This window comes from Parasteatoda tepidariorum, chromosome 4 (assembly GCF_982258835.1).
Source record: "Parasteatoda tepidariorum strain Cologne lab strain chromosome 4, Ptep-v5.0, whole genome shotgun sequence".
Taxonomy (NCBI): domain Eukaryota; kingdom Metazoa; phylum Arthropoda; class Arachnida; order Araneae; family Theridiidae; genus Parasteatoda; species Parasteatoda tepidariorum.
In genome coordinates, this window is record NC_141758.1 from 62911528 (window position 1) to 63055706 (window position 144179).

The following is a 144179-nucleotide window of genomic DNA, read 5'->3' on the forward strand; positions in this document are numbered from 1 at the left end:
TTTTAAAAACATCTATATAGAAAGGTTAATAAACTTTCTAAATAGGCAGTTCTCTAGCTATTGTTTCACCAAGTTTATCTTCTCCACGATCAGCCAACTGTATGTGGTACACAGACATGCTTCCAGTCATTCCTATATATGAATCATGAACCACTAGAGAAAAAAAAGTAACATCAACAATACTTGTATTAAAAAATTACAACGTCAAAAGAGATAAATTTCTCACAGTGACAAAAAATCACAATATGTTGTTACTCTTTCTTAGAGTTAACTTATTTATTTTAAATACATTAATCTCATCTATCAATTTTGAATGCAAGGCATACAATTCCTATGATAGTTACTAGGAAATTTAGAAATATATAAAGATGAATTGTAGATCTAAAATACTCTTAACTTTAATCACCACTTTTTCTTAATATAGCTAAATACAACCTTCATTTATTAATACTCCATATTATAAACTATTCGTAACGTAAAATTTAGTATCGTTCCTAAATTCTAATGACAAACAGCACAAAACACAAGCATTTATCTCTAAATAAGTTCATTTACTATTGTGCATAAATAACAGACTATATAATTTCCTAAAATTTATGCAAGCTCATTTTCGCTATATTATCGCAGATTTTACTAAAACATTTTTAATGATCAAAACATTCGGTAGAATAAATATTCCAATATGAAAACATTTTTAGGTTATCAGAAATTTCCCTCTGTAAAAATTATTTTACAAATTTTTTAAACAATAACCACTCAATCAATTAATGCTAAGAACATAAAAATAATTTTCTAAAAGAGTGGAGTTATAAATGCATTATAAAATTCATTCTCATTGGAAAATAACACGAGAATGGTGTTTACGCTTTATAGAACGTAATATATAAACATTTATGCAATGTTTTCACATTTAATTAGCTAAAAATAAATACAAAAAATTAATATATTAATAATTTTTACTTACCACAACAGATTAGATATCGATCCCACGCAGTAAAATTTCAACACGTGAAATTAACAAGCCATCACAACAAAGCACACGAACACTGGCGATGTGGCGATTTAACAGATAGAAAAAGTCGCCACGATGATTGAAAAAAGTAACCCATTTTTCGTTGCCACCGGAAAGATAGGACCTTCACTTCCTCTTACGGGTTCCTTATATCTATGAAACTCGATTACTTATACTTACTAAATTTCCGCATCTGCATTTCATACTGAATATCGTTTATACAATTGGGCAAGCTAAAATCCCAACTCAGTCAAATAGAAGACGTATATCCATTCTCACTGGATGATCATGCGAATGACAATCTGATTGATTAAAAATATTTTCTTGTGAAAAACTTGCAATAAGGTTCTCGTTTGTACGTGATTTTTGGCCCGTGGAAAAATCGCATCCATTGAGATTGGCCCCGATAATGCTAATTTCACTTTCTGCGTATTTCGCCATACCTCATAAACTTTTGATAAAGCTGTTGTTGTTAATTTACATCGCACTAGAGCTGCACAATAGGCTATTGGTGACGGTCTGGGAAACATCTCGGAGGATGATCCGAAGACATGCCATCGCAATTTTGAACCTCTGCATAGGGGATGGCACCCCCGCTTCGGTAGCCCGACGACCTGCACGCGAAATCGAGCACTTTACGGTAGAACAGTTTAACGAGGACCCACACCGCACACCCACGGCCCCTACGCAGACTGATCCAAGTGGTCACCCACCCGCACACTAACCGCAGCCAGTGATGCTTGACTTCGGTGATCTGCTGGGAACCGCGTCTTAACGATCAGTCCACTGCGGGACCAAAATATCTAGAATACCTAACAATTAGCTGCTGCATTCGAACCTGGGACGACCTATCGTTATTCAGGTTCTTAACCACTAAGCCACGGCAAGACAGTGCCGTGGCTTAGTGGTTAAGAATATTGCAAGAAGAATAAGTTAGTGGTTAGGAATATTGATAAAGCAAATTTAAAAAAATTTTGCACACAATTATAAAATTCGTTTATCTAACGATAATTCTTTGCAAATAATAAATTTTAGAAGATATTTATCGGTATTGGTCCTCGTTAAACTGTGTTACCGTAAAGTGCTCGACTTCGCGTGCAGGTCGTTGGGCTACCGAAGCGGGTGTGCCATCCCCTCTGCAGAGGATCAAGATTGTGATGGCATGTCTTCGGACCATCCTCAGGGATGTTTCCCAGAACGTCGCCAATAGCCAATTGCGCAGGTCTAGTGCGACGAAAATGAACTGCAACAACAACAAATATTTATAAATTTTTATTATTTCATTTAATTCGCGATCGCAACGAACTATAGGGGGCGTTGTTGTATGAGACTAATACCTGCGATTTCCATATGAACAGTCATTCAGTTACTCTGGAGACGTCATTAATGTAGCGTGTAACATTGTAACGTTCCTTCTTTATCGTAGCTTATTAAATTTGAAAAAGAAAAATGTTTGATATCCTTTCTTTTGCAACCGAAAACAAGATGGTATCTCCTTTTTTTAAAGAAGGAACATCCAAAACACATCTGAAAAATATTTGTAAATAAACAGAAAAAAAAATACGTATCTTCTTATTAAAGTTAAACCTATGCCTGAGAAATAGTTTTACTCAATTACACAAAAAGTATACATAAACTTCATAATTTTATATAATTTAATTTTGTAAACAACATTTTGAAAATTCCTCATATTGAAATAAAAAACTTCCATATTGTTTCTCTTTTTATTCTTGTTTTTAAATCAGATGTAAAAAAGCATTCTGTAGAGAACTATCATCAAATGAGAAAAAAAAATATTTACAAGCAAATTTTTTTATTGTAAAAATCATTGCACTTACCTGATTTATAATTCCGGAGAATTCCAAAATGATATGTTCTTTGTTTGAAAACTTTATTCTCAAATAATAGATACATAGTTTATCCCTTCATTACTTTTAGATAACATACAGCAAAATTTTATAATTGTAAGATCTTGATATGAATTTGAATATGTGGCTAAAAACAGAATAGCTGAATTCTAGTTGAAATTATTCTTTCAAATCTAAAAAATACTAACCAAGAAAACGATAAAAATTAATTAAGAATCAGCACAAATGGCACAATTTCAAGTAATTTGGATAATTTTTTATTGTTGTTTTCCGAATTATATGGATGCAGAAATATATACTATTGCAGCGGATCGTCTCGCCATTACGGCGATAACGAACTATCTTGGAACGCCGGTTTGGCGTGATCATTCAAAGTTGGCAACCCTGCCTCAGAGACTGTTTTCCCGCATTCGGGTTACAGCTTCGACCAGTGTAGCGTCGTAATTTTCACGTTCGTGCTAAGGCACGTGTTAATTTTATTCAAGATGTAAATTTACTAATTTCCTATTTCATTAAATATGTTTAACTTTTTATCTATGACTGGCATATATTAATTTCCTTTTAGATGCTTACTTAACTTTAAGTATTAATCTTTAAGTAATTAATTTAATTGCATGTGGCTTACCCATGTGCACTTAACTGGTGACCCGGCAAATCTTTCTTAATCTTCCAATATATGCGAAGTCCAGTCTAGAATATTTTAATTTTCTATCTCTCGCAAATGATTAGTTTCAAAATTTCGAAGTATTTTTTTCCCATATGGATTACACGAGATGGATTACACACGTGCATCTTCAAAGGTATGTGATCGAATTTTTTATGATTATCTGTGATTAGTCTTTTCCCTTAAATTTTATTTAATGCTGAAAAAAGTTAATTTTCGCGTGAACGTGCTATTTTTTTTCTCCATTTTCTTTCATTTGTTTTATCATGTACCTATTCTTAATTTCTTTCATGTGTTGAGGGCGTAGTATATAGCTGATTTGAGCAAATAAGATATTAGTCTTACATATTTAAGGTATACTATTCTAATAATGCCAGATACACAAAATTCTGGGAATGAAACTACCGGTACTAACGCTACCTCGCAAGTTTCTCATCTTGCGGTTAAAATTCCACCCCTGTGGAAGTCCAAAATTAAATTGTGGTTTAATCAGGTAGAGAGCAATTTCGCACTATCGAAAATAACAAACGATGTGACCAAATACAATCACCTCGTGTCTTCAATAGACCCTGAAACTTTATCCGCCGTCTCCGATATATTGTTCTCGCCACCTGCTACCGATAAGTACGAAACTTTAAAGAATAGGTTAATAGCTGAGTTTTCCGCTTCAGAAAACGAGCAAATCCCCCAATTGATTTCGGAATTACATTTGGGAGACGACAAGCCTTCCCATTTATTACGAAAAATGCGCGAACTAGGCGGCACGTGCGTCTAAGACGACTTCTTGAAGACTTTGTGGTTCCAGAGATTACCATCCGAAATGCAAACAATATTAGCGATAAGCTCTGAATCTCTGGACAATCTTGCCAAAATGGCCGATAAGATCGCTGAAGTTAGGACCCTTACGACAGACGCAGGCATTTATGCAGTTAGTCAGTCTTCCGAAATCGGCGAGCTGCGAAACGAAAACGCAGCTTTAACTAAGCAAGTGGAGCGGCTATCGCGTGAGCGCAGTAAAAGCCCCTTTCGCAGATATGCGTCCCCATTTAGACGTAACAATTCCCGCGAGCGCCGAGATAGTAGTAATTACTGTTTTTATCATACCCGTTTCGGTGAAAACGCACGAAAATGCCGATCCCCGTGTGCGTACTCAAATTCTGCAAATAGAAATCCGGAAAACCCGCAGTAGCGGCTGTCGATCGAGATATATAGGAGGCAGTCGCTCATTCGTATCGATTACACATATACGATAAGAAATCTCACCAAAAATTTCTAATAGATTCTGGATCTGATGTGTCATGCATCCCTCTCCCTAAGCACCAAAAGCATTTAAAACCAGATTCCCTCCAATTATTCGCGGCGAACAATTCAAAAATTTACACTTATGGATCTAAGTTATTAAATGTAGACCTGGGACTTAGACGTAATTTTACATGGAAATTTTTAATCGCTAATGTTCCTGTACCTATATTAGGCGCCGATTTTTTACAAAATTTTGACCTTCTAATAGATCTTAAGCGACGCAAATTAATAGATAACGTTACTAAATTTACTCGCCCTGGGATAATTTCAAATACTAAATTTTTTTCTTTCCGTTAAGCTTATTTCGGGTGATTCGCCCTATCATCACATTTTATCAGAATTCCAGGATTTAACAGAATTGTCATCTGGTATTAAACCGGTTAAGCATAATACGGTTCACTATATCGAAACAACGGGATCGCCAATTCATAGTAAACCCAGACGGCTCAACCCAGAATAATATGAAACGGTGAGAAAAGAATTCCAAATTATGATGGATCAAGGAATTTGCCGACCATCCAAATCTCCGTGGTCCTCACCCCTCCATGTTGTTTCAAAGAGTTCTGGTAGCATTCGCCCTGTTGGCGACTATAGAAGATTAAACTCTCGGACTATTCCGGATCGTTACCCGATCCCACATATTCAAGATTTTTCTAATGCACTTCACGGTCGGAAAATTTTTTCAAAACTTGACATAGTGCGTGCTTATTTTCATATCCCTGTGCATCCAGACCACATAGAAAAAACCGCAATTTGTACCCCATTTGGGTTATTTGAATTTCCTTATTTAAATTTCGGGTTGTGTGGGGCGGCACAAACCTTTCAGAGGTTTATGCACGAGGTGCTAGGAGATGCCTGATGATAGGAGATGCTAGGACGAGGTGCCTGATTTTTGTTATGTATACCTAGACGATATCCTGATATATAGTACTACGGAAGCGGAACATAATAAACATTTAAAAATCGTACTTGAAAAATTAAATTCTTACGGTTTAACTATAAACGTTGCAAAATGTATATTTGGTGTATCCGAAGTCCCTTTCTTAGGACATTTAGTTACCAGTAACGAAACCAAACCTCTACCCGACAAAGTCGAACCAATTTTAAATTATCCTCAACCCGAGACAGTTAGTGAAATGAGACGATTTCTTGGTCTTTTAAATTTTTTCCGCAGATTTTTACCGCATATCGCCCATAATCAAAATCATCTTAACGGTTATTTAAAAGGTTCTAAACGTAACGATAAAAGGAAAATTACTTGGACAGGCGAATCTTTGAAAGAATTTCAAAATTGTAAAGCATTATTAGCAAATTCCGCTCTTCTAGCGCACCCAAGTCCAAACGCTAATCTAATCTTGCAAGTCGACGCGTCGGATTATGCCATAGGTGGCGCCCTATTTCAAATGGTTTCTGATCAATTGCAACCGCTCGCATTTTTTTCGCGAAAACTTTCGAAGACCGAATGTAACTATAGCGCTTATGATCGAGAATTACTTGCTGCATACGCTTCCATCAAACATTTTAGGCACATGCTTGAAGCAAGAAATTTTTCGCTTTTTACGGACCACAAACCACTGTCGTTTGCTTTTCAACAACGATCTGACAAAAATTCTCCACGACAATGTAGGCAATTAGATTTTATATCTCAATTTACCACTGACATACACTACATTAAGGGTTCAGAAAATATAACGGCCGATGCTCTTTCGCGTATAACTGCAATCACAATGCCCAGTCCGATTGATTACGAAGATATCGCCGTTGCTCAGGAAAACGACCCCGAATTAAAAGAATTAATCCAGAATTCACAGAGTTTAGATTTCAAAAAGATTACTGTACCCAATTGTCGTTTACCCCTATTTTGTGATGTTAGTAATAACAATATAGCTAGACCATTTGTACCTCAACAATTTCGAAAGCAGGTTTTTAAAGCATTACATAACAATTCCCACCCTGGTATAAAAGCCACTTCTAAATTAATTTGCTCTCGATTTATTTGGCCTTTAATGAGAAAAGATTGTACAAAATGGACAAGGCAGTGCGTACCTTGTCAAAAGTCCAAAATAATTAGACATTCAAAATCTCCGGTAGGTAAATTTCAAGACCAATCACAGAGATTCGATCATATACACCTTGATCTCGTAGGTCCGTTACCACCATCCAACGGTAATTCTTATTACTGTTTGACTATGATAGACAGGTACACACGCTGGCCTGAAGTTATACCTATCCCAGATATAACGGCACAAACCGTTGCTAAAATTTTTTACACCTATTGGGCATCAAGATTTGGTTGTCCTACTTGGATCGCAACTGACCAGGGGAGACAGTTCGCAAGTTCTCTATTTAAAGCTCTCTTGCAATTACTGGGTATTGCAAGGATCAGAACTTCTCCCTATCATCTACAAGCAAACTGGCTGGTGGAAGAGTTTCATCGTCCTCTGAAGGCAGCACTGAAAGCACACAATACAGAGCAGTGGTCTGCTGTCCTACCAACGCTGCTGTTGGGATTCAGAGCAGTTTACAAAGAAGATCTTGGAGCCACCACAGCCGAATTAGTGTATGGAACAACCCTGCGTCTACCAGGCGAGATTTTTCATTCATCACCAACTGATACTGATCCAAAGGCACTCATCGATGAGTTGAAATCGCATTTCGAACTCATTAGACCAGTCCCAACATCTTGCCATGGACATAGAACTGTTTTTATCCATCCCCATTTGAAAGACTGCTCCCATGTGTTCCTGAGACATGACGGAGTACGCAAGCCACTACAACCTCCGTACGACGGACCGTATAAAGTTATTTCCAGAAATGACAAAACTTTCGATGTATTAATGAAGGGTGCACAGCGCACCGTCTCAATTGGCAGGTTGAAACCAGCCTTCTTAGCAAGTGATGATCCTCCACCTGTTCCTGCTAGTGCTCAAGCAGTAAGGACTCCAACTGTCCCGATGACGGATGTGTCTACTCAGCCAGCTGGTTTTGCCAACAAAACTACACGTGTTGGTAGAAAAGTTCAGCTTCCCCGAAGATATGTCCATTTTCAACAACACTGCGGAGGGAGTGTGCAGCGGATCGTCTCGCCATTACGGCGATAACGAACTATCCTGGAACGCCGGTTTGGCGTGAACATTCAAAGTTGGCAACCCTGCCACAGAGACTGTTTTCCCGCATTCGGGTTACAGCTTCGACCAGTGTAGCGTCGTAATTTTCACGTTCGTGCTAAGGCACGTGTTAATTTTATTCAAGATGTAAATTTACTAATTTCCTATTTCATTAAATATGTTTAACTTTTTATCTATGACTGGCATGTATTAATTTCCTTTTAGATGCTTATTTAACTTTAAGTATTAATCTTTAAGTAATTAATTTAATTGCATGTGGCTTACCCATGTGCACTTAACTATTCTATAACGAAGAAGAATATTCTATAACTATTATAGTATATAATTGCTCGTAATCTGAATGATCTCTGCTTTTAAGACTTCAATAAACAAACAAATAAATTATGAGTAATGAGTAGGCATCTTTAAGCAATATACAAAATAATATGGATGGGTGATCGTGTAAAGCTAAGGGTGGTTGCGCCAGTGGTAAAATTGCTCTTTTAGGACTTCCGGGTTACTGCTTCCGATATATTTTTACGCCGCAGATTGAAAAAACGCGCCATCATATTATTGCATCATATCTTTTGCAGTATTTCACATGTACCGAGTTCTTTCTTTCAGCCTTTAAACTTCAGCATTATCATATTAATATTATAACCATTAGAATATTTTCTAATCAGGCTAACTTAAAAATATATTTTTGGCGACATTTTATTCAAATGTAGCCAAATAAGGGATAAAATACAAAACATGGCAAACCTTAAGAATTATTCACAATGAGATATTAACTTTCCGAAATTTTTTTTGGCCTTACGACCTCTGAGAATCAATACATTTCTGAAAGCTCTTATGAATGGTACAATTATGTTTAGATTTGAACTCAAATTACAATAACAAAACTGCATAGAATATTTGGCTTGTTCACACATCGCCTCTTAGTCATAACATAAACGGAGGGATACACCGGAAATTTTCTAAATTTCTTCCGGTTTAAGGACGTGTGTTATTGTTTACATTAGACCACCCATCCATACTGGTTTACGGAAATGAAAAAATTTTAGAATTCAAATTAAATTGCTTTTTAATGATCAACACTGATTACGCGCAATGCTAAGGTACGGCGGGTATGTCAGAAAATAATCCCTAGGACGAAGCGAACGCCACTTTTTGTGCGTAAAACCGGTCTGTCAAAAGCGTGTTGCTTTTCTAAAACCCCCCGGGAAAAGTTAAATGTCCTTATCCCCTATATTAGTCCCTGGACTGCTATTAAGTAAAATAATAAATAAAAATAATAAAAAAATATTTTCCAAGGATTCGCGATCGCAACACTCGAATACGCCATCTGGGAAGAGACCAGTTTCATGCCTTTAGCCCTTCTCCCTTCCCTCTCCTCCTCTTTTCAGTTATATAGGAATGTACTACGATATTTTCCCTTTTCTTAATATTTTTCCTTTTTACTTAATAAAAATATTTTCTAAAATTTCCGTGATACTTTTCTTTAGAACTGTGTTTAATGTAGTTTTCAGTTCCATATAGTTTTTCAAGTTAAAAGATTTTAATCTATATGAAAATCAAGAGAGAAACTAACGTACTTCCTTCCTCTATGACTTTCCACACGCTAATGGGGAAAGCATGTGAAGTGTTGCCATAGGAAAAGAGTTCTGCTCTACGCCACCTGCAGCCCATTTCGATCACCAATGGTGTTTTCTACACTAGGGAACGCTGCAAGCTCGGGACTGCCTAAATTTCCGGGTTACTGTTTCAGTTGTACTTTAAAGCCATTTGGCATCATTGTGTTTTGAGATTCTTGCAAACAATGTATTTGATTACTTATTACTTATGTTTACAATGCTAACAATACTTGTGTTTACTATACTAAAAGTGTTAACACTAACGTAAGATGGTGCACAGCTTGCAACACGAACAAACAGTAATAAACAAATGGAAAGAGGCCAAATCAAGACTGCCAAAAAAGCGAGTTATTCAAAACCTAGCAACCATGTCCAAGAGCGCCGGCAGAATAATATAAAAGGGGGTGCAACTCTCTTACAGACTACCCCCCCCAAAAAAAAGAAATTAAAAATATTCTGTTATTGCATTTTGTTTTGTTATTACATATACTTTCATCTTTTAATTTTTCAAGATGCATTTCTTCATTGTTAACAAGATATTTAATAAAAAGTACAAATTTCTTGTTCTTGCAAATTTTGCCACTAGAAACTGTATTGATGGCGCTGGCATAGCTGCTGACTTTGAAACACAAATAACTACAAACAGTAGTTTCGTATACTAACGTGTTTGTGCACGCTTAACATTGGTATTTATTGTGTTGATGAAGTTTTACAGTTATGAGAAGTCAGTTTGTGTTATACACCTTTGTTACCTAAATAACTAATAAAAAATATAATATTATTTATATTTTATCAAATGAAATTTCAGAAGATATATATATACTATGTAGACATAGTATATATACATATCTTCTATGTATATATACTATGAGAGTAGATCTTTATACATCACTGAAGCTACAACGTGGTACGAAATGTGGAGGAATGGAGAAAATTCTTATGAACTCCTCGAATACATCGATTTAGTTACTGAGGCCACACCGTTTTATCCAACTCTAGCGGAGGTAATCAAAATTGACCTAACTGCTACGTGCTACTCCAGCTACTACGTGCACTATTGAACGCACTTTTAGTACTACGTGAACATGGAATCGGTCAACATGGAACAACATTCAAAACATGGAATCGGTCTACAATGTCTCACGAGAGATTAAGTAGTTTGTGCATGCTCAATGTGCACAAGAAAAGAATCAAAGATGACTCAGAATTCATTGAAAAAGTTATAAACAGATTTGGACAGCAAACAAGACGATTGCAATTTTTGTTTGATTAAACACTTTTTTAATTGTTATGCACTAATATACTTAATATAATTACTTAATTATTTGTTTTTGAATAAAAATATTTTTAATAAAAAAAATGTATAACAAAATTGTTTTTCTGTATCTCTTTAATCTTTTAAAAAAAGCCAGGGGGGTGCAAGCGCACCCCCTTGCACCTCCCTGCCGGCGCCTTTGACCATGTCATCTTTTTTAATAATAAATAACAAAATAACTCAAACAAATTTTCCCTCCAAACTCCCCAGAATTACATAATAACATTAATATCTTATGGAATACGGCAGATTTGAGCACAGAAATTATCTAATTTAATTTTTTAATTGAAAACAAAATTATCCGTTTGAAAACATCGCCTATCAGAATAACATGTAGTAAGCAGCTGCAAACTTTTTAACCGGAACTAGAGTAGGTGCCGAGCTCGAGATTGTTATTGTTTACATTTCTACTGAAAACACCATCTCGAGCTCAGTACCTGCTCTAGTTCCAGTTAGAAAGTCTACTACAGCTTATTCTGCGAAGCGATATTTTCAAACGGATAATTTTGTTTTTAACAAGAGATATAAATTAGATAATTTCTGAGCTCAAATCTGCCGTATTTCATAAGATATTAATGTTATTAAGTAATTCTGGTGAGTTTGAAGTGAAAATTTGCTTTAGTTATTTATAGATGTATTGTTAAGAAAGGTGACATGGTATCTAGATTTTGAATAACTCGCTTTCTTGGCAGTCCTGATTTAGCCTCTTTCCATTTGTTTATTGCTGTTTGTTCTTGTTGCAAGCTGCGCAAAATCTTACGTTAGTGTTACCACTTTTAGCATTGCAAACACAAGTATTGTTAGCATTGTAAACACAAGTAATAAGTAATCAAATACCACGTTTACAAGAATCTCAAAACACAATAAACACAAAACACAATAATCTCTAATGGCTTTAAAATACAACGGAAACAGTAACCCGGAATTATTGGCGGTATGAAGCTTTCAACTTTCCCTAGTGTGGAAAACACCATCCAGTGTTCTATCTTTACGAATTTTATAATTGGCGATCGAAGTGAGCAATAGGTGGTGTAGAGCAGAACTCTCGACCAATGGCAACACTTCGCATGTTTTCACCATTTGCTTGGGGAGAGTCATAGAAGAAGGAAGTACGTTAGTTTCTGTCTTGATTTTCCTATAGATTAAAAATTTTTAAGTTAGGAAACTACATGGAACTGAAAACTACAATAAACATAATTCTTAAAGAAAGCATCATGGAAAATCTAAAAAAAATATATTCTTTAAAGTTGAAAACGAAAAATATTAAAAAAAAGCAAAAATATCGTAGTACATTCTATACAGTTCAAAAGAGAAGGAGAGGAGAGGGAGAAGAGCCCAAGGCATGGAACCTGCCTAAAGGCATGGATTCGAGCTTTAAAAGAGATACCACATAACATCCCAACATAATTTTAAATATTTTGTAAATCAAAAAAGTTATTAGTAAAAAATGTTTCATTTCTTTATATCATTGATTGAAAGGTTGGAAATTAAAACAGAAAGGAGTAACAGATCACAAATGTGACTTTTTTCTAAGTAAGTGTATAATTAAAAAACAAAAAGCTTAATATTTTTTACTAAACTTCAATGTATTCTGTAAGTTACATTAAGGTTTACAAACGTGACTTATTTCTAAGAACTTCTAATTTAAACAAGAATTTGAATATTTTGTTTTACTAATACTAAAAATTAATTAGTTTCAACAATGGATTTATATTAAAATCTAGTTTAGATTATATATCAGATGACAGAAATTCTTGCTTAATCTGAGAATGAATCATAAATAATTTAATTTTAAAATAATTTTTTGCAGTAATTCAATCTAGTATTTAAATTGACCAATATTTTTATAACTAAAAACTGCAGCTATCAAATAGTGTTTTTAAAAGTTTCATTTTTAATTGCTAACTCGTAAGTAGATATCTCTGCTCCCTAAGGTGCGAAATCTGGTCGCTATCTAAGTTCATTATGCCAAATAACAGTTATACAAATTCAAAGAAAAAAAAAGTTGCTGGTTTCAGGGGTGATTGTGAGTCCAACTCAAAAATCCTGATAATTTCATGAGAAAAACCATTAATGACGAAATTGCCAAAAATTAATGTCTTTATAAATTTAAATCATTGATATTTTAACAATGTGAAATTCTAAATAAATTATAAGCAGCATAATTTAAATGAATAATTATGTATAAGTTTACTTATATCTCTAATCACATTTATTATTCTACTAGAAAAAATATTTACAAATGAAAGAGATTGCAAGTATAAATTCTAGTTCTAGTATTTTTAAATAAAATATACAAGAATTTTCATACATAAATGTGATAGATGATCTCTTGAAACTTCTGGACCATTGATTTCTGTAAATTTCAGGATCGCAATTAGCGAAAAATTCTGATTTTTTCCGGAGCACAATCATTTCTGTGGTTTTGTTTGTGTGTTCCATTTTTTAATTGGCTCATGTAAAACAGACAGAGTTAACGTGTGCTTAAGTGTTTCTTTTTTCATTAGTTTACAAACTTCTTCATGATAAAAATCCATTATTTGTATGTAGCAGTAAGTGTTCATTAAAAAATAATGATATTGTATCAATGACACAACAAATAAAGTAAGAGGGATATATATTAATATTGATTTGAATTGAATTTCAAATAGAGTATGTTTTAATACAACTTTTTATTAATATATGACTGACGGGTACTTACACAAATGTTAAAAAAGTATTAATAAAGCATTTCAAGATTCGGCATGCCAATATTTCTATTAACATGAAAATTTTATAAAAGCAATAAATTATGAGATTTTCAATTTTTGTTTATATTACTACACCTTTAATAAAAAATGAAAATAATTAGATTGACAAGGTAAATAATACAATATATTTCTATATTAAAAATAAATTTTATTTTCATGAGGTCTTTTGTTGAAATATACATTTTACATTTAGATAAGTTAAACAATAATTAAACATAGTTTGAAAGATCAAGCAAAATAAAGTTAACAAACTTAAATGTTCTAATTTGTCTTTACACATTGTAAAAAGATCAGCTTATTAGGGGAGAACAGTATAATAATAATAATAAAAAAAGAAAACTGAAGTAGAAATAAAAAAAATTATTAATTTTTATTTATCCTAATCAATGAATTTGTTTAAAATAATGTCTTGGGAAATTTACATAAGTTAGAATACTGATTGTCAGCAAGAATTGTGAAATAAAATCAATATATATATATATATATAAATAAAAGATTAAAAATATTTTTACTAAAAAATTTGTGGTTTTAATTATAATTTTTTGATTTTTGAGTACAAATATAAATAAGCTGTTATATAAGCATTGATAAATTGACATTTTATGTTATTTTTTAACTATTCATCTCTAAAAGTAACAATTCAATGTTAAATCTTAAAACAGAAAAATAATTTCGCTATTTTTTAAGACAAATAGTTTCAAGATAGGCAAGATTACTCAAACACACTAGAGGTCAAATGTTTAGGTTTTATTCACATAAAAAAAAACTGAAATAACTAACAAATTTTTTTCTTCTGAATAAACAATCTACTTTTTACCTATATAACAGCCATCACCAAAATAAGTATAAAACAAATAAAAAAGAAAATAATTTTTTCCTTTAATTCTAATCTACAGGCATTAGCAAACCTTTAAAGAACATATACTAATATGAAGATAATGGCATTATGATATATATGTATACATAATTCAGAGATTCCTTAAAAATATTTTAAATCATTTTTAAGAAACAAATCAATCACACTGACAATAAATATCATTAACTACAATATGTCTTCCCGCTAGAGCAAACAATATGTGTAAAAATACTCTAAAAATATAAATAGGTAGGTATAAATTGTTTCTAAAAATATGTATATGAAGAATTGGCAGTGGCAAAACATCTCCTTAAAAACCTGAGAGGTTATATATATATATATCTTTAAAACTGAGTACAGGTACAGTGAAATATGAATGATTTATTTACAAGTAAATGCACGAAAACAATACACAACAAATGCTCTTGAAGGCTACTTTTTAGTGATTAGAGGCACTGCATTTTTAGCAATGAATTAACAATAACAACATTTATGATCATTTCAAAAACATGGACATTTCACAGTAATTCTATAAATTATGGAAGATTTCATAATTTCAAAAACATGCAAAAACAACTGAAATCATGCAACAATATTAAATCAAATTATGATTTTTTTTCTTCTTACAAACTATATCATAAGATAAGAACAGCAAATAAATTAAATATAATACTTATTTAAATACTATTAATAGATATATAAATTTAGAGATTCTGATACAAGTATATTTAAGAATTAAAAAATTTGAAATCTGCTTACACATGATAAAATAACTTAATTATAAATTAATTTCTAAACCTGTACTAAAAATTAATTCATAATTCAGAGCCTCTCGTATATAAATGAATGATCTAAAGCAAACTTCATGTTTAACACGCATTTTTCATAAGTATATTGCAAGAACAAAATTTTAAAAAAAGAAAAAGAAAGAAGTCAAAATATAATTTAACACAAGATAGTTCTATTAACAACTTTTGAGCAATTATTAGCACACAAAACAATTTAAGGTACATTTATGTGATAAAATTTTTCTTCTCAAGCTCCTCTTTAATACCATTAATAACTGATATAAGTTTCACAGCTGGACCTAGTTTCATGCACATCATAGTCATTAAGTGATCTTCTTTAAGCAATAGCAGAGCTTGACCATCAATCTCCTGGGACCGAAATGTATCAGCATAATCAGAGCAACCAGGTGTGTCTTTTATGAATTCAAACACATCTTGAACCTATAGATATGTATATTAATATGTAGTTTAAAATACAGCAAATAATTTTTTTTAAAACTATAATAAGATAGAAGAAAAGAGGAAAATAAATATAAGAAATTATGAAAAAGCTTGTAAGTTTAAGTTTTGAACAATATTAACACAAAAGTTCAGTATGTTTATGTACATGTATGTACAGAACTTGTGGTTTAATGTAATTAAATTAGTATCAAAATTTTATTCCCAAATATAACTTTTGGGGGGCTATATTGGAACGAAAGCTAGAATGAGGATGTTTTAATGAGACTTAAACTAACATTGCGTCTATTGAATAGCAACGAAATGTGAATTCACATATTGGATCAGTGTTCGTCAATAAGCATTTAGATGCGTATTTCACACATCTGATTTGAGCTTCACTTCTGAAAAATTTTACCAGGCAGAAAAATATTCCTCATTTTTCAGGCTCTAGGAAGCACTTAAATCCCTTCGGAAATCAGTAGATCAATTTATTCATCATAAATGCATGACCTCTATAAATATATTACTGATGAATGTGATTGTTAACACTCAAGTCTTTTAAAAATTACAACTGCTCAGGAAAAAAGTTTTGCCGTAACATAAAATTAAAAAAAAAAAAAAAAAAAAAACAAGGTTTGTTTAAGGATAAACATTTTAATGACCATGTCAAACTGTCTTGCAGAAGGATTCTTCTTTTTATACAAGCAATGAAGGCGTCAATTTTATTATTAATTTTGGATCCACTATAAGTCGTGTAAAAATTAAATAAAGAAGGTGCATAAAATTTTTTTATGCAATATACCTTGTTAGTAAGGCTTTTTTTCTTGGACCCTTTTTCAGAAATCTTAATCTAATTAACCAGCATGTAGTGTTAAAAAATTAAAAAATGTGGAATAAAGTTTTTTCTGGGGGCTTACTTTACATAAATAATATGCCAGTTATGAAATAAAATATTTTATAAAATGAAAATTGGCTATAATTTACAAATTTAATCTGTTTTGACATTTGCTCATTGACTTTAAATTTCAAATCTAGAAAATTAATAGAGGGGTTAAATTACTCTTATCACAAACGGGTTGGTCGCTATGGCCTCCGGCCACGCGCCAACCAACCAAAATCACCATAGTGATATTTTTCCTTCACTTGTTGCTGAGGGTGGCAACGAGTGACTGAGAGAGGCCATGTGTTTTAAAATGTAACCAAGTAGTGTGTGTTTAAAAGGGAGATTAAAAAAAACTATCTCCTACAATTGTACCATGAATAAATTTTGTTTTAACATTTTTAATAAAGTCTTATAACTGAAGCTTTTAAAAAGTGTTATAATGGCGCACCAACTAGAGGCCCGGATCCCCGATAATCCGATTTTGTGTGTGATAGCGTCACCCGAAAGATCGTTCTTCAACGGTCTTTTCTTTTTATTTTGTTTCTTCTTCCGCTCGCTGCAGCTGTGCGTGTGTGTTTTTTGTTTTGTTCGTGTTGTTGACATTGAATAACTGTGATTCTTTTTTTTTTTCTTTCGCCTTTGGGGAGAGAAAAATGTTTCTTTGGTGGTTTGAAATAATAACTTTTACAGCTCTTTCAATGATTTAACATAAATATTTTGATTTGTTTTAGTGCTCTCAATTTATAAGAATACTTAATCAGTAATTGTCATGTTATTTAAGTGTTTTAAGTAATATATTTTAAAATAATTTTGGTTACTTGCATTACCTATATATGTTTATTAGAAATGTTTTATAACTGGTTAATAATTTAAAAAGTGCTCATGTATTTCATTTATGTGATTAAGGTATTATATTTACCAAAATAATTATGATTAAATTTTGTATTGTAAAAGTTGGTCAAGTATGCTATACAAGTTACCTCTCTAAGATCATTTTACCATAACAATTACAGTATTATTTTAATTCTCTAAGGTGTGCCCTTGTGCAAAAATCGCCCCAGTGTTTACATTAAGTGTTACTAATCTAAAGTATGCCCATGTGCAAGAATCGCCCCAGTGTTTACATTAAGTGTTACTAATCTAAAGTATGCCCATGTGCAAGAATCGCCCCAGTGTTTACATTAAGTGTTATTAATCTAAAGTGTGCCCTTGTGCAAGAATCGTCCCAGTGTTTACATACAAAGTGTGCCCTTGTGCAAGAATCGCCCCTGTGTTCACATTTATAATCTGTGCTCTGAAAATAAAAACGTTTTCTTTTGTTTATTGAAAGATGACGTTCTTTGGAAAAGCTCGTAAGGAGGATTTAATTCTCCTTGCTAGTGAGTTGGGTGAAGATGTCACCCCTGATTTTAAAATTATTGATTTGAAGAAAGTTATTACCTCTAGTGATAACTATGAAGAGGAGTTTGTAAAAGAAATGCTTAACACGATCATTTCCCAAAGACAGGATGCTGCTGAGGAGAAAAAGAGAGCTGCTGAGTTAGAAAAGGCCAGCATCGAGAGCAACGAAAGAATCAAGACAGAGCAAATGAAATTGGAACTGGAAAAGATTAGACTCGAGATAGAGGCAAGACAGTGTGGACCCTCCACCAATACTGATGGTTTCCGAAGAAAACCTGTGATTGATTTGTTGTCCTTAATGCCCCGATTTGACCCAAATAATAACGACATAAACCTATATTTAGTGCTATTTGAGCGCCAAGCTCAACTCAGTGAAGTTCCTAAAGAATTTTGGGCATCCAATCTTATTGGACTGCTGCCCTATGATGTTGCGCAGCTAATTGCAAGAGAGAGTGACGATGTTGCTAGCAATTATGACAGAGTAAAACTACTACTTCTAAAAAGATTTAAATTGACGGCGGAAAAGTTCCGTCAGCTGTTTGTGAAACATAATAGGACTAACTCATCGTCTTGGCAAGATTTTGCCTATGAACTTAGGAACTTTTTCCAAGGTTGGGTTAGTGGTTTGGAAATAACCACTTTTAGTCAATTAGGAGAATTGATCATATCTGACCAAATTAAACGCAAAGTGCCGGCAGATGTAAAACATCATTTTATTGATGAGTGGTGCCAGTTGAACACTGTGGAAGGGCTTGTTAAACGGCTTGACGACTATGAAGCTGTAAGAGTGAAGAGGGAACCAGCCGCTTCAAGCTCCACTGCCCGAGTTGAATATAAAAGATATTCGAAGCAAAGTAGAAGGGGATACCCTGATACAAGACCGAATTTTCAAGAACGTTCTAGGCCGGAAAATTTTGAACTTCAACCAAAGTTAACATGCTATGGCTGTGGAAGGCCAGGGTACATCAAGGCGAAATGCCCTACCTGCTCTCCAAATGTTTGTGCAAGTGCTATCAATCTGCACGCTTGTCATATTTCTTCCTCTCCCATAGCACTGCTTGATGTTGAGATTTCTGACATCAAGGCCAGAGTTTGTGCTGATACAGGAGCAACCCGCTCCATTGCTGGAGAGACATTGTTTAAGATGCTGAAAGAAAAAGGAGCCCAATTCCAAACTAAAGAGGTAGTTATGACTTTAGCTGATGGAAGTCAGACTACAGTTGAAGCATGCGCCACCCAGGTGCTGGTTAACATTGAAGGTAGAAAATTCAATCATGAACTGTTAGCCCTGCCCGAGGCTACTGGAAATAGAACTCTACTGGGGAATGATTTTCTGGAAAAGACTGGTATCGTCCTAGATATCCAACGTAAAAGATGGCACTTTGGTGATGAACCTCATCATAAAATCTATTTCCGGAAGGATATCCATAAACCTGGTTTATCCATGAGCAACATTGTGGCAAATGAATGCAGCCTACGAGAAAATGAAGGAGAGCCTCTGACCCCAGAGCAAAGACGAAGGATTTCCATACTTCTCAGTGAATTTGTAGATACCTTTAAACCAGGGGGAGACCCTACTCCCTTTGCCGAGCATCGAATTAATACTGAAAATCATGCACCAATATCAGGTCCGCCATACAGACTGTCACCAGCCAAGAAAGAAATTCTTAAACAAGAATTGGATGATTTGTTAAAAAAAGAAATTATAGAAGAGAGTGAATCTCCCTATGCAGCTCCCGTTGTGTTGGTTCCCAAACCAAATGGCAAACACAGACTCTGTGTCGACTATAGAAAGCTTAATGCTGTGACTGTCACAGACTCCTATCCTTTGCCAAGATTAGATGATCTCTTGCATGATGCTAAAAACATAGGCTATATTTCCACTATAGATCTCCAGTCCGGTTATCATCAGGTGAAAATTCATGATGATGATAAAGACAAAACAGCGTTTGTAACTCCTTTGGGTGCTTACAGATTCAAGAGGATGGCATTTGGGTTAAAAAATGCCCCTGCAACGTTTCAGAGACTAATGGACCGTTTTAAAAATGGACTCCCCTCAGTAAAAATTCTCATTTATTTAGATGATATAATCATCATGTCACCTACTTTTGAAGATCATCTAAATGATCTAACTCTTGTGTTCAAAAGACTAGCCCAATTTCAATTAAAAGCTAACCGCCTAAAGTGCAATTTTGCTTGCTCTAAGGTAAAATACTTAGGTCACTACATAACTACCCGAGGACTTGAAGTAGATCCAGAAAAAGTAGAAGCTATAACCAAGCTTCCTGTCCCTAAAGATATAAAGCAGGTTAAATCCTTCCTGCAAACCTGTTCATGGTATCGTAGGTTTATAGAAGGCTTTTCTACCCTGTCGAAACCATTATGTGAACTTACAAAAAAGAATGCTGCTTGGAAGTGGACTGAGCAGGAACAACAAGCTTTTGCTGCCCTGAAAGAGAAGTTGGTTTCTTCTCCCATTCTGAAACAAGCTGATCCCGACCAACCTTACACAATAAGAACTGACGCCAGTGGTTATGGATTGGGTGCTGTTCTCTTACAGGGGGAAAATGAAAATGAACACCCTATAGAATATGCTAGCCGTCTTTTAACATCTGCAGAGCAAAACTACTCGACTACAGAGAGGGAAGCTCTAGCTGTAATTTGGGCTTTGAATAAATTTAGAGGGTACATTGATGGTGCCCAGGTGACAATATCCTCTGACCATCAACCCTTGAAGTGGTTGTTAAGTATTAAATCTCCATCAGGAAGGTTGGCCCGATGGGCCTTGCAACTACAATCTTACAACCTGAATATACAGTACATCCCAGGAAGAAACAATGTCATTGCGGACATGCTGTCTCGCCCACCTTGTGTTCATGAAGAGAGAAATCCTTGTTGTCTCTGTTCAGTTACAATTGATCTTCCAACTCGATCACCAAGTGATATACGCACTGAACAGCTGAAGGATAATGATTTACGAAAGATTATAGAAGCATTTGAAGATCGCTCAGATGAAGTAGATCTTAATCGATGGACTGAACGTGGATATATCATGAATAGGGGAGTTCTCTATAGATACTCCCATGATAGTGACTCGGACGAAGCTCAACTAGTAGTCCCTATGCAAGAAAGAGGTCAAATCCTTAAAGAATTTCATGATGCGCCAACTGCTGGCCATTACGGTATAGAAGGTACCCTGGATCGAATCTCCAAAAGATTCTTTTGGACTGGTATGAGAAGATTTATCACCGAATATATTAAAAACTGTGTCGAATGCAACCGGTATAAAGCTTCCACTCAAAAGCCAGCTGGTCTTCTTCAGACTCCTGTACATAATCAAAGATTTGGAAGCCTATCCATAGACCTATTTGGTCCATTGCCCGAAGGTAAAGATAAAAAGAAATGGATCTTCATCGTTGAGGACTGTTCAACTAGATGGGTTGAGCTATTTGCTTTAGCCCAAGCCACAGCTAAGGAGTGTGCAATCACTCTGTTGGAGGAGGTGATTTTGAGATATGGATTGCCTAGAAGAGTTATCAGCGATAATGGCTCACAATTTGTGAGCAGTGTAATGCAACAGCTTTGTTTTCTGCTTGATATTAAGCAATGTTTGGTGCCGGTATACCATCCCCAAGCAAATCCTGTGGAAAGAAAGAACAGGGACCTGAAACCTCGCTTGGCTATTCTTGTTGGCCAAGAGCATAGAAATTGGGTTGACCACCTACCAGTCATCCGATTCGCTATGAACACATCAAAGTGCGAAACGACAGGGTATACTGCTGCATACCTTCAGTTTGGACGAGAGCTCAGGACAGTTCAAGAGGTAAAGCATGATATTCGAACGGTTATCCAAAACGATAACTTTGTCCCTGAGATAACCCCGTATCTCAGAAAGTTTTCTTCTATCCTCTTGACTGTTAGAGATAATGTAGAAAAATCCCAAGATCGGCATAAAACATATTTCGACTCAAAACGCCAGCAAAACACCACTTATGCTGTAGGTTCGAAAGCGTGGGTGACTCTACATCCACTCAGTAATGCTAAGAAAGGAATTACTGCCAAATTTGTACCTAAAAGAGATGGGCCGTATCTCATACTTCGAAAGAAGTCGCCTACCTCCTATGAACTTGCCCACCCAGATAAGCCACGTGTTCCTGTTGGGACCTACCACACCTCAGCATTGAGACAATGCAACTCTGATACACAAGCAACAGAACCTATTTTACCTCTCCGAAGGAGAGGCAGACCAAAGATGAATTCTGATTCCTCCCCGGGACGTAACCTCGGAATCAGAGGGGGAGAGTATCACAAACGGGTTGGTCGCTATGGCCTCCGGCCCCGCGCCAACCAACCAAAATCACCATAGTGATATTTTTCCTTCACTTGTTGCTGAGGGTGGCAACGAGTGACTGAGAGAGGCCATGTGTTTTAAAATGTAACCAAGTAGTGTGTGTTTAAAAGGGAGATTAAAAAAAACTATCTCCTACAATTGTACCATGAATAAATTTTGTTTTAACATTTTTAATAAAGTCTTATACCTGAAGCTTTTAAAAAGTGTTATACTCTCTAAAAAGGCTTTTTTTTCATTCAATAAAACACTGTATTGGGTAATGGAAATATAACATATAACACTAAATGTGTACACTACCCTACAATAATGGAAGAGTCACTTTGAGTTTTTTACATTTTTATTTCAAAATTCTCAAGAAATATTTAAATAATTTTGTAAGTTTAGGTCATGCGCTTCTTTGTACTTTTCCTAACAATATAAGATTTTTTATATTTATAAATATTTTGAAATTTAAAGCTTTCAGAGGCTTGAGAGACTGGGAGTAAATTCTGAACAAAAACAAGTAAATACCCCATGTGAGAAAATACAGTAATAAGCTTGTAACTTGACTTGAATAGTTGGGTTAAATAATGCTATAAAAGCATTTTGTAAACCTACTCTAAATATAAATGAAGATGTGGAATTAGTTGTAAAATACCAATCTTTTTGTTTTAAATTTTTTGGAACAAATTTTAAGTAATAATAATAAAATTTTAACATGTGAAGAAATTTTGTTGAAAATTGCTCAAGACATTAGCATTAAAAGTAGTTCTTTCATACTGGGCATGGACAGAAATGCCTTTTTCTTAGTATCACAGTGAATCATATTTGGTAACAAATGAAAACATTTTGATTTGAATATCTTGAAAAAGTTCCCAACAATTTTTAAAGTAGTTTTTGAACTTCTTAAAGAAAGCTTTTAATGTTAAGGATAATCATCTGGACACCAAAATGTCATGATATAAGGAAAGAAAGCATATTTTTATGGGAAACGATCGCTCACAATGCCAATGTCATATTTAATGAATCTTATTAAACGGTACAAAATAAAATTCATATAAAATCCCTTATAATTCAGAGCTTTCTTTAAAAAGTTAAAAACTGTGACAATTGTTCGAAACTTTTAAAATTTTTGAGATATTCAAATCAGACTATTCAATAGTTACATAATACAATTCCTTACAAAATTATGAAAAAAGGTTTATTAAATTGTTTTTTCTTTTGCGCATGCATAGTTTGATAGAACAACCTTAAATGCTCTTATCTTGCTCAAATTTTCTTCAAATTTTACGAAGTTAATTTTGTTATTAATTAAAAATTGCTTCCATATATGCATTTAATTAGGTTGAATTAGTTTTTTTAATATAAAATGTTCAAATATCTAAAAATATGTAATCTAAGTTAAGGAAATTTCATGCAAATAAAAAATTAAGAAATTGATGCAAGTTACAAGCCAATTGGTTTTAAATTTTCTGGCATAGTGTATTCCAAAAAGACCGATTTTTGCTGATAATATATTGTTGGTCCCTCAAACCTCTGAAAGCTTTCAAATTTATTGATAAGTATGACAAATCACATGACCTTAATACTTCCAAAGTTACAAAATAATTCACTAAACATTTCTAGAGAAATTTAAATCAAATGTAAAAACTTAAAGTGTATCTTCCATTATTGTAGTGTAACATACATAATATATATATTATAAGATACAAAAAAACATATACAGACTGTAAATTAAATACAAATTTCAAAACAAGTCAGGTAAAGTTTAAGAAATACATACACTCCAACTTGAAGGTAATTTTTGAGATGGGGGTACGAAATCGGAGTTGTCTGCTTTTTGAATTTCAATTATTTCCTGTTCAGCTGTAGCAGGTGGCAAAGATGAATTCTCTTGATGCATCGGATGCTCTTCTTCTGCTTTATTGGATAAAACTGAAGAATCATCTTCAGTAATACTTGTATTGCTTTCATCAACAGGAGATTCAATTACTTCCTCACTTTCTTCAATAAGTGCCTAAAAAATGGTTTAGAATCATATTTATTAACTAAATATGAGTAACTGAATTAAATAAACCTTAAGAATGGAATGCAATCTTTTATAAATTTTTCCCTTCAATCCTTGGAAAATAGAATAACAAATCAAGCCAAAACTATTTATGTATAAATAAGAATAGAAATAAGACATATATAATACAATCTTTACAATTAAAATAAAAATATAAATGTGTGTTTGCACACACATTTATATTTTCATTTTCATTGTAAAGATTTTATATATGTCTTATTTCTATTATATAAAACAAATATGGGTTTAGCTGCCTTGTGCGCTTTTCCAATTTGATTTAATGTATCAATGTGTTTATTTACCTCTCATGTATCAAAATTGACTTCGTACATTGAATTGATTTTATGATAAGAATAGAATTCTTCAGATGATATTCCATTCTCATTTTGGTATTCTCTTTTATTTTATTTTTCATAAAAAAAAAACATACAATGATGCTTTAAATTAAGTCCTAGTCAAAATTTATTTGCATGCTTTTTAACTTACTTCAACACAAAGATCATGTTTTTAAATATTTCATAAAATTGGGAAACTTTAGTATAATATAAAAGCAATGTCCAAAATGCCTCTATACTCGATGAATTAGCACATATAAAGCAAGAGGTGTGACAAAGAACGATGGTAAAGTTTGACACTTAGTGCCAAAGGGAGAATAGGTCAAAAATATTTAAATTAAAGTGTGGTATCGAGACTCCATTTCTTATTATGGGGAAAGATACAGAAATGTTACAAAATAATTTTTTACACTTATATTAACTACATTTTCTTTCCTTTTTTTTTTCTTCGCTTTTATTATATTTAAATTAAAGAGAAAAATGAACCATATTTCTAACTTTCCCTTTCAAATTGTTAAATGTTTGTGATAAGTAAACTTTAAAACAGTTTTAAGTTACTTTTTTTTATAAAAAAAGCAATCGCTTAATCTTTAAAAAAATACTTCTATAAAAAAATAAAGGATACAAGACAGTTCTAAATAATTTAGTTTAAGAGCAATCAAGATTAGGACTCATCCTAAGTTTTATACCGCAGAAATTAATAAAAATTTCACTGAAAAGATATAGCAATGGTTTATCAATAAACTACTGTGGAAAACGAAATAGTTTGCCAAACAACTCAAGCAAAATTTATTTATAAAAATATTTTCAAAATTAAAAATATTACCTGCTTCTTTAAACTTTTTCTACCTCTGCCCACTTTTCTTTTACGTCCAGGGCCTACAAAATAAGTACAACAAATTAAAAATTGAATAAAACCAACTTGGATTAAGTTGTTAAAAGAGTAAATTTACAATACAAACCTTAAACCAATATTTAAAGTTAACTTAGAGGACGATTGGCTTATCGGAGCTCACTCATGTTATGCTGTTTGCAGTACATATTTTTTCAAATACATATAAATTTGGTATTAAATCTAATGGTATTAGGTCTAAATGAGGACCCCTATTTTAAGAATATTGGTTCTCAGTTAGAAGAAGAATTGCTTTTAAGACTTAAGAAATCTCATTTTATTTCCCTTTATCATTACAAACTTATCAACTGTGTTCTATAGAAGTACGAAAAAGCTGTAGGAAAAAATAAGTTTATTATATGCAACTCAAAGTTGTATCGAACTTCACATAAAATTAACTCAGAATAACATTAGCAAATTAAAGTTTTTCTGTGTTATTCAAAATGCAGACTTCGTCTTAATACACATAACTTTTGGTACCGTGATGTAGAAAAAAAGAATAATAGAAGCTGCTGCAAAGAAATATAGCTCTCCTCTTGTCTTTTTCTCACTAGAAAATTAGTCAAGTGTGTAAAAGCTGTAAATAAGAGTTTATTATAAGCAAGTCGACTTATAAACTTGCACAGAATTTGAACCCTGGTCTTAATGTCGGATTATAAATTGTTTCTATAAAAAAGAAATAGCAACTTCCTTTTACTGCAAGAATTATATTGATATGCAATGATTTGATATTGCTATTCAATGCTTTGAAAATTATTGAAATGTTATCATAGATATAAAGGTAGACAGATACGTATACTATAGAATTTAAGGTCCTTTTTAGAATTGAAACAATTTCTTTAAGTATTATTCTTCAAAAAGTTGCTTTGAATACCAAATTTGATTATAGAGACATACAAAATACATTGATTATATTAAAGTTTTATATTAGAAAAGGGAAGTAACCTAAATCTAAAGAAAATAAACTACCTCAGAATAATGCAGACTTTTTTTTAATTGCATCCATTTTCATTAAAATATATACATATATATATATTACCATATTAAAAAATATTTCAGTTATTAAAGCTAATTTGGGAAACTTAGCTCAGAAATTTTTTTTTTAAGATATTGCTTTCAAAGCACTTGTTCATTTTGTATACATTGTTATTTTAAAAAATGATTTTTATTTGGTTAAATACCCCGCGAAATACACAATAATACTTATAATTATGTAAATACATTCAAATGGTGTTTGTATTATTTTTTATGTAAATAATTTTTTTTCCTTTTTGAAATTTGCTACTTAGTCCTGTTTCCTTAGAAAATAAGATTTTAATAAATTTTCATAGTACAAAAATGATGTAAACTGAAATTAATTTATTTTTTGATTAACATTTTTTTTAAAGAACCTTCTTTTACCGCAATATTATTTGGAAAATCACTATTGAGAGTGTTTAGTGAAATTTTATTCTCACAATGATGGTTATTCTTAAAATGATGCTCAATTGTAATTTTAAAAAATATATGAAACTGTGTCATATAAGCTTAATTAGTATAGGAAGAAAAGAAATTTTTGGTAGGGTGCTGGACTCCTGTTCATGAGAACGGGAGTTCTAATCCAGACGGCAGAAGACTCCCCGTTTAGTAAATGGTGACTGGTGCCCGCTAAATCTGTCTGGTCACAGAGTTCTCCATGATCCCAAAACAAATTATACCTCTGGGTGTACTGGATTGGAGATTGATCATTTTCTGGTTCAATTCAAAATTACGATCTATGGATAAATGAATGGGTCCGAGCTATAAACGAGTGCGACAGAAGTCGAACCCTTGGTCCAAGATGGCGCTACTGGAAAACAAGAACAATTGCACCCCCAGTGCCTTAATGGCCTACAAAGACAACATCAATATTAAGCTCTATCTTTTTAGGTTGCTCTGAAACTCAAGAGGAAAAGTTTGATTTATAATTATCAGTGATTACCAATGTAATTCAAGAAGTATTTCCAATAAACTTTTTGAAACATAATTTTCCTAATATAATCATAGTCACCATAACTAATCTTCTTCTCATTAAAATAGCAAAATATGAGAATGAGAGTCAGAATAAAAACTTTTCTGCTTAAAAATATTACAGTAAAATCTGTAAAAATTCAGAATTTTACTATTATTAAAAATATAAGGTTAATAAGTAGGGAAAGTCGGGAATAAAAGTAAAAAATGTAATTATCCTGATATCAAAAATTGAGATTTTTTCAGTAGTAACTAAGCTGAATGAAATTAGAAATATTCTTTTGACATAAGCAATAATTACAATGTTTTAGTTAAATATGTTATTTTGAATTTATAAATATTTAACAGTTTTATAAAAACCAAGTTATCTTAAGCTTTTTTCAGTAATAAAAGATATAAAAGTTTTATACTACAAAACAACGTAAATATTCTCTTTCTTAAATTCAAAAAGGCAAGATGATTTTTTTTTTTTTTTTTTAAAAAAAGGGGGTATGGCTGTAGGTAAAATAATACATTTTACCTGGAGCCACATTAGCTGGATGAAGCAGCCCAACACGTTTGGAACAGCAAACATTGAATCTTTTAGCACAGGAAGTAGAGCAAAAACGTTTAGATTTCTTAAATTTGTTTTTAGCCCCAAACTTTCCGCAAAATTCACACTTTGCCAATTCAACATTACCTCTGCCACGATGAATTTTCACTTTCTTTTCAGGACTGGCAACTGTAAATTAAAAGATAAAAACAAATATTACAAATAAATAAACAAGTCTTATTACAATATGATGCATATAAAATTAAAGCTACAATTGAATCCCTTACCCGGCTGGTTTCAGCCACCAACCAAAAATTTTTATTTGTTACTCGGCCGGTTCTGGATACCTTGTAGGGTATTATAACATTTATGTATAACACCATAAAAATCAAATATTTTCATATCATTTTTCAACTAATAAGTATTTTACAAGATAAAGTTCAGGAAAATTTGTTAAGTTTCTATATAAATTTATTTTGTTTACTATAGCGGTTGTGTTGAATATAAATAAGCGTTACCCAGCACTGGATACTTGGTAAAAAATTGGTCTGGGTATCTAGTTCTTGGTAATAAATTTTTTTGCTGGGATCAGGTAATAACAGAATAATGAAAATATGGCCAGATACCCAGTACATCCTTATTAATTTCCCTAAAGAAAACTTAATATAAATAAAACAAGCATTACTAGGATTAATATATTGATTATAAAATAAATTTAATGAATTATGTAAAAGATAATAATGTTAAGTTTTTGACTGTTTTATTTTATTTTTACAATTATTTATATAGTGCTTTTATTTAAAAATTTTTTTCTTATGCCTACCACGTACATAAACTAAACATAAAATAAAGGTATGTTTCTTTCCATTAAATACGTAATAATTCTAGGAGCAAATTTGACTGGATAATTTTTTTTTTTTTTTACCAGACACCAAATAGTCCAAATTGGAATATATTTCTTCAATTATATGGAGGATAAGTGTGAACAAAAATAATGGTGTGAAGTACAGTTTTTCATCAGATTAAAACTTTTAGGTTTAAAAATGCATTATGAAATAAATTTATTTTTTCTTCTTAGAAATTTCAACACTTTTTGACTAAGAAATTGAACATTTGACCGATTTTTTTAAATAGTTGAGGTTTTCCAGTTGTTAGACACTCTTAAGCTGACCCATTCAGAGCTATCTATATTCACTTACACCTTTGTGTAATACAGTATAGTGTGGAACCCGTAATCCAGCACTTGATCCAACCTTTTTTTTAAAAAAGAAATTGTTATTGATAAGAGAGAAAAAAAAGTATCAGTCATTCTTATTTTATTTTCTTGAAGTAACTATAAAAATCTAACTATAAAATATATCTTAACTATAAAATATATCATAAAAAAAAACAAACAATAAATCTGTGTCAAACAAAACATCTGTTCCTAAAGCAGTTTAAAATAAAGTGAAATTGTAAAGTAAAAACACCTGCATTTCCAATGAACAAAATAAAGAAATGCATGTTGAGAGAAACTGATCAATCAATCTTGACAGCTGTGCAAGTGCTTTATTGGTTTGTCCCCACATTTCCCTCTCCTGTTCCACCATAAATTGGCCACACCCTGTTGACATTGAAACTACCATGTGGTGTACAAAATGGATTCTATCCCTTTCGCTGCTTTTTTTTTTTTATTCCCCTTATTTATTTTGCAGCTTTTTCATGTTATTAACTGTTACTTTTTTTGTTAATTGTTAACTTGTTTTTTTTTTTTAATTTATTGTTTGCTTGTTTTTTGTAGTCATTCATTGTTAGTTTCTTAGCATTAATTGCTACTTTTTTTCGTAGTTCCTTGTCAGTTTTTATTTTTTGTGAGGTGAGCATCTTTTATTAAAACAAAATGTTATTTAAAAGAAAAAACAAGAACAATGATCTTGCGATTATTTCTTCTTTAGAGAATTCGGATTATTTCTTCGTGATTATAACACAGATTATTATTTTAATTAATGAAATTTCTTAAGATGACACAGTTTTAAATTCACCCCATCATAATCTACTATCAAAATTTTTTTTCTGAAATTAACAGCATAATTGAATTATCCTAATATATGGTCCATATTGGAATTTCGTCGGCCCCGTGTGTGCCGAATTTTGGGTCCTATACTGTATTATGTTTTAGGTACATGAAAATCTTCTAAACATAATTTTCAACTCATCAATAAAAAAGGTTTCCAAAATCTTGCAGCAAAGAAAAGCTTATATACTGCTTCTGTGTGGGTTATAGATTTGGCCAGTAGTTATACTTTTTATTTAAAAAAAAATCTAGAATTCAAAAAGATTAAACAAATAGTTAAGAATATAGACAGTTCTGAATAAACAGAAATTATGCACAGTTATATACGTATTTAATATTTTGATGGAAAGTTAACAAAACAATTATTGTTTCTTAATAAAAAATATTGACAGAAATTAGTACAAGGTACAATTTATAACTGAAAAAAATATAAGAATTTTGCTTTTTGTCGACAAGAGGAACTTAAAATATAGATAAAAAATCTGATCAGAACAGCAAATAAATTTAAAAAGTACATGAATTATTGAAGTGAAAAATTCATACTAGCATTTGTCCTTTTGTGATAAATGAGTTATAATAACCACAATAGTGCTAAATTAAATTATTGCTATCAAACTATAATAACAAAAAAATAAATAAATATCAGATGTCATAAAAAATGTTAATAAGCTATAACCTCCCCATCTACTTACACAAAACTCAAATAAGCATAAATCTACATCTAATTATCGTGCGGATGAAAATCTGTGAGTAGATGAAAATTAAATGTACACTATCACTTTTTGTAATTTAACTAACTGATGTATTTTGATTTGTAGTAAAAATAAAAATTAACAAGAAAGCATTAATGAAGAAGAAAATCAACAAAATATAGATGCATATTCTTCTTTCAATAACACATGTTTCTGAAGATAGTTATATCAAGTTTTCTCATCAAATTAATAAAAGTTTCAAATTGAGAAATTCTTACATAAAAAATACAGCTTTTTAGAATCTTATATAGTTTTCACTGAATTTTGACATATATATATATACACATTCATAAAAATATATTCTCTAAATAATTGATAAGATCAAGTCATGCATAACTGAAAATATCACAAAATACAACTTTTTGTGCACTAACTTGTTTGTCTTTTTTACAGATGTTCTAGACATAGATTTTTAAATAAGGTAAAAAAAAAAATGAAAAAAAAAAAACATCCATCACAGTTTAAAGCACATGTTCAAAATTACAGCATTTAAAAATGAAAATCATGATAACATCAGTTTGAACAAAAGTATCTTTGAAATTTTAAAATAATAAGTATTACCAGTTAATTTGCAAGCAAGTACTTATCGTTCATAAAAAAAAGAAAAAAAATTAACACTGTATGAATAAAATACCAGCACAAATATTTACCTGATGACTGAATTTCTTTCCTTTTTTGATTCAATTCTAGTTTATCCGATACATTTCTGCAGGGTGAATCTAGCACTGATGGTCTAACCTAAACATTGTGAAAAAATAATAAATGTACATTATGAAAGAGAAAATTTATATATAAAAGCAATAAATTAAAAACACTGAAATATTAAAAAAAAAAAATAATATTAAATTCAAAGAATTTCAGAAATGTTGATTTATTTTTGGTAAGCAGTTTTAGTGTTGCTGCCTTGAAAACTTTAGAAAAACCTATTACCATAATATTATAAAAAGTAATGATAAAAGTAATATTATAAAAAGAAAAGAAAATAGTTACAATGAGAGGGACTCTAAGGAATCCTTCCTTCGAAAAGAAGAGGCAATGTTTAGAAAACACATTTCACGCCATCAAATATCGTTATAGATTTTATTTTTGTATAAACATATACCAAAACTGTATTTTTAATTTAACCAATTGATTTTTGAAAAATAAGTTGGAAAATTTCAAGAGTAATGACGAGATCATTCGAAGATAAATAACAAACTTAGAGTAAGTTAAATGAAGAGCTCAGTGGAAGATGACTCTCTTAGCAACACTCAAGTGAATTTAAGCAATTGTTTTTTAAGTTTATATTGCATTGTTATTATTGGCTTCATATCATACAATCTTTGCTTTTGGTATATTAAAAACAGTGTAACATACAAAATTTTTAGGGGCACTTAAAAAATCTTCCTATATGCAACTCATTCTAAATAAACTTTTTCAGTTTATGGCTGAAAGAAGGTGCTAATTGCAGTTTGATATCTATAGTTAGCTTCTTCCAATCAGAGCACAGTGAAATTACGTTGCTAAGTGCTTACATTTACATAGTTTTAAGACTTTGCAAACCAAATGAATGTTGTATAGCTAAACAGGCGAAAAAAAAAAGAAGCTAAATATTTCATGAATAATGTTTTCATATTTTATTTCAAAAAAGTATATATACATATATTTCAAGTACTTAATCATATTTCATTATGCCAATAGGAATTTATAACTGATTTCAACTCTTGCATGCAAAATAAAAATAATACTGTTAGAACTGCCTAATCTAAAGAAAAAAAATAAATCTCAAAATGTTGTTTAGAGATACATTTAAAGTACAATCGCATTATTTAATCCAGATAAAATTCCTTTCTTTACTTTTGTTTATGTAAAGTATTTTTTTCTCTATGCTGTAAAAACAGTATCTAAAATTCGAGGGAAAAAAAAAGGAGAAACACAATTTTCATAAAAATATCATAATTTCCATAGCATTAGTTGCGAAAGCGCATAAAAATTAAAAAAGAAAAAAATCAGTAATTATTTGAAATTTTTTGAGATCCTTGTCAAGTCCTTTAAGACAAAAGGTTAATTTTTCAAACTTTATAATATTTATTACAAAACTAATATTTAGCTTACTGGAAATGGTTCAGGACCTTCTTGGATGACAAAACCATCAATAACATGAGTCAATACTTGTGGCTTTACTATAGCCTTTTGGGGTTGTTTTTCTTTAACAGGACCTAATGCTGGTTTGGCTATTGGCTGTTGAGGTTTTAATGGTTCTTTTTCTACAGACGCTTCTGCAGTTTCATTTTTATGAGATGTGATTGCTTCTTGCATGGGCTCAGTAGAGACAGATTTATTTGGCTCACGAACAGGGTCAGAGACTACAACAACTTTAGGCAATGGAGATACATGCGACACTGATGGAGTAATGGTTGAAATGACATCAAATGTAGGCACTGAAGTATTAATTTGAACAGTGGAAGTAGGTAGTATAGGCATAGAAGAAGACACTGTTGTGATTGTTGATGTTGAAGTGGACACAGACATATCATTGCAGGGAGAAACGGTTGCTTGAATGATTTTGGCGGAAGGAGCGACCATAGCCTGTGATTTTGGTAGTGGTGGAGGCGGAAGCTGCTGTTTGGCATCGACACCTACACATACAGATCTACTATAAGTAGCTATTGGCTTTCTATCGTTAGTTTGGTTTGTCTGAGTTTGATTTGAAGCGTCTGATTTTTGTTGAGTAAGTATATGGATGGAAGGCTGTTGCATATGTTGCGGAGCAATTTGAGGTGGTTGATTCGTTTGAGTCTGGGTTGTTGCCATCTGAGGAGCTATTTGAGGTGAACATGCTGTAGCAATTGGTTTAGGAGCTTTTGGTTTTATCTGAAAAAGGAAGTAATAAAAAAATTCAAAAGGAAAGTAGATATTAAAGCAACTCATTCAATAACATTTAAATCATTAAAATGAAAATAAAATGTAATTATAAATTACTCTGAGAATTGGAGCACAACATACAAGAACTATAAAAGGATAAATATTAGTCCCTCAGTTAACCTTGTAAAAGCCACAAAACACAAGTTGAAACAGTTATGATGCTAAAGTAAGTCATTTCAATAAGGTTTAAAATATATATTGACAGTCAGAGTTAAACTCTAGTTGTAAAATATTTGCTTTATAAAATAATCAAAAAATAACTATGTTCTTTTTAAAAAATTGGAAATAAACAGTTCTAAAAACGGTGATAAATTTTAATGATATAAAGAGGAAAGTTCATCACCTGAGCACGTATAGGTGGAGTGTTAGAATGTACAGTAGGAGCACTAGAAACAATAGTCTGAGTCGCTACAGCTACTGTTTGTGTACCTGGCCTCACCTATAATAAAAATAAAATTTAGTTACAAATTTGAAAAAAATAATAATAAAAACAAAATTATTAATAATGTGAATTCTTCAAAGAATAAAAATGATTTTATTTTACAGTTACAATACAAATCACTTATTAGCTCACACTAAATTTTTAAAAAATGTACCATAGTTATAGAAAGAGTTTCTCTGCACTATTAATTTGTTTCACTATATATATATATATATAGATATATATATATATATATATCTTTCCACTAGATATCCACCAGTTAAATGCAATTTTAGAGTAAAAGAAGTTCTAAAAGTTCCAAATGCTAAATATTTACATATAACATTTAAAAAAAATAATTAACACAAGAAATTTTCAAATCTTATTCATTACATATCAATTGTAAATTAGTCTTTATTTCTTTAATTATTAAATTGTTTTGGCAAATGTACATAAAAATTCTCTATACGGACAATCTTTCCAATTCATATTTAAAACACACACACACACAAGATGAATTATTAATCTTTATACACAGAAAAATTCTCATCAAACAGATAAATGTTGAATTTAAATTCAACAAATATAAAACTTGAAAAGCAGGTGTAAAGTTGAGCTTATTTTGTTACTTAAAAAATAATAATAGATGTGGAATAAATAAACATACTTTAACTTGCTTTTGCTTCTGAGGTATATTGGCAGTGGAAACGAAAGAAGTTGGAGGCATTGGCTGAGCAGCAGCTGCAGCCACAGGTAAATGCATGGCAGTTTGAGGTTGCTGTTGTATATACATGTTTGATTCTTGACTCCTAATAATGATAGGATTTTGGCCAAGAAGAGCTGATGACTGTAAGCATCCTGGAGTAGCCCAAGACAGACCAGGTGGCAAGGACGCTCCAATTGTTTGCAGTCCTTCATAAAAAATTAAATTAATATTTTCTTCCTTCCAATTTTTACAAAATCTAATTTTAATCATCAAAGATACTGTTCATTGCGATAAATTTGATGAAATTGTTCTCAAGAACAAATGAAAATGTTTAAAAAAAACAAGAAAATAGTTAAAAGAAAAACAATGTTCAATTTATTAAAAGGTTCAAAACAAGAACTATAAAATTTCAACGGAAGTTTGCAATACCTTCACATCTAACTTGAAAAGTGTAAGGCTTCGAAATTCATCGAATTTCTTTCTTTTAAATAGAAAGTAACAAGTCACAGAATTATCTCCTTACAAGGTTTTTAGGAACACTACTAGAATAACTAAGGCATAAATGATTAAACAGTACAGGCCCCGTTATCCGGAAATCAGAAAGAAATTCGATACATTTTCCCGCCATTTAAAATAATTTTTTTTTTTCCTCCTAAGATTTTAGGATTTTTCTTTCTTTTTTGAAAGATGTTTACCTTACCATCATTTTGGAAATAATCATTAGTGTATTACTTCATCGTTTTTTTCTTCTTTTTAAGATTATTTTCAAATATTTTTTTTTTTTTTTTTTAGTTTGGTTTAACAATAAAAAAAACTGCTTTTTGTAGCGATTCAGAAAACCGGAAAAACCAGTTATCCGGAATAGCGATGGTCCCGATCGTTCCGGATAATTGGTTCCCGATTATATATGAGTGATTGAGTCAAAAAACTTGCACCCACTTATTTCTTCACCAAAGTAAAAATAGCTTCCATTGTAGACTTAATTAGACAGTTAAGTAGTATTGTTTTGTGTTTATCTTTAGAAGGAAGTAAAGAAACTTCTGCTACAGAAGTTATTTTTCAGTTAGTGTCGATCCGGTTGATATTTAAGATTTGCAACAAAATGCTTTACACATTAAGTAAAATGTGGCAATAACTTATCATGTTCCTAATACATATACTTATTTATTTCTACAAATTGAAATCTTATTTAAATTCATCAATTTCATGAATGGTTAATTAACAGCATCTATGGATTGCAAGCATTTATTATTTTTACCACTGCTCAATATTTTGGTTGAAACTAAGTGGTAGGATTCTATTGGCAAAATATTAAACACAAAAACATTGTTAGCAACACTTAATTGGAAATTCGTAATAAAATGGAAAGAGTTGAATACCTACCAAATAATTGGGCTTGGTTTAAAACATTTCCAGGAGCTTGAGAAGTTATTATTTGAGGTTGAGATGAAATTTGTTTTAATTGAGCACTATTGAATACTTGAGCTGTAGAATTGACAGGCAATGAAGAGGAATAAAGAGATTTAGGTTGAAGAGCTGTTGGCTGACTTTGAAATGCCTGATAATAAATAAATATATATATATATATATATATATGAAATAAAACCTATTACTTTATATATTTCTTATAAAATAATGAATAATGAGGAAGAAAAACAGCACACATACAAGCATATCAAGGGCTTGAAGCAACATAATAAACTATATTTTCAAATTGTTTAAGAAAGTATCTTTGTTGAAATAAACACGATAGTTTTTAAATTGTCAATATGATGTTTGGGTGTACCGGAAATAACAGAAACTTGAACATATTTAGAAACAACTTAATTAAAAATATCACCTTCAAAAAGTTTAACTCTTCATTATATTGAGTTTCTGCTTGCGCACTTAAGATATATAAATGAGTTGATAAGCTTTAAAATTTAATGTAAAGAGAGATTTACTAACAATTGAATCCTATATATTCAACACATATTTTTCTTTTAAGATATTTGTTTCATTTTGAAACAAAATTATTATTCTTTATCAAAATTTGATTGTGCTTGTTTAAAATTTGTTAATATTGTGCTAATATTTATTAGTAGTGCATTGTTAAGGTTTATTTGCTTAAAATAACAGGAAATATATTTTCTTCTAACAAGAGTTCCATTTATATGCTATATTTTATATACTTTCATAAATTATACTAATAATATGATCAATTTCAAAGTAAAGAACTGTAAGAGAAGTTACATAAAAAATTAGCAAAAAGTAAATATTACATATGCTTTTCCTTTTTGTGAATCTTGAAGAGCCTTTTGATTAAGAATTGTTTGTTGATTTGGCAACATTCCCAATTGTCCGATAACAACAGTTTGATTAGCATTTGCTGGAGCAAAACCAGACTGACTGTGTATAATGGTTGATTTTCCACCTTGGGCAGTCATCATTTGTTGTTGGAAATTAGCTTTGGGTGCTGTAAACATTTGCCCTGGTGCAGTCATCATAGTTCCAGCATTGACAGCAATGCTTTGCTGCGAGGAATAACAAAAAATATTAAGTACACTACCAGGTGAATAAATAAAATACACTATAAAAATATTTAAAAAATGATTCAGGCTTTAAAAAGTTGTAAACAAATTTTAGAAATGGCATGGATAATTAAGGTGTCCAAGTGCAATGAAAATATGCTTTTTCAACTGCCATTTAAGGTTCTAGTGATCCTATAAGTAACTGAATTTACGTCAGTGGTAATTCAAAACTAATTATTCAACTCAGACTATTAAATGAAAATAAGTACATTTTTATATTTTCTTTCTTTATTTCATTTAAGTAATTTATTCTCAGAGAATTGTGTCTTTTTTTTAAAAGAAAAAAGTGCTAAAATTATTGCTCTTAGGAGCTAGCAGTTTCGAATAATCTATTACATAAATGTTTAGAAAAGGGACGATACTGGTTAAGGATTGAGGGTAATTTGACAAAAAAATTTAGATTGAATATATTTGCAGTTTTCATTGCATTTTAAAACAACAAAATTAAACTTGAACACAAACCTTTTTTTCTAATCAATTAATTGAAGTCTTGAGACAAGTATTTCTAGGGCTGTCACTGGCTAGAGACTCAAAATAATAAATTTAGATGCCACAAATAAAAAACAGAATAGCTGCCAGAGGCATAAAATAATAGTTTTCCTCCACTAACATATTACCTGCACCAAATGAGGGGAGAAAAAGTTGCAGATTTTTTGCAACAGAATATAAAATAATTGTTTTTTCCTATTTCTTTTTTAGAGAAATTAGTCACCTTAGCAGCCTCCCCCCCCATTCAAAATAGTTGCTTTAGTCACCTTCATAATTAAAAATGGCAGTCCTGTATCTTATGTGGTTTAAAAGCAATGATATCACAAAGGAATAAAAAATTAAAATAATTTTTGGAAAAAATATGTAGCATTAGTTCACACATAACGTTGTAATAAAAAATCTTAAGCATTATGTAAAAAAAATTTTTCTTCGTATTTTGTTGCGTTTTGGAACTTTTAGAATGCTGTTCTATTAAAAATATTTTAAAAACCATTGATAACTTTCTACATTTTTACCAATAACAACTAACTTTTTTAGCTTTTTATTATAGAAGAACGAACATCTGCCTTTTACAATTCATGTTGCTGTTTATGATATTCCCTGCCATGAGTCAATTAGACCTTAACAAAAGAAAATAAAGTTTAAAACAGCTTATTAACAGATATTGGAAAGGAAACAATTTTTTTCCATTTACTTACTTTATTGGTATTAACTGCTTGCAAATTTTGAGCACTACCTTGTTGTTTAGGATCTATTGCTTTAGCTTGCAGTTGAAGACTGAGGCCTTGAGTTGCACCAAGACCTTGAAGAGATTGGGCTGTCATACCGGCATGCTGTAATGTTAAGTTTCCTGGGAAAAGCATTTGCTGCTGAGGATACAAATGTTGAAGATAAGAAGCAGGGAGTTGCTGTGGCTGAATTACTTGAACCTACAATTGAACCATATAGTATTATTTGTGACAATAGTATTGGAAAGTTACACAACTTGAAATATATATTGCGCTAAATGGTGCATTAGATACACAGTATTAAAAAAAAAACTACTTAGGTGTGAAAAATGCATTAACACAACACAAGTTTGAAAGTATTTTGATATCATTATTAACTTTATAAAGAGCATGACCTGCCTCCTCTTCAGGGGTTTCAGGTAGAACTTTTAGTCCCCTTTTTAGTTTGATTTTTACAATAGTTAATCATTTAATTCTATGTTGCGTCTGCAAAAACAAACTGCCACGGCTGAAATTAATAGAGATTTTGCATAGCATTTACAGCTTCTTGGTTAAGCAAGCATTACGATTTCTTTACAGAAAGCATATGCAAAAATTTCTACACAAATTGCAGTTTAGTTAAGGAGTAGAAAACAAAATTAATGTAAACCAACTGCTAAATAAAATCTCTCAAATAAAGAAAAACAAAGTAAGAATTAACTGGTTGGGAAAAAGTAAGATCTAAATGATTAACAACTTTTTTTTTCCTAATGAGAAAACTTAGATAAAATTAAGACATTAAAAATATATACTTTCAAAATTTCCAATAAGAAATAGAAAGGAGTTTTTTTCATTGACCTTGCCCTGATCTTTGTAGTTTCAGGCCTCAATGGCATTTGCCCCCTTTGCTAACTTCATTCCTCAGGCCTTGCTCATTTCTACAATTCACAGGCAATTTTATATATATATATATACAGTAGAGTCCCAATTATCCGAGTCAATGGGGACCGCAACAAACTCGTATAACTGAAAAACTCGGTTAACGCAAAGGGTATAAAAACAGAAAGAAAAAGAGAAGGCATAAATGTAATATATTTAAGAAATAAAAAATGTATACGAGTATACCACATACAATTCATATTATAATTAAAAAGCTTACTTAAAAACATTTAAAAAGCATACTTTAAGAGAATTAAATAGTTTTTACTTAAAAAAAGTCCTTAATCGTTTTTTGGGAGCTTTTCTGTAGTAATGTTTCGCCTTTTTTAGGGATAACAGGAAGGCTGGTGTCGCCTCTTTTTGTTGTTCTATATATTCCATAGTACATTCGATAGTTTTTAGTCTATCTGTATGAGAGATTTTTATATGCTGATTTTAATAATCACTGTCCTCATCATCTTCGCTAGATTCATTATCATTATTGACAATATTAACGATAATTTCATCAGACCAAGTTGTTGGATTTTGTTTTTCTGAGTGTTTGGAAGATAAAATTCAGATTTATTTTTCAGCGTTTTTTTGAAAATAAACTAGAACAAAAAAAATCCTTGAAATATTTGATAGCTCGTTTAAAGCGGAAACTCGGATAACCGGGTCTCGGATAATCGGGACTCTACTGTATATATATATATATATATATATATATATATATATATATATATATATATATATATAACTACAAACGGCTTGTTTCATTAACTAATATGTCTTGATCCTTTGGAGTTGCAGGTCACTATGTATGCAATTGTTCCCTTTGCTCACATTTACAACTTGTAACAACTTTTTCTTATTTGTTGTTGTTTCCAATCCCAGATGGGACAGTGGAGCTATACCAGATACATGAGGCCATGAGTCTTCAAAAAATCGAGGAAAAGGAGAGGCCTCTCAAGAACCTCTTCCATGGTGAAATCCAGGCAATCAAGTAGACGGTGAGGACTAGCCTTGGAGTTGCACTTTTTACAAGTTGGAAAAAGTTTAATTTGTCCACTGAGACTAAGGCTCTTAGTATGCCGACTGACAAATCTACAGGTTTTTTGATACGTGTACCCTGAAGGTCAAGGGCTCCTCCAGGACGCTTGCGGGGATACCAATTGTGATCCGGTGGAACAAGCCAAGCTTTATTAACTTTAGATTTGCGAATAGAAAATAATTCAGAGTAAATGAGGGCTGTGTTTGGAGAGGCTGGGAGGGAAGTACCTTCTTTTGCCAACTGATCAGCACGTCGGTTGCCTTTTTCTTATTTGCACAAGCTAATCTATGGATTTTCGTTGGAATTATGCATTAGATTAGTAAAAGTAACAATTATGTACTTAAAATTATATTTCCTAGAGTACAAGCCTACATTTTTACTAAATTTAGTAAAACATTTCATTATGTTTTAAGCCTTAGCAATCAAGTATTTTTTACATATTATTAAATCTTAGCAATGCATACTTGTTGAAGAGGTGACTGAGCCATTGTGGGATGAATCATAGTAGGATGAGGAGCAGAACTTTGAGACATCATAGGCATAGTTTGTGCTTGGGCAGTAAGTTGAGGTACTGAAGTTTGTACTTGTGTTCCGGCACTAGTATTCAATTGCGATACAGCCATTTGTACTTGTTGTCCAGTACTAGTATTAAGCTGCGTCATCTGAACAGGTCCTCCTCCGGTAGCATTTCGTTGAGGTACTGTCATTTGTACAGGAGTACCAGATCCTTGTAACTAAAATGTAATCAAATTTTTATTAAAAATTGCTAATTTAGAAAATAACTTAGGTACAACATTATTGTAATATATTCTATTCTTTAGCATTTAGTTTTTTCAACTTGAATTTTTTTCCTCTCTTAACAAGTATATGGATGGTTGACCACGTAAAGCTAAGCACAGGCATTTTATTGGATACTAAATTTTGCACAATATTTGCATTATATACTACTATAATTATGATTAATCTCATATATCACAAATAAAAAATTTAACCAAAATTATTGAAACTATTAATCGGTCTACCTGATGGCACTTGACTTCTAATACTTTAAGACCAGGGTTGGCTCAACATTTACCATGGTTTTTACTCGTTGGGAAAAACCAGTTTTTCCCATCAATAATAAATTTTTTCCCATCTTGAGAATTTTGTAAAATTTTTTCTGCTATTTCTTAAGACATCTTAAAAGCATTCATTAAGACTGTATTGAATTAAGAAATTTGAATATTGAAAATAGTGTCGTACTAAACATTTCAGAGCAATATATGATTATTTTAAGAACTAATGATCTAAAAAGCTTTGCTAGGGTCGAAAATTTCTTCATACTCCTAATAAAAAATATTTAGTCCTGATTTGTCCTTTTTCTCCAGATTTTTTGTTTTAGAGCAATATTATGACTCCTATAATACTCCATATAACAATGTTAAATGCACTGCTAATATTAAATGTACAAAAACTGTACGCTCGTAACAAGTTAAAAATTACTAGCCTTCCGCCCTTCAGGCAGAATTTTTTCGAGCAATCCGCGACAAAACTCTAACACTATTGTCTTTCTGCAAGATATGTTTAATAATAACAAACATATATCTTACTAATTTAAAATAACAAAAACAACACGTTAACAAAAGGAAAAAAAAAACTACATATAATTTTTCTTGAATTGAACATATAAAATTTTTTTATTCAAATAATATGGGTGATATTCTCGCATTTTGTTTGGGGGGGGAAGCAAAAATTATTTCCTCCTTTGCATTTTGTAAATAATCGTCACAATAAAATATAATAATTAAAAATCATGAAATCCATTGAAGTATTTGTTGAAAAAAAGACCGATGGCGAACTCAAGTGAATCGGACTAATCGATTGCGTGTTTCATTTCAAGATTAAGTTGTTGTAATAAATAATACTGCAGTAAAAATATCAGATTTAAAAACTGTGGAGAAATCAATAGCAATAATTGCCAAAAATTCAATAGAATTATTGCCTTAAAAAGTAAATACTCAAATGCACAATTAGTATTTTCCATATTGTTTGAAATATATAAGGATATTTAAAAAACACGTTAAAATCAATATCAATAACTGCCGAAAATACAATTGAAATATTACACCGGTTTACGATGCTATCGGCGTTAATTGAGTGCGTCAAAAACTGATTATCTCAATATTTATTACAAATACATTTCTGCAGTAAAGGAAAGCAGAATTTTCAACATTTAAAAAGAAAAATCTTTCTGCAAGAATTATGCAACTTTCTGTGACAATGTTGCTGTGTCACAACGATTCTGCCACTGGGCCTTCCGCTGGAGCAAAATTTATTCTTTTTTATGTTTTAGTGAGCAATAATACTCAGAAAAAAAATAAATAAAAGATTGTTTTTTTAAAAAAATTTCTGGCATTATTAGAGAAAAGTAAAAAAACAAACAGTTTGTTTTGCTCTTACAATAATAACCCAAAATTATTATTTTGCATTGGGAAACATATGAAGGTAATCACGAGCTAATTTGTCGTAATTTCTAAAAGAAAAATACCTCTGGTGTTTTTGGAAATTCTGCTGCATACTTCATAAGAATGCATCCGTACTTTAGTTGATCAGAATCTATCATGCTGCCTATTTTGCATCTGATAACTGATTTCATCTTATAGCTAACTGAGATCAATATTCAGTATTATCAGTGAAGTCAAAACCTATATTTTAACTACTCAGTTTAAATGTCAGGTAATAACTACATGTTGTCAATTGTTATCAATCTACTTATTGATTTTATTTCTTCATGTTATAATTTAGGCAAAAGATTTTAGATTAAATAAAATTAAAATGTTTGTCAATATTTGTCTGATTTCAATGTATAATTTTTTTTATTTTATTTATCCTAACTATTCAATATTAATTATAGTCAGGGGAGAAAGGTTTTTATTTTTCCAACAGGTTTCCTATTGTTAAGCATTGAAATAATTGTTACTTCTTAACATTTCATAACACATTTAAACAACTTATTGAGTTGAAAATTAGTAAAATAGAGATGAATTGAGGGTAAATAATAAGGTATAAACCATAGAATAATATATTAAGTGAATTATAAAAGCTACACACTTGCTGAAGAGGTGCTTGAGTCATTGTCATCATAGGATGAATCATAATTGAATGAGGACCTGAACTTTGAGATATCATAGTTCCAGCAGGCACTGTTTGAGCTTGAGCAGTAAGTTGAGGGACTGAAGTCTGAATAGGAGCTCCAGTACTAGTATTAAGTTGAGATACAGATATTTGTACTGGTTGTCCAGTATTAGAATTAAGTTGCGTTATTTGAACATCAGATACATCTGAATTAGAGATCATTTGAGAATTAAGAGAATTGAGTTGAGGCACTGTCATTTGCATGGACTGGCCAGTACTAGTATTTAAATCGGCCATTTGAACTTCAGGAACATCTGATGCAGCCATTATTTGAGGATTTTGTGACATCATATTACTGTTTTGTACAGCTTGTACTTGAGCAGTTAATTGAGACACGGAAGTTTGGACTGGCGTACCAGAATTGGTATTCATTTGAGATACAGCCATCTGCACATTGTTAGTATTAAGTTGCGACATTCCCGTGTTGTTATTACCTTGAGACAGAGCCATTTTTAATGGTTTTTCACAGTAATTTTCTTGTTACTTGGGTCATAACCTCATTCAAAACATAGAATCATTTCTAACACTTCAACTTTACTATTCAACTAATGTTATTAAATACAAATAGATGCCAAGCTGATCTTGGGATTTGCGCATGCGCAAAGCAATTTTTTAACAAAAGTTTGTAAGAAATCAGGCAACAAAGGAAATGAATAATATCTTAAATGTGGCAACGATCAACCTAACTTCTATTATTTGGCGATATACCACCATATCGGCAATTAATAAAACGAGGCTCTCTCGCCAAAAGAATAAAAACGCTATTGTTTCATTCCCACAAAATTGGAAGCATATCTTTAAATCTACTTTATTTGTTATCTCGTTAAAAAAGATTTTACCCTGTTTCAAATCCGATAAATATTTTAAAAACGATTAAACTTTTTCAGAATTTGATACCTTGGCAAGATTTTTGAATTAGCAACAAAACGTGATTAGAATCGATGAATAATTTTCAATTCTTGAATATTTTTAATAATTTGATGATTAATTAATTTTTTAAATTAAAGAATTTTATTAGTGTAACTTTTTACTTTTCTATCGTTATGATGCACGTAAAAATTTGTTTAACATTAGGAAAAAAATGTACACTGTGCGCAAAAAAAAAAAGAAAAAAAAAAAAAAAAGAAATGGGCCACCATAAATGACTTTTGATCTGTCACGTTCGAACTTCATCTTAATGATACGAGGGGGTGACCTAAAATATGCTAATTAATTAGTGCAAATGATATTTAAAATTATTAAATCAGACACAAAAACGTACTTTCTCTAAATAAGCATACCTATTTTTCGTCAGTTTCAGACTTCTGTCCTCAAAAACGTATGGAGCAGCCACAATCTAGGATAAATGCTCTCCATAGCTTGGTCAGAAGAGCGATCCAAAATTTGGATGGCCTAATGTTAATTTTTGCGTATTTCACTATATTTCAAAAACATTTTAAGCGAACTGAAAATTTTTTACACACAATTGGGTATACTATAGCCTACGTCACAGGTTGTGTTATTCCTACTAAATTTAATCCATGAACGGCATTTTCTGCGAGCCTAACTTCAAGCCACAAATAAACAAACAAAGTGTTCGCCAGATTTTATTGCATTATAAAGAAAAGTAATTGATATTCGATTTTTGATTAATAATTGATTTATGTGGATAGTGGCATAGAATTTAGCATTGCGTCATGGTAAATGTTATTCCTACTAAGTGGAAGTAGTTGTGTTTTTTTTTATATTATACCCAATTATAAAATTCAATTATCCAAAGATAATTGTAGTATGCAAAATATAAATTTTAATAAATATCTGTGATTTTTTATAATTTTATTTAATGATAGTCGTAGAATGTTTGAATTTTAAAGAATATAAATTTTTACGTAATCTCAAAGTATTTTATTTTACATGACAAAATACAAAATTTGAGTTAAATTAAAATTTAAATATACGACTTTTTTAAAATTCGATTACTCAGGAACTATTGCACCGATTTCGTTCAAATGTTGTATTTTGCTATGAGAAATTAGATACTTTAAAATGATGCATAAAATTGTATACCTTACAATTCAAATAATTTTTGCCTATTACTAAATAAAATAATAAAAAACTAATAAATACTTACTAAAATTTATTTTTTGCATGAATTTATGTTTGGATAAATGAATTTTATAATTGATTGTATAATTCTCGAGATATGGCGAAATACGCAAAAAGTAAAAGTATCATTAGGGGGTTCAAGCTTTGGAACGTTCTTTTGATCAAACTAAGGGGGACTACATACCCAAGTAGCACAGAAACATCGATCTATACCGTGGCCGTTCCTATCAATATTTTGAAAGCGGAGGAATATAGATACTGTGAGCAAGTTATTGAATGAATTCCGTCAATGAAACTTTAAAAGTATTTTTCTTAAAACACTCTATATTAAATATATTTTAGCTCCAAAGTTCAAAATAATTGTTAGAAAGATAAAAATAAGTAAAATTTCTTTATACTTGCTCACATTAGTGGCAATCTGGCATATATGCCAGATTGCGACTACGCCCTATATTTTTGGGGTCAAAAATCCGAATCCGTCGAAAAAAAGTTATATTTAGAGGAAGTACGTTTTTGTATATGATTTCGTAACTTAAAATATCATCTGTACTAATTAATTGGGTACTTGCACTTTAAGAAGACGCTGACATCATTGGTCTCATACCCACATATGTGACCAATGATGTCAGCGTCAGCTAGTCTTTATCAGCAAAATAGCTTATTGAAGTTGAGCTAAGTTTTTCTACATAAGATAGAATGTTAATAAACGGTAAGTTAATTAACAATAATTTAATTAAATACAGAGCAGCATCGCACATCAAATTTGGTGAAATATAATTCGCGATCGCAACGAACTATAGGGGGCGTTGTTGTATGAGACGCATACCTGCGATTTCTATATGAACCGTCATTCAGTTACTCTGGAGACGTCGTTAATGTAGCGTGTAGCATTGCAACGTTCCTTCTTTAATGTGGCTTATTAAATTTAAAAAAGAAAAATGCTTGATATTCTTTCTTGTACAACCGAAAACAAAATGGTATCTCTTTTTATTAGAGAAGGAACATCCAAAACACATCGGAAAAATATTTGTACATTAACAGAAAAAAATATGTATATTCTTATTATATAAGAGTTAAAATCTAATGCCCGAGAAATAGTATTACTAAATTTAATGATATAACATGAAAGGCCCATTTAAACTTTACATTCTATAGTTTTAAGAATCATATTAGTTCAAAAATTAAAATGAACAAAAAGTATACATAAGCCTCATAATTTTATGAAATTTAATTTTGTAAACAACGTTTTTTGACAACAATTTTTATCAAAAAATTTCAAGTTTCAATAAAAATCATTATTTAGAAACTAAGAAACGTAAAATAAAGAATGCTGACGAAACAAAGAAAAAAAAAAAAAAAAAAAACAATTCTTTTTTGTCGCCATTTTTAGTGCTACGAATATTCGTCTTTGGGATTTGCCAAAAACAAAACAAGATGCAATTTTATTTTTTCAGGAGGGAAATATTTTACCGAAAAAACGAAAATGTACCAATTCCCACAACATAAAACTTTATCTTGGTAAACGTACGTTTTGGAAATGTTATTTCATTTGGAATCTTATTCATCAGAGTTCATATGGCGATATGATTGTTTTGAATCTATGCTAAACTCTATATCGGCTCATTTTCCACCGAAATCCGATTAACTATTTTGATTTTAAATAAAGTGTTGTATTTTATGAATTGTCGCCAAAAATTTTAAGTGTAGATTGGCGGCACTTAAAAACCGCCAAATCTGTAGCGGCGGTGGCGTTAATACGTAAGTACCGAATTTTTATTCCATACTTTTCTGAATCATATTATTTCAAACATTGGAATATACAAGAAGTATACATAAACACATAATGTTATACCATTTAATTTTTCAAAAGTATTTTGAGAACAATTTTTATCAAAAAATTATAAACTAAAAAACGGAAAATAAAGAATTCTTAGGATAAAAAAAACGATTTTAAGAATTCTTAACATTGAAATAAAAACTTTCATATTGTTTCTTTTTTTATTATTCTTATAGTTCTTAATCAGACGTAAAAAACCATTCTGTAGAGAACCATTATCAAATGAAAAAAAAAATATTTACAAGCAAATTTTTTATTGTAAAAATCATTGCACTTACCTGATTTATGATTCCCGGAGAATTCCAAAATGATAAGTTCCTTGTTTGAAAACTTTATTCTCAAATAATAGATACATAGTTTATACCTTCATTACTTTTAGATAACATACTACACAGCAAAATTTTATAATTGATATGAATTTGAATATGTAGCTAAAAACAGAATAGCTGAATTCTAGTTGAACTTATTCTTTCAAAATTAAAAAAAACTTACCAAGAAAACGATTTAAATTAATTAAGAATCAGCACAAATGGCACTATTTCAAGTAACTTAGATAATTTTTTATTGTTGTTTTCCGAATTATATGGATACAGAAATATATACTATTCTATAACGAAGAAGAATATGCTATAACTATTACAATTCTGTATGTTCTGAATTCATATTTATTCACTGGAAGGACGAAAGCAATGTTGACTTCACTTTAATTCGTAATGAATTGAAGACAGAAGAAATGCATTTTATCTTAATACACACATCTGTAACAGTATCCGAAATCGGAAGTCATCAGTTGCAAGTTTGTTGATAATAGAAATTAAAAATTATTGAGGAATTTTTCTTCAAATGTTTGGCGTGTTCTGTTCCTGAAAGATTTACTAATATTCTGGAGATTTTCTTCAAGTCCTTCGGCCTTTTCCTTAGGGAAATTTTGTTTCTTATTTGCTGCTAAAAAATGGCGTCTGATTCAGTCAATGACTTTGATGGAACTAAATGAAAACGTGATAAATTAATGTCCGATATTTACAGGCTCCCGCTAGACGGCGTACTCGAGCGTTGCGATCGCGAATTCTTTCTCGTCTACTTCTTTTATTTTTAAACTTAGAGTTATTATTTATGTATGAATTTTATTGTAACCGTGATCTATTTCTGCCTCATGCATCTGGCAACTTCGATGCATTATTAGTTTGTTTAGTTTTGTGCCTGTTTTTGTGACAAGTCTCTGCGTAAATATAGAGTGAAAGAATTGAAATTTTTGAGAAAGAATGTTTGTAAAATAATTTAGAATGCATCATTTAAGATAATTAATGCTTGACGGGCTTGACTTTCTTGAAATAGAATGGAAAGAGCAGTTGCTAACGTAAACAAATGCCACATTTCAACAACCAATCAGGATCGAGATACCCACACTACGTCACTTGCAGGCATCCATTAGCATATTTGTGATCACCTCCTCGAATCATTAAAATTGAGTTCTCATCACTAATTAAAAAGTTATTCTGGGTAAGGCTCCTATGCTATGAGAGCTGAACTCTCCGCCATTATGGAGCAGACAAGCTCGCAAGTTACGTTATATTAGTATTAGTATGAGAGTTTGAAGGCTACTTGGATGCCTAAAATTATTCATATGAGTGGTTGTGCGGCAGTAAATTGTACAAACAGTTCAAAAAAAGGCTTTTGAATGCTCAGATTTCCTCCAAATTTGAAAAGAAAGAAGAAATGGATTGCAGACAATACAACTGTCAGTCTTGAAGTGGAGCTCTCTAATGTGAGGTAAATATTCATTAATATATAACTTATTAGATTTATTTACTTATGTATGTAGTATATAAACTATATTAAGTTGTTAGAATTTGTTTTTGAATTCTAATTCAGGGTAGTCCGCTTTTTAGGCGCACTGTACCTAAACGTTTGTGTAAGATTTCGATCATTACGTAAACATTATGAAAAAAAGGTTACGTAAATATTTGTAAAATAAAATTATGTAACAAACTGTTCTATGAGGAAAGAACGAATCATTGGACAAAACGCGTTTCTTACTCAAACAGATATGCGTGTTTGTTTGTTACCCAACTAATTATTTTTCTTTTTATCAGAATAATATATAAACAACAACGTTTCATTTTCAACAGCGCAAAAATCGTAAAGAGTTTCAAAAAAAAAAAAAAAAAAAATTAGGACATATTTTTGAACAATATAATACACATATTTACTTTTAAAAAGGGCAAACGACAAATTTAAACTATCTAGTTTGCTCTGTTTAAATATAATTGAAGCAAATTTGATCGCAAAAAATAACAAAATATTTTTAATTTCAGAATTATTTAGCTAGAACAGTATAATTTAATGGAGTTCTGAACAAATCCTAATCATTTGAGATTAATGTATAAAAATGTTTTATAGTACAGTTGCATTAAAAAATAACCAGCTTTAACCCTTTTGAAGGCCGTGGTAAGTATACTTACCACCACGTTTTACCACTTTTAATTAAGGTTTCCATTTTTCAATAACTTCAGCTTTCTTGAAGTGAGTTTGAATAAAATTGGTAACCATTTGTCACTTTTAAAAAACGTATAAAAGTTATAAAATACATAATTCCTTTTGAAGCTCGCAGCCATCTTATATATTACCATCTTATAAATAGGTTATCTTATATATTTACCACCAAAAAAATGGCATTTTTATAAACTAAATGAGTTCTTTTTTTTAATATCAATTACTGTTCTTAAAACAATTTCAATTCCAAAAATACTTTAATTTACCTTTACTAGAAATAAAGGGCCCTTTAAAGGGTTAATCAATATTCCCTATTTTACTTAACTCAGTAAAATAGTAATCTACTTTATTTTATCAACAATGAAGAAGGATTCAATAATTTCGAAACAAAAACACGCTTATTATTTTTGCACAAAAGCCATTTAATTGATGATCCCTCAATTAATAATTTAAAAATTATGTCATAAGATTAGTGTATTATTGATTGGAATCAATAATTTTACAACTGGTGTCTAAAAGTTAAGCATAACGCATGTTTCTGGTGTAAAAATTTGGACACCAGTGTATAAAATTTTCTCCTACAAGATTTGTTACATCATTTTTTTAAGAAATAAATTAAGTGTATGATACCTGAATTCATCATCATGAAATTTTGAGAATGTAAAATATAAAATTACTTAATTTTCAAAAAATTTTAAACAAGGAATCTTGCAGGGAAGGACATATACGTTAACTATGTTTATAAATTAGTGAACGATCCCTAACTTTGAATTATCGGATTTTGCACTTTTTACTAATTGTTAATTAAAATAAAAAAGATGGATTAAAAGTCTAAACCTTTCTATTCTTTAATCGATTATTATGGAATGTACTGAACACACGCAAAAATCGGAACAAATACTTTTTTTTAATAGGAAAATCAGGGCAACTACGAACATTTGATAATGCTATATCAAACTGTTCCTAATGCTACTTTCTTAGCTTAATGTTTGAAAAATAAAAACTGTTTATGGCATAAACCTAAAAGAAAACAAAGAAAAAATTAACAGTTCCTATTAATATATCTCGAAGAAAAAAAAATAGTTTCAACTAACAACTTTTGAAAGAGACCTTTTTTTTTAGAGGCTGGAAAGAGGCTCATAGAGCCTTGTAGGTGGTTATGGTATAGCTCGTTCACCAGCAAGAGTTGGCACTTGGCCCCGCCTTCATCATGTGGTATGCGTGAATTTTTGGGAAAAGGTTGTGAGCAATGCAGCAATCCTGAACAAGGCTGCTATTTGGCGATCGTATGGCAAAAATATTTATTTCGCGAACTTTATCTGCATTTTTTTTAACATTAAGTATTTCATAAATTTGATGATATTTTGTGCCATTTTTAATGATATTTCTCTCTTTTGAGTGAATAATTTACCATTTTTGAGATACTTTGCTGAAAAAAAAACAGTTTTTAAATTTAAAATATATTTAATTAGCTAGAAAAACCAAAACGGAGTAAGTGACTGAAAAAAAAGTAAGTGTTTGTGTTTTGCTCGCATTAAGGGTTGTCTCAATTTCAAGCGAGGAGATGTTTCTCTCCTTACTCCCGCTCTGAAATGTACTCTGTGTCTGAGGAGGTGGAGATGAGTGCCAACTCCTGGTGAACGAAATATACCCTAAATCTTTCGTTTAAAATGATTTTGAGCTTTTTATAGCCAATATTTAATTTCTAAGGTTGTGTATAAAATGTGTTGACACTTTCTCTTTCTTAGTACTGAGAGTTTTAAAAATAAAGCGCGAATAAATCTTTTGAAGAAAAAAAGGAAGATAAATATGTGAGATCAAGATGCCTAGTAATTTTCTATATTTCCGGCCACAGCTATTAACTATTGGAATCAGAAAGGATCGAGTACACGGCTGTGGGCAGGTGTTATTGTTATTAAAGTCCTAAATGAAATATTTCTAATCGCTAAAAAAAAAAATATTTAATAAATGTTCAGTGAAGTTTACTATTTTAAATGATTTTCGAATTTTATCATGTACCTTTTATATTAAAAAAAAAACTTTCGCTAAATTTAAACAAATAAACTTTTTCATGTCAATTTAGATTTCAGAATTTTTAACATTTAATTTTATTTTTAAATAGTTGTAACTTTAGAACTATTTTACTTTGCTAAATTTTGTGCTGCTTAATCTAGTTTTTAATGGCCTTTTATGAACCATGCAACACGCCTAAATTATTTTAAATAACTTTAAAATAGAAATTTTTCAGAAAAAAAAAAGAGTTTATATCTTGAGTGCCAAATTTTAAAAATTATATTCTTATAGGACCTTTGTTCTTAAATTATCGCAGCATGCGAAATTTATTGCATGATTTATCACTATAAGACTAGAAAATATTTTTCTTCATGATGCCGCAGTAATACCAGTTTGAAATTTGCACAAACACTGACAAAAAGGTCTCAAGAATATAGTACAGAAGATTAAAAATTTCGATTATTTTAGAAATAACGGTCTCCAACCTCTAGGTAGATTTTCAGCAGTAACCATGAAAATTCTCAGTTGTTTTACAACAAAATATAGTTTTGCAAATTTAAAACGTTATGACGACTAAACATTTAAATTAGAACGATAATAAACAAGTTTGATGATTTTTAGGGTATTTGTCGATTTTAAGAAGAGCGTGCTGATGGCTGCTTTTCCGATTTGTCGCAAATACAAACATCAGTTCCTATTATTACCGATAAAATTTTAATAAATTGATTTATTGTCAAACAATAGATATTTAACAATACAATGATCAATTTGAAATTTTTTTTTCTTACTATGGTTGCTTTGTCAAATGTAGGCATTCAAAATATATTTTTATAGAAAAAAAAGGTAATAAAATGTTTTTTGGTGTTATGCAATCACAAAAGTGTTGAAATCGAGTAACAAGGATGATCCATGTGATAAAAAAATTTAAAGTGATAAAAAAAATTAAAGTGATTAAGAAAATTAAAGTGATATAATTTTTTTTTCTTAAAATATCCAAGTAATTTGCAAACTAGTTGGATAATTTTTTAATTACCTATTAGGCACTCGTTCGAAGTAAAAATAAGATCTTTATTGTTGCAACAACTTTTTATAAGCTTAAATTAGCATGTTTACTTTTCGCTCTCAAATGACGCTTAGATTCGCTTAAGTGCCACTTTTGTACCCTTAAATTCGCATCTAAACCATTAAGCATTTTTTAACAAACTTATTGCAAAACCTCTCGTTATAACGAATTTGTTAGTTTTGTTATCGATAAATAATTTGAAATAAAAAAATTGTTATAAAAGATAAATTTAATATAAAAATTTTTTATTAATAAAAAATTAAATATGATTATTTCTTCTGCGGGAAAAAGGTTTTTTTATAAACTTTCCTGAACGTGTTGTAAGGACATTCTTACACATTATCTGAACCTAAATTCGAGAGAATTTCCTCAAACATTCAATGTTTTTTTTTAAACAACCTTATATAACAAAAACTCTTCTCCACTCATTAGTGTTTTTCAAACAACCTTGTTAATAAACTTTCCTTATAACAGACAAGCTCGGTTTGTCACCGAGAATTTAAATTAAAATAATTTGTTAAAGTAATTCTGAAGTTTGATTATTTGTTCTGCTTTCCTGAAACTTACAACATTTTTTGAAGAGTCTCCTAAATTAGCCTAAACTTTTTCAGAGACTTTTATCAATCATTAAAGAAGCTTTAATACAAAAATTCTCGTTATAACGAGCAAGTTATATTTGTTACTGATGAATAATTTGGAATGAGAAAAAATTTGTTATAGGAATAAAATGTGAAATTTTTTTGTTGATAAAAATAAACTTTATGAGAATGGTTGGAAAAAACTTTAAAAAAAAGTTCAGGAAAAGTTTAGGTAATATGCAGGAGAGTTTCTAAAAATTTTGCATGGTTCCGGAAAGTTCCTGAAAAACTTTTTTCTCGAAGAACAAATAATCAAATTTGATTTTAGGTTAAAAAATATTTTTTATCAAATTTAATCTTATAAAATTTTTCTTCATTTCGAATTATTTTTAGTTTACAAAGCTAACTTGTTCTTTATAACGGGGAGAGTTCAGGAAAGTCTGAAATTCTTTTTTCCCACTGAAAAAATGCCCCACAAATTTCCTACTGAAATCTAATTTTGTTCTTTTTTTCTACTGAACTATTCTTTTTCCCCGCTGAACCCCTGTAGTAGTAGCTAACTGAATGATAAAAAAATAACACCACATTTTCCTCTAAAATAAACAAACTCTTGTTGGAATATAGATTTCATCTACACTTTAATCTGCCATAATGAAAATTGTACTTATTCCATTAAGAACCTCGTTCCAAACGGGATCAGGATACGCCAAACTAACATTCAAGGAAGTTTGACGTCAGGAGGGATTCATTACGATCGAATAAAATTCAGTGAAGTTGGTAATAAAGCGCCAAGTCTGGATCTTACGACTAATTGTTCTTTATGAACAAGAAACTATTTTAAGATGATCGAAAAAAGTGAAATTTGAAGTGAAAAGTATTCAAAAATTTATTAAAGTAAAACAAAATTCAACCATCACAAAGATCTCCTACCTATAGTATTTCATTTCATACAAAATTTATTCATTCTATTTTACGCCAATCCATCCATTTTCAAGAACTCTTGTCTCACTCCGTTCTAAAACTTAATTTCGTAGTTCCGAGAAGCTTCCTCGATTTGGTATCCTCCCTTTCTTACTTTTCTGCTGTCACTGAGCGTTGAAATTGTACACTCTTTACTTTCATGCTTTACTTAATTGAAATCTTAAAATTCAATATATTCAACTTTATCTTTCTTTTCCATTAAAGCAACACATAAAGATAGCAATAATTAACTTTCCCAGCACCCATGTTTAGAAAAAATGATCTCCCTTATTCCCTTTAATAATTTTTACAAAGCTCGCAAAATAAGCAAAGTTATAGCATGCATCTTCACTGAATTGCATGTAAATATATTTTGACTTTAAGTTTGAAATATTTCAAAGTTTGATGAGAAGAATTTGTTGTGAAGGATAAATGCGTTTATAAATTCATCGAAGGCTTTTTTATCGTTTCTATATTTCTGTTCCTCTTTCGTTTTTCTTTGTAATTCTTGACAGGATAGCTCATGATAAGGATGGTTGTTTCTAAGAAATCAAATGCAGCAACCAATGATACTCCAAGCCAAATTCCAATATAGCCACCAATATAGCTGAAAATTTCTACGCTCTAAAATAAAAAAATGACATTAGTTAGCTTTGTAAGTTGATTAGGCATATTGAATTTCATTCAAATGTAAAATTTATAATAATATATTTATTATTTTATGAACTATTATTGTTTTTAATTATGTCATATGTTTAAATATCATATTCGTAATTGTATAAAATGTGGGGGTTCGTAACTACACAAGCTGTAAAACATTCCAATTTGGTTAAAATTTTTTGTTAACAAACTTAAGCATATTAAAAAAAAAAGAAAAAAAAAGACGTGATTAATAATCGCTTAGGAATGACTTGAAAAATACATGCCTAAGATGCTATTTCACAATTCTTAACTTATCCCTTTCTCTTCTTCTATTAGTTTCGAAGTTACAAATTATGATTTTAAGTACATATTGATAAGTACAATTGATGAAAATACTGATGAAAATATTGATAAAAATACTATTAATATAATATGTTTTATTTTAACAAATATCTACACAAATTTTTAGAATTTCTACTATTTTTAATGCACATATTAATACAAAAAATTGGCATTGTTTTACACGGAATGCCATTTTAACAATATTTTATTTTCAAAGGAGCTGAATTAAAAGATCTAGTTAAGTTTATAATTCTACACACAAACAAGTATGAGATAAATAAATTAAATATTTAGCTAATACCGAATATTAGACCAATAAGTAAATTTGCACCCATTTCTAATTTGTTTGTATCATAGCGCAGAAATTTTTTTAAGAAGCAATTACTAAAACTCGCAGAATTGGCAAACATTCTATTTATGTGCCAATAGATGGAATACCAAGCATTCACAAATTTTAATGGCTTAATCTTACAACATCTGGATTTTTACTGATGTACTTGGTGCTTTTTGAAAGCTACGGTAAACTTAAATGTCTATAGTGTGCCGAAATAAGAGTTTAAATCCATTTTCAGCTTTGAAACCACGAGTTTTATCATTTAAATTTATATTTAAATGATACAAATCGCGGCATTAGACTGTCAATATTAAAAACGTATCTTATGAGAGTCGCATTATATTGTAAGCTGCTTTTTTAATTATTACTCTTAATTTTGTTACATTGAATAAACCTGTTACTTATCATCAGTTAGTTGTTTCAGTTTTTTATTCGCTTATTAAAATTAAACAAACACATTTTGAGAGACTTTTCTCCTTAAACGAAATTTACTTAAGTAAAATTTATTACCTCAAACTTTGGGTTATATCTATATGCATATAAAATTCATTACCTTAAACTTAGGATTATATCTATATGTATGTAAAATTTATTACCTCAAGCTTAGGATTATATCTATATGTATATAAAATTTATTACCTCAAACTTAGGATTATATCTACTATGCGCATATAGAATTTATTACCTCAAACTTAGAATTATATCTATATGCATATAAAATTTATTACCTCAAATTTAGGGCTATATGTATATGTTGTTGTTTCCATCCCATTCATTCTTATCTCAATATCAATGCTTTGACTAAAATAAAAATATTTTGATCCATTCAGAAATTATATAATTCAAGTACAAAAATCATTTTGTGTAATTTATTGAAAATTTCCATAAATTATCGATATTACTTAAGATACAAAAGTATTATGCTTCTTTTTCAACCTCATATTGCTATACTCAATTTAAACTGTTATTTTCCGCTTTTTGTGTTTAATTTTATAATTTTAATAAAATTTATTAATTTGTAAGTTTTTTAAAAATACTTAAAAATTTATTTATATATCTGCAAGTTAAAACTAAATAAAAAGTTTTGCAAAAGATAAAATATTTTTTTTAAATAGTTTAAATTGAAACAAAGGCAAGTTTTAAGGACAATTATTGTTTGAAGATATACAACTCATCCATAAAAAAAAAACTAACATTCGCTTCTGAGAAAAGAACGTGTAACATCATCTCGATTTACAAAACTTGTTTCTAAAGCACTGTTAGATATAAAAAATTTACCGTTAAGGTGCATAAAATTCTGATGGCTTTAACGACTATACCACCAAAACACTTTATTAGTTGCCGACAAAAACAGTTTCTTTCCAGAAAAACTACGTTACATGTTCACGAACCATGTAGTACAATTCATACGACAAAATTTCGACTATGATATAAAAAGTTATTCATGGTGAACTGTCATTTTTCTGCACATCTGTCCCTTAAAAGATTATTTTCTGTCCTTTGAAAAAAACTATAATGTTCCAAATACCATTAAGAAAGAAAAGTTAGGTAAAAAAATATTTTAAAGAAAGATTTCTAGAAGATAAGTATTTTTACTCGGTTTACTTAAGTTTTCAAAAGGTTTTGCGAAAAAAAATACACTTTCACAAAAATTAGTTCAACGTATAAAAACAACATTGATAACTTGTACCAGAAGGCCCGGAAGGTTACAGCTATCTTAATCATCAAGCAAACTGCATTTTATATTACAAATTCAGTTAATGTTAAACTATCTTATCAAGTTGTAAAGTTTACAGTGGCTTAGAGACAGAGTTAAGAAAAATTTGCAGAGTAAAGGTGATGTAAAATTTCCATAACTGCAACGTCTATTAAGCATATAACTGTAACTCTAATCGAAATTATACTAACATTACATTTTATTCTTTTTCTAAAAAATTTCATTTCTGACCTTCAGTATTATGACTTTTTATATTTATATAAATTACTTACTCAGGTGCTTTTTCCAGAGAGCATTCAGGCTGAAAAGGAAAAGTTTTATTGTTAAAAGGGCACTCTTCAGCTGAATAATCATATAAAACATAATAACAGTTATTAATCAGTAATACTTGTCATTAGGATATTTCGAAGCTAAGCGTCAATCGGGGTAAGATTAACACTCACGGAATACATCAATCATTCAATCGTAAGGCATCGTTTTCTATTATAAAATGATGGAAATTATTGCCCAAAGATTTCCAACATAAACATGTTGGTTGAGCATCATATCGTAAAATATCATCTTCCAACATGAAATCGTGGAAGTTTGTTTGCCCATCAAAATCCATTATGACATGATGAGAATTGTTGGATGTTGGTTACCATCAAATGAAGTTGGGCCAACATGAAACCAACATAAAGCATCAAAATATCTTGATGGTCCCATTAAGAATTTTGTCTTGGGTCCCATAGTTAGCCTGATGGCAAGGGTACTCTAAAGCATGATTTGTTTGCAACTGTGAATATATTTTACGTCAGCACTGTGGTCAGTGAGTGGCAAGTGCAAAATTCATGTCGACTAGCTTTCACTGGGAATCAAATCCGGGTCATCTCCTTGTGAGGCGAGATCCCTATTCTCTGAGCCACCATGGCTAATCGAACATTGTATAAAACAGAGAATAAAATAAAATTAGTAAGCTCTGCCTCTTACCGGTGTTCTCCAATCACCGAAGATTGCTATGAAACCTTATATGGTTTCCTTTGTAAACCATGCCCACTTCGCTCGCTAAGTTAAACCCATTTAAAATGTAAAATGCTATCGTAAAATTTAAAGAATATAAGTCAACTATTAAAATCTTTAAATTTAATTCCTCTTTAAAGAATACAAAATTTTTGTTAATAATAAGTTATTGAAATTAAAATAAAAAATTGAAATAAATGTCAGGCAATTAAAAAAAAACGTACGGAAACAAAACAATAACTATGCTTTTAAAAACTAATGACTATAAAATATTCACAACTTTGATAAAAACACAGCTATAAATTTTAGAACTTTGAGCTCTAACTGTAAAGCTGTCATATTACTTAATCATTTTGAAGTTAAAAGAATAACTGTGATTAAAATTATTATTGTTGATCCTGCATAGGTATGTCCAGCATAGTAGTTAATATTAAACAATTCGCTGTAAATCTTTTAATTCCTCTCGACTTATGGCCTGTTTACACGATTCAAGTTTTACGTTCAAGAAGCGTTCAAGATTGATTGATATTGATGGAAATCTGTTTTCATCGATGTTGTACCGTGTAAACGATTCGTTCAAGATCTTGGATCCACTTCTTGAATGTAGTAGCGCATGTTCTACAAGACATTCAATTTTTTCTTCTCCCAGCCAATCATCTTTTAGAATTTTGTGATGTCATAGGAAAACGTCATGAATAGCGGGAGGTATTTGATTTTTACGCATTCGCCGTTTTTTTTACTTTCTACGGGTCCTGTTCAATCGTTTTAAAAAATTTTCATCTGGTGTGTGCTTTTTCGTAAGTATTTATTTGTATTTTAAATTCATATTTCCTCCCTTAATTCTTACTTTTTTAATAAAAATGCCATTATTTGTACCTAGATATTTATAGAATGGAGTGGACTCAGGATCAAGTTTTTAAATTAATAGAAGAATACCGGGAAAGACCCCAATTATGGAATAGCAAATTCCCGGAGTATTCTGATAAAAATCTGCGCCAAAGGCATCTAGAAGAGTTGTCTTTCCTATTCGAAACTGATATAGAGACCATAAGAAATAAAATTTATGGGTTGAGAACTCAGTATCTTAGTGAACAGAAAAAGGTGTTAGATTCTCTAACAAGTGGAAGTGGTAATAAGTTGAATACTTTAATAATAAGAACTTATAATTTTTGCATAAATTTTTAATTCCGTGGCCTTCTTTTCTTTTAGTCTCTTATACATTTCTATATTTTTTTTCTAAAACCTCCATAAAAAGAATTTAAGTATAAAATATCCATAGTAAAATAAAGAATTGAAAAGTTCATAAATATTGACTGAGATTAAATCTGTCAGAATATTACTGAAAAAATTCATATATAATTAAAATTAGGGAATGTATTAGTATAGTAAGGGATGATAGAAAATCTATTTCGAGTTTCGGTATATGCGTGTATCTCTACCATTTGATGCCCTGGTCAGTAAGAAAACAATTAATATGAGCTTCTATATTTATTAATAAACTTAACAATGAAACAAATAATAATTAGACTGAAACAAAACAAAAATATATAAGAAATAGGAGCTTTCAAGAAATGCTCCTTCAGGCATGAGTGCATCGAGAACAACTGACAAAAAAAAATAATTTGATTGGCGACGAATTGACGCCGCCAAAAAGAATTAATTCGTAACAAGGGATGTATGATTCATTTTATTGATGATGTCAATATCTGTAAATCTAGATTCTTTCAAGGGAGAAGAGTGGGACAAAGTCCCCCTCAACTTTTGAGAGAGAAATTATTCCTTTTTTGGTATCTTAAAGAAATTTGCAGAGTTAGTGCTACTCTATAAAACCTATATCATATGAAGATTGTTTATTATTGTCACTTTTTGTTTAAAAATACTTCATTTTAAATCTTAAGTACACTTTTATTATAATTTCAATAACTCAATGAAATTAAGTAATTTCGAAAAATGGTTTTGGTATTATGGTATATATTTATAGGTCAAGTTAACCTACGTTCTACAAGTTTTATTTAAAATGAAATAAGTGACACAGTGACAATTTTGTCCATTCGGACAAAATTTTTAAGGGCTACGGGATCAGATACTTCCAATTCCTTCATCAAGGCATAGTATGCCCTACAGGCTTTCCTCCTTTCGGGAGTTTTCCAGTCTTTTATCCAAGTTGATCTCTTTTTGTTTTTTTGTTTCAAAAGAGAAACCGCCGATAAAGTTAAAATTGACGAAGACAAAACAATAACATCATCAACATCCATGGTTCAAAAGCTTCGCTTTGGCCAAAAACTCAAAACTGCAATCTCTGTGCTGTCACTGTCAACAAAACGAAACGAAAAATAAACAGTCACGCATGCGCAGGTTTATACCTCTGGCCAATCAGCGAGATTGCAGATCTTTTATCGTGTCAACGATTCATACGAGTTCTTGAAGCAGAAATATCAACTCAAGATCTCGAACGGTCTTGAATGGATATTCTTGAATCGTGTAAACAGGCCTTTATGCCTTAAATTTGGTTCAATTTTTGTTGTTCACGTGAGAAAAGAGTTTTCATTCAGAGAAATTGTAAACATGCACGTTTTTGCTTTTATGCTTGTGATAGTTCACGTGCTTGATATTTTAATTCTTTGTATCGGTGGTCAGCGGTATCAAATAAAAAAATAAACAGCGGTTTATTTGAAATTATTATTGTTATTAAAAAGAACCGCCTACTTTTCATCAGTCATCTTTAAAATTTTTATTAGAAAATCTTGTAACACATCTTAAAATAAATTTTTGATACGCAATGTCTAGAAAAATAAATATGACTATCAACTCGACTATTTTAAGCTACACTCAAAGTTTTATTTTCTATTTTTTCACGCAAAACCATAGAATTATTTTTTTTTATTTAAAGATTGTATTATTTTATACTTTTTCGTTTCAGGATTCGTCAAGTCTTTTTCTTAATAAAAAATAACTCCATTATTTCACATCTTTTTCTCAAAATTCAGTATAAACAGTAAACCTCGATATGAGGTCAGGTGTGTTTGTATCGTGTATACATTAGTTGAAAACAGTTTGTATAAATCTCTTATCTACTCAATTATTAAAAGAGAATTTTTAATATTGGAAAAGAAATCAAATTATCAATTAAATAACAGTATTAATTTAATTAGGGTGGAAAAAATTATGACATGGTTAAAAAATGACATGGTTATGATAGGAATAGAAAACAAATTTTTTGTTGCATTAGTACATGATCTTACCCAATCGGGGTGGGGGGATTTGAAATCTATAATCAGTTTTGCTCAAAAAGCGGCAGATTTCTGTCAAAATGATATTTTTATTTTATTTTATTTTTTGTCTGAATTAACAGGTTTACTAAGAACATATATGTTTACATTTGTACCTGTACACTTGTCTACTCCTTATTGCCTTCTTCCAACCACTCCCTATGTAGCAGAGAAGTGTGGACATTTATTATTCACTCGAGTGAATTTCAAAATTCCTGGTTAGTCTAATATATTATTAAAATGCATAACTGCGACTTGTAGAAAGAAACCAACTGCTGGTTTAAAATGAAAATCACGAAAATACTTGAGATTCATTCAAAAATTTGATGCAACAGAAAAAAAAATCGTTCCCCAGTGTAATTAATAGTACTTCCTTAAGATTCGGAGAGGAAAGTTAGTGGCAAAAAATCTATTAAAACAGTATCGATATTAGGTATATGGTATCTATTAAAAACAGCACGACTTACCATTACACCAGTAATAGTAATTGCCTACTGCTGTTTCAAAACATCAGTAGCGTCAATAATAGTAAGCTGATTTTTTAACCTTCCGCTAAAATAATTATTACCTATTTTCTGCTAATTTTGTTTTTTCGTGTATTACATATTTTGCGTTATTTTAATTACCATTGTTTTCGAATTATTTGGCTTTATAGAAACGCGTTATAAAAACACAATTACAAAACAAAATAAACACGTGATTTCAGTTAATTTCAGGAATAATAAATAATACGGTAACGTTGCCGTGACAGACATGCTATTTGCGTTGGTCACAGAGCTTGTAAGAAATAATAATTCATTAAAAACCGAGCAAAAAAATCTTAAACAGTTAAATTTATGACAGTGGCTAATACTAAACTAATTCAAAAATTTCGTTTTCAAACATCTTGGAACATATTAACGGAAATTTTAAAGCAATTTTTAGGATTTGGGGCTAAAATTGCACCTAGCACTCAATGCTCAAATTTGAGAAATCTAGCACAAATCGTTTTAAAACTGCAAGAAATTCAACATGGTGTTTCGAAGAAGAGAACGAGTGTAAAAAAAAAAAAAAAAATTATATCCCCAAATTCTCAAGCAATCATTGCTTAATACCAGGTATTTTGCAGTCACTGAGTACAAAATATCATATACAATAAACAGAACCTTTCTTCAAAATATATCTCAATCATTTCCAAAAACGTTAAAATAAATTTTATTATCATTGAAGTATCTAAATTGAAAGACATTTTTCCTCCCTTATTAATTTTTTCATGAACTGAGTTGGATTTGAAACCATCCATCTTGCCTTCAGGTTCCAATAAGGCACACTAGTTCAAAAACATACTTTACTTTATATACAGGGTGCTCTGTAATGACTTCCCTAAAAATGTTTTTTTAAAATCTAAATCGAAAATGGAAAAAAATATGCTCATTGGTGGGCACAAATTAATATTAAAGCAAAAGAAAATATTAAAAAGCTATCGAAATCTGACAAATGCAGAAGGGCATAGGTTTAACACATCGAAATAGGTTTGACAGTGGTTTGAAACTTAAAGGTGTTTCATGAAATCATCTTTCAACTAATATGGTGAAAGTCAACTTACCCGTATGTACTTTTCAGTCACTTCTCTTGTAACTTCATAACTCTCTTCACTAGCAAAACAAAATAGAAAAATAAATTCTTTGCTCATATTAGCTAAATCATTTTATAACACCTCAATTGCTGGTTTATTCACTTTTGTCGGCAGCAAATAACAACATAACTAATTGTATGAGTATTTTATTAATTTTAAGAAGAATTTACACATATATTTATCTGTACTTTTACCAAAAGAGAAAAGAATATCATAGCACATCGTTGTGATTGCTTTTTTATAACCGTTGTTTAACAGTCGAGCCAATTTTTTTGTTTACGACTACTAATGCTCAACTCCATAGCCTTGTAATATTGAACCAATCCAGAAGACAAGGAAACTCCTGTTCAGTGACCCGACACCATTTACTACACTACTTCGGTCTGCGGGGATCAAACCCATGACCTCTTGGAGATGGGCCAAGTGCTCTAACAACCAGGTTATCCCGGCCTAAAGTGGGTGATCCCAAATGGGATCGACCCTACGACCTAGAGGATATGAGTAGGGTGCCTTAACCACTACGCCATTAGAGCCTAGACTGTGTTTGTCTAAAAAAAGATGTGGAAAATGGAAATAAATAATTCGAAAATGGAAATACATAATTTTTAGCTCTTCATTATTGCTGAAAAATACAAGTAAAACTTTTTTTTTATGGATAACTCAAATAAATTTTTTAACATATGATTGAACTGACAAATAGTTATTTCGTGGTAAGTCACTGATCTTAGAAATAAGGAATTAAAGAATTTTATTGAAATTATTTTAAAATTCAAATCAAATGCACGGACCAGGTAGGAAAATTTGCAGAGTCAATTTGCATCATAATCTTCATAGATTCAAATTTGTTTGCGACTTTAACACAATCAATATTTTTTATTAGTTATTAGAGTACTATTAGAGTTTATTCTTAGAGAAATAACGCTTAATCTAACATGTTTGCAGTAAAATTAGCACATATAATACGCATAAAAATCTTAAAATTATCACCACAGACACGTTGCTTTATTATTTTTATACACTTCAATACCTGCAAGTGACGTAGTGTGGATATCTAGATCCTGATTGGTTGTTGAAACGTGGCATTTGCTTACGTTAGCAACTGTTCTTTCTATTCTATTTCGAGTACGTCAAATTTGTCAAGTATGAATTCACTTAAGTGATAAATTTTAAATTTTTTCACAAGGATTTATATTTGCTATATATTTCAAGCAATCGAATAATTATGAATAATTATTCATCTAAATTGCCAGGTACACAAATCAAAAATATATCATAATTAACATAGAATTTATAAACAAATAATAAATCTAAGTTAAGTATAAAACGTAGATGAGAACGAACTACATTTTAACAAATTCGATTTGTGATATGGTTCTGTATTTAATTAACTTCACGTTAATTAGCGTTCTAAATTATGAGGAGAAACTTAGCTCAGCTTTTATACGCCATCTTGTTTATAAGCAATCAGCATGTACTGACGTCATAAGTTACACGTATTCGTGTTCTTTTTATTTTCGATGGGCATATAGCATTCTAAATTATGAGGAGAAACTTAGCTCAGCTTTTATACGCCATCTTGTTTATAAACAATCAGCATGTGCCGACGTCATAGGTTACACGTATTCGTGTTCTTTTTATTTTCGATGGGCATATAGCGTTCTAAATTATGAGGAGAAACTTAGCTCAGCTTTTATACGCCATCTTGTTTATAAACAATCAGCATGTGCTGACGTCATAGGTTACACGTATTCGTGTTCTTTTTATTTTCGATGGGCATATAGCGTTCTAAATTATGAGGAGAAACTTAGCTCAGCTTTTATACGCCATCTTGTTTATAAACAATCAGCATGTGCTTGACGTCATAGGTTACACGTATTCGTGTTCTTTTTATTTTCGATGGGCATATAGCGTTCTAAATTATGAGGAGAAACTTAGCTCAGCTTTTATACGCCATCTTGTTTATAAACAATCAGCATGTGCTTGACGTCATAGGTTACACGTATTCGTGTTCTTTTTATTTTCGATGGGCATATAGCGTTCTAAATTATGAGGAGAAACTTAGCTCAGCTTTTATACGCCATCTTGTTTATAAACAATCAGCATGCGCTGACGTCATAGGTTACCCGTATTCGTGTTCTTTTTATTTTCGATGGGCATATACCCAGTTGCACATTAAGCGCAATTTTTATTGCTTTAAGTGCTGATACTAACCTTGAAGAAGAATGGAGAAATAAATAAGTCAAAGTTATAAGAAACGGCCTTAATAAAGCCCTCTTCATCAGAAAATTAATTACTATACTTACTAACATGCTGGCTTGCAATTTTGTTTTTCGCATTCTGCAATTACACTCTTTGGCACTTCCACTGCAGATTCTGCAAAATTAATTATAGTTAAACAAAAATCAGACTCCATCTTTCACTGCAATTAAATTTATTTTGAAAAGACAAATATGAGTTAAAGAAACTAAAAACAATGATATTGTCTACTAGAGGAATAGATTTTATCTATTTTGTCCTCAATTCAAGTGTTTAAAAAAATTAATGATTTGATTGAGGTGAATATATTTTGAATGAATATCAAAACTGGATTGAGCCAAGAAAAATAGTTCTAAATGATATAGTATTTCTCTCCTAAAATTCAAATGTGTAATCACATGATTGTGTCTAATCACGTGGTTGTGCATGGCTTTATAATGTTATAGCTTTATAGCTTGGGTATGTAATACGCTGAATCAATTTTCGTAAGACTTAATTGAATACCTGCAGGTAACGTCATGCTGGTGGGGCGAAACTGATTGGTTGACTCACCCGTGACGTCGTTGCCGCTTCCAATTATGTGGCAGTTGATTAGTCATGAAGGTAAACGACAAGAAACTTGAAAAACTTAAGATATTTTACGCTTATCGAATACAACACACGGCCAGTATGCATTAAAATAATAATGATATTTTACATTAGTTCACTTTTTTAAACCAAAAAGTAAGCATACGAAAGTATAGCATGTTGATCATATAATTTCAAATGTCAGTTTTTACAAATTTTAAGTGCAATTCGGAATTTTCAGGGCAAGAGTGGAATATATCAACCGATTTTTTAAATTTTAGTCTAAAGTTTCGGTACTTATGAGCTATTTCGTTGGCAATTTTCGCCACCACTGTCCTTTAAGTAATTTTGGTATCTTCCAAATTTATTTTTTACATAGTAATTGATCATAAAACAATATGCAAAATCAAATATAACTCATTGAAAGCAAAAAGTGAGAAAATATTTAAATTTAAATCACATCCAATTTTATTTTCAAATAACGTGAAAATGGTAAACGGGATAATAGGTAAGTACTTAATTTTTTTCTTTTTACAAGAGGCATTTTTCCCCGCCATAGCGTTTGGTAAATTAAAACTTTTTTTCAGCCCACCCTAATAAGTGGTTCTTCAAAAATGTAAAGTAAGCTATCGAAGATAAGAAGCAATTTCAGAAACTAAATGAAACTAGTGTTTCAAATTAAGAGGATTTTGATTATTTCTAAATAACTCCAAAAAATAAACGAAATTATGCAAGATACAAGCAAAGCAATTATTCAACGTTTAAATTGCACACGCATGCTCATGCATAATAACCTTTAAAGTAGGATGAGAAAAAGAGGTTGTAGAATCGAACAGATAAATATGTTAATAAAAGGTTTGATCCCCATTTATTTAATTTTCGACTTTATATTTGTTTCAAACAATAATTTCAGACAAGAAATGAGATGGCTTTTGACTTTCCTGTAGCAGTTGGTCCCACACGATCTTCAACTACGTTTTCAGCTCCAAAATGAAATTGCGATTTAAAATTGTCCTCTTTTGAACACAACTGTCTGACTTCATATAAATTTAGAGAACTTTATATAACACATGTGGCACGCATTATGGTACTGAATTAAAGCTAGCTGAAACCCTGAAGAGGAAAGTACGTATTTCCAAGACATCATCTCTATATCTTTTTCTAGTTATAGTACCTCTTTCCAAAATCTAGTGAGGTGCGCTTGCACCTAAGAACAGTGTTTAAATTTCCATAGTATAATATAGTATATTTTAATATATAGTACACATTAACTCTATATAGTATATTTAAACTTTCATTTCTAATCGATCAAGAAACTGCTTGCTTTCTTTCAAACATTTGTAATTTATCGTTAAAGCTGCAACGTTTAAAATTCTCTTATGCTTTTCAACCCAAAAGCTTTTGATTACAAGTAAAGTAAAACACAAAACGTTAATAAATAATTAAAAAGATATTTCTTGAGTGGAATTATTTTTGGAAAAACAAATTTATTGTTTAGCGTCGGTTAAGGCTTTTGTTTCACTTAAATAGTTCCAAAGGTATGATCAAATATTCAAAATGGCAAAATTCCTTTTAGGGTCTCAAACTTCAGATCACATTCTTGACTTGGGACAATATATTCAAGATTGCGAGTTCCTTCGATAGTTTGACGAATCCGTCGATAGTCCGAATTTGACGAAAAAGAGATTTGTTTAATGGGGTAAAAAACTTCGTCTGCACAATTTATTTGATTAATTAGGTTGACACCTAAAATCCTTAACGTTATAAATTAGTACAAGATAGTTCAACCATTAGACCAAAAGTTTTTATGTTGTTCCATTATTTTTCTACATTTTACATCCTTTGTGAAACTTGTTATGTGTCGATATAGACCTATACGGATTTCAGTGATGCTCATACACTTTGTGTTTTCATTTCAAGAAAAAAGTCTGTGACAGAATTGAGGTCTGAAATTCATTGAAACCTGGCGAAATATTGATATGCTACTGCCCTCCAAGTATTGCTTAATGATGAGCAACACTGTATATTTCCTATCAAAAAAAATTTTTGCGGGTAGTTTGGTTGTAATTAGAAGTTACTTTATTTCAATGGGGCACATTTTTTCTCTCCTTTTTACTTATTCGATATTTTTTTACTGTCCAGCTGGAGCAGGGAGTGGGTTCTTATAAGTATGTGCTGGAATATCTACTTACTAAATATACATGCTTGATTCACATATTCGTAATGACATTTATGAATAAATTATTCTCTTTGATAGGCTTTAGAAAATAGAAGTGTTTGCTGTACCTGTACTACTACACGTTCTTTCATTTCTAGGAAAATTATAGTAGCTAGAAACACAGCCCCGAAACTGAATACTGATGTTCTTCTGGCATTCCTCAAAGCATTCCTAAAATTTAATATATATATATATATATATATATATATATATATATATATATATATATATATATATATATATATATATATATATATATATATATATATATATATATATATATATATATATATATATATATATATATATATATATATATATATATATATATATATATATATATATATATATATATATATATATATATATATATATATATATATATAATGTCGTTTCAATTATATTTTTGATTGAATTTGAAATTATGTTAAATTGTTATAAAATTTCATTTTATACCAAACATTACTCATCGCTTGATAGAAAGTAAATATTTACAAACAAATGAATCTTTTCAGAAACCAAGATCCATCGCTGAGGTACAATTTTACTTTGAGAATTGATATTACGCCAGAATTTGTTTTTTTCTTCTTCTGAATTTTCAAAATGCAGTGCATTGCCGAGCAAGCAACTCATCATCTTTATTCTCTTCTCATCTATATTTCAATGAAGTCAATGCAAATTCCTCGTGCAAGCGCAAATGCGTGGATGATCCTCGGAATAATTTTTGAATTATAAATTGCGTTTTTATATAAAGAATTATACATATAAATAAATAAATAAATACTGTATATAATTTTTTTCAACTTAACAATCGATTTTTAAATCCCCGAGGATGATTCCAAGACATACTATCTCAATTTTGATCCTCTACTGAGGAAATTTCCTCCCTAGCTTTGGTAGCCCGATGACCTACTCAAGTTAAACAAGGACTGATACTACGCTTCAGCGGTCTACTCGTAAGCTAATCAACGTGTTCAGCCACCGCAGTCAGCGATGTATGACTTCTGTGATCTACTAGGAACCGTATCTTATGATCAGGCAGCGAAGACTAGTTGCCTGATCATAAGATACGGTTCCTAGTTAAGTTAAACATTAGTTTAAGTCACATGAGAGAGTCCCATTAGTTGAGTCACAAAGAGAGTCACATGTTTTTCTCGATTCTACTCCATTAATAATGGTATGCATCTTACTTCTACAGCAGACTTTCAGACGGAAGATGATATCGTAAAAGCTGGTCAGTACACAATTCTAGTACCGAGGCATTTCTAACAGTATATTTTAAGTTATCTTTGCGCAATAAAGTTAAAACAGTTTTTTTCAACATTATATTTTTAATTAATGGCCTATTTTAATTGCTTTCATTCTGACTAATATTTTTTTCATCACATCTATCGCCTTTTCATTAGACATCTTCAAACATTCCTCATCGTATTTTGAGTTCGAATAAGTTTCCGTAGCAACTCAACATAGTCAAAAATGACTTTCTTTTAATATAAAATTTGCGAGTCCTGAAATTGAACTACATCTATTAAAAGCAGATATAATATGAAAAATGATGTAGTATGCGAACATCAAAATACAATATCATTATCAAAGATAACTTTAACAGAATACGTTTCAAATGCTTTGTCTAGTTATGACAAACTATCTAAGTAGAAAACTGATGTGACTACCTCGCTATACGTTAATAAATCACTTAACTATCTAATTTACTAGGCCACCTTGCTAAACATTCAAAAATCTTTTAGCAATCTAATTTTTCCAAGTCAATTTTGCTACACATTTAAATATCCCTTAACATTCTAATTTTTTCAAGGCTACTTTGCGACACATCTGAGAGTCACTGCGAAATCTAATTTTTCTAACGCTACTTTGCTGCATGCTTAAAACTCACTTAGCAATCTAATTTTCAAAGGCCACTTTGCTACACATTTAAAAATCTTTTAACAATCTAATTTTTCCAAGGCTGCTAAGCAGCAGATTTAAAAATCTCTAGGAAATATAATTTTTCCAAGGCTATTTTTCTACACATTTAAAAATAATTTAACAATCTAATTTATCCAAGGCTATTTTGTTACACATTTAAAATCATTAAGCAATCTAGTTTTCCTAGGCTACTTTGCTACACATTTAAAAATCTCATAGCCATCTAATTTTTCCCCAGGTTATTTTACTACACATTTAAAAATTACTAAACAATCTAATTTGTCTAATGTTATTTTGCTACACATTTAAAAATCACTTGAGAACCTAATTTTTCCAAGACTACTTTGCAACACCTTTAAAAATGCCGTAACGATATAATTTTTGCAAGTTTATTTTGCTACACATTTCAAAATCACTTGAGAACCTAATTTTTCCAAGACTACTTTGCAACACCTTTAAAAATGCCGTAACGATATAATTTTTGCAAGTTTATTTTGCTACACATTTAAAAATCACTTGAGAAACTAATTTTTCCAAGACTACTTTGCAACACCTTTAAAAATGCCGTAACGACATAATTTTTGCAAGTTTATTTTGCTACACTTTTAAAAATCACTTGAGAACCTAATTTTTCCAAGACTACTTTGCAACACCTTTAAAAATGCCGTAACGATATAATTTTTGCAAGTTTATTTTGCTACACATTTAAAAATCACTTGAGAAACTAATTTTTCCAAGACTACTTTGCAACACCTTTAAAAATGCCGTAACGATATAATTTTTGCAAGTTTATTTTGCTACACTTTTAAAAATCACTTAACAATTTAAATTTTCTTAGTCAACTTTACTACACATTTAAATCTAATTTTTCCATTACTTTTTAGCATAACTTCTTGAAGACTTCTTTTAACGGAAGCCGAAAATGTGTTTTTTACACATTTATACACATTATATTCGTTATATTCGTTATATAATATTAATAATTCTTATTAATATTATATATATCATATTAATAATAATATTAAATTCGTTATATAATATTAATTCGTTATATTATTCGTTATACACATTATATTCGTTAAATATAATTAATTTTTCAAATATTTTAAATTATTATGAAAAATAATAATTTTAATTTTCAGCTGTTTTTACACATTCTGGGATACTTTTACAGTTTATTTCTACACATTTTTGGTAGTAAAACAAAACACAGTACACTCAAATAATAAGAAAATTCTACGCCAAAAATTCTCCAAAAGGTTATTTTTGAATTGAAAATCTTACCTTTCTTAAACGTTTTCTTGAAAATTAAAAATTCTGACAAGCGTCGGTAAAGTCAATTACATTCTTACGTAGACAAGATTTGGGAAGGCAAACAATAAAAAATATTTCATTTGTGTTAAAATTATACCAATTATGTTGGAAGTTGGGTCTTAGCTATTATATGACACGGGAAATGCTTAGTTAAATATTTCCTACCTTTTGATTCGTGGGACCATGTCCACCTCTTTTTTTCCACATTTCGATATAATCTATGCAATTCGTTTCATATGGAGCAGGAAGAAGTTTTTTCACAACCTAAAACACACACATACACGTGCCTTATAAAAAATTTATTACAAAAAAATGGTAACAAATATAACTCAGTAACAATGTTCAGTTTTATTATTTCGAGTTCAATATATAAGAAAATAATTTTCAAGTTAAATGCACACCTTCTTTAGTCGAAAAGTTTGTTCTGTGTTGAGATTCATGTTAAATCCATCAGTAAATGGGTTAACAATCTGTCGAGGACTGTGAATGGAGAGCTGAGCTGACACAACTCCCCAATATTGAGGATATTCTTCAGCATGTGGAAAAACAGAGAAAGAGTAAACTAGAAAATACAATAAATATATTAAAGATCGTATTCCAGAATGTAGAGTAAGTATGCATTAATAAATGTAAAAATAGGGCTAATAATTTTCGTTAGATTATATTTTACTATTTCTTACTGATATAATACTATATGTTTAGAAGTATTTAGCAAAGTTAATGTATATAGATCAAGTCTCGATGGCTCAGGGATAAAGCGTTTGCTTCACATCGTGGTAAGTCAGGTTCAAATCCCAGCTGTGGCTAGTTGATATAAATTCTGTACTGACTCACTGTACTGACGTAAAATATCCTAAGTGATAGACCGGTCATGGGTAAAAATCCCCTTGGCGCTCGGCTAAATATAGTAGGTTTTTGTGGTTTTCTTTTTCATGTAACACAAATGCAGGTTAGTCCCATCAAAAAAGTCCTCCATGAAGGCTGGTTTGTCCCTATGGTTGATTCATGAGTTCCCTTGCCGTCTGGGTTGGTTTTAAAATTACAAGGTAATAAAGTTGAACATTGATAGTCGTAAATTCAGAATTGGGCCGGCTGCTAAATTCCGGTGAAAAAATAACTGTATAAAGATTGTTATTGACATTTTTGGTGTTCTTATTAATAAAGATATAGCAATAAAAGGAGATTTAACTGTCATTAATCTCCGGGTTTACATAAAAAGTCCTATTTTAATTTCTCATTAATTTTAAAATACAGGTTGTCCCAAAACGACCGCATAAACTCTGCACAGCTAGATTCCTCGTTGGGAGTACATAAAAACTGCCCAAAGAAGCGTTCCTGTACCAAAGATTGTATAAGCGTAAAGATGGGAAACTCGCGAAAGTCGTAACAAAATTTGGCACAATGCCAGCGCTTCGTGTATGGCGGAGAAATTTGTCTCCAGGGGCACGCATGCGCAATATCATCCTTAGTTTTGGAAAGAGAGTTTGGAGAGAGAAGCAGATGAGAAATCAATCAATGGCGGACGTTAATTTGACAATTATCCCTAACAAGTAAGTGCGCTTTGTATAATATATCTTCTGTTGATTTTTTTCTCCTTGTTTTCAGTTTTGATAAAGATTCTAATCCTCTTTTTTTCTTTCAATATTTTTCAGTGATTCTTCTGTGCGCAAAGCAAAGAATTATGATAGATGTGCTTACTGCAATGTAAATAGAGCGGGTTATCCAAATTTGAAATTGTTTCGCTTTCCTCAAAATATCGAAATGTAAGTAAATAGTTAAGCATTTCGAAGATTTCGGTAAATTATTTTTCAATGATTGATTATATGAACCTATTAGATAAGACTCACTTAGAATTGTAACTAAATGTGTGACTAATTTATAGTGTCTGACTTAATTTAATTTCATTTGGTTTTTAAATTCTGTATAATTCCACAAGTGCGTTTATCCTTTTTGGTCGGAATTAAATATTTACAAATGAAATTTATGTATATAACTAAGTAAAAATTTAAATGTTTTTCAAGAAATGTGAAAAAGATCTATAAATCTGACATTTTAAATTTTTGAAAGTTCATTGCATATATGAAATTATTTAAATAGTGTAAAAAGTGTTACTTTTTATTCATATAATATTTATAGAGTGGTTTATAGTAGATATCAGGGGGAGGGGGGGAGGTGGGCTCATGATGCGCCCACTTAAAGCTTGGGGGGGGGGAATTTTTACACTAAATAAAACGAATAGTTTGGGGAGGAATTTAGAATTTGCCCAAGAATGCGCCCGAGAGCTTGGGGGGGGGGGGCTACTGGTAGATATATATAATTTTATTTATCTGTTAGCTCTAAATGTCCAGTAAACAGTACCGTCTTTACTTATAGGCACACAGGGCAATGAACGGGGACCCCATTTTCTCAGGGGGCCCTAGAGAATCGTACTTTTTTGAAAAATTGCATTAAAAAGAATTTAAGACTAAAAACATTACCTTATATATTAAATTTTTTTTTTTTTTTTTTATAGAGTATGCATTTTTTTTCTACAAATGGTGATTGCTTATCAAACACCAATAATTGGAGTAGTTTATCACCAAGGAAACTTAAAAAGTAAACCGAAAACTATTTTTCTTATTTTATTATATGAGGATTACAACTGGTTAGCGTATCAATTTTTTTAAACTATGCATAGTTTAAAAGTACTTTATTTGAGTTTTTGTGGTAATCAAAATTAGTTAAAATTATTGCATTATACAGTCCCTGGCCAAATTATTAGACGCACTATAAGATTCTAAGTAGAATTTAATTACTCAGATGATACTACACAGCTTTATTGTATTTACGCTACTGGAACCGGTTTGTACTTGTTTACGTTTGTGTATCAATTGGTTAAATTAGGCGATATGTAATATAAATTCTACAAAATGTAATAAAAATACAGATTATTTATTGTATCAGGTACTATATTATAATATTATAATAATTAGGTCAAATTAATAGACGTACTGTAGTTTTTTAATAATGACATGATTTACACGAGTTTACATACTATACTTTTATAATTAAACATACGCGTTAATTTATTAATATAATGTATTTAATTATAAAAGTATTAATATACATGTTAATACTTTTATAATTAAACATACAAATGGATTTTTATTCAGGAGATGTTTTATTCACCTCCTATTTGTATTTATTTTTTACGTTTTTCATTTCATTGTTAACCAACTGATACACTAACGTAAAGAAGTGGAAACCAGTTTCAGCTACGTAAATACAATAAAGCTGTATAGTATTACCTGATAATTATGATTTTACATAGAATCTTGAAGTGCATTAATAATTTGGCCAGGGACTGTATCTTAAAAATGATATATGTGAAGTTTTTTAGTTTGTTTTTAAGCATTGCGACACATTATAGGTCTAAAATATTTTTGTGCCTTGGGCCCCTGCATGCTATGAAGATGATAGTGCCAGTAAAACAGAAATTTAATTGATTTTGTTATTTAATCACCCAATGAATTGTTTCGTTATTAAATTTCCTTTCTAAATCTTTTCCTTAAACACTGCCTGCTTTTTTAAAACTATTTAATAAAATATTAATACTTAAGAAAAATAATACATATAATTTATTAATGCCATAAATTTTAAGTTCCGTTCTCGAATTAGACAGCATTCTTATGTCATATTAGCACTTTAATCTTACTGTGTGATTTTCTTTTAATATTAGGTGCAAGAAATGATTAGAGGCCAGCAGAATTGTATCGTTACTGAATGTTGATACTGACAGACTGACTACACAACAGATGTAGATTGTGTTCAAGACATTCTAAAATTAAAGATTATGTATCAAAAATAATGCAGACTTGTTCCTAGTGCAGTTCCAATTAACCAATATTGCATCTTTTTAATTTTATGTTATTTTATTTCATGAACTTGCTCAAATGTTTATTTATTGTTTAAAATGTATACAATTTTATTTGTGTAATTTTTATTTTATTGAAAAGTATATTCTTAAAATATATAACCAAAAAGAATATTTTTAGATAAGTTTAATAAAGATAAAACAAATTCTGCAACAAGTGTCTTGTTTATTTTTTTAAAACTCTAAGTATATATATAATTGAAAATTTTTATTTATATATAGCACATTTCTTATACATATACACACATGGAAAAATTAACAAAGCGAAAAAGTTCAGTTTTCAAGAGGAAATAAATTTTACTCAATTTTTGAAAGTTTTAATGAATTTTTATTTTTTAATATAAATTACTTTTGTTAAATAAATATTTACTACTTTAAAATAAATTATAATCCTGCTAAATTTGTGAACTGAAAAAAATTTAAAAGCAAAATAGAATCCGATCATAATTAACGGAGAAAATATGGTTGCATTGGGAGAAAATCAAATGATCTGCGCCTGTTCTTCAATCGCTCTTGACGATGGCTTTCCTGCATTACACCTTCAGCGCCCAAGTTGGGGGAAAGATCCTTACGACTTAACATTGATAGTATAGGAAGTTTCCCTTTTTTACGCGAAGCGTATAAGTTCTTTGCCTGTACTATCCATAGTTTACGTGAAAAATACGAAAAAAAAGTATGACGTCACTGCCGGTGCATGGAAAAAACACTTTATTGGACCATTCCACGGCGTGCTCAAGCCTGCCTCGACATGCACGGCGGATAATTTGAACATCTGCTTTAAATTGTGCATAGTATACTGCTGTTGATATGTTCAATAAAATGTTTTTTTCTTGTATCGGCAGTGACGTCATACTTTGTGTTTCGTATTTTTCTTGTAAACTATGGATCGTACAGGAACGCTTCTTTTGGGCAGTTTTTATGCGGTCGTTTTGGGACACCCTGTATATCAATATGATCCGTGCGGAGGCTGAATCTCTTCTAGGAGGTGCTAATATACTATTTCTGTTACGCATAATATAATTCAATTGTCTGTAGTTTTGTGTTGCTTTCCGGCTCGACCAATCCTGTAACTTAACAAGAGTGAAGTTTCTGTTGCATTTGCATTATAGGTTTAAGCATGTATGTGTTTTGCGCATTGCAAATAAGTTTTAGCTCTGAGAAACACCTTCCACTGAGCCCTAGATTTCCTCGAAACAAATTTTGAGAACCTTTGGTCATTGTAACATATTCGCAATGTTCAAGCTGAGAGGCAGATCGCGTCTGATCGCGTGTTTATAAAATTATTAGGAACACGCCTATTAAATTTTAAGAGCTTTAACTAACTTACTTCCTTCTGTGGGAATTGTCATAGGTTTCTTTTCTGGCCATCCGATTATTGTATTAAGGGTGTAGCAGCCTTCAACCACCCCGCTATATGAACTTGGACAGCGTACGTGCTGATAGTAACTTAAACTGAAATATTAATATTGATAGTCAAACATTTTGAAATTTGTGTTCAACATTGAATATAGTGCATACATTGCATAGATTTCATTTACTTCAAAAATACATAAAAAGTAAATATCAACCGATTTGTTAGCTTAGTTTGTCCGATGCAGTCATGATCGCAAGGGACAAAATAGACAAGCTTCAATATTTAGACTTAAGGAGCACGATAGATAAGTCCCCTATAAAGAGTACAAGTAATGATCAATTGTTGCAATCTGGAATCTCGGGCATAAATTTTAATTTATATCTATCTATCTATCTATCTATCTATCTATCTATCTATATCTATATATATATATATATATATATATATATATATATATATATATATATATATATATATATATATATATATATATATATATATATATATATATATATATATATATATATATATATATATATATATATAAATTGCACAGTATATATATATATATATATATATAAATTGCACAGTATATATATAAATATATAAACTGGCAAGGTTGACTCAGCCTTTCATCCCTTCAGTGGGTCGATAAATGAGTACCAAGCATACTTGGGAACTAAACACTGGGGGTTCCGCGTTCGGCTGACCACCTGACCGGAACATCTGCTCCCGCACCCCAGAGCCCAAGGTCAAGAAAACTGAGATGGGCACAGTAGGTCTTGGCCCTCTATGGGCTGTCGCGCCGCTGAGTTTAGTTTAGTTCATATATATACATATATATATATATAATACGATTTGGTAGACAAGCTAACAAGTATAGAAGGTATTAACGTATGCGTGTTCGCAGATGATGTTGTCATTCGGATTGAAGCAGAAAACTCCCAAGTATATGAAGACCAAAGGAATAATCTTGAAGGCGTTATGAATAAAGCTCTCGAGGTCTTGCAGTCTTGGTCCAAAGAGAATAACATGATTATCAACAAAAATAAAACCGTTTACCAATTCTACTCTCTAAGGCGTGTTAATCCAGACTTTGATTTGAAAATAGATGATGGTAAGCTTCAAAAAAGCAACATTACCACATATCTAGGTGTAGTACTGGATAAAAAGTTAAGCTTTCCCAATCATATCAATACTATTATAGACAAAGTGGAAAAGAGAACTTCAATTCTGAAAAGACTAGCCGGTGCCAAATGGGGAAGCTCACAACACACTCTAAATAAAACCTATAACACCTATATCAAACCAATTATCAAACACGGAAGTGTGGTGCTAATTTCTAACACACAAGGAAAGCTCGACTCTTTGAAAAGAGCCTAAAACAACGCTCTCCGAATTATCACGGGAGCAGTGAAGACAACCCCAATTATAGCCCTACAATACTATACTTTTAATTCACCAATTACCACTGAAATTAAAAAACAAGCAGTTGGCACTTATGTTAAAATGAAAGTCTCCCATAGAGCGCAATGGATGAATGAATGTAAACCAAGTTCCATGAAGACCCATTTTCTCCTCTAGAGGTCAGTGAAAAATTACTGCATGATTTCCAAGAAGAAGAGCCAATTATCTGTAACAAGAACATAACAAACCCTCTCAAATTTATAGATGTCAGGCACCAACTAGATATCAATGATTTGGGTAAGAAAAACATACCTGACACAGTACTAAAAATAAATGCATTATGCATGCCACAAGAGCAATACCCTGAACCAGAATGGACGAGAGTGTATACTGACAGCTCAAAAATACAAGACAGCACCGGAGCAGGAGTACACAGTAAACTCTTTTCTCATAGAGCCCCTGTGGGATACAATATGTCAAAATTTGATGCAGAGATCTTCGCTATATCACTAGCCCTGGAAAACCTTAAGAATATGATCAATTTCTTCACTAAAGCAGTAACCCTTGTCTACTCTAAGGCAGCTGTTCAGGCAGTTGCCATAAACCATGATTCAGATACTCAGACTGTTTCAGAAATTAGAGATAATTTGATTTTTCTCGAGAATGCCAACAAAATTATTATGTTCCAGTAGATCCCTGCGCCGGTGGGAATCAATGGCAATGAAAAGGCAGACCAACTAGCCAAGAAAGGGAGACTCGAACCACAATGTAATAAACCAATTCCACCAGACTCCCTTAAAATTTTTTTCTTCGAGAAACTTATGACCGACCTAAAGCGCGATCGAGCAGTAAAATCCTCCGGAAAACCCTGGGCTAACATCCAAAACAGTTGGAAGAAATTTTGTCGCAGTCCTCGTAAGAAGGCTGTGGCAAACTTCAGACTCTCAACAGGCCATGACTGCTCGGCAGATCACCTCAACAGAATAGGTATCCTTCCATCTAGTGAGTGCCAAATCTGCAATTCGGGAATCATGAACTCAGATCACTTTCTTGTATGCTCTTTACTGGACAAAGAATCTCAAGAGAGGGGTGACCTCTGTAAACTTTACTGGGATGCCAGAGATCACATGAACTCTCTGTAAAGACTACTCCTCATTCTTCCCTTGTATATATATATTTTTTTACTTTAATTTTATTTTTGTGTTCTTCTTGTGTTAATATGCGTTTGTCACGTGTTTTCTTTGTTTGTAAATGTAATTTTGTTCCTTTTTACTCCTTGTTCATGTCCACTTAAAGCTGAACATTGTACATGGATTAATATTTCCAATAAAGTCATATGTAAAACATAACTTTGTCGTAGCATAAATAAAAAAAAGTAAAGAAACTTAAAAAAAACACAGTTGACAGAAACTTTTCCCAATGGTATTTAAATCAAAGTAAATCATTTCCCATTGAAAAAAAAGAGAAATGTTTATGGTTTGTCATAATTTATGCTATGGGGCGATGCTACCCAACTTTCCCAATGTTTTTCACTGAGAAGACATCGAAGATTAGTTTGTCTTAGTACGCAATTCGGGAAAAAATATTTTAAAATTACCAGAAGATGTCACAAATATGAAATACGTACTATATTAAGTGAAATTTGGGAATCAGATGTATATTAGAATTTTTTTAAATGAAAATTGCTCTTTATTTAATAAGTATGTTTTGTTAATAAAATTTAATTGTTCTTGATTATTGCATTCAATCGAAGTTTATTTATTTAGCGTGAAAACTATTGGTATTTTAAGAGAGATAATGCTTTCAGAATAACTTTTAATATGAGAGTATGAAATACTTACTCGCAATCAAAAATTTTTTTTTCGTCTAGCTTGATAAGGCGACAGTTACTGATAAACTCTTCACGCTTTTGTAACAACATTCTATAATCTTCATATTTCATTTCTTTGATATCATCGTATATTTTCATATGAACGCACTGAAAAATACACACGGTACATATTTCAACTAAATTTGCCTTGTTCACTAGAAAGTTGAATCCCAATGTAATAAAGCCACATTGATTTTGTGTTGTAAACTGATACGAAGCAGACCAATTAAAAAAAATTATAGACATATGAAAAGGGGGGGGGGAATAATAATGAAAAAAACGAACAAACAAACAACTGATTAGAAAAAAAAAGGGATGAAATTTATTTAAAAAAAACCGGAAAATAAAAGATATAATCTTTTAATCAGCCCACACGATTATATCCGCAAAAAAGAGTGCTTTCTGATATTGTATCAATGTAGCCAAAGCAAAATATATGAATACAATAGTGTTAGGAGCACTCCAAAAACACAATACAAAATTATAAAAATTACAACAAATAAAATAGAACACAATAAGTAAAAATAATCCGCAAAAACAGAAAATAAAATAAAATAAAAATAAAAAAAATTATTTATTTTTATTTTTTTTATTTTTTTTTTTATTTTTATTTTATTTTCTGTTTTTACGTCTTATTTTTACTTATTGTGTTCTATTTTACTTGTTGTAACTTTTGCAAAAAGTTTTTGGAGTGCTCCTCACACTATTATATTCATATATTTTGCTTTGGCTATATTGATACAATATCAGAAAGCACTCTTTTTTGCGGATATAATCGTGTGGGCTGATGAAAAGATTATATCTTTTATTTTCCGGTTAAAAGATTATATTATTTATTTTGTTGTATATATATATATATATATATATATATATATATATGCAATGTTGCATATCATTTACTTATCTTTTGAAGAAAGTAGCATCTCTATGTATTAGTAGAAGAACGCATTTAAAACTTTTAAATTCGTATAAATTGTGTCCTTTATCCGTAACTTAGGTTCACGGGCTAAGCGTATAAACATATCAAAATATTGTAATTTTTCAATATGTTTTTAACAAACTAAAAATAAAATAAAAATCTATAAACAGAATCAATAAACTAACTAAAATCTAAGTAAAGTTTTAAAGCTATTAAATGAGGTGAATTTATTAAGCCTATTAAAAAATACCGCATACTTGTATAACTTCAGGTACACCATTGTTGCAGAATCTTTCTCCAAAGCATGCACACGACCGCTGATCAATTCTTGATTTGAAACAGTTTGCCATAAATCTTGAGTCGTTACAAATTCGACTTCCGTATAAACTGAGTAAAAATACATAAAGTAAGCGCACAAATGCATATTCGAACAGAACAAAAAATTCGAAAAAGCAATTATATAAAATTATATATATATAGTACAGTAAAAGGAGACAAATAATTGTCACAAATTAAACATAAAAAATTTGTTTAACCCTGCGATAAACTGCGAAGCATTTTTCTGTTAATAAGAAGTAAATAGTTGCTTGAACTGGGACGCAAGATGTTTGTTGAAGTGAATGTTAATCTAATAGGAAAAATGATTATTGTGTTCGTATTTCTTAAGCCTAAACAGAGTTCGTAGAGCTAATGGTATTGTACTACAAAAGAAATTACTACCACTACGCGATATAACTATTTTAGATCATTTTTGTAAATTAACAGGAAACCCAAAATTTTAAATACTACGATATTAATTAGGGCACAAATAATTTAAAATTCTCTATTGGTTGTTCTTCTGTATATTTAAAAATACGTTCAACTTTACACCATTCTTAGAGTCGAGGACTTAGGGTCATTGAAATTTTAGAAAGATAATAAGATGGCAATACAAGCCCTTTATCAGGCTTCTAAGTAAATTTAATTAAGGAAAGCTTTCCCCTTCTAGCGAAGAATCAAGGCCCTAATTTACTTAGAATTAAGTAAATCCAGCTGTACCATCAACGACTTTTTTCAATTCATTACTAAATTTACGCACTTAAATTTGATCAGGCAAAAAGGAATGTTATTCAACATTCATTGTACTTTCACATTTATTTTTTTCTCTCTTTTTAGGAAGAAACCAATGATATATTCCTGGTTAAATAAAATTTCAAAAAGATTTGTAATGATAAATAATCTAAAATATTTTGAAAATTGTTTGGTGTATCATACCAGATGAACGCAAGAGATTCCAAGTAATTAATTAATTTAGTTTTAATGCTTCAGTATTATAAGTGTAAACTTATATTGAATGTTCCATAGAGAACAAATGATTTGAAAAAATGAATAAAAATAAACAACAGGAAATAGAAATGTACGCTTTCATACATTCTCCCAAAGCGAAGTACTTTTTAGAAAATGCGCTCTGAAGTTTTCAATTTGCTACTCAATTTTTAAACAGATGGCGATTTTAAGAAAAGCTATGAAAAATAACAGGTGTCTTAGATTAAATAAATACTATTTTTTATTAAAATGGAATGATTCCCATTGCATGATTTCAAATTGTTCTAAATGAATTAAACATGCATATTCATTTGAATAAGCTATTTATAATATTTTGCAATGGCATTAGATTAAAATTCAGTTTTATATAAAAGTGCTTATATTTTAAGTTAAAAAATTCATACCCATTTAAGTTACACACGGTGATCGAAGGCAGTTCCGCTACTTTTGTTGTTTGCACCTTAACATCTGTTATTGTTTTGTACTGCCAATAAAGATCCATGAAATCTGAAGATTGGTACATGAACCCCGCCAAACAAGATACGAGTACTAAAAGACGAAGAATTTTATTCGGAGTGTTGGTAGCATCGATTATTTGCGGAATGCCAGTAACCATTGAATTCCGCAATGCATCTAATCCATAATTGACGAAACCATCTTTTCTTTTTCTTATCATTGTTGAAAAATTTTAATTCCTATAAGGGAAAAGAAAATAATCTTATTAGTATTTGTTGTAGTTTGAGTGCCATTCAAGGCATTCCCGTTTGAGATGGTTTTAGAAAATTATCCCCTTTCAGGCCACGAAAGGGTTGCTGGTTTGTCCCGTTTTAGGAAGTGGCTCTTGAGTTTATCGTAAGTGGATTATATGCTTTGTTCATCAATATTTTTCTTTGAAATATTAATTCCACATTCTCAGAAATGAAACTCAATTTTGACAATTCAGCAATTAAGTTGAATTTTGTTAATTTCGAGAATCATTTCGTCACAAAATTACCTGATTTGTGTAAAAACGTGAACTCTAAATTAAATGTCGAAAATATTTCTTCAGTTCGAAACATCATCGTAGTGCATTATGGGAGATTATTAACTAGAATGACAAAACTAGGATGAAGACTAAACAATTGAAAATAAACTGATAAAACGTGCGGATTTGGCGGTATGGTGATCAATGAGTTAGCCTCGTATCAGGAAGAATCCGGGTTCGATTCCCACAACGGGCAGGGGGCTAATATGTCTCTGTTCTTTTGCTGTTAGTGCGACTTTGTTCCACCTACATAATGACTTTGATAAAGTGATTGTTCGAAAAGTTAAATACATTAGGCTCTAGTTTTCTTTTAGGGGAAACAACGTATAAAATAGTATTTCTTTACTTTTGAAGAAATTCGTTTTCTTGAAAACGTGACTATAGTTATTTTTTCACTTTGACAAAATGTTCGTACTGAGTATATGCCAAGAGACGGTTTCGTCAAAAACAAAAAAACATTCGTGAAATTTGACTATCCATTTTTTACGGTGTTTTTAATTGGTTATTATTAACAATAGATGGTGATTATTATAACAATACAGGTATCAGGGTATTTTAGGAATAAAATCTTTCTAAAAAATAAAGGGCAGCTCCACTAACAAATCAAAATTTATTTTCCGAGTTATTTTAGTTTAATTTCTTTCGAAACTATTTTGTGACAGAAAATAAAAAAATGTGCAATTCAAGTGCCTTTAACATGAAGCAAATATTTCATTTTTAAATGCTTATTGAACCAATTTTATAAGAAACACAAATATTTTATAGAACAGTGAAATAATGCATGCAGGGCAATAACCTGTGGCGCAACTACCACTATAAATATTAAAAAAATATCAAACCACTATAAGACATGTTTACTTGATTCTATCATGTGGTACCGTTTGGTGATGAAAGTTGACATAGTCGATAAATTGAATCCCCACATTGGTGACCCGGACGTGATAAGAACTTGTCAATTTTGATAGATGAAGGTTGACATGGTCCTTAAAAACATTCCCAACAATGGTGACCCGGACGTGATATGAACTCGCTAACCTGATGGATGGTCCACATTAAACAGTTGATTTGCTTAATATAAATTGCTCACAGAAGAAAAAATCCGGTGAAATAAATAAAGTCTCCCGGTAATAAACAATATGGAAAAAAAATGAGAGAAATGCTATAAGCAAAAAAATGAAAAAAAAAAAAACATATTGAGCAAAAATAATATAAATAAATAAACAGCATGGATCAACTAGTGGTAATCGTTCATCGAATTCTATCCCAGATAAAATTCTGGAAGGGAAGTAACGTGGGGTAACAACCACTATAAATATTAAAAAAATACCAAATCACTAGTATATAAGACATGTTAACTTCATTCTATCATGAGGTACCTTTTGGCAGATGAAAGTTGACATAGTCGAATCCCCTTATTATTTGCAAGATTAGAACAAAGTTGACATAGTCGATAAATTGAATCCCCACAAACCCTTCACTTTAAAAGAAAAAAAATATTGTTGGAAATACCCGGCTAGAGTAAACCCTTTCACTGTTATCATCCCGATTAATCTGATTATTATTACTAAAGGCAAATAGTGATTGGTGTTAATATCCATGTCAATAATAACCCATATTCCATTCCCTTATGCCTTCCTTAATCTATATTTAATTTTTTCATATAGCAAAATTGAAAGGAAAAAATCTACCAAAAAATAAAGGATGATTTTTATATAAAAATTTATGTTGCATTAATTTTGGCGTAGAAATCATATTTTGAAGACAAACTAGTTTTACATAAACGTGTTCCTTTTTACTGATTATCTAAAATTAACCAGCATTTATCTACCTACTAAACATGGAACGACTGAGTTGGGACATCACTTTTTTCATGTTTGAGGTGAATTTTTTACATTAGTACAGCGGTTCTAAAATGGCGGAAGATTTGAAATGAAGATTTGAAAGTACCTTTTTGTGTCTGATTTAGCAATTTAAAATATTATCTGCACAAATTAATTAGCTTGTCTGAGGTTACAATCTCGAATCATTAAGATTGAGTACTGAACGTAAAAATCAGAATTAATCTTTAAATCAAAAGTTATTTAAAGGGGGTCGATTTTTTTTGCCACTGTACATGACAGTTAAATGCATTTTTAATAATATTGATGAAGTACACTCATTGAATTAATCTATTGAAACATGTTTTAAATTGCTAATTAGTAATAAGTGCTATATTCATTGAAGTGAAGCGTTGCAAACGCTATTATTATAGCATGTTCTAACATTCTATTATAAATAACGTTTGTAGCTCTTCACAACAAATAATACAGCGATTGCTTTTTATTTGCAATGTAAAACATATTTTAATTTAATTTAAACGTATATACAAATTAGCAGCAACTTCCAAAAGTAGGGTTGTTGAAATTCATTTTACACAATTTTCATTCAGTTTTTAAGCTTGCAATTATTATAGTAATTAAGGCAATTTTAGTTAACAATTGACTGGAATACTTGCCTAAAATCTACCCACAAAAAATTTGAAATCCTCAGCCTCGTTTGAATAAGCCAAATGCGTATTTTGCCACCTCGATTTTATGTATCATATAGTGTGCCGCAATAGATAAAAAAAACTTTCCTTTTTATGTAGTTAAAACGATTTGTATTTTATAATCGTTTCTTTTAAAATTAATAATTCAAAGACTGAAATGAATATGAGAAGAAAAAGAAAATACGAAAATATTTTATTTCCATTCTGTAGTAGTCGTTTGTTGCTCCACAAAACATCATAGTACCTTTCTATAGCGTGTTGCAACAGATTGAAAAATAAGAGCAAACATAATGAACTAAAACCAAGATTTATTTTTCTTTTTATCAAATCTGCTATTATTCTACTCTTATATGAAATTAGGTCTCATAAAAAATTATGTCAATAGTTATTGTGTTATGTTTCTATAGTTTTCAAACGAACCAATTTGTTAAATTGCTCATGAAAATTAGGTATGTGATTAAATTATTGCAAAATGCACTTTTTTACCGTTTAATACTTCTAGATTTAATTTCTTTGTTATATGATGTATAAAATATTTATGCTTAATTTCTTTAGTAGAGTATAGAATATTTCAGTGAAATGGATAAAAGCTTAACCTCTTGTTTTCTTTTCTGTCATAATATTGAATGACTTTCATATGTTTTTTTTTTCAAGCACACTATTTTTCAACGCGTGATTTGCGTTGATTCCCACGACAAATTGTATACTTGTAACGAGTTGCGGCCAAGGTAAATTTTTGCTTAGGCGAATTGACGCTACACCCTATAATTGGAATTTTGATAATTAGTAAGGATGGAATTATGGTAATTGGTACAGCTTCTTAATTGGACCAAATATACTAATGCAAGCACTTCTGTGGGTACTATTTTGTCTAATGTGTCCTTTTAATTTAATAATGTACAGGCACCATGAAGAACATTAAAAAAATGAAAATATTTCAGTTATATTATTATTATTATTATTTTACTTATGACTTTAAGTGTAGTTCGTTATTCCGTAGTGTTGATCAGAGCTGTACACCGAGAAAAAAATTCTGGCAATTCTATTATTCTGTATGGTAATGCTATTTTTGGTAAAAAAAATATTTTTAGCCTATAAAACCAAAATAGACGGTATTTAAGCCATTCATTTAGTAATTGTTGCGCTTATACTGAAACGATTTACCGGAAATTATGGTTTTAAGAACTTAATTGAAGTTGACTTTATTTCTGAATATCTTTGATAACATTCTTAGTCATTTAGCCTGGTGTCAAAATTTGTTCATTTGAAATTTCAAAAAATTTTGATATTTCTTTAAACATATCAAACTTCAAAAACATTAGACATGAAAAAAAGTTTAGGAACATTTTCACAGTATATTTAGGGACATTTTTGCTGGATAAAGGGTTGTAATCCCCAAAAGAAGGAAAATAATCCCCAGTAATATTGTTCTGAAAGATCCCAGTTTAAAATATTTAAAAGTAAATAAATAAATTTAGTAAAAAAATTCTGCTCTACAAGTTAAAAAAAATCTATTTGCGATGTTGACCACAAAGTGGTCAACACATTTTTAAGTGGTTTTAGTGGTCTTAACATTTTAAAAACATTATAACAGTGATAATAATCACTAATCATGAGATAATTCGGTACCTTTGTAATTTTGACAGTTTCATCTGATCGTTTGATGATTCTCCCTCGCCTTATTAAGACAATGAAAGACTCATATGTGACTAAAGTACGATTAAGTGCTAAAACTACAAAATGTTTGATTGACATTGGATTGTATTTAGATGAAAACCATGTTAAATTTGTGACAACAGCTAAGCGAGCTGATGTTCCATAGAAATTGAAAAAATACTTAGTGGAGGATCTAGCTGTCAATCGTGCTTTGTCTGATCAGCCATCAGAGAGTAGTGGACTGGAAGATCTCATTTGCAAGGAAAACTTAAGACAAGAGAGTATAGCAAAGGTAAAAAAAAATATTTTTAACTAGCCGCCAAAGGCGGCCATCTGTCCGCCACGCTAAGGGTTTTCACAAATAAAGTTTTTTAAAACATAGCAGGAAATCTGAAGATTAGTGGACAATTAAAGCGTTCCTGTCCTGCAATTTTGACTTCATATCCAGTTCTGCTGCAGATGTGTTATAGCTCTTGAGGATGTTTGAAGATGTAACTTTGCTATGGTAACCTAATGCCTATGGTAACCTAACCTATAATATAACTTTCAGGGGGAGTTTTTTTTTTTTTTTTTTTTTTTTTTTTTTTATAGCCTCAGAAATTGTAAAAGCACACAAAAGTTGCTTTCGAAATCATCATTGGCCAATAGCTGAAAACCTCTTCTAATCTTCTTTGACGTTTCTCTGATACTTCCTGGGCTCTAGAATTGCTTGTCGAAATTCGGTCATGTTCCATCCTTCTTTGACGTTCCACAGACGTTATGAAGAAGGGCCCTTCTTCTTCTTTGAGAATCTCTTAATATCTTTTTCTTTGACAAAATACAAAGTTTTTTGGAAGGCGGTTCTGCCATGTCAGTAATCGGGTTTTTAAGAAGTCAACGAATACTTTAGAACAGTGTTTCCCAACCTTTTTTGAACCATACCCCACCTAAGCCTTTCTAAAATCTTCATACCCCCTGAACATAATTTTACATAATTTTTAATATTAGAAAATCGAAATGTTCACTTAAGAAACTTAGGAAACTGTTAGCGAAACAAAATAAGTAAATTTTCAGAACATATAATGAAAAATTCAAATTCGAAATAATTTTAATAAAGATTTTTCTATAATAATTTAATACTTTAATTTAGTGAGATTCTTGCCCTTGATGCTGGCTGCTCGTAGATTTTATCTTAGGTTCCAATTTGGTTAGCTTCAGTCTCAAGTCTCCCCGTTGTGTTATATCCAGACGATTTCTTTTTTTTACCACTAAAATCATTTACAGCACTAAATCCACATTCAGCTAAATATGAAGATGGAATCGATAACAATAGTTTTCCTGAACATTTGATTGAATTTGGGTATTTGTTTTTTGTTTCCTCACGAAGCCATGACATCACTCCTTTCATATTAAATAAAGTTTTAGCTGACTAATCATTTTGCATTTCTATTAGTTCTTGATAAATTTGATATATCCGGCAAATCCACTAACATGGACTGCAACATCCATGTTGGAAAATAAATTTGTTTTAAATCAGAATATCTTTCTTTTAAATTAGCCGATAGAATTTTCAGATGATAGACAATAACAAGTAAAGCGGTATCATTTACTTCACATTTTTGGAGCCAATGAAACTGTTCAAAGTTTTTGTTATTAATATATTTCTGACATAACTCAATAAGGGTAATGAAGCCAAATATCTTCGCTTTAGCATCAACAAGAGTTTTATTTGCTCCTTTGAAGTTTCTTATTTAATATATTCAGTTTTTCAAAGATATTGGCTAAATAACTCACAAATGCTTTACCATCGACTGTAAACAGATACTTCATTTCAGGTTTGTCACCTTAAAAATCCCTAAGTCACATAATATTTATTGACCGCAATTATTTAAGAATTTGCTTTTTTCTTTCGATTTTGTCACCGAAATCTCGCATTGTATTTAAATGGTCCAGAACAAAAAGTTTAAACTCATGTTGAGTCCATTTTTGAATTGCCCCCTTTTACAACCAAATTGCCCCCCGGTGGGGCGTGGGCCCCACGTTGGGAAACGCTGGTCTAAAGTCTTCTTAACACGTTCACGCCGAGGTGACCCACCGGTGGGTCACGCTAGATAATCTCTTCTTGGCAGCGCACTGGAGTAAAAACTGGTAACAATAAATTTAATTTTTTTAGTTTTTTCCGGGAATATTAAAAATTCATAACTACCAATTGTTTTTAACGGATGCAACTTTTATATTGAATTGCTTCTTCGCCGTGAAAAATTTCCTTACAGTGAATTATTATTGTTAAGAATAGATTAACTCCTCCCGAATATTATCTAATATTGAAATAGTTCTTCTACCAGTATTTTCTCTTTTCCCCGCTTGAACGTGTTAAAAAAGTTACGATTTTGCTTGTGACAGTGATGTTCGAAACTGTCCATCTCTAAGTCCGAGTGAATGTCTACATTTCTTTGATACCGCTCTGCGCCAGTTAGTCTTCTCAAGATCCAGTTCTGCGTTGCTGTGAGTTTCCCAAGCTCACGTTCTGATACGTTACACCATGCTGACGAGGCATAGGTCATGATCGTTCTTATCATGGAGGCGTACAGTAACCTCTTTAGTTTCAAGCTCAATTTTTCACTATACATGATGGACTGTAGTTTCAACGTTGCAGCATTTTGGCTTTATTTTTAACATTTTTCACTTAATCCGACCAAGTCAGTCTGTTGTTAACCCTCCGCGTACGGCTCACGCGATTTGAGCGGGTTATCTGTTTCGTCCCCCACTACGAGTTACGTGAAAATTGCGGGCGAAGAAATTTTTCCCCTGATTTCAATACGGCTCCCGCCATTTCCCCGTTTAAGCGTATCCACCGTGCGCGATAAACATTTATGAAAGATATGGATCTGCCGAGTGCCAAGGAAGGAAGATAGTAACGCCTACTTTTTAATATAGTAACCAGTAGATTGATGCTTTAACGTTGCATTTCATATCTTACTTATAATTTTTGATATTAAGTGGTGAAAAAATTACTTAAAATGAAAAATACTAAACTAAAAGTAACTTAAAGGAAAGTATAAAAACTGAGCCGTACGCGGAGAGTTAATGACTAGAGCTAAGTAGGTAGCTTTGTATCACTTGGTTAAAAAGTACTAGATCATTATCATACCTGCCAACTTTTACTCTTTCCGAGAACGGATTTTCAGAGTGGTTGTAAAACAATAAACGAAAAACAATCTGACTCAAAAATATATTTATATTTTGATCCCGTTGAAATTCGCTTGCACAAGGATTATTATGCTTTTATATATTTATTGTAATTATTTATATGTAGTGGTGGTCAAACTCATTTATAATTATCATTATAATTCAAAAAGTTAATTGGAGTAACATGAGTATTGCTACCACTTTAAATATGAAAAAAACATCTTCCGGAAGAATTGACAGGTATGCATTATGCTCTCTAATCAATAATCGGAAGTTTTGAGCACCATTCTACATAATCATAAATCTTTCCTTGCAGTTTCTCTATATCATATGTACCGTACAGTGGTGAATTTTATAACCTTACGAATTATTAAGAAATAGTGGTTGATAAAAATCTATTAAATTGAATTTATTAAACCAAGAATCACAATTGATAAATACCACTTTAAAGTATATGTTTGCTGTTTGGAGCAAGTTGGCATCTCTGCTTCATACATTGGTTATTAAAAATCATTACTTAACATAAAAATGACTACTAAGCATAACGATTAATTATTTTAATCGATTACATTAAAAATTTATATCTATAAATTTTACTAAAAACGAATTATATTGATTATGTATTAAAAATATGCAATCGATTAATTTATACTATATTTTATTAAAAAAAATTGATTAATCGAATAAATACATTGAAATAAACACAGTCACTGCCATTTGTCACTATTTCATTGGAACCACAATAGCAGAGGTATTAATATAAGAAATATCATATTTTAAATTTTACACAATACCAATTTATTAACTAAAATGCATTTTATATATAGTTTAAATTTTCTTGAAGGAAACAGTTCAGTCCATTGAAATTTTTCGTTATTTGAAGTATTCACTAGCCAAAAATGTTGCTGGTGAATGTTGAATGAAAAGAAGTATTATCCAAATAATAAGTTGCTGGCTTTCGGGCTAATTTATCATTTCATTAAAATAAATATGATAAACCCTAATGTCTCATTAAAAACTTTTAATCTTGAGTAAGCTGATCAGCACTTTAAAAACTGAAGCAAAGTATCTGAAAGAGCTTTTGAAAACCCACCTCTTTACTTTTCCAGTTATTAAAAAATGTATATTTCTGTTCTCAGAACAATAAATTGGAAATGGAATGATAAAGCACGTGTTCTGAAATATTTTATCAGTATGGAAATTTAAAAACTTTTATTTTCTCACGGCGTTAGCCACCTTTATCTGGAAGGAAGAAAACTGGTAGCTTAATTATTTTTTTTATATATATATATTTTCCTTTATGATGTAAAGACATTTATTTGTATTTACAAATATATCTTAAACCTTATATTTTGATTTTAAATTATGCATTCACAATATTTTTTTTAAAGTAAAGCATTACTCACATCAGTGGTTATCAACTTAGTTTAACCCTCTCTGGTGCAGTGTAACTAGTCCGGTTATACTAATTAACCCCTTAAAGCACAGATTTTTGAAGAAAAAAAACAGACCAAAAAATCTCAATTTATTTAATGTAAAAGAACACATTAGAACATTCTCTTTCCCTTTGGTGCACAATTTTGATATACTGCGCTTTTGTTCCAAGAAAAAAGGCTATATTCAGAGATGCCAACTGCTCCCGACACGCCAAATAATTAAAAAAAAAACGGTAAACATCTAGAAAGTGAATTTTGCAAATATGTGACTATTTTTGCTTGCTTTTTAAGAGGTATAACATGACCTATGTACAATAAAGTGGTGGATATATAAGCCTACTAATTATTTAGAAATAGTGGTGCATGAAAATCTACTAAATTTAATTTATTAAACCGAGAATCACAATTGATAAACTACCACCTTAGAATATATATTTGATGTACGGTGCAAGTTGGCATCTTTCTTTCGTTCGTTGTTTTAGAACTGGGCATCTGAGGCCTAAATGGCCCTTATCCCATTCATCATGAAATATCCTAAAGGGACAAGCGTAGGAAAGTTGTATTGGTGGTTCGGAAAAGAACCTGAAATGCGATAAAATAATGAAAGGCATCATGAAAGATGTAGCGCAGGCTTGATGGTGAGGCTCCTTATCTACGTCTTTAGGGCTGGGAGCAGGGAGATGAGTAATGCGATGATTTTCTCGTCTTTCAAAAGTTCCTGAAGTTCTTTGATGATCCTTAGGAACTTCACTGCACTGCTGGGGGCATCTTGTGGTCTACGCGTGAAGTTGCGATGATTTCGCATCGGCCGAGCACCACAGCCCGTAAAACAGGCCGGGTGATCGCCTTGACAATTGATGCATGTGGCCGGAAGGGAGAGAGGCTTCACGCACTTGTAGGTAAAATGTGCTCCTGCACATTTCATGCAGGCTGGATCACTTGAGCATGTTTTCTGTGTATGTCCAAATTTCTGGTACTTGTTGCATTGGATGGCGTAACGCCCTCCATTAAATTTCTCGATTAGGACTGGAAAGGATAGCAGATTCTTTGTGGAAATAAAGTCCCGATGTTCTGGGAAGTCATGGAGTATCACTAGAAAAAGGGGGAGGAGCTTGTATCCGTTGTTATGCCTCTTTCTTAGTTGCTCTATCTTGAAGGGTCGTCGACCATTGTCCTCTATATCTTTCCGAAGATCTTCCGTTCGGATGTCTACTGTAAGGCCTCGCACGAGAAATTTAGGTTTTCTCGGGAGGTAAATGTTCTTGGTCGGTGTGGAAGGCTCCGTCAATTCTAGTTTGGATGAAGTGATCTCAGGTGTTGGCTCAAGACGGGTAGAAATGGTTTCCTGGTTTCCGCTGGCATTTTGGCTTTTCTTTTTTCTCTTCCTCGGTCTTTCGGGGGAGGAAACTTTAGGAAGAGGCTCCTCTTCTACACTTATCTCAGTAGGTGGCTCGATTTGGGTAATTTCTAGTTGAGGCTCGCAGGAAGAAACAGTTACTGTGGGTTCCGTCGTCTTTTCAGGCAGATTTGACTTTTCCGCTTCCATGGGCGTGGTCGATTCAGGTTCCACAGGACACCGTAGACTCCTTGCTTGCTCTAAGTCGATGAGTTCCTGCTCGTAAGAGGTGAGTGTCTCCGGGTTAAAGACATTATTCTCCTTCACTAGATTAAGAAGAGCAGCACGAGTAGCAATTCGCTGATTGATTTCTTCGATACTGTAATGACTCATTGAGGGATCACGGAGCTGTGGGGGTTGCCGCACCGACCTTTCGATCCGCCGCTTCCCACCAGGGGCACATCGTTGGGGTGACATAGTCGCAGAGCTCCAGAGGACGGCGAGACAGATTGGCTGATGATCAAGAACCTTGGCGAACAAATAAGAACAAAGCCACTCACGTGCTACGAATGCTCCAACTGAAGACTGCCATGAAGGCTTGACGATGAAGTTGATGACGAGTCGAAATTCTCCGAGAAGCACCAGGACTTGAATGCGCAATTGGTTCGTTAACCAAATTTCATTACTTGATGAAACCATGTATTCCGGGGTGAATGATGACATGAAGTTGGCATCTTTGTTAAAATGAGAAACTTTAGTTTTTTTTTTCCTTAAAGAACAGTGGTTATAATACGTTTAAAATCAACTAATTTTACAATGTTAGAGGGGTTTGTAATATGTCTTGAAAAAAATTTATCAGATTGGCTACAATACACCAGAAAAGGTTACTAAAAACTACAAAATTCACTATATATAAATCCTTGTATATTCCGCTTTTCGTAAAAATTTATTCTAGTGTTAGCTACGTTTATGGTCTAATGTTGTTGTTTTTTTTCATTTAAACTTATTTTCCACACCACTACATATAAATGATTTAAAAGTTCATAAACAACGCCTCTTTGTGTCGTGAGACGTGAATCCAGCATTTTCGTGGTGAGGATTTTAAAATGTTGGCAAAATTACCAAAAATTCTGAAACTTTGGTTTTTAAATGTCTACTACTCTATGAAGTATTTTTCAATAAGCGTAGTAGTTGACAGGCCTGACTATTGGAAATTTTAATCTAAATTGAATAATGATAAATTAATAACGCAAGAGTTGAGTAGATGAGAAGGACTTGATTTTGTTTTGAAATAGTAAACTAAAGAAAGCTTACTGCGACGAAAATGAAAAGATGGTTCCTAACACAATAAGCATTCCTTCAACTGATGAAATCTTAAATGCACCCCATTATATTCTTAGTCATAATTTAGGAATGGTATAGAGGTATTTTTATAAAAAGTTGATGTGCTAATAAATGTACTGGAGAGCCTTATTCAAATTTTGAAGTAAAAGGATTTATCTATTTTTAAAAAATAACTTTTGGTTCCGTCTTTTAAAACATTATGAGTCAAAATAAATTCATTTAATATACATCATTTAACACATTCGTTCTTTTAATTTTAGAATGAGTCTTTTATTCAGGTACTTTTCACCAAGTGACCAGAAATCTCATAAATTAACAAAACTGTTAGCAAATATATGTTAATTCTAGCAAGAGTTTACACTTTTCCACACCACATTAACTTTCAGAGTTCACCACTCTGAACGTTCGAAACGAAATATTCCCTTACAGATGCATTTCACAAAAAATAATCATTAAAGATGATCAAAAAATGCAAAACAATCGTTTCATATCTATTCAAAAATTTGTAATAACTGTTAGAAACCTGTTTTTATGTTGTTGTTTTTCATATGTAAAGTTTTTATAAAATTAAAGGCATTTCGAAGGCTTCTTATTATATATGTAACTTCTATAAATAAAACTCCAAACTGAAGGACCTGGGTGTTCCTCTTAATCTGGTGTCTTTTCTCCGAATAGTCTGGATTGAGTGTGTTTGGGTGCCTTTAGCAAAAATACCATTGACTTCGCTTGAGGTATCGACATCCCACTTAATACACAGAACCTCGATAAGCCTTAAGAACCACTTTCCGCGGATTATACCAAAGCTTCCTATAACTGAAAGCCTCCACACTGTTTTTTGTAGGTAGTCCGATCAGACCACTATGAAAATAAACAATTTTACGAACGAAGCATTTAATAGAAAATCTAGTAAAAATAAGATAGTAATAGCAAATAAGTTTCTAAAAATATGTTTAATTTTTGAATATGATTGGTTTGTCTTATTTACTTGTCAACCACTACAGATTCAATTCACAATTAAATATGAGAAATTTCTCTCAATTGCTTTTAAAAAATAATTTAGATTCATGAACACAAATGATTCACTTTGTAAATAGTCTGAGCAGACTACTTATAAAAAAACCATGTGGAGGCTTTCTAATATAGGAGGTAATGATTATACCAATATTTAAACTAGTTTCCTCTTAACCATATGTAAAATAGCATCGCGGTAATAAGTCTTTTGCATCAACAAGAGTTTTATTTGCTCCTTGAAGTTTCTTATTTAATATATTCAGTTTTTCAAAGATAATGGCTAAATAACTCACAAATGCTTTACCATCGACTGTAAACAGATACTTCATTTCAGGTTTGTCACCTTAAAAATCCCTAAGTCACATAATATTTATTGACCGAAATTATTTAAGAATTTCCTTTTTTCTTTCGATTTTGTCACCGAAATCTCGCATTGTATTTAAATGGTCCAGAGCAAAGAGTTTAAACTCATGTTGAGTCCATTTTTGAATTGCCCCCCTTTACAATAAAATTGCCCCCCGGTGGGGCGCGGACCCCACGTTGGGAAACACTGCTTTAGAACAACAATTACTATGAAAGCAAATCATGAAACTTAATATTAAAATCTAAGTGCTTACCTGCAAACTGAAACTTTCTGAAAATAACTAATTACATTTAATAAAAACTGTTAAAATAAAGAATAGAAAAACCAAAGAGATCCAAAGTAAGTGTGATCGTTCCTTCAAAAACAAAATTCCTATTTTATATATTATATAGCTACAACGCTTACGAAAAAAAAAACTAAAATGCTAAATACATGAAAAGAACACGAAAACGAATTAATTACTTAAACAATTTTTCTCTCCCCTCAAACCACAGAGGTTTAGATTCCATTGCGCCGTCGCTATCTCCCTTTCTTTTCTCACAGGACAAATCCATCCTCTTCAACGCGTTAATTAACGCGTTAATTCAACGCGTTAATAACCTTCACTCCAACCCCTCGCTGACCACAAACTTCTTTGCCTTTAAAATCCTCCCTCACTTCCCTTATGAAAAAATCGAGGTATAAATGAGGTATAAACGAGGTATATTTTAAAGGTATAAAGGAGGTTGTTGTTTAAATACGTCGTAAAGGTTGAAAAGGGTGCAAATGAATACCTCAAAATCAACCTCAAATATACCTTAAATATACCTCCAGAGGTATATATATTTCAGCCAGAAGTATATTTTTTTACACTTGTGGAAGTATTTATTCAACAACCTAAGGTGTGTCATTTTACACTTCATGTTGTTATAAATCAACCTCAGGTGTATTTTGTTCGACTTCAGGTAATTATTTTTCAACCTCAGGTATCTAATTTTATGCTTGTAGAGGTAGATATTTTTCAACCTATGGTGTGTCATTTTACACTTCAGCTTATTATAAATCTACCTCAGGTGTATTTTGTTCGACATCAGGTAATTGTTTTTCAACCTCAGGTATATAATTTTATGCTTGTAGAGGTATATATTTATCAACCTGTGGTGTGTCGTTTTACACTTCTGGTTGTTATAAATCAACCTCAAATGTATTTTGTTCTACCTCAGGTAATTATTCTTCAACCTCAGGTATATAATTTTATGCTTGTAGACGTATATATTTTTCAACCTAAGGTGGGCCATTTTACACTTCTGGTTGTTATAAATCAACCTGAAGTGTATTTTCAACAATTGGAAAGGTTATTTTTAATTAGCGCCATGTGTTCCATGTTCTACCTTAAGTTATTATTTCGTAACCTGAACTATATATTTTTGTATTTTTAGAAGCATTAATTTATCAACCAAAGATGTTTTTTTTTAGCACTTACGAAGGTGAGGTGTTATACGAACCACCTAGTTTATTAATTTTTAGACTCACTATATAAAAAATGTAATATATATATAAAGATATTATATATATTATATGAAGAATAATGTACATTACATTTTTTTCACTAGTAGAGATCATTTATCAACCTGAAATTTTTAATATTAAACCTTCAGCAGTAATTGCTTCTTTTGTTAAGCTATAAAAGAAAGTTTCAAATGCATAATTCTTCTATAATTTTAATAGATTGATTTAAATCATCTTAAAATAGCACTTATTCAAATTCTACAGTTAGTAAAAATTATTTATGGGACTCATACTCGTATTTTTAGAAGATAGTTGTCTAAGGTGCTTGAATTTTTAAAGCTATGAAACTACAAATTTAAATAATTAGTCAGCTGAAATTCAAAGTACTTTTATTTAAAACTAAAATTTCACTTTTTTTTACAAACCAACAAAATTATTTTAAATACTGTTTCCGTCTACATGTTGAAACTTGCAATTATTGGAACCTAAAAGAAAAAAAATATAAATTAGTAAGAAAGTCATATTTACAATAATGGTAGCAGGTCTTAAAATATTAGAAAGTATTTTTTTTATCATTTAAATTAACTGGATGAAATTAATTTTCCTTTTCAGATAAATATCTTCTGCCATTTCTATTCAATCCTCGTAACTAAAAAGCATGACATGTATCACAGCCACAAAATAAAATACACTGAAGACAGTATTACCATTAACAACATTTACAGAAATTCAAATATACAGGGTGTTTATAAAGTCTCGGACCCATTTTGATGTTTAATAACTCATAAAATGATAGAGATAGATTAAAATTAATAACATAATGGTTAGATAGACTCAAAAACTTTCATGAACCTTGTCAATGAATTTCCACGTGTGCCCCCTTCGTCGCACGGAGAATATCAAGTCTTTAGTCAATTTAACGCCAGGTAGCGGCAAGCATGTCGGCAACCACAGAGGCTATTGCGGTTGTAATTCTGGCTTTTAGGCCATCAATGTTCGACACGATCCTCCTGTAAACATTGTCCTTTATAAATCCCCAAAGAAAAAAGTCCAGCCGCGTTATATCAGGTGATCTGGGTGGCCAAGGAATTGGACCTCCTCGCCAAATCCATCTTCTTGTAAAATGGTCATTCAAAGAACTACGAACGATGATACCCCAATGAGGTGGTGCACCATCTTGTTGCAAAAAGACATGTGGCTGAAGCTCTTCTAGTTGTGGAAATACGAAGTTTTCCAACATGTCTAAGTATACGACTGATGAGATTGTCTTTTCTGTAAAAAAGAAAGCTACCTCTCGTGAAATTGACTATCGACTTGATATTCTCCGTGCGACGAAGGGGTCACACGTGGAAGTTCATTGACAAGGGTCATGAAACTTTTTGAGTCTATCTAACCATTAATGTTATTAATTTTAATCTATCTTTATTATTTTATGAGTTATTATACATCAAAATGGGTCCGGGACTTTATAAACACCCTGTATAATTCCAATCTTATTATGCAATTTTAACACTTTTTATTTTTCTATACATCTGTAACATTATGGTACTTGTAAGTTTAATAATTAGATTTCCTTCCCTTTCTTTTTTAAAAATCTTTAAACTCAATAAACCTAGTCTATATTTTTCAACTTTTGGTCAGACTTCATGAAACTAGCAGCTTTTTTTTAAATTTTTGACGCTGATTCTGAAAAGGACTTATGTTATTGTCAATCACATCAGAGTTTCTTAAAAAATAGTTATTTCAATAATTTTTAATATATGTAATCAAGAATCTACAATCGTTTAATAAATTAAAATTTTAAAGTTACGTACCAATTTTTATTCTTTTTTTTACACTCAATCGAATAGAACAAATTACAAGCTGATAAGGAGCATTTATTTTAAAGTTGTGAGTAATTTTATGTGAGGAAAATGTCTAGGAGAGAATGATTTGAAATAATACTTTTAAAATAAGTTGAGTATAATATCTCCTATATAACTTATAATACCGAGCAGAATAAAACTAATAGTTAGTTGTTACAAACACTTGTTTAAATATAAATACACATCCCATAGGATGAAACTCAAAATAATGCATATTACTTTCAACAATAAATGTTTTTATTTGCAATTGATTTTATTCAATTCAGGATTAAAATTGCATACTATACTGACTTATTTCTAAAATATTTAAGATTTCCGAAATTCGCACATTTTTGAAGTAGTGAACCATAAACAGCTGCATGAAAAAGCTCATAACCTTGAAACAAATTGTCATATAAACTTGAAATCGGATTTAATTTTATTCTGCCCAATGTTCTAATAAGTAATAACAATCTGCTTAGTAAATAATTAACATGGGTAAAATGAGAGAAAATAACATGTAGTGAAAATAGCAGTTTCGTGATCAAACATAAAGAAGTGAGCTAGTACAGTTACTAGTTTTCAATTATCAAATATCTAGCAAACTATTGTTATCAACAATTACATAGATTCTGTAGTTTATTAGGAGAGATTACTTTTTCCTTTAGGTATAAATTCAGAACTATATCCTAGGGGAAGGCTGAGCAGTAGCTTGCTTGTCTCTTCTTCTGCGCCGCAGCGCATGCGTAATTTACAGCCTAGGCCATCTCAGTAATATCTGGGAACTATGGATAAGCTCTGTAAATATATATATATATATATATATATATATATATATATATATATATATATATATATATATATATATATATATATATATGTATGGATATATATATATGTATGGATATATATATATATATATATATATATATATATATATATATATATATATATATATATATATATATATATATATATATATATATATATATATATATATATATATATATATATATATATATATATATATATATATATATATATATATATATATATATATATATATATATAAACTTTGTATATATATATAAACAATAATATAAACTTTGCAACAAATATCCAAACGATAAGCATACAGCTATAGTAGAATTTCAAAGCAAAATTGCTATTTTAAAAATCTTTCAATTTTCAAAGATTTATTTATAAGAGAAATTGTGAACATTTTTCTCAATTAATCAGCGTGCATGCTGCTACGTTAAGACATATACATTTAAGCAAAATAAAAAGAATAGTTCTACTTGACTGAACTACAAACAATAAAATAAACTGTGCATAACCTGCTGTAACGATTCACCAGTAATGTTACCTAAAACAGTGACGAGAAATATTTCGGTTATTCTCTCTTATTGCTAAGCCTACAACGATAGCCTCTAAGAATATCCTCCAACTTAAATTATTTAAGATCAGGACGCGTCGTTAAAACAAAAATAATAAAATTTAAGTTTCAAAATTGAAGCATATTTGATTAAAAGTGATAAAACTAAATTAATAAATGTCAAGCACACTTACCGAATTTCGAATAGACTTTCGATTGTCAACACACACGCCATTTGCCGGCTCGCATGGAACTCTGGGAAGTGAGTTAGTTAATATGAAGTGTACTTTAAGCAACCTTAAAACAAGCTTATGTATAAATAAAATGACTTCAACTCCTCAATAAATACCTCACTCTCTTTAGTTGAAATAAGGTATATTTTTTTATACTTCATAAATACCTCAATATCGTTAGTAGAAAAAAGGTATATTTTTTATACCTCGTAATTACCTCACTCTCGTTAGTTGAAATAAGGTTGATTTTTTTATACCTCATAAATACCTCTTTTGTTACAAGTGTAAGAGAAACAACCTCGTATACCTTAAAAATCATCTTATCAGTCTGGATGATTTGAAGTGAATTTAAAACAACCTCAAAATAAGCTTAGGTATAAATAAAATGACTTCATATACCTCAATAAATACCTTTTTATCGTTAGTTGAAATAAGGTAAAAATTTTTATACCTCAAAAATACCTCTTTTGTTACAAGTGTAAGAAAATAAACCTGGTATACCTTAAAAATCTCTTTATCAGTCTGGTTGATTTGAAGTGAATTTTAAACAATCTCAAAACAAGCTGAAGTATATATAAATCAACCTCGTACACCTTAATTACAACCCTTACGAGGTATAATTTTTATTGCTGTTTTCTCTGCAACCTTAAATATACCTCAAAACAACCTTAATACCTCAAAAATACCTCAAATCAACCTTAAATATACCGTAAATTTTCATAAGGGTTCCTCTACCATTCCTTCAAATTCCAAGCCCTGCACCTGCTCCTTTTTAAGTCTTTGGCTATGAGAAAAGGGTGATTCCTTATCTCCTCCCCCTACTTTCTCCCCACACTCCGGATTCATTAAAATACATGGTGGATCTTCATCCCCTCCCCCGTTTGACTCTATCTCCAACACCTCGAGACCCCCCGGAGTGATTCGCACTCCTCTCCCGTCCGAATTCTCGCAAGCAAGGTCAGTGTCCTTAGTCTCAATCCCCTTGTTCCCTCCTTGTTCTTTTCCCTCAGAACAGATCATCTTTTTCTCCCACTCTTCTCCCCACCGTTCATCCCCTGCATTTTCATAAGCCTGCTCCTCTAATATTTTAAACTCCCTTGACCTTATCACCGTCGTCTCGTTTTCACTTCTGACCACTAGTGGGATTTTTTCGCTAGGGTTTACAGTTCCTTCCCCTATTTCTATTCCTTCGCTGACCGCCCCCGAGTCTACTGGGGTACTCCGCGCTTCTTCGTCTTCTCCCCTTTCCGTTTCTTTTTCCATAGCTAGAATACTTCTATCACCCCCCTCCTCTTGACTCTCCCCTCCGCTGTCCCTCAAAGACTGCTCATTTAGTAACCGAAATACTTTTGGGGTAATCAGAGCAGCCGTTTCATTCAAATCCTCTACCACCGCTACTGGGATTTCGACATATGACTTTATCTCTTCTTCTCTCCCCCATCTCCTTATAGGCACAGTTACAAGCTTTGCTCTCATGGCTGGTCCCACAGCTGGTCTTAGAAAGAGCGTCCCCCCTGATTTTAAATATTTCTCAGGAATGAAGGACTGCTTCACTACACTGATTTCCGCCCCACTATCTATAACACCTGAAAAACAAACATTGTCAATTGCGAAATCTGCCCTTGGTAGATCTACCTCCCCCAAGCCCTCCTTAAATGCCCTTCTTCGTTACAATTAAAACATTTTGGGGTCCATCCTCCTACGTTCCCACTATTTCTTGCTGGTATTTCTGGGACCCCCTTCCTAAACTGTTGCGTTAAATTGTTTTTATTCCTACTTATTGTTTCGGCTTGGAAAATCCTTCTACTTGTCTCGTGACCTCTGTATTCCGGAGCCCGCTTTTCACTCATTTTCCCTCCCCTATTTCGGAATCCTACGTCAAGGTTTTGGGGTCTTGCCGCCACTACATTATCTAACTCCTGCCCTAAATCTGACACCCCCAACCATCCATCTGATTCCTTCAAATATATGTGGGATTTCAGCTCCTGAGGTAAACTATCCTTTATCCTATCTGCCACTACCAATTCCTTCAATTGTTCTAATGTCGTGACCCCCCTCGACTCCATATAGATCTCTAAGGACTCCTCAATTTTAACGCCGAATTGAGTATATGACACATTAATCCTTCTGTAGCAGTTATCAAAATTGTTTTTATGCTGAAGGGGAGTTATTCTAAATTCTTTCAGCGTGATTTCTTTAATTTTTTCAAAACTTTCCAAATCCCCTTCTGCTAGATTTGCGCTCAGCCCCCTTACTTTGCCCCTTAAAGCTACCACCATTATTCTCCCTCTATATTCCTCGGGCACCTTATAGAAATTCAGAAAATACTCCGCGTCTCTAAAATAAAAGCCCCATTCCTCCGCCTTTGTCGGAGGTTCCCCTAAAGCCTTAGTCAAAGTGTTTAAGTGTCTATGAAAAGTGTTGTCTTGGTTTGTACTATTGTCCTTCTCCGGAAGATCATTCCCCTTATTTGCACCCCTCACCTCTAATTCTTTCATTTTTAACTCATGCTCCCGTTTCCGCTCCTCTCGTTCCCGTTCCTGTTTCTGTTCCTCCTTCCGTTCCCGCTCCTCTTTAATCCCACTCAAAACATCTTTAGTAAATTGCTCATCGTAACCTGAATTCTCTGTGATCAATGCCCTTATCTCAATAAGCTTGGCGTTCTCGGGAACCGTTATCCCAAACTCCTCCTTAGCTAGCACTATCAAATCTTCTTTTTTTGCTCTTGCAAGAAAACTCATATTGACCGTATTAATTTAAGTTCTTAACCACTTAAAAAAAATATTCCCATTGGAAATAAAATTTAAAAAAAAAACACTTAGCAACACCTTCCCCCCTACTCATACACCGACATTCTATTATGAAATTTAACACCTCATATGTAAACAAAACATATACAATACAATTTGTATCATGCAATATTCAAAACATGCAATATTCAAACATTACTTCTTAATGCACAGAAATACAAATTACTCTTTTCAACTTTCATTGCAAAATAATACAATTTCGTACTCTTTTGGTACACCTAAAATATACACTTTTACTTTCCCCAAAATTAAAACTCTTAAATTTCATAGATTCTACAGTCATAATAATTAACCATTTTATCATTTAAACAAAAGCAAACCCCTTCCTTGACCTTTTTTCTTTTCCCGTCCAAAATTACTTTAACAGAATGCATTATAAATAATAATCACTACTAACTAATAATAAACCAAGAGCCTTGTTTACTCAGCTCGCTATTGACATATAAAAACACAATCTTTAAATAATCCTACACTTTTTTACAAGCTATTGGATCAATACTCTTCTTCTTTCATATATACTCTTAATAAAGCAATAAAAAAAATTACACTCTTAACAAACCAACACAATAAGTTACTAAAAAAAAAATCAAATCATTACTTATTATACTTATCAATAATAATCATACTCATTAATCACACAAACAATACTATAGCTAACTGGCCAATCCCTTAAGCTCAATAAAATAACACATCAGGTTGACTTTAAACCAAAACAAAATAGGCTTATCCCCTTAACTAACTACCCTTTTTGTTAACTTCTACCCAGAAATGTGAGCGTGTAATTTATCTTATCATGCATGGGATAAAGCTTACCTCCCTTTATCTTTTCAATTGTCCTCTTTGGCAGAGAGTCGATGTTGAAACCACACTCTATGGTCACAGGTCACGGGGGGTAGCGCTGGCTGCCTATCGCCTCCGGCGATAATAGTCCCTTTCCAGTACCGTCTCTTCAACTCCCGTCGATGTTGTCAGTCCGCCGTCACCCTTTCCTTCAGGCAATCTTTTTCACTAGGCATTTCCGTAGGCATCCTTCTATCAAGACAAACTCCATGAGGCAACACTCTTTACTGGGCATTTCTCATAGTGGGCATCGGCGATGATTCTTTTCACTAGCATAGCAGTCCTCCTTCCATCCTGTCAGGCTGCGCCAATTTGTGAGACATTTTGTCTCTTGGTTCGTTTTTAAAGAACTCCTCAATAAGGATGGCCAAGGATTATTTCAGTTATAGCTTATTTATTTCATTATTCTGGATTAATATAATTATTTACAAAATTGTTATAAAATTATACATGAGCTGTAGAGTATAATGTTTCGGAGCGCTACTGCTGCCTTTTTCGTTCACACTTTTTCTAGCATAGTTCAACTAGAAACTCAACTCTTCTGCGTTCAAAACTAATATGATTTAGAAAATCCCCTCTTTCCTCAGAAACAGTCATTTGCTCCGCCCCCAAGGTAGGGGCGACACCTCCAGTGTCCTTCACCCTCTGACCCTCAGGTCAAGGGGTCAATCCAATGCGTGGGATGCAAAATTATCGTCTTCGCTTAAGAAAAAAAATAGAGCGTGGAAAGAAGAAGAAAAACTTACTATAACAATTATGAACAGCGACAAATATATCAAAGCGAAGCGTTCTATTTACGTATCGAATATGTTGCCACATTTTTAATACAAAAGTTAAACTTTTCTCCATTTTGATAAATGTAAACTAATGCGAACCTTACAATTAAATTATTAATTCCTTCGTATATTATTGGTTTAAGTTGTCGAAAATTAATATTTCAATTGTAAGGTTCGCATTAGCATACATTTATAAGAGTGGAGAAAAGTATATGCATTTTTTAATAGTTTTTTGAATATGGCTCTTTGAAGACGAAAAAGCATAGATTTTCTTACAAAATGACTGATAACTGAAAAACTAATCCAAATTTTTGAAAAAGAAAAAAAATACTTCATTATGTCAAAACACATTTATGTGCCGAGTTTCGTGCCTGGGCGAGGCCTCTGGGGTGATATATTGTGATTACAGACACACACACAACCGCGTTTATTATTATGTATAGATAGATGACTGTGATGTAATTTTGTTATTAATACAAAATTTCCATGTTGATTATTTCGAACAATCTTTTGCAGATAGTGACAGTGTTTTTCAGTTATGTTGTATCATTGATGAAGCTAATCTGTGTAAGAACCAGAAATTCTTATCTTTGAGGTTTAAAGTGTACTTAAATTTGCTATGTCTAATTAAGACTGTACCGATAAACGGGAGTGCACATATTCTAAAAATAGTAATTAAACAACTGCTCGTGTAACTTTTTATGCACTTGAGAATCTACTCCATAACAAAGATATTTTATAAAAACGTTTTTGCTCTTGATGGAATTGATACATTATGAAACTAGAGAGAATAAAATTTAGTATAATTACTAATTTTACTAAACAACTTGTTTTCTAAATGAGGGAAAGAAACACCTGAATAACTAACTGATGCCGTCTTGAGCATGCGCAGAGCAAATGTTTTCTCATAGGAAGGAGGAAAATGTTCGATAACGCAAGTTTCAATTCCAGCCAGTCTCATTCGAGTCGATCCTTCTATAGCTATCGAATCTATCGTGAATGTGTATGTTATGTACGTTTTCGTATTTATTGCAATTCACCATATTAAATATTCACGACAGCAGATTTATTCAGACTCATGGATAAATTTTTAAGCTGAAGTAAGCAAGCATTAGACAATAGTCAAGCATCAACAAGTACACAGATGATGGTGGTTCCGAAAATAAAACCAAGAAAATATTCTCAAGAATGCTTAAATTTTGGGTTTACCAGTACTGAAGTTAATGAAGAAAAAAGTCCCCTGTGTATCATTTACTCAAAAATGTTGGCCGCAGGCAGCATGAAACTTAATAAATTTAAACGACATTTGGAAACGCTTGATAGTGAATACGTCAACAAACTGAGAGAATTCTTCGAATTAAAATTAAAGTCATATAAAAAGCAAAAATCATTTTTTAAAGAAACTTTGTCTGTGATTAAAAAAGCTTTAACTGCATCCTACAAAGTTTCATATAAAATAGCCAGATGTAAACAACCACACACATTTGGTGAAGAGCTTATTTTGCCAGCATCAATTGAGATTGTAGAAACCAGAGTTGGCCGTCGATTACAGTAATCGATTACAACTGCAATTGATTACAGATAATTACAGCTATGTAATCAATTACTTGTAATCACGATTACAAGTAATCAAAATTTTTGATTACATCAGAGTAGAGCTAAAATGTAATCGATTGCATTTTTCAATTACAGTAATCAATTACTTGTAATCATGATTACAAGTAATTGCGATTACAAGTAATCACAACGAAAACGATTACGGGTAATTATGACTATAAGAAATCAAAATATATGATTACATGTAATCATGATCACATGTATTTGATTACAGGCAATTGTGATTACTTGTAATCAAATTATACGATTACAAGTTATTACGATTGTATACTATATGCAAATTCATTATGTAAGTATGCATGAGTTTACATATTTTTATGTACATAGAACGCACGCACGCATTAACGTTCAATTTGCGATTCCTATATATACAATGTATGCACACACGTTGTTTGTACGTACAATATTCATAATTATATTGTAATATACTTAATGCAATACGCATATGCTCAGTACATATAATTATGCATTTATGATACATGTACGCATGTATGTTAGTTTGTACAAAAAGGCAATGTTTTGTATCTTTGTATACATAGACAATATATGTATGAACGTATATGAAAATAATGTTTATGCGTTTGCATGCTTTTATGCACTTAAGTACATACATTGTATAAATTTACGATAATAACACGTATATACAATCTGCGTTATGTATATAAAATTGTACGTATTTGCGTACAATATGCAAGAATGTTATTTAAAGGTGCAATATATGCACATAGTTGCATAAATAAAATGCGTACATGCATACATGCACATTTATATGTACATCGATATATGTACATGCAAAGTATGTACTTATGTACAACGTATGTATGTACTTGTATAACTATATACTTTGTTAATACTTATGCGCATGTAATGTATTGATGTACAAAAAAATAGTTATATGCACAATGTACGCACGTATATGCAACGTATACATGTACATAACTACAAGTAATGTATAAATACATTCGTACATTTAAATATATGTAATTACAATATACACATACATTGTGCATACATTAAAAAAATTATAGAAAGTTATTAAAGTTTGTTTTAAAATTTATTCTAAGGCATATAAAACTCGACCTCATATTTTTTGGAAAGCAAACGATAATTTTATTTAAATTTCTAAATATTATTTCCACACCTAAAATTTACCGTGCTTTTTACCATTTAAAAAATTTCTATGAATCATGCATTATGTTATAAAAAAAAAAAATCTGTATTGTCAAACATTTCATGAAAATACCTCCTGAAAATAATTTATTATTCAAAGAATTTCAAAATGATATATAACAATTAAAGCTGAAAACTAAATTTAAATATCGTATGATTTTGTCATTTAACTTGCTTGAGTCATTAAAAGTTAACTTACATGCATTTTATTTATTGCATTGTACACATATTTAGACATAAATGTAATGTACATATGTATACGTGTAATGTATGTACGCATGTACCATGTATGTACATACATTCATGTATTGTACATGCATATATAGTACATATGGATATGCATACATGGAACATACGTGCATTGTACATGAGTGGATATATTCATTGGACATATATACATTGCACCATATGCATAGATAGCATGCATGTACACGAAAATTTGTACGAAAGAATTATGTCCAATATATTTATGCACATGTGTACTGTATACGTACACACATATGTACATTATATGAACATTATATGTTCATTTCATCATATGTACATTATATGAATATACATCTGTACGCTATATGTATATACATCTGTACAATATATACATCTGTACAATATATGCATCTCAAATGTGTGTATGTACATACGTTATGCATGTCGAATGTATGTATGAATATATGTAAAATATAAATACGCCCAATGTACTAACAATTGTACACAAATGTATTATGCATATTTGGATACATACTTTGAGTATGAACATATTATGTGTATATACATAAATACATTGGACATGCATATCATGTACATGTATACATACATATATTGTACATACTACATATATACCTATATTGTACATGCATACATATATTATACTGTTCATAAATAAATTGCACACGCATGCATGGGACATGCATTGTACAGCCAATGTATGCATGTTCGTACAAACAACAAGTACTTGTATATACATGCGTACATGAACATAGATATACATTTTACATACACAAATATTTGCATAAAATGCATATATTCATTGTGCATAAATGTACATGTCTACATTGTTTGATTATACATACGTAATTATTATCTATATGCATGCGTACATATATTTTATACTTACAATATAAGTGTATGTACATGTGTGTGAAACTAAAATATCTGAGCATATGCACTAGATAAAATCATATGTACATACATTTTAGTTACATTCATTTGTACGTATACAAATACGTACAAAATGCAGTACATGTAAATGCGTGCAAAATGTATCATTATAAAATACATTATACTATCTACTGTAAAATAGAATCATTTATAAGAATGCAATAGTCTTGTAATTGTGTATTTAGATTACATGCAATCACAATTTGCAATCATATATTTTGATTACTTGTAATCATAATTACCCGTAATCGTTTTTCTTGTGATTACTTGTTATCGCAATTACTTGGAATCATGATTACAAGTAACTGATTACTGTAATCAAAATTGTAATCATGATTACAGCTGTAATCAAAATTTTTGAAAATTGTAATCATGATTACAAGTAATTGATTATGTAATCAAAAAATGTAATCGATTACATTTTTGGCCAACTCTGGTAGAAACTATGTTTGGAGATAATCTTTCAAAACGATTGCAGTCCATACCTCTTTCAAATGAAACTGTTGCTCGTCGAATTGGTGATATAGATGAAGATGTACAGAGTCAGCTTTTCTCGAAATTGCGTGAGAAATTGTTTTCAACGCAGCTTGATGAAGCAACAGATAGTAATAAAGATGTTCATTTAATTGCCTATGTTCGATTTTGTGATAACGTGCCAGTAGTAGAAAAGCTACTTTTCTATAAACCAATAGAACTCAAAACAACAGCGCCCGCATTATTTGCTATTTCAAATGATTTTATGAACGAGGCAAACATTGAATGGAAAAATTGCGTCGGAATATGCACCGGTGGTGCTCGTTCAATATCCGGAAGATTCCAAAGTATACAAGCACTTGTAAAACAAAAATCGCTTCATAGATTTGGACACATTGTATGATTCGCAGAGAAGCTTTGGCTTCAAAAGAAATGAGTCCTGGTCTGAATATTGTGTTAACTACGGTCGTAATGTAAAAAATTATGTGAAAATGAGAACCCTGAAATCGAGAATCGGTTCAGTACATTCAGCGTCACTATTTTATTGCGAGGCAAGATGGTTATCATGTGGGAAATTTTTGCAACGTGTTTTTGAATTCAGAGAAGAAATTACCATTTTCCTAGAAGAAGAAAACAGTCCGGAAGCCCAGAATTTTCGCAATGATTTATTTGTGAGGAAATTGAACTACTTGGTCGACATATTCGAGAAATTAAATAATTTGAATCTTCAAGGAGCAAATACACATATGTTGGATATAAGTGATAAAGTTAATACTTTTTGTAGAAAATTGGAATTGTGGAGCAGAAATTTAAAGCAAAAAAGAAAAATCCTAACAATGTTCGCATTGCGTATAATTGTACTAAAACTTTCAAGAAGAACACGTAAAAGTTTTTTTTGGTCACCATTAAAAATCATTCAGCCATGGTGGCAAAGAAATTTGAAAAGCATTTTTCTGCTGGCGACAAACTGATAGCAAGTTACGAGTGGGTTAGGGATCTATTTTATAAGACTCCCGAAGGACTCTCAATTGATGAGGAAGAAAAATTCGTAGACTTCACGACAAGTGGCGAAATCAAAGGACAATTTAGTAATGAATCACTGTTTGAATTTTCAGCAGGAGTAGAGGATGATTTTTCTGCACTAAAAAAAGAACATTTCGCATTCTATTACCATTTTTAACATCCTATCTTTGTGAGACTGGATTTCCTGCTGTGGCTTAATTGAAGACAAAATATAGATTTCGGCTAAATATAGAAACAAAACTGAGAGTGGCTATTTCTAATATTAAGCCCTCCCTCGAAAAACTTTGCCCTGCAAAGGAAGTCAGTAATAATTATTAAATTTGTCTTTAATTTAGTATGTTTTTATTAAGTAAGGTAGAGGAGCCAAAGGTGGTCAGTGTTCCTAGCGTAGCCCCTCCCAGAAAAAAATAATTGAATTAATTTCATTTTTAATCACAATGTTTTTCTGCATTTTAAATCTTGTATCTGAGGTGCACATGCTGAATTGGAAGAGATTTCCCTGAATGGCCTCTAATGTATGGAGTGATTGAATTGTTTGCAGCTGTCGTTCTAATTTCCAAGTAAGAAGATATTGATTTCAATATATGGGCCATTTTTGCAACCTGTGAGCCACGTTAGGCTCAAAAGCTACAATTTTGAAATTGTACTATAAAATAAATGAAATTTTATTTTACATTTAGAAGTATACGTGATATGTATTAGAGATAGGTGTAAGAATCTACAAAAAATTCTTTATAAATAAAAATTATAATAATAATAATTTAATAAATTAAAAAATATACTTAACCAGAAAATTAGGAAAAATCCTCAAAGCTTAGCTATGGCAACCTTTGGCTCACCCTCCTTAAGTTTTTATTTAGTAAGTTGTTTTACTTTAGTAAGTTATTAAATATGTCGAAATGTATTTTGTTTTCTACGTGTATATGTGCTTTCCTTTCAATCAATTTTTTTCGTCAATATTTTCAATATTTTTAAATAATACTTTCTTTTGGATATTTTCGCTCCACTGGGGGGGGGGGTGCCCCACAGGTTGAGAATTGCTGCACTATGTGATCTTTAACGTCCCTAAAACCTTTAGGTATCGCAGTAGAATTTTTTTTTACCGTAATTATGCTTTCAACCGTATTTATACTTATCAATTTGCGCCGATTACTTGTCGTTACTTACTCTTATATATAGGGATTGTCCGTGGACAAGAAGTCATAAGCTTTTTGGTTCATTTGAAATTTTAAGGTTAATATGTTTACATTTTCATAATTATGCAGTAGTAAATATATGTTTGCACATATTGAGTAGAATAGCAAAACCATTGTAAAAGTGAGGTAATTAATATTCCTTCATTTTTATTTCTTTATTTCAGTGCACAAATTGTAAGTCATTCTATGACGAATTATCCAGAATTCAGTAATAATAATAAAAATGCAGATTACAAGTCAAAGGTTACAAAGGAAAGAAATTTAATTTCTGAAATTAACACATTTTATGAGCTTTCCTCCCTCTTAGTGACTCCATCCTTTGAAATCTCAAATTGAACTTTCGATTGAATTTTTGAGATAAATATTTTTTTACTATGCTTTTTCGACTGCTTTTTATTTTTAGAATGCTTTCGCCAAAAAGTATGAACTCCTGTCATCACTATTTCAGCAAAATCATAAACAGCCACAATCGAAACTCCAAGGTACATTCCCATGTAACCGCCGATCACACTAAACAGTTCTATGCTCTGCAATAAAGAGGAATAATTATATAATAATAAAAAAAATATATGCAAAAACGAGTGTTTCATTGATTAAAATTGTAACAACATCCCGAGGGGGCTTGTGAAATTATTTTCTGAGCTAATTAGCTAATAAGCTCAAAAAAATATCATTTAGATAATTGATAGTTAGGATCTGCAATTGCACTCGTGTAACTAGTGGCAGAACTTTTGAATTTTGACTTTTGGAAAACGGAATATTAACTAAATTATGTAAATTTTGGTATGAGGGGACTGCCGAAAAGCAAGCGTACATTACTGAAACAACTGATTTAATGTGCACTATACTGAAAAAGTGATATTTTTTTTCCTGATAATTCTACTGCAATTTTCTTCAAATTTCAGTGAGAATAAAGGAGTATTTTTCTATAAGTTGAGTCAGGAAAAACAAAAAGAAAGAAAGGAAGAGGAGAATGAAATAATATAAAAAAATATAAGAAAGCAACAACTTGAAACAATTTTTGCATTTGCAATTAAGAGTTTGTGGTGTTAAAATTAGATTAAACTTTATCTATAAGGCTGTTAAAAGCAGAATACTATCTAAGACAGAAAGATGAACGGAATTCCATCGAAGTGTATGAAGTTTTAAACTCATTTTCAACAACCGAATGCGGTGTGTAATCAGATTGGTGATGCTCTTAAAATTCTTTTCTTGTCATTTTATTTTAAGCTAGCAAAACTTTGCGTTGCAATCACAATTTTAGTTAACTCATTTGTATTGATTATTAACTTGGTTGCTCATGGCTAATAAGTAATTAAGTTTCTAAATAACTTCTTTTAAAGAAATATATAAGCAAAATACTTACTTCAAATTTTGCATTGTATGTCATATTTGTCACATCGAAACCATCAAATGCAATTTCAATCCACACTGTCTGACATCTGAAATCAGGAAAGATAAATAAGTTCTTAAAAATGCTTATGAAAAATATTGGGCTAGACTTTTTAATAATGGAAAAATCATAGATGAAGTGCTAAAATTTCGAACCCTCACTGCAAGACAAAATGCCTAATGTTCCTTAAATATTTTCATAAATGTAAATAATATTACTAATGTGAGAAAATGCATCAATAACCAGGCATATCTAGTTAATACTTGGGCTAAGTTTTCTAAAATGGCCGTCAATAATATATATTTTTAGAAAATTGTTGAATATGAAGCAAATAAGGACCATATTAGACGTCGCAAATTCATATTTAAGGGAGGCAGAAACATGAAGGCCGGCGAAATCTGTCCAAACATCCAAATCAGCGTGTTAAGAAGCATCAAAATCAACTCAAAATGTCTTTTTTAAACGTGATTACTAATACTATTTCAAATAATTGCTTTGGTTCATTCAGAAGTATCGGGATCACAGAATGGGAACTTATAATTTGGAGTGCTATTTATTTGAAGTTTGTTTAGAAATATGAATAACACTAGGGGACAATTTTTTGTTTTACATTCTTGTTTTCTGTTGCATGAGATAATAAAACAGATCTTATATACTTTCGCATCGCTGTTTCCAATTCTCCAATCGGTTTCTCTCTCCAAGCAACATTTTTAAAATGACATTTTTTAATCTATTCTTTGTCAAAATGCGCAAATTTAAAAACGTTATAAGTATCAGGGGGTCGTAGGAACAATAGTAGAGGAAATCATCTACAGAATTTTATAACTTCGAAAAATTTATATTTAATCAACAACAAATCAGACCCACCAACTTTCAGTAACACCACCTACCAAGGATGGCCAGACTTAATCCTAACAACAGATAAATCCTTAGCTAACACCTCAACACGAAGCGTACTACAAGAAGAAACACTAAGTGACCACTGTTGGATCCTACTTAAAATCCAAGATAAAGGGGCACAATATACGCTGACGAGGTTCAAAACCCAATATGGTAATCTCTTCAAAATAAACAAAGTACTAGGAAAGTCAGTAAAAAACATTATTAGCAAAATAGAACATACAAACAACAAACAAGACCTGGAAAACACTACTGAATTCCTAATCAACACGATACAACATGCTTGCAATCAAACTCTAAAGAAAAAACTTCAAGTCATAACACCAAAAATACCATGGTTTACCAAAGAGCTGCAAATAAAGAAAAAACAACTCCAGGCTATGAGGAAAAGATTTCAGAAATGTCAGGATTAGACCCTAAAGAATACCTTCAAAATTAATTTTAAGCAAGCAAGAGCCAACTATATTAAACTAATAAACAAAACAAAAAGGTCTTGTTGGAAGAAGTTTTGCACAAAATCTACCACCACCTTCGGCAAACCATATAAAACAGTCTTCACAAAAGGTTCACCACCATCAGAACTCATTCAACTAGGAAGCGCTACATACTTCAAAGATAATGCCCAAGGAATCCTGAACACCTTATATCCAACTGTCACACAAGATTTAATTAACCTTGTACCTATCAGCACTAATAAAGACCTTCTCATAGCTGAAGAAGAAATAGATAGAAATATTGATTCATTGCCAACCAGGAAAGCACCCGGTCCTGATGGAATTGATAATGAAATTCTGAAGAGAATCCACAGAGCTTTTCCAGACATCCTACATAAATACATACAGAAATGCTTTAAACTAGAGCACTTCCCAAGGCACTTCCCGTTAAAACAAGGCTCACTCATACTTTTTCATAAACCTGGTAAAGATACAACAAACATCAAGAACTATCGCCCCATCACCCTACTCCCAACCATAGGAAAACTCCTAGAAAAAATAATAACATATAGACTAACATATTTTATTGAACGTAATGATCTACTTAATCCCAACCAATTTGGATTTAGGCGAGGATCCTCTGTAGATGATGCACTCCTAAATATAATTACGGAAGTCAATACCTGCAGAAGTCTGAAACTATATACAATGATCCTTTCCATTGATATCGCAGGGGCTTTCGACACACTCCAACACAAAACCATCCTCGAGAATTTAAACAGAATAAAAGCTCCATCCAATATATTCAATTTATTCAAGAGTCTCCTTCAAAATAGAAGTATTATAATCAATACTCCAAAAGGACCGGTGCAAAAACACCAAACAATAGGAGCACCCCAGGGTTCATGTAGCGGACCCTTATCATGGAATATATCAGCTGACGAGCCCCTTAACTACAATTGGAACAGCATCCTCTCTCTGCTCAAACATCCAAATGATGCGAGAATAACTTTGAGGGCTTTTGCAGATGACTTCAGCTTTGTCTTGGCAGCTTCCACTGAATCAGATCTAGGCATCCTGGCCACAAAAGCAATAAATGATTTTAACAATTGGGCAACGGACAATAGTCTAAATATTTCAACTGATAAAACCACTTATTTATTACTAAAATGCAAACTAGTGAATGGCCCATCAGTACATCTCAACGGGCAAAAAATTAAAAGATCTAAAGTGGTCAGGATCCTGGGCCTCAATTTTGATGAGAACCTCAACTGAACTGACCATCTAAACATCCAGGCAGACAAAGCTGCCAGACAATTTCAGGCCATACAAAGAATAGCTGGAGGAAAATGGGGAATAAATAAAACCCAAAGACGAATCATTTACAAAACCTGCACAGAAAGGATGATCGCCCATGCAGCTGCAGTCTGGTGTGTTAATCCCAAACAACACACCAGAAACAAACTAGATACCATCCAGAGAAAATTTCTGCTGAATATCTCTGGTGCCTATCGTACATCCCCCACAAATGCCCTGCAGGTTATTCTGGCAATACCTCCATTACATATTACTCTTCAGCAGGAGGCAATAAGAATCAACCTCATCAGAAATAAAAATTTCTCTTCAACAATAGATGGCACCTGTTTTCACTCCACTCAAATTGACAAAAAAATTAAATTAAATGATATCCACCCTGCGAATTTTAACATAAAGACAAATAATTTCATATTCATTAAACAAGCTAGATTAACAAGAAAAATAAACATATTTACAGATGGATCCAAGAAGGCTGATGGAACGGGTGCTGCAATTGTTCAATATGAAGATGGCATAATTACATCGGCCACACAATTGAAACTTAGTTCTTACAACACAGTATTCCAGGCGGAAGCAATAGCACTAAAGGAAGCCATCACTCACGCCATAAAACAAAAAATCGCAAGCCAAACTACAATATGGTCAGACAACCTATCAACAATAATAGCACTTAAGAATTATAATACCACTCATCAGATTATACAAGACATCCAAAATATACTTAATAATACTAATGACCTTCAAATCTCATGGATTAAAGCACATAACAACAGCGATGGAAACGAACAAGCAGATAATTTAGCTAAAGAGGCAATTAATACGGGCCAATTTTTTAAAATGAAAGTTCCACACTCATTTATTAAGTTTAAAGCTAAAACTCAAATTAAAAAGGACTGGCAACACTACTGGCATCATGACAAACCGAAATCAGGCACATTAATCAGAGAAATTTTACCAGATGTCTCATTTAAACCTTTGGAATGGAATAGGCAGCTAATCCTCTTCTTTACAGAGCATGGCCCCTTTAAAGCATATCTAAAGCGATTCTGCCTGGCAACTGACAATACATGTGTCTGTGGAGGAGTAGGAACAGTGTGGCATTATGCAATAGAATGTCCGCTTACCACATCCTACCACTTTAAACAACCGAAGCTAGAATTCCTCATAGCCTGGAAGAGATCCATCTGTAAGAATACAAAGTTGAAACAGAAGGCAACCAACCTCATTAATTTTCTAGAAGAATATGAGGAAATCCTGAAATAATTTTCATGAAAAAATGACAAAATTATGCAATATTGAGCAACAACCACAACTAAACTTGGCCAATTAGCTCTGGATACTTTTTAATCAAATGCCCTAACAAATAGAATAATCGCTTCTTTTTTTTTCTTTTTTTTTCATATTTCTTTTTATTTTCTTCTCTTTTTTGTTTCTATTTGCTATATTTTCCTCTCTTTTTTCTATCTGTCTCGTCTTCCAACCTTAACCATTAACCGATAAATGCCCTTTTAGGGGCATAGGCGCGGGGTTAAATGTTGGTGTGTGTGTGTGTACATATACAGTACATATGTGCATAAATATATTGGACATAATTCTTTCATACAAATTTTACATGTGTATATGCATGCTATCCCAGTCTATGCATATGTGCAAAATGTGTATATGTCCAATGAATGTATTCACACATGTACAATGCATGTATGTTCCATGTATGCATATCCATATGTACTATATATGAATGTACAGTGCATGAATGTATGTACATACATTATACATACGTACATACATTACACGTATACATATGTACATTTAGTTTATGTTTAAGTATGTGTACAATGCAATAAATAAAATGCATGTAAGTTAACTTATAATGACTCAAGCAAATTAAATGAGAAAATCAGACGATATTTAAATTTAGTTTTCAGCTTTAATTGTTATAGTAATATTTAGAAATTTAAAATAAGATTATCGTTTGCTTTTAAAAAAATATGAGATCGAGTTTTATATGTCTTAGAATAAATTTTAAAACAAACTTTAATAACTTTCCAACATAAACTTTTAATGTATGCACAATGCATGTGTATATTCTAATCACAGATATTTAAATGTACGCATGTATTTATACATTACTTGTAATTATTTACATGTATACGTTGTATGTACATACGTACATTGTGCATGTAACTATTTTTTTTTTGTATATCCATACTTTAGATACGCATAAGTATTAACAAAGCATGTAGTTATGCAAGTACATACGTACTTGCGCATAAGTACATGCATGCGTTGTACATAAGTACATACTTTGCGTGTTGTTGTTGTTGTTTCTTATCCTCTAATTGTCTGACGAAGTCAGACAAGATTTAGTAGGTTGTTGACCCTCAAAAAGTCGATTATAAGAAGTGGAGAAGCATATAAGTCTTCCTTGGAAAGGCCCAAGCAGTCGAGGATATGTTCAGCTGAGGCCTGCTGGGCTTCACATTTGGAGCAGACTGCATAAGTCTTTCTTCCTTCAAAGTACAAGAGACTATTCGTGTGTCCACTTGCCAGCCTGGAAATAGCTGTTTGAGATGCTCTATCACCTGTGGCTCTTCACCACAAGTGAAGAGCCCGGTTCCTTGGCAGCATACCAATGATGAGAGGGGGGGATCCTCCACTTTTTTTATAGATGGCTTTTGATTTTGGACTGATACTCTGAAAAGGTAAGGGCTGAGGACGAAGATGTTAAATGACTACAGCCCTCCTTGGCCAAGCGATCCGCTTGCTCATTTCCAAAGATGTCAACGTGGGATGGTATCCACTGAAGATGAACGTTGTGGTGCTTTGAAATAAGTTGAAGTTTAAGAAGGATGGAGATGCTTGTTTTGTCTCCAACTTTAGTCCAGTTGTGTAGGTGTTGAAGGGAGCTGAGACTGTCCGACAGGATCCAAAGATCTCCAAAGTCACTCTCGTTTATTATAGCATCGATGCCCTGTTCAATTGCGATTAATTCACTTCGAAAGACTGAAGTGAAATCAGGATTACGGAGACAGATGGAGTAATTTTGCCCAAATTTTTCAATGAAGACGCCGCTACCAGCTAGGTTTCCGAGTCCACTACCGTCTGTGTAAATTTTTACGGCGTCACTGGGAATCTCGCCTGAAATTTCCAAAGCTAGCTGCCTAAGTTCAGCTGGAATATGACCTTTCTTTGTGACCGGAGCAAAAAAGCCGAAGTGGAAATGGACACGGGGGACTCCTTCTGAAGGATTCAGACAAGATTTTAAGGAGTGGGGCTCAACGTCTGCAGAAGGCAAATGCAGAAGTTCAGCATGACTGAATGGACTGTTTTTCTTCAGTCGCTGATAATTGCGCCAGTTGTTAAGGTAAAGAGAGGTTTTATTGTGCTGACCATAGCTAGAAAGTTTGTTGAAATAATTGGTGAGATTAGCCTTTCTTCTAGTTTGGAGGGGTTGAGGATCAGCCTCACAGAGGACTATTTCCTTAGGGCAACTACGTCTGAGTCCAGTAATTATTCTTGCAGCACTTAGTTGGACCCTTTCCAATTTATCCAGGTTAGTGGCAGAAGCACAGGAGTACACAGGAAAGCCATATTCCAGGATGGGTCTAATGAGAGACAAATAGGTACCTCTTAACGTGACAGCATCGGCTCCCCAATCTTTGCCCGCAATATATTTAAGTAAGTTTAATCGCTTTTTGCATTTTGAGACAATATGTTCAATATGTTTGTTGCTTGTCCATTCTGGGTCTGAGACGTATCCGAGATAAATTGGATGCTTTTCGTAAGCAAGATTCTTGTTATCCATCCTTATATTTGGCTGATAGTTGTACAATCTTTTGTTGGTGGTAAAGAAAGTGACGATGGATTTGGCAGGATTAAAACAAAGTTTGAACTCCGAAGCGTAGTCTGAAAAAGCAGATAATGCATTGTTAAGATTCCTTTCCATTTCGACTAAATCATTTCCAGAGCTCCAGAGAACGATGTCGTCAGCAAACAAGTCACCTTTTACAGCTTTAGGAGGTGTTTTCTCAATGCCTGCCAAGTAAAAAGAGAACAGCGTAGGGCTCAGGACCGAACCCTGAGGGACGCCTTGTCCGAGCTCAACTGGGTCTGAGAAGGTGTTGTTAAAATTCACCCTGATAGATCTGTGGTGCAGGAAATCCGAGATCCACGCCAAGGTGTTACCACGAATGTTAAATGTGTCGTGTAGTTTAATTAATAGCTTGTGCTTCCATACCCTGTCAAACGCTTTCGTAAGATCCAGGAGAGCGGCAATAGTGTGGTGGGTGGGGCTGAGATTTTGAGCATCTCTTATGTTCTGGCAGAAAAAAAGGATTTGATCAATAGTGCTATGTCTTTGCTTGTACATACATCTATGTACATATAAATGAGCATGCATACATGTATGCATTTTATTTACGCAACTATGCGCTTATATTGTACCTTTAAGCATCATTCTTACATTTTGTACGTAAATACGTACAATTTTATATACATACGTGCATTGTATATACGTGCTATTATCGTAAAATGATACAATGTATGTACTTAAGTACATAAAAGCATGCGATAGTATAAACATTATTTTCATATACGTTCATACTTATATTGTCTATGTATACAAAGGTAGAAAACATTACATTTTCGTGCAAACTTATATACATGCGTACATGTATCATAAATTTATAATTATATGTACTAAGGATATACGTATAGCATTAAGTATATTACAATATAATTATGTATATTGTACGTACAAACAACATTTGTGCATACATTGTATATCTATATATAGGGATCACAAATTGTATGTTCATGCGTGTGTACTTTCTATGTACATAAAAATATGTAAACCCATACGTTCTTACAAAATGAATTTGCGTATAGTATGCAATCGTAATAACTTGTAATCGTATAGTTTGATTGCACATAATCACGATTACATGTAATCATATAGTTTGATTACGCATAATCACGATTACATGTAATCATATATTTTGATTACTTGTAATCATGAGTACCCGTAATCGTTTTTGTTGTGATTACTTGTAATCACAATTACTTGGAATCATGATTACAGTTGTAATCAAAATTTTGATTACGGCTGTAAACAAAATTACAAGAAATTGATTACTGTAATTACTATTGTAATCATGATTACAGCTGTAACTTTTGATCTAATGAATAAATCTTCATGTACCAGGATTCAGTACTAAGGGTTTATGGAGGAAATGCTTATTTTAATTAGGACAATACTTTTAGTAACAATATTACGCTCAGAATAATCAAGGAGATGATCTCAAATACGATTATTTTACTAAGTGCAGACTATATTTTAAGTTACAAAATCACGCGCTGAATACACAAGCCTTGTTTTCAATTTCTGAGCTTCAAAATCCCCAATCTGGGAAATATGGTTCTTGTTGATCCAAATACCAACTCCAGTGTAGGTAAGTATGCAGCGCCACCTATCTAACTCCAAGTGGTTTGCGCCAGCGCCACCAAAATTATTCTGGGTATTTAAGTTACTCTGAAAATGGCAAGAGATGTAAGAAAGATCTGGAAATATTTTTGAATTGGCTTTTGAAATATTTTGAAACTCTGAGCTTTTTGTTGTTTTTTATTTAAAATAAATATTTTTTTTGTGTTTGTTTTAAAATATTGTCAATTGATAGACAAGATGCCTCTCGCAATCGTAGTCAATCCGGTTAGTAATGACATTTCTGGCTCCCCCGGTAGGGCGGCCTTGTCTTAAGGATTGGCAACGAAAGGTACGAAAAGGAATTTCCATTTTGAAGTTATTATTGTATTAGATATATTTATAACTCATTAAATATTGATTAGTAAATTAATGAACTAGAACAGATAGTAAGAATGGAAATTTTTAAAAGAAATAAAACAGTGCAGCGTACTTCATTCACGAAAGCTTACACTAAGTTAGAGAAAAAGTTACTTCATGAAAATGCTTATGAGGAAGAAATAGAAATGTGTTTACATTTGATTAAACAGAAAGAGGAAACGTTAGAACTGACACACAATAATTATTTGGACACTTTAACAGATGAATCAGAATTTAACACTGAATTCAATATTGTAGAAGAATATAGAGAAAAGGCTTTAAGAATAGAAATAAAATATAAACGAGTATTAGAAAATATTAAGAACCAACCGAAAAATAACGAAACTAATCATCCCATTGATAAATCTAATTTGATATTGGGTGAGAATCCATATAAAACGATATCTCCACGACTTCCCGAAGTTGAATTGTACAAATTTGGCGGAGAATTAAAGGACTGGCTACTTTTTGGAACCAGTTTAAAAGTATACTCGAAAATAAGAGTTTAACTGCTAGTGATAAATTTCATTATTTAATCTAATTAGCGAAAATTAAATCGGAAGCTAGAGAAATTGTTGAATCTTTTCCTATCACTAATGAAAATTACCCTTTGGCGATAGAAAGCTTAACTGAAATATATGGGAGAAAAGAATTATTAATTGATTTTTATATTCTAGAACTATGTTGTATCTTTACTCCAGCTCCATCTACAGTAACGTTTTGTAACAGTCAGAGTCGCAATAAATAAGCTGTCAAAAAGGTTGGTGGTGCTCTCTCTCTTGTCGTATTCCATTTACCAGATTTAGATAAATTACTAACTTTAGGTCTTACCAGCGATAATACAGTCCACACCAATTAGAAATGAAGATTCATGGATAAATTACCCCCCTTTTGTTACCCCGCATCAACAAACTATTAAAACTTGTTTTAGATAACGCAACTAGAAAGAAACAAGAGTCTTTAAGTGGATTGTATAATAAACTTTCTACTCAACTTCGAGCTCTAAGTACTTATAGGTGTAACTACGAACCAGTGCGGCATAATTTTATATCCTTTGGTTGAAAGTTCATTACCGACCCATGTATTGCGATCATTTGAAAGGCAAGCAAAAAATATTGAGTCAGAACAAAAGATATTTGGTCTTGATGCTATAGTTTCGTTTTTAAAAAGTGAGGTACAATCAGAAAATAAAATAAAATTGTGTAGAGAACAAATATATTTTGTTCCCTCCCTTCGAGAGATCATATTTCTTCTGCGGCTGAATTAATTAGTCATAACATGAAAGATGATAATTTGTGTATGTTTTGTTTAAAGATATCCATATACCATGAGATCCAATTTTGCAAGAAGGCATTTTTTATTCCTCTAGAAGAAAAACTATTAGTTATTAAAAGGAAAGGTTTATGTCACGTTTGTGTAGTGAAAGATCATTTAGCTGAAGAATGTTTGTCTAATATTAAATGTCCAATCTGCTTTAAGAGACACTTGAAATTTATGTGTCCTAATTTAGAACATAATCGATCGAGTGAAATATCAAGACCTGATTCTAATGATGAAGAAAAAATTACAGATACTTTGCATTCACGTGTGGGGACATCAAATGAAGTGTTTTTGAAAAATCTTGTGGTTATGATTAAAGGGAAAAGGGCTCAACGTAAAGCTAGAATTATTTTAGATACAGGCTCTCAGAAGTTGTGCACTAAAAAATCATCTGCAGAAGTATTGGGTTTTGATTTTCAGAGAGAAGAGGAGTTTTCACATTCATTATTTGGAGGTAAGAAAACCGAAACACAACGGCATAGGTGTTATAAAATTTATCTAGATAGTCTCGACGGTAGATATAGTTGCAGTTTAGATTCTCTGGATCAGGATATAATTTGTCAAGGTATAGCCAGCATTAGGTATGGACCCTGGATGAGTGAATTGAACCGAAAGAAAATATTTGTAACTGACTTTCAAAATATTTTAGAACCTATTGATGTACTTTTAGGAGCTGACGTTATAGGTAAACTATTTACTGGCGAAAAGGAACAATTGAAATCGGGATTAGTCGCCATGAAGACTAAACTGGGTTGGACATTAATGGGAAAGGTCCCGCAGTTACAACATCAAAGGGTGAATATGGCTACCGTTAGTATGTTATCTCAAGACTTACCCGTTCCTTTTTTGTGGGACTTGGAGCTGCTAGGCATTAAAGATCCCGTTGAACAAAAAACTAAAGAAGACCAACAAAAGGCCGTGATGGTTCATTTTCAAGATATTGTTGGAAAAGATTCAGAAGGTAGATACGAAGTGAGTTGCCGGAGAAAGGATCACTCATGTTTGCCAAATATATACGAATTGTCTCTCAAGATATTAGAATCTACTTATAAGAAACTGGAGAAAATGGGATACAGAGAAAAATATCTGCAAGTTTTTGAAGATAGAGGAAGGAGTGATTAAAGAAGTTCCACCTGAAGAACTGTCAGTGCCTGACACGCAATACGTACCTTCCCCATCGTCCAGTTATTAAAGAAACATCAGTGGCGTCTTCTTTAAAAATCAGGCCAGTATTCGACGCCTCAGCTAAAATGCCTGACTACCCTCACTAAATGACTTTTCAGAGACCGGATTGAATTTAATTGAGACGATTCTTTCCATTTTAGCCAGATTTCGGTTATATGAAATTGGCGTGATCTCTGATATCAGCATAGATTTCTTGCAAATTTCCCTAAATGAAAATGATAGGAATTTCTTACGATTTCTTTTGTATGATAAACAGAATAATGTTAAGACCTACAGACACAGACGAGTTGTTTTGACCTGATAAGTAGCCCCTTTTTATTGATGGGAGTTATTAATCATCATTTATCCAAAGAGACTCTTAAGTTACAATATTCTCAAGAACTTTTAGAAAAACTGAGGAATAGTTTTTATGTTGATAATTGTGTAAAGAGCGTCAAGAAAGTGCCAGAATTGGAAAATTTTATGAAGACGGCAACAGAAATTATGAAAGAGAGCCAGTTTGAACTTAGAGGGTGGGAAAGCAATGTACCCTCTGATGACTCCCTTTCAAACTCTGGAACGCATGTCCTAGGCTTAGTATGGAACAAAGACCATGACACGTTAAAAATTGATTTACAGTCGTTGAAACTGGAAAAAAAAGAATTTCTAAGCTTGGCTAAAAGAATTTCAAAGTTTTCAAGAATAGTCAGAGATAGAATAGTCATGGATGCTACGCTTTCATCCGAAAAATAAAAATTTAAGGAATCATACAGACCTAACACCAGAAGAAATGATAAATTCTCCAACGACACTACTACATTCAATGCAAAAAGAGTGTTTCAATGACGAAGAAGGTAAAAAATCTTATCTTAATAAAAACTTTCAGATTTTTAAAGATCATGATGATATGCTTCGACTAAAATCTAGACTCGCTAACGATGATGAAACACCTGAATTTGTAGCTCCTTTAATAATTCCATCGAAGCATTTAGTCGTCAAACGACTCATTGAACAGGAACACTTAGTAAATAAGCATGCTGGAGCTTCTATTCTCTTAACAATTTTTAGAGAAAGATTTTGGATCATCAAAGGAAGGAAAACTATTCGCTCCGCCATTAAACACTGCTTCACTTGTAAAAGACAGAGGGTACAAAATCTCGAAGTTCCATTCCCTCTTTTACCTCAAGATTGAACTAAATTATCTTCTGTTTTTAAAATGACTGGTGTTGATTTGGACCGGCCTTTGATAACCAAATCGAATGAGAAGGTTTGGAACCATTTCAAGTTAGTTTGGTAAAATAATGATAGATAATTAATGATATATTATTTCATGTAAATGTAAATAAATTCTTACCGTAGGTCTTCGCATAGTCCGAGTTTTCTGAAACAAAAAACGAGAATAATTTGTTAAATCTATTGACAGCATTACTTGCTTCATTCATATTTAAAATATTAACTTTATATACATTATAATACACTCAAATGACAAAAATCATGGAATTGCCAATATTTAAGTGACCAAATAGGAAGGTGATGATAGCATTGTTTAATGGTGTTTTTCATTGATCTTTTTTAACAAATGAAAATAAAAAAAGACAAAATTTAATTGTCTTAATATTCGAAACAAAGCTATAAATTTAAACTGCGTATACTATTTTGCTTTAAAGATTTAATCTGGGATTCAGAATCATTAAATGTAGTTCAAATATGAAAATGGCAATTTTTTTTCTCTTAGAAGAAATTAAATAAAATCACAGAATAATTCTCCATTTTAGATAATTTTAATAAGCCCAGGCAACGAAACATTGGAATAAGTTTTCACCCATTGAAAAACTCAATTTGAAACAATTTTAATTTTCTCAAAACGTTTAATATTTTTTCTCCATATTGACATTTTAAGTCATTTTCGTAATAAGCGTAGAGAGCGCGTGCTAAACATAAGTAAAACCTAATAACTATGAATATAGCTTTTTCAAACTTAGCAATAGTTATAAAAAGTATCATTATATTTCTTGAAAGTGTTATTTTATGTGAATATAGAGCCTTCGAAGAAGACCCATGATGGAAAAGCATTGTCAGGGTAGTAATTTGCGTTATAGTTATTCACGCAAACATTTGATTACGTGATTGGTAGTGGAAATTGGTAACCGAAAAAAATTGACGAAAAACTCATTCAAATTTTGATAGTGGGTCAGTTCCCCGACGCGGATTTTCTGGTACCTGCTCCAGACTGTTCTGACAAAGGCGTTCGAAAACGAGCTGAAAAGTCTAATCAGTTTTCATCTTAAGAGAAGAGTGGGGTTATTCTTTCCTTTTATTTTTCTTCTTATTAAACGATTTTGTGCAGAGTTAAAGGTCTTGGAAACAAACTTTTTATTTTATTATAAAATATTTTCTAACGCTCCGCCGACAGTATTTTTATTACTTTTTCATCAAAATAAAATATGCATTTAGAATTTAATAGATGCATTTTAAATAGAGAGATCAAATCACACTCAGTAATATTTCTTAAGTTTGTAAAAATCTTGAATTGTATTGTATGATTCTTTAATATTTTAATTTCCTTATTGCAGTTAAATTTTCTGTTAGAAATATTCAAATTGTTGATAAGAGAATTATCAAATAAAAATAATATCCCTTGAGTTGGCTGCAGGACAAATGGGCTTAGACATAAATGTAGAGAAAACAATATATATCTTATTCTCAAGAAACAGAGTTCGAGACCCCTAGATTCTAATGGATTTGAAACAGTAAGGAGTTTTATTTATTTAGAGTTAATTATTACTATTGACAACAGAATGACTCCTGAAATAAAAAATCGAATCTATCTGGCAAAGATAGATTCGATCTGGCATGTCTATGGGCTGAGAAGATTTTTTTAAATCTAGGCTTCTTTCTAGAAAAACAAAGTTCTTAATCTACAAAACTCTTGTCAGGCCAGTCTTGACATATACTTCTGAAGCTTGGACAATGACGAAACTGGAGGAAATTGTATCACAATATTTGAGAGAAAGATTTTGCGGAGTATTCTTATTGGTGTATAACAATAACTAGAGAAGGAGATTTAACTTTGAACTGTACAACATTTATAAACAACCCGATATTATTAAATACAGCCGACCGGCCTGTGTAGGGGGCAGGGAACTGTCTTTGCATCAGAAAAGTTCTGGGTTCGAATCCCGGGCAAGGCATGGATGTTCTTTCCTTCTCTTTACTATCTGTCCTCACTGTGGGAGCGACGTTGGCCCACCTAATATGATGCCCATGAAGGAGAGGCCAACATAATCGCCCTGTAAATGCCTGAATTGTCGAATGTTAACACAGGTGGGCATTAGAAAAAAAATATTATTAAATACATAAAAATAAATAGAATTAATTGAATGACCCACGTGATACGAATGAGTGATGCCAATACAATAAAAAAGATACTGCTTTTTAGACACACTTGAACAAGAAAGCGGGGAAGGCCACGGCTGAGAAGGGCTCACTTGGTGGAGTCTGATTTTCTTGCAATTAATGAAAAGACTTGGAGATCAAAGATAAATTAGAAGTCGTTATGGTGATATCTTCAGAGGAAGGCATTAGCTCACTTTAAGCTGTCTGGCTAACTATGATGATGATGAAAGAATATTTACGTCTCAACGTTTAAATGATTAACAACAGTTAACCAGTAAACTATGAACTTCTCATAAGTTGAAGAAATTTGGAGCTTCTCCCATAGCTCCGTGTAACGTAGCAGACCCTATATTTAGCATTTTTTTAATATCGATTATCATAGCATTTGCGTATTTTTAATTTTTTGGAGAGTTTTAGTGGTGAAATGTTCAGTTTTATTTTGAGCTAGTTGAGCTTGTGGTGAGTTTTTCCTTAGAAACACAATAAATATTGGAACGAGCTCTAAAACGCTTTGTGTCGCTGAACAAGCCCACTCTTGTATATGTTCTTATTCAAATATATCGTGTTTATATATTCTTATGAGTAGTTATGCAGATTCCCATGAGTGTTCGTAATGTATTTTTCATTTGAATTTTGGATTGTATTTTTGTAGAATTGTTTTTTTTCATTTAACCCCCTATTTGTGTAATTATAGATACACAATAAATCTCTTAAGAGTCTATTTATAATGTTATGTACAATATTGTTGTGAACCTTGAAAACGTTCGCGTCAAATCAAAGAGGATCTTTAGATAAAATGACTTACAGTTTCAAATACACTGTACACGATTTTTTCTTCCGTATTCATACTATATTGAATGTTTCTGAAAGTAGAAAAATGTTGAAAATAAATACAAGATGAATAAAATTTTCGATTGACAATGATGTAAAAAACACAATTACGTAAATGAAAAAAAAATTCAAGAATTGTAGAAATTTTGTCTAACTACTCCATCAAAAGAGTACTTTAGTTAACAGTTGCGGTGAGGTATATTAATAATACTTGTTCCGTTGACAAAAGTTTAATCCTTTTACCATTCTGTTAGTAGGATTGCTACGAAACCCAGGTAATATCTCCGAAATATACATATGATTTAATAATTTAAATGAGAAATTAATAAACCAAAAATGAACTTTCAGTCTAGAACTATTTTTAGTTTTTATGAAACAATAAACGAGTAATGGATTTATAAAGTCCTTGACAGTGATAACGCCATTTCAATCATTCCTAAACTATCATTTTTCAAATTCTTTAAAGCAAAATTAATGAATGAGCAAAATTAATGCATTTTGTAATTTCTGAAATTAATGGAATTTTTTTATCAGTTAAAAAATAATGAGGAAAGTGAAAAGTCTTAACCAAATGCATTCATAGGAAAAAGAACTTTATTTTTGGAATAAAAAGTTATCAGGATTACCAAAATAGAAAGTTGACGCGCTGGATTGCATCAGGAATACAGCAGCTTTAGAAGCGCCACTTTTTAGGATATAAATTGGGGTACAGAGAGTGCCACGAGTCGATTCTAACTAACCTGTTTGCAATAAAGTATTTGAAATGCAAGAAAGCTGTGACGATTCGAGCAGAATAGAACAATGCTCATTACCATAATTTTCCGTGGTAAACGGTGAACGTTATGTAAACATTTTTATATGAAAGCATGCTGTCTACGGCAAACACTGTCTATGACAAGCGTTTGAGAACATATTGTACGAAAGCTTTCGTTAAAGGCGAATATCGATGCAGGATATTTTTAAAAAAAGAAAATGGTAAGCGATTCACATGATCTCCCATGAATTTATTATTAATGTTAATGAGATGTTTCGAGGTAATCGAAGAGACCACTAAATTACACACACACATAGCCACTAAAATTTCACCAATGTGCATTTACCAATGTACCTTTGTTCTGAACTTTTCGACTTCCTTATATTTGAAATGGTTTAATGCAAGCAGGTAAACTTCCGATATCTATGTCGCACATTGTTTGATATGTGTAAAGGAATGGTAAAATCATCTTCTGCCTCGAAAACATATTATTTCTATCTTTTCTGTTCTGGATGCAGCCTTTTTAGCTCAACTTAGCATTCAGTTTATATACTCTCATTTGATTCTGTTAATTGGTTATAGGTAGTCTGTCGTGACCATATATGGCAATGTTACTTCTAAAAAGTAACGAGTAGAAGTACAAGTATTTTTAAAAAAAGTAACGAGTAAAAAGTAAAAAGTTCTTATTTTAAAAAGTAACGAGTAAAAAGTACATATAAAAGTACAAGTACTAGACAAAAAAGTAATGATTTAAAAGTACATTTCTAGGAAATCGAAAATTCAAAGTAACCTAAAATTTTTTTGAATAATATTCTTATGTTCTTTAATGTTTTTGCAAAATTGTTGTTATTTATTTAATTATTTTTAATTTTGAAAGTTATGGACATGAATTTATTTTTAGATTCGGAAGAATATTATAATACAATTTTATAATATAATCGTATAATATAATTTTAAAATCAAATGTAACTTTAATATCAAACTTTTTACGGATTTGCACGAAAAAGAAATTTTATCTATTGATTTTAATTTTTAGCTTATTATTTTTATTTATTAAATTACCATTTTACTCTATAGAAACGCGTTTTAAAAGCACAAACATAAACAAAGCAAACACTGAGTTTCAGTTAGCCTTGTGATCTTTGAGCTAGTAAAAAATAATTGAGTGTGCAGTATAAGTTGAAACAGAACAGTCTACAGTTTTATTTGTAACAATGGCTAATGCTGAAGTCATGCGAGAAAATCATTTTCCGAACATTTCTGCCTAATGGAATAATTAAAGTTTGTAAACAAATTTTAGTACCAGCGGCTAAATTAATACCTTCGAGTTTTCAAGAGTTAAAATGGTAATTATAATAGTTTTCAATAGCACAAATAGTTCTGAAGTTCTTAGAGATCTGACTGGGTGTTGTTTGACAAGGTCGGGCATAAACATAATTTTAGTAAAAAATGTACTAGGTAAAAATGTATTTAGTAAATAATGTATTAAGACAAAAACATATTAGTGAGTTCGAAAAGAAAATTGGAAAACGTAATAACAAAATCCAAAATTTTTTATTTAAAATGTATCAAATAAATGCATAAAACTCAAAAATGAATGAAAATAATTTGCTAATTAATATTTTTATTCATTTTGCAAAATAATTGCATTTCGAAAGTGGTGTCACTGAGTCTGCTGCGAGAATTTCTCAGAACGTGCTAAGCCACGCTGAATAAGCGCTCCACGGGAGCACTAGAAGGTACTGCAGTATTATAATTTCACACATAATTTTTTTATGATTGGATATCGATTCAAAATTGATATGCTTTCCTTTCGACATTTGAGCTCATGTATGCCATAAATTCCTCTGTCGCTGGTGATTGTCATGATGTTTTCAGCTTTAAAAAATTTAAAATCCCTGGTTTCTTTTCTGTTACGTTATTAGTTTGAATTTAACAACGAAGGACGTTTTAGTGTTTGTAGAAGTATGCCGCCATAACTATCATTCACATTCAGATTGTTACAAAGATAAGGATTCAGGTGTCAAGATAAGATTCAGGTGTTAAAATAAGATTCAGGTGTTAAAATAAGATTCAGGTGTTAAAATAGCCTGTTCACGGATGTCAGAATAATTAAAGCCTTCACACATTTGAAGGTTGGATGAATTATTTTTCTTAAAATCGTATACATTCATTATACTTGGTTTACAGAATTTCAAAGCCCACTTTTTACCATTCTGAAACTTTTTCTTGAGATGAAAACTACCGGTAATCAAAACCTTTGCTATTCATGTCATCCTTTATCACAGGCAATTTTCAGAAGATGAATAATCTGGACACACAATTCTGGAGAACACTCCACTCACAATGATAGTTGCAGTCAAAACAAGATCAAAAGACTGCTTTTTCACTTTCAGGAATGACAATTTTAAAAGGTCAAAGTATTTAAACACGAAGCTAGCTGTGATAGCATATATATTGCACATTAATTTTATATATATATATATATATAGAGAGAGAGAGAGAGAGTGAAACCTAACTCAACATATGGCGATATTTCACCGTAAATTTTCCCGTTTAAAGTGTAGAAGCTTTTCAGTTATATTGGAAGTCATGTTGGAATTTGCATCGGAATCTCATTGGTTGCAGTATTCGACTTCTTAGAGACAATCATCCTTATTAAAAGCTCTCTTTTCAAGAATTACAAGAAAGCTCGAAAAAATAATGGAAGAATAGAGAAGATATCGATGAATTTGTGAAAGCACTTCAGCAGCAATTCTTACACATTTTATTTTGTTTGAAATTTCGTAATTTTACATGAAATATAAATATATATATATATATATATATATATATATATATATATATATATATATATATATATATATATATATATATATATATATATATATATATATATATATATATATATATATATATATATATATATATATATATATATATATATATATATATATATATATATATATATATATATATATATATATATGGAGTTTTGTAAAGATGCGTACTATAACTTATTAACTTACTTACTATACTTACAATTCCCTTACAAATACTTGTACTTTTTCCCTAAAAAAGTAACGAAAGTACAAGTAAAAGTACGCACTTTTTACTTGTACCGGCGTTACAAGTAACGAAAGTAAAAGCACTGCCATATATGGTCGTGACTGAGCTAACAATCCTTTATAACCCTGAATGATAGCTGTGCAATCACTATTCAGTATTTTTATTTTTAACGCTATCATATGTGTATTCTTTTGATTCGGATATCACATATACTACATTTTTTACCTCCTATGCTACATTTTTCTACTACAGTTTCAATGTTCCAAAGTACTAGGCAGTTTGTTAGTAATTATATTTCCAATTCAGAAGCGTAACAACTATTTTATTTATTTCCAGTTCGATGCTTAGTAAGACGTCAAATTCACAGTAAAACCACTTTTTTTAAAGCTATGATTTAATTTTCTTATCTATAATTTTTACCTTTAAACATTTCGGTATTTTCAATTTGAGGAAAAAAAGAAATAAAGCTGGTCTCCACTTTGCGAATAGAATAAAAGTTTGGCTCGACTAAGTGTTTGGCACCCACTAAGGGCTAAGATGAAAATTTGTCGTGGAAATAGATAAGTCTAAAGCAATTATCAATTCTGAACATAAGTGTAAATTTTGGAAATTACGGAGATCAGAATAGAATTCTGCATTGTACTTACTCGCAAGGCTGATTATACGTTCTTAACAAATCTGTGCAGTTTTTTCCAATCCTAGTTTGATCTATTGAAATATAAATGTTTGTCAAATTAATTTACCGAATGTTTAAAATTGTATTCATAGGAATCATTAAAAAAAAGTTATAATCGAAAGAAGATATCATGAATTGTTTTTAACAATATAACTGAAAACTGTTATGTAGAAATTTCATATCAGATAAAATGAATTGCTCATTGCATTCATACTAATATTTTCATAAAACTACAATTTTTTCAAATGACATTTGTAGTTTACTTTTTCGAAAACTGTTTAAGTTTAAAAAGCTTTATATATAACAGACGGTAGCGATATTGTTGCGACTAACTTTTAGGGGAGTTAGACCACATCATCCAGATTAAAACAGCATAGTAATGTTGTCGTACTTGGCTAGGAGCGATTCTCTATTATGACTTGCTTTGGAGTAAGAAACGGTTCATAATAGGTTCATAAGACCCGAATAGCTGGAATAGGTTCTTATGACCTTAATTTTCGGCCATGGGTTCGGTCATGAGCTCTAAATAAGGATGAAACTGAACTTTCGTTATTGCTTTTGATTCGTTATTGCTATAACCGAGAACTTCAGCATGAGATGATGCAAGGGTGTTGCAGTACTTTTTTAACAACATAAAAAATGATAATACATCAGGTTGTCAAGGATGAAATTCGCAGTTAATCATATTGTTAGTTTTAGAAGCTTAATATTTGCTAGAAAGTTGCATATATTAATCATTTAAAAAACTATCCTAAGCTCGAAAAAATATTGAAAACTTTCTGTTTAAATGGATGGGTCGGAAATTTGCACTATTATAAATTACGAGTTTTATCATGGAATTAGAGCGTTCGAAAGAGTGTACTTAGCTATTACACACATGTGTTATTACACACAAGAGACATCAATCAAACTGGCTCGCTAAATTTCACACAAGTAAATCTAACCTCACATATTAGCCACATGATCATCCAGAATCAAAAATAAATAGCAAAGTCAAAGTTGGTTCTGAACTACAGCAGAGTACCTACACTGTAAAAAGAATTGTGTACCTCCACATGAAAAATGATGGCAACTATACTTTACACCAAAGCAGTGTTTCACTGTTCCAAGAACAATGGATAGCTCCTGATAAAGTGAAGTACTATATTGTTCTTTTTCCCTGCTTGGGGCAAAGTAGCCGCCACCAATTTTGTTTTTCAATATCACTAAGATTAATAATTACTGTAAGATATGATACTCATAAGAGTTAATAAAGTTATTTTTACGATATTAGCAAGAATGCATAGATACAATATCTTTTAACATAAAATTAGTTCGTAATCAAACATACAGGCAGCACAGAGAATATCATTAGGAATTCGAACTAGGCTTAACAAAACTGAAATGAAGAGAAGCTATTTGTAATAAAATTGTTTAATACGATTGACAGATGTAAGTAAATCTTGTTATAAGAACATGAATATATTTATTATGGAATTAAAAACACTCATCCTTTTCATAACTGTTCATATTATCAATATGTTTATTCAATCTGGTAAGAAGATTGAAATTACATGGTAAATAATTGATCACAATCTCAATATTTTCACTCATACCGTAAAGAGAATTGAAACTTCGGTATTAAATAGGCTGTGATTGCTTTGACAAATCAATCTGACCAAAAGATTGAAATTACTTAGCAAATAAACGATTATTATCGTGCAACTGACTCTCCATTAGGTACTGGGGTCGATAGCTAAGGCTAGTTCGGTTTCGATATCCGCCATCGTAGATCCAAACTTATCTTCAAAAGTAATGCTCATGATTAAATAAACTCCTTTATTATACGTAGATTCAGTCTGTTGTCAACCATATTTCACTTTTAACTGAAATAAAATTGCAATTTAACTTTATTTTCCGAAATTTAACTGAACACTTAAAAACGACAACAAAACATCCTTCGGTCTGTTGCCAACCTTGAATGTAGTGAAAACATCACATCTTGTGCAAAACTTTATCAATTATCGTTGTTAAGATTTAATTACACCTATTAAAGTGCGTATGAAAGCTAGATTCGGTATTAATTTGAAATAACGCGCAATTTCAAGAGTTTTTCTACGCCAAATTCAGATAACAACTACACCACAGACTTTGCTGTGGAGTTATGATTCACTGCAACTCATGAAACCTGGCAAATCCATAAACGCTAATCCAAAAATCAAATCGTGATACCGGAAACCTGCCAGCATAAATACACTGTAAATGACTGGAAGAAACGATGCAAAAATTTGTTAAAAAACGGCCTAGATTGTGTGAAAGATCGATTCCTATCTTATTGCATGATAATGCTTGATCACGTGCTGCACAAATGGTGGTAGCAAAGTTTTAGAACTTCTTCATTCTTCTCCATATTTTGCAGATAAGCATTTACTGACTGCAACTTCTACGCCAGTTTGAGCAATATTTTAATAGCATAGCAATTTATTTCTCATAATGATGTAAAAATGGTTTTAGAAATATACTATTTTCGAGTCATGCCACCGAGCTGATAAACCTGCCGTTTTAACGGCAAGCGTGAGCACACGATATGAGTGCATCGTATACGTTGATAAATAAAACGATTCTTTAGATTTGCAAGTTATGAGCTAACTTTGCCTTTTTTCCACAAATGTCACCATTGCTCAATTGATAAAATGATATTTGTTTTTATAATCCGACCAATATACTTACTTAAACAGTCTTTGCAATATCTGCATACTGTGTCATTATGAGGATAATCAACGGTAAAAGGAACACATCCTAGCTCCTCAATGCTTTGATTAAATTTGCATTCTTCTATTGCCATCTAAATAAATTAATTTTATGTGGTTAACTTAGTTATAAAAAAATTCATCTCTAATGTTGGAATTCATTAACTAGTATACAAAAAACTATCACAAAACTATTTATAAAGGTATTTATGAAATACTAAGGTGCAGTTATTCATCTTTAACAAAATTTTAATTTCGAAAAGACATTTGTGTGTGGAGGTTAAAACGTTAAGGTTTATAGTTTAAAAAAGAAGAGAAAAAAATTAACCCTAATGTTTTCTACATGTTGCAATGTAATCTAATATTCTCAGTTCCAATTTTATTTTTAACTCTTAGGAACAAGGGGATGAAATGCAAGTTTATAAAATTGTCTTAAAAGAATGATTCAATTACAGACGGTCCACCTGTCTCATTCTTTTATCATCTGTGATTCTTTTATAAGAATTTTATTAGAATTCTATTGGTTAATATCAAGCATGAATTATAATTTTTCATTATCTTGTTTTTTCTTCTTCCTATTTTTTGTTGTATTAAACTTTATTTCTTAACAGATAGTTTTCTTTTCCAAAAGAAAAAACTACCAAATAACCTACCAAACTACCTACATAAACCACGAAAAAACAACCTACCTAAAACCACGATTTTACTTCAGAAATGATTACCTGAAATGTGCACTTTCTGAATATGGAAGACACGTACGAGCGCACTGCCAAAATAAATCGCTCAAAATAGCCTCTCTTATATCAATGCTATTTTGAAACAAAAACTGAAGGACTTTTGGCGAATGCACACATGCGTGGAAAGTCTTCAGATATAATAGACCGTACAAATATGTATTTTGAAATAAAATATGCTGTAACTATGCAAACAAATTTGTAAAAAAAAAAAGATCTATACACCGCATTGTATCTGGTTTTAAGCTGAGCTGAGTTAAAAGAATCTACTAGTTAATTTTTTACTAAAAAATTTAGAATTTTCTGTTAGTACACTACACTTTCACGTACGTATAGGTTCTAAACTGAGAAGTTACTACATAATAATCTCGTAATAAAAGATCCATATCTTTCAAAGACTCTGGATCGAAGTTAAGAGAATCTACTAGTTAATTTCTTATTAGAAAGATTTAAAATTTTGACGTAGTATAGTATACGATATTAGAAAGATTTTGAATTTTAATGTAGTACACTACACGTTCACGTACGTAGGTTCTAATCTCACAAGTTACTACACAATAATCTCGCAAACAAAAGATCAATGCACCGAAAGTCTCTGGTTTTAATCTGCGTTGAGTTAAGAAAATTTACTATTTAATTTTTTAACAAAAATATTTAGAGTTTTTTTGCAGCATACTGTATGCTTATGTACGTAAGTTCTGATTAGAGTAGTTATTACGTAAAATTTTCGAAAATAAAAGTTCCATGCACTAGAGAGATCAATCATTCTAACTTTGCATCTTGCACTCAAAACCTGTGCACCAATGTGCTCAAAACCTGTGCAGTGTAGAAACTAGAAACAATTAATTTCCTTTCTGTATAGAGCTTTCGTAGAACATGCGTACGTGAACGAGTGACATGAATGACATAGGTGCTAAATAAGTATGTCAAATGTCGATTTACTTACCATTTGGTTAAGAGGCCCATATCCCCCTCTCTGTTTCCAGAGTGAAACGTAATCAGTGCAGTTAGTTTGATACGGTGGAGGAAGAAGATGCTTTTCATTCTTAAATAAAATATTGAAGCAATTAGAAAAAGACTTATTTTTTTTCCGTAAAAATAGTTTGACATTAAAATAAGGAAAAAAAAATTACACATTCTTATTTTTTGATATATTTTAAACTAGCTTTTAGCATATTAGGAAGATTAGCTTAATCCCACAAATCATTTTCGGCAAACTAGTACAGTGGTCAAATAGTTGCGTCACGAGCTTAATAATAGAAGAAAGCTTTATGAAATGTAATGGAAAATTCTATACGAAACAAAATTGTGAAAAAAAATAGAAGCTCTATCTGTTTTGTAAATTGCAATAAAATTTGTCAAGTTATTGACAGAAGTGCAGTTAAACCTTGAAAGTATTTCGTAGACATGTTGTCAGTAGGGATTTTAATCTAGTTATACTCGCTTGACTGTAATTACGTGTTGTAGACTGTTATGAAACACAATACCTACAGAAGAATCCTTTGGTGGAGATCAGCGAGATACAATCGGCTCACGAAAGTACTATCCTGAAGCGGAGAAGTATTTATATCAGAGTAGAAACATTATAGCGCGATGAAAGTCAACAAGAATAAAGGCCGTACTGAAGCAGGGTGAGCAAGAATCGAGGGTGATTCTGAGAAAAATCTGCAATGTCTTTTGTACAAAATGAAACTTATTGAATTTGCTTACAAGAAAAGTGACTTCTTAAAACTAATATTGAGTTCTTCTATAAAATAGAATTTCATCTATAAGTTCAACAGCGGTAAAAACATGACTGATTATGTCTGAGTTAACTCATTTCTTTGCTGTTATCTTCGAGTTAAAAAAAAGCAGATGGTCTGTAACTTGATTTTCTGTTACAAACTACTTAAAGATGAAAGTTTGATCAATAAGGTTTCTGGAAAGAACAATATGGAGGAAAGTGAAGTGCTACTTAGTATTTGTCCTGATCATATCTTAAGGAAAAATTATTCACCTCGATTCAAAGGAAAGCAGGAGGGCGAAGTTAATCCAGTCTCAAGCCTCTGAAGCTAGGTTCTTTAAATTAAGTACGGCGGAGAATGATAAAATAAACAAAGGGGAGCAGATTTTTTTTTGCATTTATACAAATATCTGATCGTGCCTAATTCGGGTGGGATGATTTCAAATTACAAATCAGTTTTAATAGTAAAGTTACATATTTTTTAAAGGACATTTTAAAGTTATTTTTTGTCTAAATATACAATTTTAAAAATGTTATATATAACTGCGTGGAGTTTAAATGCTGCGACTAACTTCTAGGGTAGTTAAGGTACATAATCAGGATTAAAATTGCGAAGGAACACATACCCGGAAATTTCCTTGGCTAGGGGTGCTTCCCTATTATGACCTGCTCAGAAGCATAGGAAGAAACAACTATAACACAGAAGCACCTCTAGCGGGTATGACATTTGGCCGCTTTATTACTTTAATCCCGATAATGCGCTCTAAATCCCTGGAAGTTAGTCCAAACATTTATGTGGCCCCCTTAGACCTGAAAATGTAAGTTTTCAGTTAATATCCGGCATATTCCTATAACTTATTGGCCACTTTTTCTTCAAACCTAATGAGTCAGTGACTTGGTTCTTTGCATTTAAATATTTTTTTAAACTTATTTATTTTAAAAAGAAATCTCGAAATCCTTTTATATTTTGTAATTATCAATTATTTAATTACAGTATATTTCTGTATCGTGTAAGACAATACACGTTTTTTTTCATGAATTATCTCATTTATTAATTAATTCAATTCAATCAATTAATTTTCTCAGTACTTTTTTTCTGATTTTCAAACAGTTTTTTAGTAAACTTACACCTGCTTTGGTTATTGGTCTTTGATTGATTTTTACCTTTTACGTGCTTTCCAGCACATCCAAACAAACTGAAAAAGGGCAGAACGTTCTATGGTTCAGGGATGTATCTGGCTGTAAAGTAAAGTAAAAGTAAAAGCCACGATTTGCAATTTTTTTTGCTTGACTTATACTATATTTAAAAAAAAATATATTATAAATTATCTACGGGGATGTGAAAAGTAAATTCACCAATAAAAATAAAATAAATATGCTACAAAATTTAGTTAAATAGACTGACTTTCAGGAACTTTATTAATTAGTAACAAGATTTAGTTAAATTTAATGAGTTAATTTTCAAATAAATCGATAAAAAAATAAATAAAATAAAATAAAATAAACGCTGGAAAAAGTAACCGGTTGTTGATTTAATTTAAATTGCACTTTTTTCTGTTGACTCATCGCGTGACAAGGGGAGAGTATTTATGTACAAGTTTAGACCCCCTGTTATACATAATATTTTTAAACTTGTTCATTTCGACAAAAAAGTGACTAAAAATGTCCTTACAAAACTGCAACTTGGGAACAAAAACCAATTTCATATTTGAAATCAGTGCTATAAAGTATCTGAAATTTGTTAAAAAAACTCATGTAACAAAAAAGAGAAAATAAATTGTTTCCCAACTTATTCTCCCTCAGTGTAAGCAATATAGGGACAGTATAGACCCTTAAAACACATTTATATATCTTTGTTTGGTACAATATAATAAAATGCTAGTAATAAAGGCTCAATTGTTCGAAATAAATGCACATGCATATACATCTAATCTTACATCTAACATACTTAGTATGATCGTAGAATATTTGTATTTTCTTAGTTATGTTTTAATTTTTTTAAACAATGGCTATTTTGAATTCAACATGTTCTAATTTATTGATCTTAAATTTATTTCATTAATACATTCTAATATGCTTGATAAGCCATATAAACTTGATTGAAGAATAAATACGTCTAAGAGTTATTGTTTAGAGTAGAATAAATCATATAACATAATGAAAGAAATAGGTGTGAATAAAAATGTGACAGGAACAATTTTTTCACTAAAAAACACACATTTTGAAAATTTTAAATCACAAAGAAACCGTAGAGCGTCAGCTACTCAAATCTATTGTATCAGCTAACCGTTACCTGTTAGTGCTGGGAAGAAACACTGAAAAAACTTTATAGTGGCGTCACAGTAGATCATTTTCAAGTATTATAATTTAGGACTAAAGTATCAATAGTTTAAAAAAAATCGTTTTCAATTTTCACAAATAATTTACATCATCGTGTATTTTATGTTTCATATATGACAATTATTTATTGAATGCTTTTTTTTATTGAACTTACTTACTTTTCTAACTCTTACTTTGTACTTTTTCCCTCCTAGGAAAGATTGTCCATCAGTATAAGGACTAGCAGAGAGATAAGGAGAATGGATAACAAGTTGGGTAGTTGAAGATCCTAGGAAATTAAATTTGGGAAGATAGAAGTCGTCTGGGAAATCTTTTGCCTCTGGACGATTCACCATATCGATGAAAATTTCCAATTCTATTGCTGAGAACAAAATATATAATTTAGGAGGTGATAATTTCGAAATCCAGGAATTTTAAGATTATGGAAAGAATGAGATATTACCTCTATAATAGTAAAATTAAGAATCTGTCTGTGTATTTTTCTTATAATTCCTAAACTGTTTATGCTACGACAATTTTACCCCCTATTCCTAAAAAATTATTCAAAAATAACTGCTATATCGTCTGGTACAGATATTTAAAAAATGGAATTTTCTCATTTTTTGCCATAGTTTTTCAACTCGCCAGATTTTTTAAAAAATTAATCTATATATAAAAATTAAACTGCTTTATCAAATATTTGGAGAGAAGATGTCTTTGGAGAGAAGATTGATGTCGGCTAAGTTATGGTTCTCATTAGTAAAAAAATGTATTTACTGCGCGTTTTTTAATATTTATAGGTACGGTAAAAAAAAAACTGGGGCAAGGTTACTGCCTCATAGAATAGAGATTAACTAATTTAATATTAGTTTGAATAATAAAATATATCATAATATATCTCTTAGTGTGCGCATTATTTGTTGGCTTTAATATAATGTCAAGCAAAACATCTGCTATTTTTGAGTTGTGTAAGCAAAGAGAATGAATGTGTGAAATCGTTCGTTTTCTCTATTCCACAGAGATATATGCTCAGAGTTTTCACTAGAGCATGTAGAGGGCGATTTTTTTATTAATATGCGACAAAATGGCAATGGTCATAACGTTTTCAGCGCCACACTACGGCGAAATCCTTAACTACTAGACATATATATATATAGTTTATCGTTTTCTTAATAGTTTTTAGTTGAAATTATGAAGTTCTTTGTAATCGTTTGGCTATATGTTTAATTTAAGTTCTATGAAATGCTTTGATATTAATTCCAGATGGATATCGCGTGTTTTTGAAGATAAAAGTTCATTTGGTAAAGTAAATTCAGATTTATTTCAGATATTTTAATTTCTCATAATTTTTCTTGTTCTTGTCTTTTTTAAAGGATGAATTTGCAACGTATTAACATGAATCACTTACACCCTTAATACTTTTAAACTAATGAGAGACTAAATACGGAAAAGCGTTATTAATATAGATCTTTTTTCTCTTTTTCGTTTAATTATATAGTAAAATTTATTATATGAAAGAATAGAAAGAAATTATTAAAAATAGGTGAAAAGAAACTTTTTGCGTATAATGGAACTAAAATATGAAATAAAAGATTTGGAATCAATTAGAAAATTTTATGTTTCAACATAAAGGCACATTGTAAAAAAATTTCAAAACACTAACATCATATATGGCAGTACTTTTACTTTCGTTACTTGTACCGCCGGAACAAGTAAAAAGTACGTACTTTTACTTGTACTTCGTTACTTTTTAAATTTAGTACTTTTACTTGTACTGTTCGCGCATGTGCGACTGCCGCGCCACCCTTTTTTGTAAAAGATTTATATATACCTTGAGAACTTCATAAATGGCGGACGTAGTCCGTGTGTCTTGAAAAATAAAGAGATATACAGTCCATTGAAGACCAGTGTTCAGTGGCGTAGCTACCTAGGGGCTAGGCGGGGCAGTGCCCCGGGGCCCTCAAGCTCAGGGGGCCCTCGAATCCTCACCAGAAATCTCGATCGAACTGAACTTTTGGAAATTTCTTCCATTTTCAAAATAAATATGACAGGTTGCAACCCCACTTTTATCATGACAACTCAGTTGAGAGAAATTCAAAAGTTATGCCTAGGGAATTCCCCTAAATTCTTTCTGTAGGTTGGCAGTGTTGTCAATTTGACGGTTAGTGATATGTGCGTTTTATTGTGAATTCGAGTTAAGATTTTTTTCTCGAGAACGGTTAAAAAATTAATGCTGTATCAGGAGTAAGTAAGCTAATGTCAATAAACTTTTTTGTACTGGTCAATATAGTGGTTCAATTTTATTTGATTTTACCACTCATATTGATGCCCGTTAAGTCAATAAATCGTGTCAAATCTATAGATTTCGGCTACAGCTCATTGAATAAAGCGAAATATCGAGGAAAAATGCAAGTCACCTGCAGTAGGTACATTAATTCAGGTCCGCGGGCATAAGATCGCTCATGGTCTCTGTAATGCCTTTCATTTCCAATAAATAAGCAGACCAGATTTTTAAAACCATAAAACTTAACTTTATTTAAAAACAAACGAAATAGGCATTGTTTTCCAGTAAGAGCTTCCAGCTCTTAGAATACCAAGGGAGACCCTCTCCCGATTATATAAAACATACATCTACCTTTCTCTCTCTCGCATCCCTCCGACCGGAAGACAAAATACGCCAAGTGCGCCTTGAAAAGTCGCCAAACAGTTGTCAACCATTACAGTCTCCACCGTTAAATGTGGTAACACTAACGGTGATAATTTGTTTCCCGAGGATTCCCCAACGACACTTGTAGCGTATCAT

The 144179-nt window shown here is 31.4% G+C and overlaps 2 protein-coding genes and 3 long non-coding RNA genes across 6 annotated transcripts; 2 read left to right on the forward strand and 3 right to left on the reverse strand.

Annotated features, from left to right (window-relative positions):
* Nucleotides 1-14874: 14874 nt before the first annotated feature.
* LOC107446961 (uncharacterized) lies at nucleotides 14875-44539 on the reverse strand. 2 transcript variants are annotated; one of them, XM_016061749.4, is made up of 13 exons: nucleotides 43829-44539; nucleotides 41203-41472; nucleotides 38761-38991; nucleotides 37265-37516; nucleotides 36387-36561; nucleotides 34965-35209; nucleotides 34220-34315; nucleotides 33067-33825; nucleotides 31623-31710; nucleotides 28315-28356; nucleotides 25581-25633; nucleotides 24135-24368; nucleotides 14875-15737 (listed from the first exon to the last, which is right to left on the reverse strand). In XM_016061749.4, exons 1-13 carry the CDS (start codon nucleotides 44360-44362, stop codon nucleotides 15522-15524), a joined length of 3195 nt encoding a protein of 1064 aa, XP_015917235.1. In that variant the 5' UTR covers nucleotides 44363-44539; the 3' UTR covers nucleotides 14875-15521. The 2 variants fall into 2 exon arrangements, with proteins under 2 accessions (XP_015917235.1, XP_015917234.1); XM_016061748.4 differs by having other exon boundaries at nucleotides 28156-28356.
* Nucleotides 44540-54849: 10310 nt separating this feature from the next.
* Nucleotides 54850-66228, reverse strand: LOC139425761 (uncharacterized). Its single transcript, XR_011636907.2, has 5 exons — nucleotides 66163-66228; nucleotides 63830-63878; nucleotides 58249-58277; nucleotides 56988-57060; nucleotides 54850-55565 (listed from the first exon to the last, which is right to left on the reverse strand). It is a non-coding gene; the product is annotated as an uncharacterized LOC139425761 (long non-coding RNA).
* Nucleotides 58245-84469, reverse strand: LOC107446956 (uncharacterized). The gene is made up of 10 exons (XM_087162195.1): nucleotides 83313-84469; nucleotides 81861-81990; nucleotides 80656-80792; nucleotides 77381-77505; nucleotides 72542-72702; nucleotides 72306-72404; nucleotides 68969-69071; nucleotides 66163-66232; nucleotides 63830-63878; nucleotides 58245-58277 (listed from the first exon to the last, which is right to left on the reverse strand). Exons 1-10 carry the CDS (start codon nucleotides 83582-83584, stop codon nucleotides 58245-58247), a joined length of 1179 nt encoding a protein of 392 aa, XP_087018321.1. The 5' UTR covers nucleotides 83585-84469.
* Nucleotides 59342-60166, forward strand: LOC147811009 (uncharacterized). The gene is made up of 2 exons (XR_015433096.1): nucleotides 59342-59772; nucleotides 59856-60166. It is a non-coding gene; the product is annotated as an uncharacterized LOC147811009 (long non-coding RNA).
* Nucleotides 73448-76054, forward strand: LOC107446952 (uncharacterized). Its single transcript, XR_001584458.4, has 3 exons — nucleotides 73448-73690; nucleotides 73793-73903; nucleotides 75859-76054. It is a non-coding gene; the product is annotated as an uncharacterized LOC107446952 (long non-coding RNA).
* Nucleotides 84470-144179: the final 59710 nt, after the last annotated feature.

Excerpts from the sequence above, each read along its gene's own strand:
- LOC107446956 (XM_087162195.1), bottom strand. The coding sequence starts at position 83,584 with ATGATAAGAAAAAGAAAAGATGGTTTCGTCAATTATGGATTAGATGCA. Across the intron at positions 77,506-80,655 it reads AAAAAAATTTTTGATTGCGA|TTTAAGTTACTATCAGCACG; the intron begins GTAAGTATTTCA and ends TTAATATTTCAG. Across the intron at positions 72,703-77,380 it reads GACAATTCCCACAGAAGGAA|TTTACTCTTTCTCTGTTTTT; the intron begins GTAAGTTAGTTA and ends TGTATTTTCTAG.
- LOC107446961 (XM_016061748.4), bottom strand. The coding sequence starts at position 44,362 with ATGGCTCTGTCTCAAGGTAATAACAACACGGGAATGTCGCAACTTAAT. Across the intron at positions 35,210-36,386 it reads AAACCAAGCCCAATTATTTG|GACTGCAAACAATTGGAGCG; the intron begins GTAGGTATTCAA and ends TTTTTTATGAAG. Across the intron at positions 25,634-28,155 it reads TCCAGCTAATGTGGCTCCAG|GCCCTGGACGTAAAAGAAAA; the intron begins GTAAAATGTATT and ends CTTATTTTGTAG.